This window comes from Schistocerca piceifrons, chromosome 11 (assembly GCF_021461385.2).
Source record: "Schistocerca piceifrons isolate TAMUIC-IGC-003096 chromosome 11, iqSchPice1.1, whole genome shotgun sequence".
Classification (NCBI taxonomy): domain Eukaryota; kingdom Metazoa; phylum Arthropoda; class Insecta; order Orthoptera; family Acrididae; genus Schistocerca; species Schistocerca piceifrons.
Genome location: NC_060148.1, coordinates 71,813,176 through 71,957,354, shown reverse-complemented (window position 1 = coordinate 71,957,354; position 144,179 = coordinate 71,813,176). Strand labels below are relative to the sequence as shown.

The window sequence follows — 144,179 nt, the reverse complement described above, 5'->3', positions numbered from 1 at the left end:
CTTTACTACTTTAAGTGTCTCATTTCCTAATCTAATCCCCTCAGCATCACCCGATTTAATTTGAATACATTCCATTATCCTCGTTTTGCTTTTGTTGATGTTCATCTTATATCCTCGTTTCAAGACACTGTCCATTCCGTTCAACTGCTCTTCCAAGTCCTTTGCTGTCTCTGACAGAATTACAATGTCATCGGCGAACCTCAAAGTTTTTACTTCTTCTCCATGAATTTTAATACCTACTCCGAATTTTTCTTTTGTTTCCTTTACTGCTTGCTCAATATACAGATTGAATAACATCGGGGAGAGGCTACAACCCTGTCTCACTCCTTTCCCAACCACTGCTTCCCTTTCATGCCCCTCGACTCTTATAACTGCCATCTGGTTTCTGTACAAATTGTAAATAGCCTTTCGCTCCCTGTATTTTACCCCTGCCACCTTCAGAATTTGAAAGAGAGTATTCCAGTTAACGTTGTCAAAAGCTTTCTCTAAGTCTACAAATGCTAGAAATGTAGGTTTGCCTTTTCTTAATCTTTCTTCTAAGATAAGTCGTAAGGTTAGTATTGCCTCACGTGTTCCAACATTTCTACGGAATCCAAACTGATCTTCCCTGAGGTCCGCTTCTACCAGTTTTTCCATTCGTCTATAAAGAATTCGCGTTAGTATTTTGCAGCTGTGACTTATTAAACTGATAGTTCGGTAATTTTCACATCTGTCAACACCTGCTTTCTTTGGGATTGGAATTATTATATTCTTCTTGAAGTCTGTGGGTATTTCGCCTGTCTCATACATCTTGCTCACCAGATGGTAGAGTTTTGTCATGACTGGCTCTTCCAAGGCCATCAGTAGTTCTAATGGAATGTTGTCTACTCCCGGGGCCTTGTTTCGACTCAGGTCTTTCAGTGCTCTGTCAAACTCTTCACGCAGTATCTTATCTCCCATTTCATCTTCATCTACATCCTCTTCCATTTCCATAATATTGTCCTCAAGTACATCGCCCATGTATAAACCCTCTATATACTCCTTCCACCTTTCTGCCTTCCCTTCTTTGCTTAGAACTGGGTTGCCATCTGAGCTCTTGATATTCATACAAGTGGTTCTCTTCTCTCCAAAGGTCTCTTTAATTTTCCTGTAGGCAGTATCTACCTTACCCCTAGTGAGACAAGCCTCTACATCCTTACATTTGTCCTCTAGCTATCCCTGCTTAGCCATTTTGCACTTTCTGTCGATCTCATTTTTGAGACGTTTGTATTCCCTTTTGCCTGCTTCATTTACTGCATTTTTATATTTTCTCCTTTCATCAATTAAATTCAATATTTCTTCTGTTACCCAAGGATTTCTATTAGCCCTCGTCTTTCTACCTACTTGATCCTCTGCTGCCTTCACTACTTCATCCCTCAGAGCTACCCATTCTTCTTCTACTGTATTTTTTCCCCCATTCCTGTCAATTGTTCCCTTATGCTCTCCCTGAAACTCTCTACAACCTCTGGTTCTTTCAGTTTATCCAGGTCCCATCTCCTTAAATTCCCACCTTTCTGCAGTTTCTTCAGTTTCAATCTGCAGTTCATAACCAATAGATTGTGGTCAGAATCCACATCTGCCCCTGGAAATGTCTTACAATTTAAAACCTGGTTCCTAAATCTCTGTCTTACCATTATATAATCTATCTGATACCTATTAGTATCTCCAGGATTCTTCCATGTATACAACCTTGTTTTATGATTCTTGAACCAAGTGTTAGCTATGATTAAGTTATGCTCTGTGCAAAATTCTACAAGGCGGTTTCCTCTTTCATTTCTTCCCCCCAATCCATATTCACCTACTACGTTTCCTTCTCTCCCTTTTCCTACTGACGAATTCCAGTCACTCATGACTATTAAATTTTCGTCTCCCTTCACTACCTGAATAATTTCTTTTATCTCGTCATACATTTCATCAATTTCTTCATCATCTGCAGAGCTAGTTGGCATATAAACTTGTACTACTGTAGTAGGCATGGGCTTTGTGTCTATCTTGGCCACAATAATGCGTTCACTATGCTGTTTGTAGTAGCTAACCCGCACTCCTATTTTTTTATTCATTATTAAACCTACTCCTGCATTACCCCTATTTGATTTTGTATTTATAACCCTGTAATCACCTGACCAAAAGTCTTGTTTCTCCTGCCACCCAACTTCACTAATTCCCACTATATCTAACTTTAACCTATCCATTTCCCTTTTTAAATTTTCTAACCGACCTGCCCGATTAAGGGATCTGACATTCCACGCTCCGATCCGTAGAACGCCAGTTTTCTTTCTCCTGATAACGACGTCCTCTTGAGTAGTCCCCGCCCGGAGATCCGAATGGGGGACTATTTTACCTCCGGAATATTTTACCCAAGAGGACGCCATCATCATTTAATCATACAGTAAAGCTGCATGTCCTCGGGAAAAATTACGGCTGTAGTTTCCCCTTGCTTTCAGCCGTTCGCAGTACCAGCACAGCAAGGCCGTTTTGGTTAATGTTACAAGGCCAGATCAGTCAATCATCCAGACTGTTGCCCCTGCAACTACTGAAAAGGCTGCTGCCCCTCTTCAGGAACCACATGTTTGTCTGGCCTCTCAACAGATACCCCTCCGTTGTGGTTGCACCTACGGTACGGTCATCTGTATCGCTGAGGCACGCAAGCCTCCCCACCAACGGCAAGGTCCATGGTTCATGGGGGAAGAGTTTTAATACTACCTATAACTTTTTTTGTATTCAGTATCAAGGAAATCACAGAATGATTTCAGTTCATCCATGTCAAAATATTGACAAATTTAATTCACTGTTGTTTCTGTGTCAGTGGGAAGAACTTCTTTCTGCACTTGATTTCCAGTGTGTTCCACATGGACTGCACAACGGGTGCCTTCCATGCTCACCTCGAGAACACTGTTCAGTTAGGAACAGACAATGTTTACTCCACGCATCTTGTGGCACCAAAGGTGGTATCACAATTACCTGCCAAAACGTGACAATCGTGTCAACTATATTTGTAATTTTTAAAATATGCAGGTTATATCCCAGCTAATAATCCTGCTGTTTCTCCACCGGTGCTCGGAAGACAAATTACTTTGCACTGCACACCTTTCGCAGTAATAACTTTAATCTTTCGTGATTTCGTGCATCCAACATGACAGACACACACTTAGCATTTTTAAAACGTTTACTAAAATCGACTCCTACTTTGTCTCAGATCATTCAAATTTCTTCTGGAACAGCCCTCTGACGAGAACAGTGGTGCTGTCCATTGAACAGAAAGAACAATTGTGCTTTGTGGTATGGAAGCCAAACAGGACTTCTTCCGCAGCGATACGTTTCTGTTCCTGTATTTGCAGTATGTGACATAAATTTCAGTTTGATACGTCGAACTGTCCCACAGAAAAAGACTCTACAAAGAACGAAATGAAAAACGACTAAAGGATAAAAGAAAAACCAGAGTACTTTTTCGGGGTATGTAGTTACAAATTAGAAACTCTCCGTTACTTTCCTTTAATGGCACCTTGAAGCTTTGTTTGTTTCCATGTGTCATGTCTTCATTGTTATCGGTCAACACAAAGAACGCTCCTTCTCTTGGCTGTGCCCGCATCTCGTGGTCGTGCGGTAGCGTTCTCGCTTCCCACGCCCGGGTTCCCGGGTTCGATTCCCGGCGGGGTCAGGGATTTTCTCTGCCTCGTGATGGCTGGGTGTTGTGTGCTGTCCTTAGGTTAGTTAGGTTTAAGTAGTTCTAAGTTCTAGGGGACTGATGACCATAGATGTTAAGTCCCATAGTGCTCAGAGCCATTTGAACCATTTTTCTCTTGGCTGTGCGTCATTTCGACTGTCAAAACGTGTCACATAAGTGGCCGTAAGTTTTCCCTGGCTTCACCTACAAGCACAGAACTTCTCCACCGCTAACATTTTCAACTTGATACGCCAAAGTCTTCCTCTGTTTGTAGTTTATCCGTACTTAAAAAGAAAGTTATGCTGCCAGAAATTCTCGCAGAAACGGCGATCAGTCGCTTCATTTTCTTTATGTGTTGCGTTTTGTCGACACGTCCCCCATGTTCAATGAAAAATACTGAACGACACAGCGTACATTGCACCTTCGTATAGTCGTGGTCTACTTCGACAGGGAACTCTCCTTTCGTGGTTTTAGAGGAAGAACACTTTCTTCTCCTCGTATTAACGGGCACGAGTTTCCCTCACATGCAGCAAACAACAGACAATGGAGGGCACTAAAGCGAGCCTGCCGAACCCCGTGTTGCAACTGCCGGCTGCTTCGAACTGTTGTCCCTAACAGTCTGAAGACATAGTGACGGTTGCATCTGCGCGCCTCCCCCCGTCGAAGGTTCGAGTCCTGCCACGGGCATGGGGGTGTGTGTGTCGTGCTTGGCGTAGCTTAGTGTTAAGTTGGATTAAGTAGTGTGTAAGCTTAGGGACCGACGAGCTCAGCAGTTTGGTCCGATAGGAACTTAAACACCACCACCTCGGTTGCATCTACTACAAATTTGCCAAACAACAGTTAATCCGTAACTATGAATACAATTGAACATTGATAGCACTTTAACGTTCTTTAACGACAACTTGTTACATCCGTCCTTGACTTCCGGGGTAGCAAATGATCGAGACGAATCGCCACGGAAAATCATCTGTTCACACCCGTCCTCATCCCGTGACCAAAATACAGCGTCTTCTTTTATCTTTGCGTTCTCAGGAAGCGGTATTTGCTAATCGGTTCACGAAACCCGGTTTTGGGAGCCCCATGTAGGAGGGGGTGTGTGCTGCCAGCTGTATAGCGCGGAACGAGATGAACGGACTGTGGCGTGGATGGGACGCAGGCGGTCCGGCCGTGCCGACACCGACGTCGACGCCTCGCCCGCCCTGCCGCAGCCGTTCCCTCGCCTGCCGCGGGCCGAGCTGGCAACGCCGCCCCGTGACGTCAGCGCTTGGCGGGGGCAGCCGCGCGCCCCTGTTGGTTGTGCGGCCCAGTTGTGAGTGAGCGGCTGAGAGGAGAAGAGCGTGCCTTGTGACAAAGGTAAGGCGGCCAGCAGGCTACTGGAATTTCTAGAAGCTGCCGTTGTTCTGCGCGCTTTTGTGTGGTTTGTCGCGTGACTTACGAAGCCAACGTCAAGGAACTGCTCTTGTCTAATATGTTGTCTTACTTTTAAAAATCACGATGGCTACGAACAAAGGGACGGCGAACAGGGTGTTAGGTTGCTTTGAGTGTTCAGTAATTTATTGCTCGTTATTTATCGCCTTGCTCCAGCCTTTTAACCGGTGAAAACTTGAGCAAGAAAAATGGAACGGATGGAAAATACCGCCACATTCAGTCGGCTAGTATTTCAATGTGCCAGTGTAGATGTCTCCAGAATTCTCGTACCAAAGGTATTTAATATGAAACCCTCGCGTCCTTGATTATGTTCGTAGGACGCAAGTTTGCGATAACCATCAAACTCGGCACTTGTGACTGGGTGAGTTTTATGGCGGCACGGCGTCTTCTGCCACTGATTCCAACAGCCGTGGTTGTCTGTAATTCTGGACCGCCAGTCTGAAACGGGAGGTCGGTTACAGGTTGCCTATCTAGCGGTTTGCAGGGATGACAAAAATTTGTTTTTCAATATTTCGCTTACTTTTGCCGACTTTAAACATCTAAAATGTTGTCCTACCGTACTCATTCAGAGGTATAATCTGACATTACGGGGTCCACACAGTAACATAACTACCACAGTTGGTAACTTGGCGTGTCTCGAGGTGACGTATTTCATGGCGCTGAAATACGCGGACGTTATTCAGCCAGTCTTTCAGAATGACGGCAGTTATTCACACACACACACACACACATATACGTGAAGTAGCACATTTCGCCGGTCATGCAGTCACCTTCGGCATCAGACTTAACGTTTTAGTTTATTACTTCATTGGAAATGACCCTATATTGCCAACAGTTTGCCGACATTATCCACGCACCCCATACGAAGTGTTAGCAAGATTACATCGTTGTACAGATATGACGTCACACACGTTCAGCCGCGTGAAAAACTTGCTTTTGTTTTGGCGACTTGGAAAACACGTTAAGAATAATTTCAAACTATGCCTAAACTTTTTCTCGCCTACTGGCTTAACATCAAGTCTTACACACGTTAATTCGTCTGCAAAGTAATGACGTCGGAAGTTGTTTTGTGCATGGGCATTCCGAATACTGTGTAATCCACTCGCGGATCACAACACGTGGCGCCATGCCGACGTGCTTCTGGCCATGAAACGCAGCACTCGCGTTCACTTCACTATTTTTACAATTCTCTGGAGTTGAGATTGCGATGCGTGAGCGATTTGTTGCTTTGTCTAATATTCTGGTTAGACTGAGGCGAAGATTTGAGTGGTAGTTGGCGAATTCTTGAGAATTTATCCTAATGTTTGTGCCTCTTCAAGTAAACCTTTCGTATTGTTTATCGTTCTGTGACGTCACGTCTCCTAGTTTGAGATTACTGATGAAAGGCAAGCGGTAACACAGCACAATTTTTCTGCACTACACGACGCTGCAGCGCTTTGTCTGTTCGTTCTCGTGTTAATATTTGTCTGATAAGAGAGCCTGGTGTGTCGACAAAGCAACGCATCAGAGATCTCTTTGAGACGCGTCGTGTTCTGCGTGGCTTGTCGTGCTTGCGCATCAGTCGCATCGTAAGTGACGAAAGAATGAATATTACCGATTGTGAAACTGTCACCAACTTCTGTACTCGAGGTTCAAATGACACGATTAAAGTGCTGTGTAAATTTTTGTGTGCAGGCTATTAACGACGGTAGAGTAGATTTAATTTCTCATTTCCAGTGCAATAGTATCAAACGTGGAGGTAGATTTGTTGTCGCTTTCCGTCAATCACGTCAGAATGGTAACAATTGTAGGGAGATTTGCTTATTATATTTGACTGAAACGTATAGTAAATACTTCATTTAGCCACTTACTGTTAATGAAGCCTTACCCATTAGCAATGTTAAGTCTGTTTCGGAATTACGGGCAGGCACTAACGTCTTACTGACGTAGTGCTGAAAATGTGTATCAGTTAGAGCGCACATCGTCATAAAACGCAAATTTGAGTACCACAAGTATATAATTTTCAATTTGGACAATCGGTGTGTTGATGTACCGGTTTTCGAAGTTAAGTTTTCTTCCCTGTCGCAGGGACAGGATGATTTGATAAAAGTCGCACGAATTCTGTGAATAATAATTACCCCGATATCGGTGCTTTAAATTGCTTTCACTCTTTTGACGTTGAAGTTTGTGTGGTGGTTTTCGTATTTATACTGGTCTATCAGAAAATATGCAACGCAATTGATGCACACCGTATTAAAGACCTCTCCAAAACGTCTCGTGTGTAGCGAGATTAGTTGTGTGGAAGTGTGGCGAAATGTGACGTTGACGGATGAACAGTAGCCGCGGCAGAAAAACAGTTTCATAAAAAGGCCGCCAGTTACTCGCGAATGTGTGGAATCCACTCTTTGTCACACATCGATTGTCCATAATAAGGGACTAAGAGCACTTAAGTCTTATGAGTGTGTACAGTGTTTCTTGGTGCCTTTAATTCTTTAGGCGTTTTGTCCACGGGCAAAGTGTGTGACACTTGCGTACATTTCCTCAGTGCGGTGCTTGACACGGTACTTGGGCCGGCAGTAGCCGCCACTCAGGTGGAGACGGTGGCGAGGCTGAGGCAGTGGCGGGCTCCCCCACTGGCTGGCCACACTCTGACGTTCAGACACCCGCGGAGGTCCGGCGTGGGCCGTCAGCTGTCGTATGGCCGCGAAGCTCGGTAGCTATACTGATGCGTCAAAGGGGAACGGATTTACACCGGAAAGAAATTATTTCCAATTTTGGAAATGTTTCTATAAGTAATGGATTGGGAACGGAACGTGGGCAGCAAGGGCGAAACAAGTTGAGGAACGCACAATGTTGATTTTACTATTAACCGCCACTTGCACAATTCGTTCAGTATGAGCACCGGAGATGTTGCACAGCGAGAGATTGGCACCTGGTAACGAAAACTGGAACAAATTTTTTCCAGCGCAGACTGGTATCGCATTAACGCGTTAGCATATCTACCAAGTTGCGTTGCCATACGATAATTACAGACCACAGTGGACATCGGCGAGTAGGTGCATTTTACTTCCGACCAGCCGCCTCTGTCGAAGAAAAAAGCGATTGGCGAAAATTTCGCTGTCGCCTGTGTGGCCCGTTTGGTCATAAACCATTCAGTAGCCAGTCACTTAAAAGGGATCTACAGTTGTCTGACTTCCGTCGTGTGTTTCATTTCTGTTAAAGCACCAACTCTCGCTACGTCCTGTAAATATCCGTATCTTCAGTACAGGCGGCTGTCTGAACTGGAGTAGGTCGCAGCTGCCGGTACCGGACTTCCACATTGACTCGTGGCGTAATGATATGATGTGTGACGTTACACACACTTACGGACACAACAGAACGCAGTGATGTTCTCATGGCTGCCATATTTTTTGTAATGTATGCTGTGGTGGAAAAGTCATGTTGCATAGCCCAAGGTCTAGGCTAGCCCGACACGTTACAGTATCGTAAGTTACTGGAGCCAAAGAAATGCAACGTTATAGTAACAAGAAATCTTGCTGTGGCACGTATTTTACGCATGTTAGATTTCGAAGAGTGCTCTGTCCATTTTGATGTCATGGAGCGAAACACGTTGGAATCGGCACTATTTCTCACTAGTGGGCGCCGTTCGTCCCTAGTGTAAAGGCACGCCGGCAGGTGTGGCCGTGCGGTTCTGGGCTCTTCACTCTGGAACCGCGTGACCGCTACGGTCGCAGGTTCGAATCCTGCCTCGGGCATGGATGTGTGTGATGTCCTTAGGTTAGTTAGGTTTAAGTAGTTCTAAGTTCTAGGGGACTTACGACCTAAGCTGTTAAGCCCTACAGTGCTCAGGGCCATTTAATTTTGGTCAAGACGCGCACAGCCTTTGCACGAAGAGGCGTCGGTGCAGCCAGCCAGCCCCGCACGCCCCTGACACGTGAGCACGGCACCCTGCGGGAGTCCCCACGTCCCAGGCGAGTACAGCAGAGGTGGGCCAACTGAAACACGTACCTGTTTCGAAACAAATAAAACGTACCTGTTTCGAAACAGTTTGTGTTTTGTAGTCGTGTAGACCTAACATTATGTAATCTTGAATGTATAAATATTTCCGTATAAACACAAATGAGATGTGAGAGTGCTAATTAATTCGCAGAAAATATGAAACTTTCACTTAGGTGTCTTGACAGTTTTATATATCCTGCAGCAAATGCGCTGCTTTCGTGTCGTGTGACTTCTATACTTTCCAACTGGCTGAGGACAGAGTCGGTATGTTTGACATAGCAGATTTTCCCAAACTCGTTTGCCTGTATTATAGCTCCTAATATTGATAGTTTTATGAGTGAAAATCTGTATGGGCTCTTGAAAAGGCATATCATGAGATGTAATTCATTGAGATATCGTTCTGGGAAGTGAGGCACTGAAATAACATTTATGAGTGTGCCACTCACTTTCTTGCAGTTAAGTTTACCATTGATTCTCACAGAGCAGGCCTCCAAAGTTACTGATCCACACAGATCAAAAAATTGCCATAACAGACTGGAGCATATAATGCAATGGTCAAATATAGTAGTTTTTCATCAGACATTAGTCAGCTGGGTACAGCTCATAATATGTACACCTGATAGAACTGGAAAACATGTTAAAACATTTCAAGGTAACTGAAATGCAGAGATCGGTATGTTTCCTTGAAGTATAAAATCCAGACTAAGATTTAAGTAATTCATACAGGCAGGTACAGATTCCATCCTCAAGTTTAGTAGTTACTGTATTAATGGCCTCATGGCTCTAATGTGGGTTTTTAAGTGTCAGACGATGACTTTGTAAACCTTTGCTTAATAAGACAACTTTTGGCAAGGTTACATTTCATTCGCTGCTAATTTCTGTTGTGACTTGCACAAAAGGAGATAGTATTTCACAAGATTTTTCAATACCTGGCCGTTGGACAGTTTTGTTTGTAAATCCACACTGAAGATGGCGAGGGTGTAAAGGCTATTTGATTTTCAAAAGCCTGTCAAACATTTCATACAAGGAATTCCATCTCGTAGGGCAATCTTGTTTTGGCGTTAAACTAGAGACGCCCATTTGCTTCCGAATATTGTGTAATTTCTCAAATCCTTGAGGACTTTTGAGAAATTCCGTTATTGACTTCACTTTTGCTCTTGCCTCAGTAATTGGTTCAAGGCTTACTTCCACAGTTAAATTCAGTGTATGTGCAAAACAAGGTACATGCCACCATTTGCACATCACTGCCTCCACAATATTATATGTATTATCTGTAGTGCAAGCTATAATTTTATTGGTAATACCCAAAGCTGATATCACATTTTGTAATTCACTGGAAATGTTTTTAGCTGTATGATCGTTACGGAATTTAAAACTAGATATCAAATATGACTTAAGATTGCAGTTTTCATTAATGAAGTGAGCAGTCACTGCAATATAATTCTCATTGTTGACAGATGTCCATCTGTCAGTCGTAATGCAGATGTAGGATGTAGCTTGCACTGCACATCGTACTCGTGTTAGGGTGTTGTCGAACACTTGAGAGAGTAAACTGTTGGAGACGGTTTTTCTACTGGGGGTAAATAGTTTTCATTTATAAATAAGTCATTTTTCTAAACTCTTCACTCTCAACTATTCTTTAACAACACATCTCAACATCTATTCGTCTATTTTGCCTCGTTTGGATGAAGCTACTGCTCTTATTGCAAATCCAGCCATCTCTGTGTACCACACCTACCCAGAACTGAATCGGCAGATTCCTGAACAATTGCTGTGGGAGTTTAACTGGCTTCGTCACTTTCCAGATTCATAAAAACTGGTTTCGACCGAGTTTCACTTAAATTGACTGTTGGATGCTAATGTCCCAAAAGTCTGAACAAGCAAGAGGTTGAACTATTGAACGACAACACTACCGAACGTTTCCTCAGGATTCATCCTCTTAAAATCCCCCACAGTGCTTCATAACGCCATAGCTGAAGACAGTAGAACCACCACGAACGGAACTGGAGGTGGGAGCAAACTGCAGAAAAAACGGATACGCTTCTGGGATTCCCACATTCCGTTAGTACGGGTAATATACCCATCCAGCTAGTTTCCATGCACACAAAGGAAATCATTGTGGAGAATATGCACATTAACTATACTCACAAACAACGCAACGTAATTCGAATATATAACGGGAAAATTTTTCGTCCCTCAAGGTGTTTCGAACCATTACTATGTAAATTCACCCCGCTTCCCAGCCCTTCCCGTTCACCAGAACACCACCAGTGATACATCAAGCAGCTTGCTTGCAATTATACCTACATCTGATTTACGTATACGTCTTAAAACTGCCACTCCACGCCTTTTTTATTCAATATATTGTAGGCTTACTTGCGTTTTTCGATATCATTACTGTACATGAACAGAGAAGCGTATGTTATAAAAGATGTGTAATTTAACTGAATGATTTTCACACATTTATTATTTTGAATGTGAATAGCGTGCGTTATTTTATTGTTTGGTTAGTGTTTATAAAGTAGATATTCCGCCATTTCGGAATCGGGCACTCAGCTAGAAACGAATTTTTATTTTCGGAAGTCTTAAGCTTCATGCTGTTGTTCGTGAAAAAGATTTCGACACTCTTTGAGTGTTTCATGAAGTGATACGCCCGAATCTCATCCGACACAGAGCGGAATGAAACATCACTGTTTCTATACAATTAGCCCGTTCCACGCTTAAGTGGAGAGAAACAGCGTTAATTTGAAAGAACAATACAGTTTTTGTGTCTGGCTCGAGATCGAATCTGGTTCCGTTATTCGAGACAGGGCAGAATGAAACACCACTGTTTGGAAACACAGAACCACAGCCGTTTCGAAACACTGAAACAGTTCCACGTATCGATACACTGTATCGAAACATAGAAACAGCGGCCAAGTCTAGAGTACAGACCGGGCTGTTCCGTCCACGGTTTTGTTTCGTTTGCTCTGTTTTATTGCGTGTCACTGTTAAGTTACCCTTTTTCGCGTGCTTTCAAATTTTCGTTAGCTCATTGGCCGAGTGGTCTAAAAAGAAACAAAATGGATCTGAAGAATATTCCCGCGCATACTTACGACGCGACTTATCGGTAACGATCAGTATAGCTTCTGAATAATACAATAAATAATCGAGTTGAACTTTTCACTGCTGATGTTACGACGAAACTTGCTTTCCAATGCAGTGGCAACACATATTGATTACTAATGGCCTTCTGTATAATATTCATGTTGATTCTAGAAACAATAACGTTTATGGGGGAGCGCGCAGTTAATCAAGTAAAGCCACCACGGCCGCATTAAGCCTTTCGCTGCTACAGACACGTGCTCCCCGCATTTTGTCATCACTGCACTGCTCGCCTGTGCAGACACAGTGTTCCCACTGTTTTGACACACTTATCATTAGATTTCACAAAAACTATTTGGCCCAAAAATTTGATTTTTACACATGTTCTTGACTGATACCTTCCCCCCATAAATGACTTAATTTTGTTTCGATGTTCAACGCAGTTATTGTGAAGCATTAAATTTAGTAAACCATTGCACAAAATTTTGAACAGTTTGCAGAGGTAAAAGTCCATAGCGTATACTTTCCGTATGGTATTTTAGTTGCCACAATGTTGGGAATGAAATCTGGACAAGATACCTAAATTTCGTATAAAATTTACTGTATAACAATATCTCATTTAATTTCAGTACCAGCTAGGTGTCGTAGGTAATATTGAGAAATATTCCGTCTTCCACGACTGTAATAAAAGTTTTATTTACACCGGGCGTTTGGCTTTATTTTAAATCACTTCAATCAATCAATCAATCAAAAGGAAGTAGACAAAATACATTAAACAAAACTTTGGACTTACGAAACCATTAGGACTTGAATATACCGTCTATCAGTGAAGTGCTCTGAGCTATGTTAAATATAATTTTTGTGTGTGGCACACACAAACAGCATTTATTTGCTAAAACACTGGTCAGCCGACACAAGCGTTGAATATTGTGTAACCGCAGCATAAAACTACGAAAGGTGACTCGGCAATGGAGGAGACAAAATACTGTCCACTGAAGATGCTTCAAAAGAGAAAAATGCGTCTGGTCTAAATAAGACGTTTATTACAGTTGCAGAAAAGGAATATGTTTCAATACCATTGTAAAACTGCGACTGTCTGTCACAAAAAAACAAGAAAGAACGTATTATTGTGTATGTGCCTTACCTTTCATTGTTGTCAATCGCTGCGATTGTCATCTGCATCGCTGTAGTCAGTCACGCATTCCGAATCATCAAGTCTTAAGAGTGATGGCGATGCGTTCAATCAGATTGTCAATTACAATTTCCCTTTCCATGTCCTCCTCCTGTAGCCTTTGTGCATGCCGAACACATTCAACCCACGCTGAAGGAGTAATTGTCATGTGCTTCGTGCAAAAGCCTTTCTGTATCAGCAATTTTAAATGTCACTTTTCGTTCTGTGGCATACCCTTTCACATGTGCCCAAATTAACACTACCAGATTGTAGTGACAATGACACGGTGGCAAACGCAAAACTATATGTCCATGTTCCTGAACAATACAAGCGATTTCATAAACTTTTGTGCGAGGCTTATGGAGCGCTACTAGTTTCAACATTTCGGCGCGAGTTTGGTTTGCAGTATGTGGTATATTTTTACTTGCAAGCCACAACATATCGGCTTTTTTGTACTTGTTGTGGGTGTCTTGTCAACAGCGGAGTGACAACTCGCATTGTCCATTACAATCACAGAGTTTGCAGGCAAGTAACGGAGAAACTGATTCCTAAACCACAATTTAAATGTCTCAGAGTTCATTTCGGAATGATAATCCCCTGAATTTCTCTTTTTTGCCCGAAACACTAATTTGCTTTCTGGAATGAGTCCAGAAGCAGAACCAGCGTGAAGCACAATTATTCGTCCACCTTTACCAAATGGTACTTTAAACCCACCCAAACCATCACACATTTTCCAACACGCTTTCCTTGTGTGATTTTGGTTTACCAATGTTTCGTCCAAGAAAAAAAGGTTCTTATTCCCTGATTTGTAGACTTAGTGAAAGCTTTTGACAATGTTGACTGGAATACTCTCTTTCAAATTCTGAAGGTGGCAGTGGTGAAATACAGGGAGCGAAAGGCTATTTACAATTTGTACAGAAACCAGATGGCAGTTACAAGAGTCGAGGGGCATGAAAGGGAAGCAGTGGTTGGGAAAGGAGTGAGACAGGGTTATAGCCTCTCCCCGATGTTATTCAATCTGTATATTGAGCAAGCAGTAAAGGAAACAAAAGAAAAATTCGGAGTAGGTATTAAAATTCATGGAGAAGAAGTAAAAACTTTGAGGTTCGCCGATGACATTGTAATTCTGTCAGAGACAGCAAAGGACTTGGAAGAGCAGTTGAACGGAATGGACAGTGTCTTGAAAGGAGGATATAAGATGAACATCAACAAAAGCAAAACGAGGATAATGGAATGTAGTCAAATTAAGTCGGGTGATGCTGAGGGAATTAGATTAGGAAGTGAGACACTTAAAGTAGTAAAGGAGTTTTGCTATTTAGGGAGTAAAATAACCGATGATGGTCGAAGTAGAGAGGATATAAAATGTAGACTGGCAATGGCAAGGAAAGCGTTTCTGAAGAAGAGAAATTTGTTAACATCGAGTATAGATTTAGGTGTCAGGAAGTCGTTTCTGAAAGTATTTGTATGGAGTGTAGCCATGTATGGAAGTGACACATGGACGATAACTAGTTTGGATAAGAAGAGAATAGAAGCTTTCGAAATGTGGTGCTACAGAAGAATGCTGAAGATAAGGTGGGTAGATCACGTAGCTAATGAGGAGGTATTGAATAGGATTGGGGGGAAGAGAAGTTTGTGGCACAACTTGACTAGAAGAAGGGATCGGTTGGTAGGACATGTTTTGAGGCATCAAGGGATCACAAATTTAGCATTGGAGGGCAGCGTGGAGGGTAAAAATCGTAGAGGGAGACCAAGAGATGAATACACTAAGCAGATTCAGAAGGATGTAGGTTGCAGTAGGTACTGGGAGATGAAGAAGCTTGCACAGGATAGAGTAGCATGGAGAGCTGCATCAAACCAGTCTCAGGACTGAAGACCACAACAACAACATTCATCGAAGTCATCCAATGATACAAAATCCGAGGAATTTGTGATCAAATTTGTTAGAATTGGATGCCCCCTGTCGAGAGGATCTAATTTTCATTAGGATTTCTTTTGGCTCTGTGTGTCGTTTTCAAGAGATTTCAATGTCCCCAGTTAAAATGAACACCCTTTATAACATTAACAGTGTTTATAAATTGGGAAATATTCCATCTTTAGCGACTGTAATAAAACTTTTATTTATACCAGTCTTTTCGCTTTTTTCTAAAACGTTCTGATTAAAACAAGTTGGCGAAGTATACAAAACTGAATTTGCAGTGCCCGACAATTAGTGTTTGTCACAACGGACTGCAAATACTTGCCAAAACATCGATCAGTCGACGAAAACATTGAATATGATGTTTCAAAGCAGCGAAGCAAAGAATTGCGTCAGACAATCAAGTAGCTCGGCAACGTACGAGCGGAAATTGTGCTCTAAATAATACTTTTAATACTGTCGCAAAAGAATATATCTCAATATGAATAGTAAAACAGCGGCTGCGGAAGAGAAGATATACAAACAGAACAGATAACATGAATACTGTATGTGTGCCTTTTCATTGTTTTTAATTGCTGTGAAAAGAAATATTGGAGGACAAAATTAGAAAAACCGAAAACTTATGTTTATAAAGAAGAGACAAAGCACCAGAAATTTCAAAAAATTACATTCAGACGAATAAAATTCATGAAGTAAGACATTTCGATATTGTTTCTAAATAAAGAAAATATCAAGCAACCAACAAGGTTTGCACTCGGCACTTTTCGATTAACAGTCAAACACCTTAACCATTACGCTAACGCAGTTTCTTTCTTTTTTCTCATTTTGTTGTATATTGTTCGTTGAATTTGTTCGGGGCGGACGTCGGATGACACCCGTTCAGGTTCACTCAGTTTTTTACTACAGAGGGCAGCCGACTCTCTGACCGAGCACGCTGAGCTACCGTGTCGGCAGCTCGTCGTTCAACACAACTCCTGGAGGACTCTAAAATATCACGCAAAATACCGACAAACACTGTTTGTATTTCGTCCAAGTACAATAGGAAATAAACCATTACCGCTGTTCTTTATTGCGAAAAAGCGGTTCGAGGGAAGATACAAACACCTTTCCTTGCTATCACCTGATTTAGGAGGCTTATTGCTTGTTTGGTTTAATTAGTTAATTGAATATGAAGCAATTGGTGTAAAGAATGCTTTTTCCAAACTTTCTATAAAAGAAAGTCTGCTATCAACACATTGCTTTTGTTCAATTGCTTTATTTTTGCCTGAACGTTTCTAAAACTGAAGACACCCAGTTCTTGTGTTAACCGCCATTTAAAAGAAAATTCGTTTCTGTACAAAATCTGTAATCCTCCCAATCGAAACTTCCTGGCAGATTAAAACTGTGTTCCGGACCGAGACTCGAACTCGCGATCTTCTGTTGGAGCACTTGCCCGCGAAAGGCAAAGGTCCCGAGTTCGAGTCTCGGTCCGGCACACAGTTTTATCTGCCAGGAAGTTTCATATCAGCGCGCACTCCGCTGCAGAGTGAAAATTGCATTCTGGAAAAGTCCCTTCACAATCGGTTTTTCTCTCTAGATGTGAAATTATCGAGAAAAATTTTCCATGCAAACTGGTACTTTGGAGCTTCGTGTTCGGACACCACACTTCTAGATGGAAGTCAACAGTGAACTAAACTACAGATTCAGTATGTTTTCAGTGAAGAATAAATAAACGAGAGCCAGAATCATTCGTGAGTGGTAACGAAAATTATGTATATGTGTAAAAGTCTGCGCTATTGTAGAGGTCCATCTGCTCTCAAATGAACTTCGGATCAGTTACTGTGGCATTTCGTATGTTGTAATCTAAATTTCAGCTGAGGAAAGGATCCATCCGTCACTGATACTATAAGGAAACCATAGTGTCAGTAGGACGTGAACAACAATGAATAGCGACAATGATAGGTCACCATACTTTCTAGAAAACACTATGATATGTAAACTACTGAGCTTTATTTTGCAGAAAGAGTAAAGCCATTGGTGCATTTATTTTTCGTACTTTGCACTGAATGAAGTTCTAGACATTAATTTTAGAATTCAAACACACGCTACCTATTAATGATACCTGCGCCTTTGTCTAAGAGTACGTTAGTCAGGAGCGAAATTGCGTTGAGTTGGATGTACGTACTTAATAGTTTTCTGGAAAGGAGTAATATAGTTCCCATACATTCACTTACGTAATCGTTGATTGCTTACAGCAAGATGCCAGATGGTAATATACGCAGCATTGAAGTCGGTACGTAGTTTTGTCGCTGTGTGGTCAGTTAGTACAGAAGTGCTAGTACATTCTGTGAATGGAAATATTAGGCGCTGCAGTGATTAATTGGAGACGCACAGAAGTACTTTGATAACATTGTCACGTGCATCCTTGGAGGCAGGTTATGTGTGCAAATATTATCTATATTAGTCAAAGAACTCGTAAATACAGTATTGCCAACCTGTCTAATAATTAAGAGAACTTTTGGCCGTACATAAAATTAGCAAGTGGATCGAAATCATGAGTTGAGTCGCTTAGTGACCACACCGGTACGGAAACGGAAGACGACAAACAGAAGACGAAATACAGGACTACCATAAATGATTCACTCGTTTCCAGAATTCTAAATTTCCAAAGTATGACAACTACAGATACGACTGATGGGTGGATGTAAACTCAGACTCAGCGAGTTTAAACTGTACCGACCACCCCACCGTACGAATGCACTGCCTTTACTAAATGTCGACAAGGCGACGGAAGAGTTTTCCTTTGCTGGAATACACGAGATATTTGAACAAATGTGGCAGCTACAACCGTGGACGGGAGTGAACGAGATTTTTGTACGCAGTCCAAATAAGTCAACAGCAGGCACAAGCCGCGAACTCGAAATACAGCAGCAAAATGTTGGGAAGATGATGCGTCGGCGGTAACACTTCGCACGACAATTAAAAGCGGAAGGTTGCGGCCGGAGCCTTCAGATTCGCGCCACAATGGAGGCAGCACTGGAGGAAGAACATGTCGCCCCCGTGCCGATCTTCAGTGACGAAGCAACGTTGCATTTATATGGAAAGATGGCTTCCTCCTTAGGGGGTGCGTCAGGGGACCGTGTTTTCCCACCCCCACTGCCAGAGCTCAGAGAAGGCGTCAGTGTTCCTGTGCTGGCCACTGACAGCGTGTTGCTACGCGAGGTGCGGAACGAACTTTACTACCGCTTTTGTGTTTCGTGTCAGAAGTCCCTCACACAAGATTTGTAGTGTGCAAAATGTAAACTTGGTGGGTTTATGCTTCTATTTAAGCACGGATCCTGTGTGTACACGCGGTACTTAGTAAAATATGGATCTCTGATAAGGAATTAATCGTTTATACTGTTTTCCGAAGTTACTTCACGGTCGAAGATCATCTGCCGGCCGGGGTGGCCGAGCGGTTCTAGGCGCTACAGTCTGGAACCGCGCGACCGCTACGGTCGCAGGTTCGAGTCCTGCCTCGGGCATGGCTCTGTCCGATGTCCTTAGGTTAGTTACGTTTAAGTAGTTCTAAGTTCTAGGGGACTGATGACCTCAGAAGTTGAGTCCCATAGTGCTCAGAGCCATGTGAACCATTTGAACTCATCTGTTTTCGCACTAACGCAAAAATAATGGCAGATGTGAAGTGGTAGCAGAACATAAAATCACCTAAAAACACTAAACAGTGGAAAGGCATCTGCACTGGGTGAGGTACCTTCAAGATTCTACACAAATTTTGAGGAAGAACTTGCTCCCGTCACAGAAGCTGTTCATCGCAGACCGCTGGAACGATGAGTAGTACCAAGCGATTGAAAAAATTGCCGTTTTCAAGAAAGGTCAACGGACAAGTTGAAACAAGTCTACGAGATAACGCTGCCAACACGTGTGTGATGTAATGTGACACGGCCCTTAACTGCTGAAGTCCAGGAGAAACTCAACGTGCACAGGTGTCTATCGGGAGTCTGTTTATTGCGTGTATCTGCCGTCCACGTCGACGTTCTGAGCGCTCGATGTGACGGCCGCAACAGCAAACACGCTGGCAGCACCCGAGCCTCCTTACAATGGTACAGGAAAGTTACGAAGTTCCAGTGAAAAACTAGTCTGAGTCATAATTCCACAACTGTGGGCATTTATTATGCAATCAGAACATTCGCCACATCTTCTACCGCACGTTAACGAAACCCGCTGCCCGATTATTTCTAGTCGTTGTGGACGTCTTTGTGGTGACGTCTCTCAATGTCAGCATGGAGGCGGAATGTCCATCTTGGACTGCTCCCTCCCTGCCTTGTGGCGCAAATCTGAAGGCGCCTCCGGCCCGTGTGTTTGCTGTTGCGGCTTTCAATTGTTGCACGCGATGCAGACGGTATGGTTCGAACCGTAACCACCGACGCATTACCTTCCACACACTTTCCTCCGGTATTTGGAGTCCGTGGCTTGTGGCTGCTGTTGACTTGTTAGGACTGCTTACGAAAATTTCGCTCACCCCCACACAGCGGTTGCAGCTGCCACATTTGATCAAATATTTCGCAAATTCCAACACACGAAAACTCTGCTCTCGCTATGTCGGCATTTTGGCAAGGCGCTGCATTCTTAATGTCAGGTGGTAGGCACAGTTTAAACTCACTGTGTTTGCCGTTATATTCGTGCTCGAACCATATTTGTACATGTAACGTTTCGGAAAATTTAGAAATCTGGAAACGAACGATTTGTGGTAGCTCTGTATTTCGCCTTCTGTCCGTCGTCTTCCCTTTCTGTGGCAGTAATGTCACTGAGCGACTCAACTTACGGCTTAGATCCGCTTCCTGGTTTTATATAATGCCAAAAATGTTTTTAAAATTTTTATCCAGATCGGTTCAGCAAATTATATTTACGAATTCTTTGAATGACGTAGAAAATATTTGTACACATAATCTGCCTCCAAGAACACCCCCGACAATGTTTACAATCCATGTACTTCGGCGCCCTTACTATTAGTCACTGCTGCGCGTAATATTTCTTTGACAGAAAGTACTAGCACTTCGGTACCTCCTGACCACTCAGTGCCGACACTCAATGTACTGAGTTTAATGCCAGAACATGCATGTGTACTTTATTATCCGGAATCTTTCCGTAAGCAATCTAAGATTACGTTCATAAGTGAATATATGCCTCCTTGTATTGCAGCCATATTACTCCTTTGTGGTACACAATTTAATTATGTACTTACGTGGAACCAACGCAGTTTCGTGTCTGACTGACGTTGTTGTTGTTGTTGTGGTCTTCAGTCCTGAGACTGGTTTGATGCAGCTCTCCATGCTACTCTATCCTGTGCAAGCTTCTTCATTTCCCAGTAACTACTGCAACCTACATCCTTCTGAATCTGCTTAGTGTATTAATCTCTAGGTCTCCCTCTACGATTTTTACCCTCCACGCTGCTCTCCAATACTAAATTGGTGATCCCTTGATGCCTCAGAACATGTCCTACCAACCGATCCCTTCTTCTGGTCAAGTTGTGCCACAAACTTCTCTTCTCCCAAAACCTATTCAATACTTCCCCATTAGTTATGTGATCTACCCATCTAATCTTGAGCATTATTCTGTAGCACCACATTTCGAAAGCTTCTATTGTCTTCTTGCCCAAACTGTTTATCGTCGATGTTTCACTTCCATACATGGCTACACTCCATACAAATACTTTCAGAAACGACTTCCTGACACTTAAATCTATACTCGATGTTAACAAATTTCTTTTTTTCAGAAACGCTTTCCTTGCCATTGCCAGTCTACATTTTATATCCTCTGGACTTCGACCATCATCAGTTATTTTGCTCCCCAAATACCAAAACTCCTTTACTTCTTTAAATGTCTCATTTCCTAATCTAATTCCCTCAGCATCACCCAATTTAATTAGACTACATTCCATTATCCTAGTTTTGCTTTTGTTGATTATCTTATACCCTCCTTTCAAGACACTCTCCATTCCATATGACTGACGTATACGTGGACAAAGACCCAGGTATCGTTAACAGGTTGCGTGCAAGTGTTTGAATTCTGACATTAGATCTATTATGTGCAAAGTCACGTACGAGAAACCACTGCACCTATGGCTTCATTCTTCTTGCAAAATAATGCTGAGAAATTTATATATCATATTGTTTTCTAACATGTAGAGTGCGCTATCAGTGTTGCTGTTCGTTAACCTGTAATTCACGTCTTTCTGACAGTTTACTTATATTATCATTAAATCGTGGCTCCTTCCCTTGTGCTAATTCCGAATACAACGTACGAAACGTCACAGTAAGTGATGCAACGTTGTGTAAAGCACAGTTCGACCTCTACTATATTTGACTTACACAGATAATATAATGAATTTTCGTTACCACTCATAAATGAATCCGTTTCGCGTTTATTCACGGTTAAATTGCTGAATACTTTGGCAAATGTAGTGTTAGCAAATATTGTTCTACTTATAATTTATGAAAATACGCCCTTCGACATTCATTAATCCTTTCTTTCGTCGGGTGAATTTTTCGAATTCCAAGTGGATATGTTAACTGCCAAGTCAGAGATATAATTTTAGTCTCCTTATTTATCAGGTTCAAACAGCTATTTCTCTTCATCTTTTCCTACTATGAAAATAAGTATTCAATATTTTTTTATACCTATCGCCTGTACAAATTATTTCCTCTTTTTACTTCTTTCCATAGAACAAAATGCAAATTATCATTACTGCCTAGGTAGACTTAAAACACGCAGATTGTATCTGTGGTCGGTTACTCTGTAATGCGCCTAAAAGAGAATTACTATCGTCTTTGTAATCTCTTTTGTTTAGGGGTCTTCCAGAATATTTTTCTTTGAGACTCAAAATTAATTAGGGAGGAATTCTTACTTGAAATGAGGATGAGGGAATCGATTTTTAATTTTTTATTAATGGCATCTTTATCAGCAGTTAATCATCAAATGGCTCTGAGCACTATGGGACTTACCATCTATGGTCGTCAGTCCCGTAGGACTTAGAACTACTTAAACCTAACTAACCTAACGACGTCACACAACACCGTCATCACGAGGCAGAAAAAATCCCTGACCCCGCCGGGAATCGAACCCGGGAAGGTTAATCATCGGGTGTGAACGAATGGCAGCAAAGGTAAATACTCAGACCAACAACGATAGTGAATGATAACCAAAAATGCAAAAAAAAAAATTCTAGGCGCGTCCTGTGTGGCCTAAACAGATACTGCAGGGCCTCCCTGCACCCTGCATTCTTACACACCACGGCGAGGCACGGATTTCTGAGCGGAAGAGAACCCACGACCCCTTACATCGGTCCAGTGCAGTCAGGACTCGGCAGCCGAGACGGCAGTCAAATACTGTCCCAACATGTGCAGAGGTCACTGAGGAGACCTCGAAGAAACTATAACAGGTGTAGCCGTGTCTGTTCTCACAGTTAGAGGCAGTACCCAGTCTTCACATGACGAATGGCGCAGTTTCTATAAGTTCATGTAAAGCTTTATTAACGAGATTTTCTCGAACGAAACTTTCCAGATAGGACTAAACACATCTACTATGACGTCAACAGTTGTGTGTGGTGACCCACAGTGTTGACCTTACTGTAGTTAATTTGAAGCGGCAGAAATCAAACTTGGTATTTGACCTTAAAGTTACTGCAGCTTACAGGCGTGTGTATACCGATATGTCGCCGTGTTATATTGTGGGAAACCGCACAGGTAACGGAGTGTTCGGTGGATTTTTTTCTTTGCACAGAAGTTTAGATACAAAGCCACTAAATGTGGCACCAGTGCTCCGGTAGTATAAAAACCGAATATGGCGACTGCTCAGTCTGTTCGGCATCAGCCAATCATAGCCCAGATAACGCCCGCACATTACGAACTGTTAAAAATAACTACAGATTGCTACAAAAACTGCTGCCACAGAATAGCCGTTCAAGCCATCGTACTTGGCGCAGCCCTAGTGAGCAGACAGAAAAATTCGAGCACTCGGATAAATACCAGGGCAGCCAACAGTCAACGGAATCGATAAAATGTTCTGAATGGGCAGCTCATACGAATTAATTACGTTAAAAACTTGTACATATAAGCTTCTCTGTAAGACTGAAATCAAAATAACTTTGAAAAATAAAAGCGGAGACGATTTAGAGTTAAAAGCCCTTGTAATGCTGGAAATGACAGTTAAGTGTTTGTAAGGATACATTCTGATAATTTGCTCGAGTCTTGACGATCGTATCCCGTCTGCACGTATGGCGTGGTGCAGGTAAAATCTGTACTGTCCAGAAATAAGGTGGACTGCACAAAGTATTGTTCGCGTTAAACTGCAATGTACGGCCTCAGGTATTAAGACAGGGGCTTACAATCTCAGCCGTGTCGTTACTCAACAATGCTGAGCGGACGTAGAGGCAAGTGGAGGACGGAGTTGTTTACTCGGAATGCAGCGTTCTGTAGCAGGAAGCGTTGACCGTGCTCGCGTCTTAGAAAAAATAAAATACGAAACTTACACGAAGCACTACACAAAGGCCACGGCTTGCAGCGTTAGTTGCGGGCGTTACGAAAGGGGGAGGGGGGGGGGTGTCACGTGACGTCAGAGCCGCTGCCCCACCACTTCTGGGACATTTGCTTTCCTACAGCAGTGTGTGTGTGTGTGTGTGTGTGTGTGTGTGTGTGTGTGTGTCCGCAATGGCACTGGTAATGTCGTACGTGATTCTCAGTAATGTATTGTGAAGTAAGTAACTTCGTATGTCGCAATCTTGTCCGCGGCTCGTGGTCTTGCGGTAGCGTTCTCGCTTCCTGCGCGCGGGGTCCCGGGTTCGATTACCGGCGGTGTCGGGCATTTTCTCTGCCTCGAGATGACTGGGTGTTTTCAGTCTTTCATCGTCATTTTGTCCTCATTCACTCGCAAGTCGCCGTAGTGGCGCTACGGAACTTGCGGAGCGGCGGCCGAACCGCCCCGGCCACCAGTGCCATACGCTCATTATTTACTGCTTTCATGTTTCACAATGACAGTTACCTTCCAGTTACTTTTCTTTGATGTTACGCTGGGAATTGTCTTAATGCATGCAATCTAAATTTGCCGCTGCCCTATCGAAATGATTTTTAAAGCTGAATACAGTCGTGTTGCCTTCCCAGTCTCGCCCAGACACAGAATATCGCGTATCCAGCGACGTACTTACCTGTACGACACGTATCACGTTCTACTGTCTGAAGTGTGGAAGCTTTGTTCACAAAAAAAATGTTAAAACTGTTGCCGGTAGTAATGTCAGATTCGACATAAAGAGCGGCAAAGTACAGACTAGTATTCTAATTATCAGTATGTTCTCAGTTTTAACCTCAGAGCAAAACAGTTTTCTCATTGTTCTAGTCATGTCAGAAGGCAGCAACATGCAGCTCACAACTTTTACCTAGCTCATTATCTGGAATTTATTCAGCTTGGTACTAAGTGGCAGAACAGAAATGAAAGAAAATTACTGATTCCCTTAGAATTGATCCTTTCCAAAACAGACCGAGCGAGGTGGCGCAGTGGTTAGACACTGGACTCGCATTCGGGAGGACGACGGTTCAATCCCGCGTCCGGCCATCCTGATTTAGGTTTTCCGTGATTTCCCTAAATCGCTCCAAGCAAATGCCGCGATGGTTCCTTTCAAAGGGCACGGCCGACTTCCTTCCCCGTCCTTCGCTAATCCGATGAGACCGATGACCTCGCTGTCTGGTCTCCTTCCCTGAAACTACCAACCAACCAACCTTTCCAAAACAGACGTTATTTTATGTTTAGAAGAGAAGTTCTGACACAGTACTCCCGATGAAGTACGTGAGATACTTCGGAGTACGTCTTGACTGAATAAAAATTCCCTCGTATTTAATGCATGGGTGTCTGCTGCATCCGAGCCCTGAAAAGCAACCAGTGTGATTCTGTCGTAATTACCGGCGGTATAGGGGTCCTGTTTGTTTCGGTTATCATCACAGAGGGCATTAGTACCAACTAAAACACTGTTCTCAATAAGATTTCTGTTCAAAATATAATCTGTTTACACCTGTTCCGCTCGCGAATGCCGCGTGGGTGGCGCAGTCGTCGGTAAGGTCTCTTTGACAGCAATTTCTCGATTTTTCTCGTCGCGGTCATTCAACTGCAAGCCTAAAACCTTCGAAGATACGCTTTGGCACGCCACTTTTTCAATTACAGGCCACACGTCCTGTGGATAAATTCAGTCGAGACCGTTTGTAGCACATAACTTTTAACGACTTGTCTCCTATAACACCAAAATCTAATGGTTCCATCTAAACCTTACGTGAATGCTATATTTCGGCTACAGCACCGAAATCTAACAGTCCCATGTAATCCCTATCTGAACGCTACATTTAAAAACTCCCTTAGTACGTTTTTTTCCGACTTATCGAATAAAACTAAGTATTTTTATTCCATTTTCAGAGAAATGCATCGGCTCTAAGGTCCAATATTCGTTTTTTTCTGCATTTTTTGTTGCTATTTTATGGACGTAACGCGTATTTTCAAACTCCTTCTGCAGGTTGTTGGTTTCAAATCAAGCATCACAACGAAGACATCGTCAAATGCAAAATGAGTACGCACATCTTAGATGTGAAAAGCAAACACATGTAACAGATTACGTCAAGTAAGGCAGTATATTGTAGTAAGCGTTACTGTACAGCATATAGTCCAGAATCTGTAACAAGAGATTCAGTTTTTTGGATTCAGATGATACAATTGTATGGTCACTAATTTTCACAACTTTTTCAAGAGCGAAAAATGTTTTGAATGATTCTAACATATTTCTTTCCCAGCGGCAGTTATTCGCTGATTTTTGTAGACTTCATGGCGGAACCACTTTTACATATTCTTGGAGCTGCTTCTGGACGCACTCTGCTAGATCTTGTAGCATATTTGGAGTGTTACCTGTGTGGATTGTTTCTTCATTGCCCATCACATCTTCTTTACACGATTTCTCTTCAACGTCTATGTAATTGTACTCTAAATCACTTAACGCTGATAATTTTTCGTCCACTAAAAGTTAAGCAAGAACTTATCCTTCATTCAGGTGTCTGTAACTCACAGTAGAAAACCTCCTTTAGAAGAAACATCTTTGCTCTCCGTGACAAAGGGCTAACAACAATAATGGTTAGCCTATTACTCGACCACCAACTGAAACTAGACTCTCCCAATGCGCCATGAAGCTTACATTCCAAGTTGCAAATGAAATGTGGACCCAGTTAGTTATGATCGCAGATGGCGTCAACCCAGTGCAAAGTATACCTTTCAGCATGAAAGTTACCGTTTTCGCTCTTCTGTGTTAAAATGTGACGATAAAAATCGTAGTTCAAAATCGCTGAAACTCCTTTACTGATTACTAGTTTCAGATCATTGACGAGTCATCTCCCGATCTAAATATACAAAAAACAGCATAAGAGGTGAACAATAGCATAATACGTTTTATGTTCAAAATTCCATTCAGCGATGGTATGTATCAGCCACGAGGCATTACACAGCGCCACAATCTGTTGAGATGAACCGCTCTTGCTGTCACGCACACACTGAAAGATGTTATAGACCGTGATAAAAGTAATGACGTACGAAGGCCATTTCGTAAGTGGTATACACGTTTAGTCTCAGCTAGTGCTTGATTTGTGAAAAAATGTTTCCGATACTGTGACCTTCCAGGGTGGGACTAAGGGGTGTGTTGCTGAAATTCAGGAGTCTTAATACGTTATTTTAACGCTACAAGAAAAGTGATTAATGTGGCCACAGCCGAAAGCAGTGCAGTATTTTAAGATACAGGAAGGTATGTGCAGTACTGGTGACCACGTGCAGTACGTAAGGCTGGGCGCAGATTCAGGTGCGTATATCGTGTGTGGCGCGGCGCGCCCTTCTGTACATTCACAGGTTCACACGGGACAGCCCCGCAAATTGCGACGCGACCCGACTGGGGCGCGAACGCGCGTTGCCCCGCCCTAACACCGTGGTAGGAGCAGTCCTGCCGGACGCTCACTTCGCCGTGGCGCATAAGGGCAGTGCAAGTATTGCCTATCCGAAAAATACGGCCTCACTGTACACTGAATTTTATTACAGGGTGTATACGACCCGGAAGATCCGGGAAAACCCCGGGAATTTTTCCTTGTTTTAGTTTTGAGTTAAATTTTTGTAACATTCACTGGTAAGAACCAGTACTCTGACAAAGGATATTACTGTATCCCGCTACAGCAGAATAGCTCTTCAACAATAAAACATAAATTTGTGACGTCTCTTTCTTATGGTTTCAAACCACCTTTTCTCACTTTCCTTTCGCACTGCATCTGTAATTCCATCACTGACGCAAAATTTCCGCTCTAGCTGTCTATTGCGCTTTCATGGGCTCGCTCATTTGCGAGCTTGGCTCCTAACTCATTCGCAGGACGGCCTACTTTTACTTGCGACCATTCCTAGATGAGGTGCCACTTCCCCCTGCGCAGTTCTCGTGTACTAAGTTTCTGTGCCGACAACTGGAACACACAGAATTTTGTAACTATATTTTCCATTTCCAAAACTCCTCTGCTCCGCGGCTCGATATGCATCCTAATGCTCACACATAGCTGATACACGATGTCAACAAATATTTATTCTAATCGTTTCCAACGGAAATAGCGGTATATTTGCATGTGTGTGTGCAAACTTAATGAACGGTGATCGTTGCCCCTCAGAATTCTCACGATGCCGAATTGACGTTCAAGTGGGGGATGATTAAACTTTGCCTCCAGGACACAAGTGACTCCTCCACTGGTACAGACGTGTTCGTAAGGTACAAAGAACGGAATACAAAACGACTGACACGTTGTAAAGAGTGATAACAAAAACTATTTACTGCTAGTTTCACAGTATCGACCATGAAAAAGTGTTCATAGCTCATAACGTACGTGTTTTAGGACTTTCGTTTACTTGACCTTTTCCTGTCACTGCCCTTTTTAGAGATGTCCATTCTAAGTGGCTAATGAGCTACACATTATTGCAGTATCTGTAGCCTCAGAGACCTTTAAGCGTATCTCTTCATTCCTTAGTGCTTCCCACTTCTTTGCATATTGGTTCTTCCCGACTAGTCTCCTAAACTTTAGCCTGCTCTTCACCACTACTAAATTGTGATCTGAGTCTACATCTACTCCTGGGTACACCTGACAATGCAATACCTGATTTCGCAATCTCTGCCTGACCATACTGTAACCTAACTGGAATCCTCCTGAACGGAGTATTTGCTATTACTATCTGAGTTTTATTGCTAAACTCGTGTTTCTTCTTCCTCTTTCCTTCTATACGAGGCCCATATTCTCCTGCTACCCTTGCTTCTCCCCCCTCCCCCCTACCACCGCATTCCAGTCCGCTATTACTACTATAATCCGTTCAACATAAGAATAAACATGATGTAAACATTGCACTATGTATTCTTCCGCGTTTGCTGGAACAAGCATTTAACTTTGACAGCACTGGCCGGTCAGCTGGTGCAGCCAGCCTGCAGTGGCGTGCCCAGCTGCAGTTCACACGTAAAGAGGGACGAGCAGAGGAGCAATACAGCTTCGAATGTCATTCTTAAGCAGGATGAAATAATACACTGCAAATTTCCCACAATACGAACCTTTGGCGACTAGACGAAAACCGCACCACTTTATGGTTTGTAGCTTACGTACGATTGTAACTGAAAACAAGAATGATGAAAATTCCTAACCGCACGGTAATTTTTCTGCATAAGCTGTGTGTAACGCAAAAAGGTATTGAAGGATTTCACCGTGTAGTTAAATATTGTAGCCACTCCCTATCATCATCAGAATCCACAAAGCCAACCAGGCGCAGCATTTTCTCTTCTTTTATGACGAGCCATTCTACACTCCTGGAAACTGAAATAAGAACACCGTGAATTCATTGTCCCAGGAAGGGGAAACTTTGACACATTCCTGGGGTCAGATACATCACATGATCACACTGACAGAACCACAGGCACATAGACACAGGCAACAGAGCATGCACAATGTCGGCACTAGTACAGTGTATATCCACCTTTCGCAGCAATGTAGGCTGCTATTCTCCCATGGAGACGATCGTAGAGATGCTGGATGTAGTCCTGTGGAACGGCTTGCCATGCCATTTCCACCTGGCGCCTCAGTTGGACCAGCGTTCGTGCTGGACGTGCAGACCGCGTGAGACGACGCTTCATCCAGTCCCAAACATGCTCAATGGGGGACAGATCCGGAGATCTTGCTGGCCAGGGTAGTTGACTTACACCTTCTAGAGCACGTTGGGTGGCACGGGATACATGCGGACGTGCATTGTCCTGTTGGAACAGCAAGTTCCCTTGCCGGTCTAGGAATGGTAGAACGATGGGTTCGATGACGGTTTGGATGTACCGTGCACTATTCAGTGTCCCCTCGACGATCACCAGTGGTGTACGGCCAGTGTAGGAGATCGCTCCCCACACCATGATGCCGGGTGTTGGCCCTGTGTGCCTCGGTCGTATGCAGTCCTGATTGTGGCGCTCACCTGCACGGCGCCAAACACGCATACGACCATCATTGGCACCAAGGTAGAAGCGACTCTCATCGCTGAAGACGACACGTCTCCATTCGTCCCTCCATTCACGCCTGTCGCGACACCACTGGAGGCGGGCTGCACGATGTTGGGGCGTGAGCGGAAGACGGCCTAACGGTGTGCGGGACCGTAGCCCAGCTTCATGGAGACGGTTGCGAATGGTCCTCGCCGATACCCCAGGAGCAACAGTGTCCCTAATTTGCTGGGAAGTGGCGGTGCGGTCCCCTACGGCACTGCGTAGGATCCTACGGTCTTGGCGTGCATCCGTGCGTCGCTGCGGTCCGGTCCCAGGTCGACGGGCACGTGCACCTTCCGCCGACCACTGGCGACAACATCGATGTACCGTGGAGACCTCACGCCCCACGTGTTGAGCAATTCGGCGGTACGTCCACCCGGCCTCCCGCATGCCCACTATACGCCCTCGCTCAAAGTCCGTCAACTGCACATACGGTTCACGTCCACGCTGTCGCGGCATGCTACCAGTGTTAAAGACTGCGATGGAGCTCCGTATGCCACGGCAAACTGGCTGACACTGACGGCGGCGGTGCACAAATGCTGCGCAGCTAGCGCCATTCGACGGCCAACACCGCGGTTCCTGGTGTGTCCGCTGTGCCGTGCGTGTGATCATTGCTTGTACAGCCCTCTCGCAGTGTCCGGAGCAAGTATGGTGGGTCTGACACACCGGTGTCAATGTGTTCTTTTTTCCATTTCCAGGAGTGTGTATCCCGCCAGCGTTCGACAGTGGCGTCCGAAAAAGATGGGTGCGTTAGTTCCGGTACGTCTGGCAGCTTAGCAGTCTTGTTACTTCTCGCGCCAAATCGCGCAGCTTGGCTCCACATCAGTTCTGTTGGGTTCATACTGTAATGGTGCAGTAGCAAATGTAATTGTGCAGCATTTGTATTATGTGCTCGATGCTGTGAAAATGACTGTTTTTCTCGTTTCTGTGATACTACGTCTGTGGTATAAAACGATGGACCTAGTCCAAATATAGAGGATTTGGTTTTTATTTTTGCCCTAAAAATTAAATTGTTATGATTTCTTAATTTAGACAACTTGTGTGAACAGTCCTTCATGAAACATCGATAATTAAGAATTTGTATTTGAAATGGAAACAGGAATTTAGAATCCATCATGTAATTAGAAACAGGACGTGCATTATTCATGAAAAATTGTGAGTTTTATAATTAGGAGATGTAGGTATTTCAAATTGAACGAGAGATTTTAACTAGCGAATAACCGCATTTGGTTCATATTCCATTATTCTACGAGCCGCCGGCCGCTGTGGCCGAGCGGTTCTACGCGCTTCAGTCCGGTACCGCGCTGCTGCTACGATCGCAGGTTTGAACCCTGCCTTGGGCATCAATGTGTCTGATGTCCTTACGTTAGTTAGGTTTAAGTAGTTTTAAGTCTAGGGTACTGCTGACCTCAGATGTTAATTCCCATAGTGCTTAAGAGCCATTTGAACCATTTTCCATTACGCCACCAACTGCGCTATACGTTCAGTAAACATTCGTGACCTGCGTTATACATAACGCTGGAGAAACTTCAAAGCCGATAATCTCCGTAAATTTATGAAAAACATTACCAACAGCCTATTTTTCGGCACTTCTTAGCCGTGTTCCACATGCGTGTTTCACCACGGAACAGAAAGTAGCCTCAGCCATTTTCATACTGCGCATTAAGAGCGCAACAATCAGATCACAACGCTCCAGAGACAGCGACTGTAGACGATTTTTGAAATAAAAACCACGTAGCTAAAGCATGATTACGAAAAACATTGACGGCTGTTAATATATTAGAATATCTGCGTGTCATTTAACGCAACTTAGTGATAAGATACCTGATACACAAGTAGGACCTACTTCTAGGAGTGTCGACAACACCAGTGTACGTGTGCTACGGCTTCTGACCAATCATCGCCTTTGTTTACATCATCTTTATTCTTATGATGAACGGATTATACATTTTCATCTCCCTTTATATACTGAATCACCGCTTCAGCCCTAAAAACTGCCCTGTCACCGAACGGTTCACAGTAATTCACTCTGTCCTACCTTCCTTTTCATAACGAATCCTACTCCCGTTGTACCATTTTCTGCCGTTGTTGATATTGCCGTATACCTGTGTGACTGAAACCCATGTCTTCTTCCCATTTCGCTTCACTGAACCCCACTGTGTCTATATTGAGCCTTACCATTTGCCATTTCCTGTATCTAGATTGAGCCTTACCATTTGCCATTTCAGATTTTGCACCCTCCCTACCACAAGTTCAAACTTGTGACATTTCATGCCCCAGGTCATACAACGTAAACCTTTCGTTCGTTTTCCGCCTTTTCCTATGGTCGCCTCCCCCTAGACAGTCCCCTGAAAGGGATCCGAATGGCTGACCAATCCGGAATCCTTTGCCAATGGAGGAATCATCAGCCCACTTTCTCGATTACTGGTCACACGTCCTTGCGTGTACATACATTCGAGACTGTTCATAGCGACATCACTTTTGACTACTTGTTGGCCGTGACACCGAAACCTAATGGTTCCATCTTCTAAAGCCGCTGTCAACGCTATATTTAAAAAGTCGATTAGTACGAAATCGCTTTTTGCGACTTACCGCATAAAAGTACGATATTTAATCCAGTTTGGTGAAACACATCGGCTGTAACGCCCAATGTTCGTTTTTGGTTGTTGCGTATTCGTAGACGCAACGCTTATTTTTGAACTTTCGATTTCAGCAGATTGTTGTCTTCAAATTAGGCCTCACAACGAATACATCGTAAATGCAAAGTGCGTACGCACATCTTAGGTGCGAAAAGCAAACAAATATAACATTACCTTAAGCAGGACAGTATATTGTATAGTATGCGTTATTGTACTGCATTTAAAGTTAAAGCAACTCACTTGGCCGCGGTCATAGAAAACTAGAAAATTAAATCCCAATGTGTGCTGTTTTTTTCAAAGAACAGACATGGAGTAACAGGGTATTCCTCATTCATGTTTTGTGGTTACGTGTATTAAGTACACGATTGGCCATTAAAATTGCTACAGCACGAAGATGAAATTTAACCGACGGGAAGAAGATGCTGTGATATGCAAATGATTAGCTTTTCAGAGGATTCACACAAGGTTGGCGCCGGTGGCGACGCCTACAATGATATGACATGAGGTAAGTTTCCAACAGATTTCTCACACACAAACTGCAGTTGACCGGCGTTGCCCGGTGAAACGTTGTTGTGATGCCTCGTGTAACGAGGAGAAATGCGTACCATCACGTTTCCGACTTGGATAAAGGTCGGATCGTAGCCTATCACGATTGCGGTTTATCGTATCGCGACATTGCTGCTCGCTTTCGTCAAGATCCAATGACTGTTAGCACAATATGGAATCGGTGGGTTCAGGAGGGTAATACGGAACGCTGTGCTGGATCTCAACGGCCTCGTATCACTAGCAGTCGGGATGACAGGCATCTTATCCGCATGGCTGTAAAGGATCGCGCAGCCACGTCTCGATCCTGAGTCAGCAGGTGGGGACGTTTGCAAGACAACAACCATCTGCACGAACAGTTCGATGACATTTGCAGCAGCACGGACTACCGGCTCGGAGAACATGGCTGCGGTTACCCTTGACGCTGCATCGCAGACAGGAGCGCTTGCGATGGTGTACTCAACGACGAACCTGGGTGCAAGAATGATAAAGCGTCATTTTTTCGGATGAATCCAGGTTCTGTTTACAGCATCATGATGGTCGCATCCGTGTTTGGCGACATCGCGGTGAACGCACATTGGAAGCGTGTATTCGTCATCGCCATACTGGTGTATCACCCGGCGTGATGGTATGGGGTGCCATTGGTTACACGTCTCGGTCACCTCTTGTTCGCAGTGGACGTTACATTTCAGATGTTACGAACCGTGGCTCTACCGTTCATTCAATCCCTGCGAAACCCTACATTTCAGCAGGATAATGCACGACCGCATGTTGCAGGTCCTGTACGGGCCCTTCTGGATACAGAAAATGTTAGATTGCTGCCCTGGCCAGTACACTCTCCAGATCTTTCACCAGTTGAAAACATCTGGTCAATGGTGGCCGAGCAACTGGCTCGTCACAATACGTCAGTCACTACTCTTGATGAACTGTCATATCGCGTTGAAGCTGCATGGGCAACTCTACTTGCACACGGGATCCAAGCTCTGTTAGACTCAATGCCGAGGCATATCAAGGCCGTTATTGCGGCCAGAAGTGGTTGTTCCGAGTACTGATTTCTCAGGATCTATGCACCCAAATTGCGTGAAAATGTAATCACATGTCAGTTCTAGAGGAACATTTTAACGAGAAACATAGGAGCAAGTGTAGGCCTTCCTGTAATCTATGTTCAGAATACTGTCTTATCATTTTGTTTCTGTTGATTAAATTTTGTGATTCAATAACTGAAGCGGAGGTGTGTGCTTCCTGGCTGCCCTACCTCACAGCACTCAGTGCAAGTTCTAAAAGTGCTCAACACGTTACCTCGTTCAGTCCAAGACCAGCTTCAATATGAGTGAACCGTTCACGTCGTTGCTCCTTCTTTCTTCACTTATTGAAGGTTTTTGCATTTTGATGGAATTCTATTGCTGTACGTAGCGGACAAACGTAAGAAAAATTCCTCTTCAGTCCCTCTCCACAAATACCGCATTGTAAAAACTGTATGTAGGTGCACCGTATTTCTGCCGCTTTTCCGAAAGTCAACTCCAAGACAGCCTAAAATTTACAGACGTGAGATTATTATTAAAATCCAAAGAAAAAAACCGGCTTGTGCGACTGTCAGCTATAACTACCGTAAACCGTCGGTCCCTTGTACGCCGTTACAACCGGTTTCGACTGTGTGTCGTCTCTGATGCGGTGTACAATATATTAACACAGAAATCAAGAGTTTTGCTCAGTTCAGGCATTCGCCGGAACTAGCGAGGCCATCTCACAAAAAACAGTAACAGAAAAGGATCGTAAAGATTCCCGTTTTCTCTCCTTGTCTTGTTTTTCTGCCATTTTCAATGATTATAATGCTTCTTTTGTAAACACAGTTAAGTTTTTGCAACAAATACGTACTTTCTCTTTCAAATTTTTGCAGTGACAAAATGTCTTACCGCCTATCACAAGTGGGTTCCATTGCCTCCTGCATCCTCGTGCTGTTGATCACTGCTGATTCTTCGACATTTCTGAAGCAGTTTCGCAGCCCCCCTCCGGCCCCTTTGACAAGGCCGCTGGCGGAACGAGTGTGACTTTTTGTGCCGGAAGTCTTCGGCCGCCATTGCTGATTGTTTTTATTCTAGAATTAATCAGTGGCGCGGCTGGAACCGAAGACCAAGGAAATCGTGATTATTAGTGAAATACGCGACGCGTAGACCACGGGTGCAGTAATCTACACACACACACACACACACACACACACACACACACACACACACAAACGCACAGAGAGAGTATGGGGGGGGGGGGGGGGGGAGAGAGAGTGCCGCTCCCAATGGCACGAAAAGTAAACAAAAAAGGAACGCATCCCGCAGTAACAGAACAAACTACACGAAATGGCGCAAGGTGGTAGGGAAAGGGGTGGTGCGGAATGTCCGGGGGGCCCCCCTATCACACAAACGAAAGTACTTAAGACGTAGGTACCATGTACTGAAATTGAAAAAATTTTGATTTCCAATCACACGACGAAAGGGGGATACGCCCTGTCAGTAGTCAGTTGGCTCAAAGATAGATTTGATCTGTCTACACATTCGTAGCACTATCAGCTCTCTGTCGCTCTCTTAGGCAAAACCAAATGTTGGCCTTGCTTGTTCAGTTTTGTTAACCACTTCAGTTAATAGTAGTTGAATGTGTTTGAAATTTTTAAGACTGGATGTCATGAACTGCTATATACATTATGACTTTGAACACTATTGAGGTAAATACATTGTTTTTTCTCTATTAAAATCTTTCATTTGCTAACTATGCCTATCAGTAGTTAGTGCCTTCAGTAATTTGAATCTTTTTAGCTGGCAGTAGTGGCGCTCGCTGTATTGCAGTAGTTAGAGTAACGAAGATTTTTGGTGAGGTAAGTGATTTGTGAAAGGTATAGGTTAATGTTGGTCAGGGCCATTCTTTTGTAGGGATTTTCGCAAGTCAGATTGCGTTGCGCTAAAAAAATATTGTCAGTTTAAGCACAGTCCTGTACAATTGTTCAAAGGGGACGTTTCAAATGTAATGTAAGTGCTACCGTTTATTGTTTATGTGCTGTTGTGATAGTTTATAATTATGAATAAGTTAGTAACAGGAAAGAAGAGGCAAATCGAATTTGATTCGTCCGCCAGCGTTATGGTAAGTTAAAAATTTGTACGCACTACTGTCATTGCCTAATTACCTGCCTATAGCAGTTCAGTGTTAGCACTGGAGTCGTTACTCGCAGGTTGGTAGAGCTTTGGGGTTGCAATATTTCAGTATTTCACAAGGCAGCGAAGCGGTAAATATCATTGAAAATAACATTAAATTATAATCAGTGCACAAAAATACACTCGGATTCAGCTGTGTCGCCCAAGAATCGCGTTCATCAAGAAAACTATCGCCTAAATGGCGATGGCTGTATTCCTTTCAAAAATTTTGTCCAGTTTTCTGTCATTAGTGGACAAAATGCCGAAAGGTGACCCAATCTTATCACCTGGGTAGTATCAGTTATGAATCAGTGGCTGGGGGGGGGGGGGGGTACAGGATGAGAGCGCATTCTGTAGTTCGTTCGTTTCCAAAAGCGCGCTGCTTGAATTCCTCCGAGCCGGCAGCGCCCTTCATCCCTCCCTCACCCTTTCTTCCCCCCCCAGGGGGTCCACAACTCTTTTGTGGATACGTGCGTAGCGAGCACAGGACCCCGAGCTAATGTGGCCTTCCTTCCTTTCCGGGCTGCATACCTTCCCTTTCCGCATCCTTCCCCACCCCTCTCTTCGCCCCTCCTACCCTCACCTCTGGCTCTTTCCTTCCCTTTCTCCCCATCTGGGAGTATGGTTTGTGCCTACGTCCGGAGACGGACGCTCGTAAATGTACTGCATTCTTCGCCTTCCTTGCTTTTATGTCTTCTTCCTTCCTTTGTCCTTCTCTTTTCCTTACCTCTTCTCTTTACCCTTTTCTCCGCTGCGGCGTTTGAGACCTCTCTTCTTTCCTTTCCCTTTCTCTTTCTTCCTCCCTGTGCGTGTCTGAAGGCCGACCCACGCCCTTTGTGCGTAGCCGGTGACGGGGTAACGCGTAATTCCCCGCCCTGGGTAGACAGGTAGGACACGTACGTACCCCCTGGTAACGGCCAGGCCCAGGGAAGGGTGATTACCCGAGCTGATACCTTCCGAAAGTGCCGATTGGTCCCTCCGTCCGTTTGTCGGGAGGTGTGACCTGAGGTGTGAACAATCACCTAAGGCGGGAGTGCCCTCAGAGAGGGCCCCCACGAGGGAGGAGCGCGCCATCGGAGACGCCGGTAATCATGGGGGATTCTTCCGCAATGGTTTCCTCACCTTCCACTATGTCTGCTCACAAACGTAAGTATACTGAGTCTCAGCCACAGAAGATTCTTCCATCGTTGCCACAGTTCCTTGTTGTTTCTCGGTCTGACGAAGGTCAAGACTTCTCCACAGTCAACCCTTTCATTATTCAGAAAGGTGTCGACGCAATTGCAGGTCCTGTAAAGTCTTGTTCCAGATTACGGAATGGCACCCTGTTGTTAGAAACACACAGTGCCCTCCAGGCACAAAAATTGCTGCGTACTTCTCTGCTCCACACCTTCCCTGTCCGGGTGGAACCGCACCGTACCTTAAATTCCTCGCGTGGAGTCGTTTATACACGCTCCCTCAATGGATTGTCTGACGAAGAAATTCAGCACTACCTGTCTGACCAGGGCGTAACGGCTGTTCATAGAGTTATGAAAAGGGTTGACACGAACATCATTCCAACCCGCACTGTCTTCTTGACATTTGCCAAAGTTCAACTCCCATCGAAAATCAAAGCAGGCTATGAGATAATTTCCGTTCGCCCTTACGTCCCAAACCCTACGCGTTGCTATCGATGTCAGCGGTTCAATCACACCAGCCAGTCCTGTTCCAATCCGGCCAAATGTTACGTGTGGCAAGGATGCCCATGAGGGTGCTTGTCCACCTCCATCCCCTCACTGCATCAACTGTATGGGTGACCACCCTGCTTCCTCTCGAGATTGCCCCGTTTTTAAGGACGAAAAGCTCATCCAGGAAATAAGAGTGAAGGAAAAGGTGTCGACCTTTGCTGCTCGAGAATTATTCGCCAGTCGACAGCCCACCGTGCCTCAGACAGGAAAATACAGCACTGTCCTTGCTTCTCCTCGGCCAACAAAGGAGGCGGCCACACAGACTTGCGACCTCACCTTTAGTACCACGGTCGTCAGATCGGCCAGCGCAAAGATCGCCCATTCAACCTCACCACTTTCGCCTGCCCACTCTATGGCTTACCCTTCGTCGGGTTCTGCTAAATCTCGAGCCCAAAAGTCAGACGCCAAGTCTTCGAAAAAAGAGCATACTCGTGAAGAGTTTTTACGTACCGCAACTTCAGAACCATCGGTTCCTCCTTCATCTAAACATCATACTTCCAAGAAGGCTACAAAGAAACCCAGTTCCTCTCCTTCTCCGCCAAGGCGTGTCCCATCTACAGCACCACCTGGCGGAAATCGCCCTCGGCCGTCTTCTGTGTCGCCGAGGCGCACTGCTGGTGGCCGGTCAACCGGCCGATCGCTGGTGGCAGGGGCTGCTCCTGACCAACCTATGGATCAGGATCTTCTGCCTTCGGCTGAAAGCCATTCCATGCTGTCGGTCGCAAGCTCTGAGCAGTCGTTGAGTTGACAGCACCATTGGTCACATTTCTTCATTTTCTGTTCACCCTATGTCCATTATCCACTGGAATATCCGCGGCATTCGAGCCAATCGAGATGAATTGTCGATCCTCTTACGATCCTACTCGCCGGTCATCTTCTGTCTTCAGGAAACAAAGCTGCGTCCCCATGACCGCTTTGTTCTCCCTCATTTTCAGTCCGTCCGATATGACCTCCCCTCTGTTGAAGGCACTCCAGCCCATGGAGGACTCATGATTCTTCTCCATGATACTCTCCATTATCACCCAATCCCCTTAAACAGTTCCTTCCAAGCTGTCGCCGTCCGTCTTTCCCTTTCTGGATACACGTTCTCTCTTTGTACTGTATACATTCCATCATCCACACCAATGGCACAATCTGATCTCCTTCATCTTCTTGGTCAGCTTCCACCCCCCTATTTGCTGGTTGGGGACTTCAGTGCCCACCACCGCTTTGGGGATCTCCACATCCTTGTCCACGTGGCTCTATTGCTAGACGTCTTCCACCAAGCGGATCTAGTTTGCCTCAACACTGGGGTCCCCACATTTTTGTCTGCCTCCACGACAAATTTATCTCATTTGGACCTTGCGGTCGGTACTGTTCCGCTAGCTCGGCGCTTCGAATGGTTCGCCCTTGATGATACACACTCGAGTGACCAGTTTCCATGTGTCCTTAGACTGCAGCCTCCACTGCCATATATGCGCTCGCGACGCTGGAAATTTGCCCAAGCCGATTGGACACTTTTTTCGTCTCTAGCGACATTCGATGACCGTCGCTTTGCCAGCGTCGACGATGAGGTCACACATATTACCGACGTTATTCTTACAGCTGCGGAACGTTCAATACCACGCACCTCCGAATTGCCCCGGCGCCCCCCAGTTCCTTGGTGGAACGAGGCATGCCGTGACGCAATACGTGAGCGGCGACGTGCTCTCCGCGTTTTCCGCCACCATCCTACTTTGGCCAACTGTATCCGCTATAAGCAGCTCCGTGCGCGATGCCGTCGCGTCATCCGCGATAGCAAGAAGGCAAGCTGGAAATTCTTTATTAGCTCATTTAACACCTTCACTCCCTCCTCGGAAGTTTGGACTCGGCTTCGACGGTTCTCAGGCGCGCCTAGTTTCTCCCCGGTCTCTGGGCTCACTGTCGCGCATGATACCTTAGTGGACCCCGTCGCAATTTCTAACTCGTTGGGTCAGCACTTTGCTGAGATTTCGAGCTCTTCAAATTACCCGCCAGCGTTTCTCCCGAAGAAACGTGCAGCGGAAGTGCGACATCTTGCTTTCTCCTCTCAAAATCACGAAAGCTACACTCCTGGAAATTGAAATAAGAACACCGTGAATTCATTGTCCCAGGAAGGGGAAACTTTATTGACACATTCCTGGGGTCAGATACATCACATTATCACACTGACAGAACCACAGGCACATCGACACAGGCAACAGAGCATGCACAATGTCGGCACTAGTACAGTGTATATCCACCTATCGCAGCAATGCAGGCTGCTATTCTCCCATGGAGACGATCGTAGAGATGCTGGATGTAGTCCTGTGGAACGGCTTGCCATGCCATTTTCCACCTGGCGCCTCAGTTAGACCAGCGTTCGTGCTGGACGTGCACACCGCGTGAGACGACGCTTCATCCAGTCCTAAACATGCTCAATGGGGGACAGATCCGGAGATCTTGCTGGCCAGGGTAGTTGACTTACACCTTCTGGAGCACGTTGGGTGGCACGGGATACATGCGGACGTGCATTGTCCTGTTGGAACAGCAAGTTCCCTTGCCGGTCTAGGAATGGTAGAACGATGGGTTCGATGACGGTTTGGATGTACCGTGCACTATTCAGTGTCCCCTCGACGATCACCAGTGGTGTACGGCCAGTGTAGGAGATCGCTCCCCACACCATGATGCCGGGTGTTGGCCCTGTGTGCCTCGGTCGTATGCAGTCCTGATTGTGGCGCTCACCTGCACGGCGCCAAACACGCATACGACCATTATTGCCACCAAGGCAGAAGCGACGTCTCCATTCGTCCCTCCATTCACGCCTGTCGCGGGCTGCACGATGTTGGGGCGTGAGCGGAAGACGGCCTAACGGGACCGTAGCCCAGCTTCATGGAGACGGTTGCGAATGGTCCTCGCCGATACCCCAGGAGCAACAGTGTCCCTAATTTGCTGGGAAGTGGCGGTGCGTAGGATCCTACGGTCTTGGCGTGCATCCATGCTGCGGTCCGGTCCCAGGTCGACGGGCACGTGCACCTTCCGCCGACCACTGGCGAAAACCTCGATGTACTGTGGAGACCTCACGCCCCACGTGTTGAGCAATTCGGCGGTACGTCCACCCGGCCTCCCGCATGCCCACTATACGCCCTCGCTCAAAGTCCGTCAACTGCACATACGGTTCACGTCCACGCTGTCGCGGCATGCTACCAGTGTTGAAAGACTGCGATGGAGCTCCGTATGCCACGGCAAACTGGCTGACACTGACGGCGGCGGTGCACAAATGCGCAGCTAGCGCCATTCGACGGCCAACACCGCGGTTCCTGGTGTGTCCGCTGTGCTGTGCGTGTGATCATTGCTTGTACAGCGCTCTCGCAGTGTCCGGAGCAAGTATAGTGGGTCTGACACACCGGTGTCAATGTGTTCTTTTTTCCATTTCCAGGAGTGTACAATACTGTTTTCTCCATGCGGGAACTCCAACATGCCCTCCCTTCTTCTCGCTCCTCCGCCCCAGGACCGGATGGTATCCATGTCCAAATGTTGCTGTATTTATCAACCCATAGTCGGCGTTACCTCCTTCGCCTTTATAATCGAATTTGGACCGACAGTACCTTTCCCAGACGGTGGCGAGAAGCTGTTGTCGTTCCCGTTCCGAAATCTGGAAAGGACAAACTTCTCCCCTCTAGCTATCGCCCCATTTCTCTCACGAGTAGTGTCTGTAAGGTTTTGGAGCGTATGGTGAATTACCGTTTAGCTTGGTGGCTGGAATCCCGCAGTCTTTTAGCACCAGCCCAATGTGGATTTCGGAAGCATCGTTCTGCAATTGACCATCTTGTTGCTCTCTCCACTTATATCATGAACAATTTTCTCCGGAAACGCCAAACGGTAGCAATATTTTTTGATCTGGAGAGAGCATACGATACCTGTTGGAGGACAGGCATCCTCCGCACACTGTTCTCTTGGGGCTTTCGAGGCCGGCTGCCCCTTTTTCTTCGCGAATTTATGGCAGAGCGCACATTTAGGGTGCGGGTGAACACTACTCTCTCCCGTACTTTCTCCCAAGAAAACGGGGTACCCCAGGGATCCGTGCTGAGTGCTGTACTGTTTGCCATCGCCATAAATCCAATTATGGATTGTCTCCTTCCTGATGTCTCGGGCTCCCTCTTTGTGGACGATTTTGCGATCTACTACAGCTCTCAACGGACCAGCCTTCTTGAACGACGTCTTCAAGGATGTCTCGATCGCCTCCACTCTTGGAGCATCGAAACCGGCTTCCGTTTTTCTCCCAGTAAGACCGTTTGTGTTAATTTTTGGCGACGTAAGGAGTTTCTTCCACCCTCCTTACATCTAGGACCTGTCAACCTTCCGTTTTCAGACGTCGCTAAATTCTTGGGTCTTATGGTTGACAGAAAACTATGCTGGTCCTCCCACATTTCCTATCTTTCGGCTCGCTGTCTGCGATCCCTCAAGACCCTCCGTGTCCTGAATGGTACCTCCTGGGGAGCGGACCGAGTGGTCCTTCTCCGCCTCTATCTCGCCTTAGTGCGCTCGAAATTGGACTATGGAAAGATAGTCTACTGCTCTGCTCGGCCGTCTATTCTTCGGCGTCTCGACTCTATCCACCACCGTGGATTACGTTTAGTGTCTGGAGCTTTTTACACCAGCCCTGTGGAAAGCCTTTATGCTGAGACTGCTGAACCTCCACTGTCCAATCGGCGAGCAGTCCATCTGCGTCGTTATGCTAGCCATCTGTCTTCCATGCCTGCTAATCCAGCCCATGTCATTTTTTTCGACGCCTCCTTTGATGTAGGGTATGCAGGCCGCCCCTCCTCCCTATCACCACCGGGAGTCCGCTTCCGTCAACTGCTCCATTCTCTTTCCTTCCGCTTTCCTAAAACCTTCTTGACAACTTGGGGTACAGCACCGCCTTGGCTCCGTCCCCGGATCTGCCTGCTCCGAGACCTTTGTCGATTTCCCAAGGATGGACCCCTTCACTTGTTTATCGTCGGGCATTTGCTGCTCTATGTGCACAAATGACGGGACGCCACATTTATTTACACCGACGGCTCGAAAACATCGTTAGGTGTAGGGAGTGCCTATATTGTTGGCGACACCCCAAATCACTTTCGGCTTCCCGACCACTGTTCGGTTTATACTGCGGAGCTTTACGTTGTTCTCCAGGCTGTCCACTACATCCGCCGCCATCGGCGGATACAGTACGTTATCTGCTCAGATTCTCTCAGCTCTCTCCTCAAAGCTCTTTACCCTGTGCACCCTCTGGTCCACCGGATTCAGGACTGTCTGCGCTTGCTCCACCTGGGGGACGTCTCGGTGGCGTTCCTCTGGCTCCCGGGACACGTTGGTATCTGCGAAAATGAGGCGGCCGATGTTGCAGCCAAGGCTGCAGTCTCTCTTCATCGGCCAGCTATTCAATCGATTCCCTTCGCCGATCTACGGAGCGTTTTATGTCGTCGTGTTGTTCATTTATGGGACGCGCATTGGTCGACACTTCCCCAAAATAAATTGAGGGACGTGAAAACTCTTCCTTGTGCTTGGACCTCTTCCTCCCGAATGCGTCGTCGGGTGGAGGTAATTTTAACTAGACTCCGGATAGGGCACTTTTTTAGCCATCGACATCTTTTAAGCGGCGATCCTCCCCCACTCTGTCCCCACTGCTCTCAGCTGTGGACGGTAAGACACCTTTTAATTGAGTGCCCGTATTTTAATCCGTTACGCTCCCGTCTACAGCTGTCGCCTGATATATCGTCCATCTTAGCAGATGACACGCGCTCAGCCGATCGCGTTCTCGAATTTATTAGTGCCAGTGAAATGACTTCAGTCATTTGAAGCTTTTTTTGGGTCAACCAACCCCTTTGTGTAGTGGATTTTTAAGCCTTCTTTCTGCTTTTAGTTTCTCCAATTTTCTGACTTTCGTTCCCATTGCTGCTGGTTTCCGTTTTCGGTTTTATACTGTTTCCTAAGTCACAGACCGGGCGCTAATGACCATAGCAGTTTTGCGCCCAAAAACCAAAACAAAAAAAGCAAAAAACAAATTACGTGAGCATAACGAATGTAAATACAACAATTTGCAATAAACCTGTCACGAGTACTCACGACGGACACTTTCACCCAGAAGCCATACTTCCCCATTCATCGCATCTTTCAGAGCGATTCTTGGCTAGGTGCCTTACCAGGATAGTTCTCATACTTTTCTATTTAGTCTTATTCCTTCCAGGCCGTCATCGTAAGATTCCTATCTCGCCGTTTCTCCTCTTACAAATATTGTTCTTCAAATATGACTCAATGGCCTTGTGAAACCTTTACATAGTCCGCAGCTAGTGGTTGTGCGGTAGCGTTCTCGCTTCCCACGCCCGGGTTCCCGGGTTCGATTCCCGGCGGGGTCAGGGATTTTATCTGCCTCGTGATGACTGGCTGTTGTGTGATGTCCTTAGGTTAGTTAGGTTTAAGTAGTTCTAAGTTCCAGGGGACTGATGACCATAGATGTTAAGTCCCATAGTGCTCAGAGCCATTTGAACCAAACCTTTACATAGATATCAAAACATACGGTTGATGACAATCTTACCACCGATATACGGGTATACAGAATGTCTTATACCAGGCGAGGGTGTTCCAGCCTTCTGACTGCCTACGCTCTTATCTTCGCTTCCAACGTTACCGGCACGTAGTGAGGTTTCCCGGACAACACTTGACATACCCGTACTGGATCTGTGCAATACGCTTTTACATTACAGGTATCTGACGCAGATATATTTTACGGTGTTTAAGTTGGAATTTCCATCACCCTTCTTAGCTAAGATAAAGAACTAGAGAATGTTACGCATTCTGTTCGGTCCGCCAAGAAGCGAGCAGTATTGCTGGAATAGTGCCGAACATTACTTCATTCTCTTCAAAAACTAAATGACATTCTAAGCTACGTATATTGTCTGCTCGTCCCTTCTTACGATTTAACTGCAGGGTTCAGATCACGGCAGGTTAATTGAACCAGCTCGCTGGTACGGGTAACGTACGGCGCAGAACGTATCCTTACTGCACTGCAGTCAGCTCGGCTGCCGCTCCTCGTGAAACGCGACTCAATGAGATCCCAGCAGAAGCGGAATAACACACAGTGTAATGTTTACATCCGGTTTACTCTTACGATGATCGTAGAATAACGGCCAGCTGATGTATTTGATACTGTAAATTGCAGAGCTTCTCATGGCAGTCTGGTTCACTTAAAGAGCGAAACCGGGCAGCAAAACACACTCAGTGCGACCGGTGGCTATCGTCGAAAACTCGCACAGCCGTCCCGGACACACGGCTAGTCGCTGCTGAGCCGACGGACACGGGAGCACCGGCAGTGGGGACCCGGCGGCAGCCAGACGGCGGCGCTCTGCTGTTCCCGCCAGCAGACCCAGCTGCAAGCGAGGCCGGCCGGAGTTGCCGTCTGCACACACTGAACAGTTCTCGGACTCTTTCCACACACGAGGAAGCGGGGTATTTGCGGAAATTGGGATAAACAGGACACTGGACAAAAGGAAACTATTCTGCATATATGACTACATTGCTTTACTAAAATAAATAAAAACTAAACTTCATACACATAAAGACACATTCTAACAAGGCACTTCAAAACATGCTTGTAATTCCACTGCTTCATATGATAATTCATTGCTTTTTCCAGAAACTGACTACAATTGAAAATACTGAGAAGCTGATAGAACGATTTCTGACAAATGGACGATAATGTAGACATCAAAAATAAGCAAACAGTTCAGCTACTGTACGGCGTGCACTGCTACTAACTTGGTACTTATCAGAACAGAAGACCTAACAGCTTTCGAAAGCTTTGACTAGGTTTGTAGCAGATTGCAGAAATCCTTGCAGGTGAGATCTTCATAACGAGTCTATAACAATTGCTTCAACAGTTTGTCGTAAAACGGTTTTCCTAACAATCCAAAAGGAATTCACAGTTGAAAATACTCTTTCCACAACAGCATTTGTGCCTGGTAAAGCACGAGCAAACCTCACATGCGTCTCTATATTTTTACATGAAGTACCTGTACTTTAAAGTGTATGGAATACATCACACCATCTCTCAAGAGTTTTCAAATTAGCTTTTTTCCCATTCCTCAAGTTTATGGGATACAATTTTGTTCAGCCATCCTGTCTGAACTCAAATGTTGCACATCAGTCTACTGTCTTAAGAATTTCAGACAATTTAAAAGTTAAGCCCAAGAAACGGAAATTTTCAGTGTCACCCAATGAAACTATTTCAGAGGATGAAACACACAAGTTCTTCCCTTCTCTAAAAAAGTCACAAAAGTGTCATCCTTTACCAAGTCAATTAAAATCGAAAAACTAACTGAAGTTTGAAGTTTACCAAATTTCCTGCCACAGATTTTTTTTCTTTAAGCAGCTCTAACTCTTCACCTGAATGTGTAACTGAAATCCTGGTTGTTTCAAAGTTTTGGATTGAATCTGAAAAGATTTTCATTAGCTTTGTGTGAAATGAAGGCAAAGACATGTCCGTGGATTCTCACAAAATTTGCACCAATGTAAGACACCTATCCTGAGACAGAAAATAAGATCTCAGAGGTTTATACAGATCAATAACTCTTACAACTTCCGGCAACAATACTACCTAGAACTTGTTTGTGTTCAGTATCAACGAAATCACAGAAGGATTTCAGTCTCTCCACACGCTGGGTGTAAATGTGAAAGTACTGGAAAAATTTAATTCGCTGTTGTTTCTGTGTGAGTGGGGAGAATTTGTGCACTCGACCTCCGCTCTGTACCACGTGGACAGCAGAATGGATGCCTTCAGTGCTCATCTCGAGAACGCTGTTCAGTTTGCAATAAACATTGTTTGTTCCTGCCATCTTGTGCCTACCAACGTTGAAACTCCAATTATATGCACGAAATGTGACAATCTCGTAAACTATATTTTTCTTTCTTAAAATACCCAGACTACAGCTAGCTAATAATGCTACCGTTTCTCCGCCATTGTTCTGAAGAGAGATTACGTTGCACTGACCAACTTTCTGCACGAATGAATTATCTAGCTAGAATCGGCACCAGCTTCCAGGTTTTGTCATTTGATGCATCATCAGCCATCACAGGCAGATACTTTGCATCTTCAAATCCTGACTGAACTTAACGTACTGCGTAAGGCCATAAAACATTCACTTAGATGGATTCGCATTTTGACCCAGAACATGTTTCTTCTGAAACAGGTCTCGGATGAAAAGAACCATGCAGTCCTTTAACGGAAAGAACGTGTGTGTTTTGCGGTAGCGATGCTTTAATCTTCCTCTGTTTGTAGTTCATTCGTACTAACGAAGCAAGAAGTTACACTGTCAGTTCCCGAAGAAACTGCACACAGGTGCTTCATTTTCTTCGTGTGATGCGTTATATCGGCAAGCCATCGATGTTTGTTCAGTGGAAAAAACTGAACGTCGCAACACACATTTTACCTTCGTATAGTCGTGGTTTCCTTCAAAAAAGCGAACTCGTCTTCCACGGTTTTAGAGCAAGACGAGTTTCGTTTCCCCGTTTTAACGGGCTCAAGCTAGTTTCACACAACGGACAACAGAGAATGGAGCGCACTGAAGCAAGTTTGCCGAATCTAGTGTTGAAACTGCCGCCTGCTTCTCATTGTTCTCTCACAGTCCGAAGACATCGTGTCGGTCGCATCTTCTGCAAATGTATGTCATCTGCCAGTGAATAGCTAGTTCGTAACTGCAAGTACAATTGCACATTGATAGCCCTGTAACGTTCTTTACCCGAAACTTGTTACATCCGTCCGTTATTTCTGCAGTAGTAAGTGATGGATACGAATCGCGAAGCTCACGCCTGAGTCACTTTCACCGAGCGTGATGACGGGAAATCTTCTGTTCACACCTGTCCTCATCCTGTGACCAAAATACAGCTTCTGTATTCAATCTTTGAATTCTAGACAAAGCAAGACTCACGAAAATGTTAAAAAAAAAGACATGTCTGTCATGCGAAATTGACGTAGAAATAATTAAAAACACAAAATGAAACAAAATGTCACTTATGATTACGAAAAAGCTGGGGCATTTTGCCTCCCATTGGATAGTCAACGGGACACAGAACGAAAAAATGGCCATTCCCATTAAAGACGGGGCTTCTGGTGACGCTAGCCTAGGTCCTAGTGTGTACATGCCTTAAAATGGCTTCTACATGCGACACCTCATCGGAAAGACAAAAACAGAATTTCGCAAACTGCTTTTCGGTCTCGTGGTTACATGTTAAGGCCTGAAACGCATTTGCTGCCCAGTTAAATATGGCACCAGGAAAAGAGCTGTTACGTTATCTGATTTAGTCTGTGCAACTGCTATTCCTATGTACGTAGACGAGGTGTAAATAGTTGTTCTAATATTTCTACTTGTCCTTTACTGTACAAAAAGCCACTCCGTCCATATTACCTGAATTTTTTTAAAAATAAGAAAAAGCCTCTCAGCCTAAGCATGTTTGAAAACCGGATGCGTTTACATGGAAGCGAAAATCGATTGCGGAATTGGAAAACAGGCAACTAGAAGCGGTTTCCAAAAATAGATTCTTAAGGCTTCACATAACCACCCGGAAGAGGTATCGGGAAGTCGACATAAGAACGTCGGTTTTTGGAACGCCATGCGTAGGGGGTGTGTGCTGCCAGCTCTACAGCATGGTACGAGGGGGAGGGATGGAGGCAGGCGGCCCGGCAGTGCCGACACCGACGTAGACGCCCCGCTGGCCCTGCTGCAGCCGTTCCTCGCCTGCCGCGGGCCGAGCTGGCAACGCCGCCCCGTGACGTCAGAGCTGGGTGGGGGCAGCCGCGCGCCCCGGCTGTCGGTGCGGCCCAGTCGTGACGCAGCAGCCGTAAGGAGAGCAGAGCGCCGCCAGAGCATCTCTTCTCCGCGAGAGTTCCAGGGGAAGGTGAGGCGGGCAGCTGGCCTGTGCCGGAGTTTCAGGGAGCTGTGGATGCTGTTCTGCACGCTTTTGTCTGGCTTGTCGCCAAACTCACGGCAGACCTGCTCCTAATCCATTGTCGTACTTCAATTATATAAAATAGAATTGTTGCCAACAAACGAATGGCGAATTGTGTGTTAAATTACCCTGTCGGGTGTTTAATAATTCGCTGTTTGTTATTTGCCGTAATGCTACAGTCATCTGATCGCTGAAAGCTTCCATTAGAATAATGTGGAACGAACGGAAAATAGCGCCACATTCCGTCGGGCATTGTTTCGATGTGCCTGTAGTCCCTCGCAGGTATACGTTCTGGGTGTTGACAAATTTTTAAATTCAGATAAATGTGATAGCTCGAAATTAATAACGTCTGCTATCTAACAACTATGCTCATCAACACATTCATCAGCAGCTGTCCATAATAATAATAATTATAATAATAATAGTAATAATAGGCATCACTTCTCTGCAAAGAGGAAGAAATGGTTTTGTTGATTTTGTTGTTTTGTCCATAATTAACTAGTTTATGGCAAGAACGGTATAATGTTTGAGCTTCCACTACCCTCCGTTTCGCGTTTTTTGTGTAAGTTTGAGTTTTCGTGGTTTTGTAGTTTTTTCGGCAAGGTTCCTAATTCATGTGTCGTTAGTTAACTAATAAACTTCTGGGCCGAAAATCGTGCGTTGTTACGTTGCATCAGCTTACGGTTATAATACGCTTCCCTGTTGGCTTGTAGTCACGCTTGATTTCGTCACTTTCTGTGACAACGGATTTCGTCTTGAATGCCGTAAATTCTTTGCGGCCAACTTTTCCAGGTAATTTTCTTTTCTGTTGGCACTTAATACACGTTCAATAGAGTTCATGTTGCTACTCCACTGGAAAGCCGATTTGTACACAGCAGACGGCCAACTCCAGACATATACAGCCGTTTGCGTAAATGATTAAATTCATTTGGTATCATTTGCCGACAAGGCGATTTAACTAGAACACAAGTGAGGCGCTAAGAGCGGTAACGGCCAAGAGCACTTAGTCTTCGACCCCCTATATTTAAGTGAATATCAGAGAAACCAGTGACAGCTCTCAGTGTTCAGATATAAGTACAATGTGGCCTAACAGTACAGATAAACTGACCCAACAGATGTCAGAAGCATGAATAAATGCTGCTAACAATCGACGATTAGGTGCTTCATGGTTCTCAGCCCCACAAATGTATTACTGTACGATAAATTCCAAAACATCTCGTTCAGAATCTCAGAAAATAAGTTTGTTTTTTTTTTCCCCTCAGTATAACATACGCTGATGTCCGATCTGACTTTACTGTGTATAGTGTGTATCTGTGGTGTATGCTGCCGCTAGCGGGATTCATGGCGAACGTAGATAAATTTGCTGCCGAGTGCTACCAAGTGGTGTAATTGACGTAACAAGTAGTTGTTCATCAAACCCTATGTATTTGGCCGGTAGGGAATTAAACGTCACGCCAGTTGCGGATGTGCAGAAACTTGTGTAAGGCCCGTTCCCACAAAAAAAAACCACGGGGCTGGGCCTCGGTTGCCACGTGCGTCGCTCTGTTGCACACGAACCGGTGCCGCGCCGCCAATCACAGAACGCTCTGAGCGTGACGTCACTCACACAACCCCGGGCCACACGAACTTTCGCCGAAGCGCTCTGGCGTAGACCCGGGGGCAGGTGTGAAACACTTACCATCCGATTGAAAGGAAACGGTTCGGTGAAAAAAATTTTATTCTTCTGCGTCTTACGGCCTGATGCCTTTTTTCGATAAGGAACTGAATTTCTTTTCGTTATTCGTCGTGGTTGCGTGCTCCATCGTATTTACGTAAACCATTACACGAATTTTTAATGAGCTTTCAGAGGTGAACAGCCATTGTGTGGGCTTTGCCTATAGTTCATTTCACGTAATACATTATTGCGTATGAAAGATATTAAGCATACCGAAATGGTTTCTAAAGTTGAGAGCAGAGCGGTAGCTATCACCGTTCCCGAGATACTCAGTGGTTCGTCGGCGGGCCGCCCGCCATGCGGCTCACACTTGGCCCTGCTCCTCGTCAACCACGTGGCTGTTACCGGCCCCAGATTTCCTAAACGGTTCAAGAAATCGAAAACCTTTTTTTTTTTTTTTGCGAATAATAACTTCAAATGACTCCATTATTTGGTCGCATGATAAATATCCAAAATTTATTTACCTATCGAGATGTGAAGGTAACTACAGTTTTTCAGCATGGATCGATTTAATTTTTTAAACGGCATTTGATAACAAGTGAAATGAGAATTACAGTGACATGGAACACTTTAATATTTACAATACTCTAGATTGACGTACAGAAGTTAAACAGAAACTAATTTGATGGTATGTCATAAGATGTAATTTGCCAAGTATCTACAGCTGTTGATCCTTTGGTAAGTAATGAATCCTTTTTTCTTGCTGCAGTGTACTTTATTTGCTAAAGACGCGTTTTGCCCTTTGCTTTAAGGCATCTCTGGTGGAATGTAGAATGATTCAGTTTGTTTTGACATGTGACGCTTGTAGGTTATAAAAGTTAATCGTATTTTTGTGTGAAAAGGTAATTACTTACAGTTAAATAGTTTTTGGCGGAAATCTGCGTTTCTTCTCACATGGTCAACACATTTTTGTGTTCACTCTTTTTTTTCCTGTCAGCAGCTGTTGACATTTTACCAAAAGCTGTAATTTAAGGTCGTAACTACAGTGTGTTCAATTCATGTCTCCTGTTCTTTCGTTTGTGTACATGCTGGCAACCTAACGAATTATATGCTGAAAACTAACGTTTGTTCTGTTCAGTGAGAGTTATAGAAAGTTGGAAGTGAATGCAATAATTGTCAGAGTGGTTGAAAAGTTTGGTGTTCAGCTGATTTCAGTTTTGGTTTAAGTGTTTTGTAGAGGAGTTCATGTAAGAGTAATTCACTACTTACATTAACAGATACAATAGTAGAATAACATTTCAAAGGATGATGATTATTATCAGAATACTAGCACCCAACCCCTTTGTCCCTACTCTTCCATGAACCCTTCGAAAAATATTTAAACAAAAAATCGAAAATCAGCTGAACATGAAAACTCTTAACTACGCTCTGGCAGATACTACATTCACATTCAACGTCCTACAACGCACCCTAACTACACACACACACACACACACACACACACACAGGGAACAGACTTCAGTTTCAGCATATACTTCGTTAGGTTGGCAACGTGTAGATAAACAAATCAAACGAGACATAAATTGAACACACAGTAGTTAAGACTCAGAATCAATTTTTTGGAAAATATCCACCGCTAGTGATAGAAGACTAACTGTGCCCCACACCAAATGGCGCAAAGAATATTAAAATAGTGAAGACAGGGTGTATACGTGGACAAGGAAAAATAATTCCCGGATTTCCCGGTTGAAAATACACTTTTTCCGTGTTAAATGACAGTATACTTTTCCTCGGCACTGTAAAACTTGTCAATATGTAGAAAACGAAACCCAGGGGGGAAAAACACATTCTGGAAAGATGTTTGATGTGCAGCAACATGTACGCTGAATTTCTTCGTTTTACAGAGGTATAAATTCCAATTGCGCCAAACACTGCATGTTACTTTCCGAAGCAATGAAATTGCGACGCGCTTTTGTAAGCCGCCGGCCGCGGTGGTCTCGCGGTTTTAGGCCCGCAATCCGGAACCGTGCGACTGTTACGGTCGCAGGTTCGAATCCTGCCTCGGGCAAGGATGTGTGTGATGTCCTTAGGTTAGTTAGGTTTAAGTAGTTCTAAGTTCTAGGGGACTGATGACCACAGCAGTTGAGTCCCATATTGCTCAGAGCCATTTGAACCATTTCGTAAGCCAGTCATAGCTCATATCACGTGATCTCGGCAGCTGATGACAGCACACGACACGTAGTGTAGTCAACCAATAGCAAGATTACTCTTAAGTAGCGCGAACACACAAAAATAAAAGTTAATGGTTTAAATTAATATACATAGTTTTGCTAGAAGGAAAACAAAGCTTTCACAAATAATATTGGTCTCGAAGATTAATAAGCTGCAAGAGAAGATAAGCTTCCACATATAATGCTGATCATTTTGCGCGTGTTACTTCAAGGTACATCACACAAATGTGCCAGTAAAATTTTTAATAACGACGTAAATGTCTGATCTTTGGGGCTCGATATTCTTCCAGATGGTTGTCCTCAAAGAGTTGATTTTTAAATGAGTCAAACGCTCTGGTATTTAAGAAATTCATCGTACATTCTCGCACATAGTTCATCTTGCGTAAAAGGAAATTTAACACTTTTCAAACCACCATTCGCAATATTTCCCCGTGACCTGTTAGGAATTGTTTCGTTTCAGCAGTTGCCAGAGAGCGCCGGATAACAGGCGTCACTGCGCCTGCGCAACTACAATGACGCAGGAAGCCCGCATGTAAAACATTAAAAGATCTTTCATTATGTCATAAAACAAACCACACATCAAAGGATACTTCAGGAGCATCGGAATTTCGTGAACTAAGCTAAAATGCATAATTCGGCTTAAAGTGCACAATCGTATGTCCAGATTCGGATGTAAATTTTCTTGAGTACCACTACTGTATTATCTCAGGTTTGGTTCTTTATTATGGCATAATGCCATACGAGATAAAAAATGGAAAACGTGCACTTGAAATGCAGCGAACAGTTGAAACTAGCCAACAATGTGAAATTTAACGCTTCGTTTCAAATAAATTGACTGCCTCAGCGCAAAATATTAATAAAAGCCAAATCTCTTTAGCAAAAAGACAAAAATGACTTCATTGTTCTGCAAGGTGATTAATGCTTGACTGTCTGAAAGGTGGAAATAAAACGCGAAACTAACATATTTTAGCCTTGCGTAATTATGCGAACATATTTCAATTCATTTGGTAGCTCCCGGCCACAGAAATCCGTTTTGTTTTCATTTAGTGTGAGAGCAATAAACGAAGAGGAAAGTGTGAAATCACTAAAAGTAAACACGGGTCACGTGGAGACCACCCACCTCACCACTACAACTCAGACTGCTCTGTGCATCAGCCCTGTATCTGTAAGATATTTCCGAACCGGGACAATGTTAGACAGTGGCGCCCAGCCACACATCTGTAGCCAGCAGCAGCAGAAGCTACTACTCATAGGCGACTCAACTGGGCATGCGCAAGAGCCCGCCTGGAACTGCTCACGTGAATCAAATGTAAACAGCTGTCATGTCACGCGCGTCGGAGGCAATTTGTTGTTAGGAAGCACTGCATATTCTTCCTAAAGCCTTCGACACACTTTGGTTGGCAGACGCTTGTATGAGCACTGTGTTTTGTTGTGTGGCGCATTTCCTTTGCGACTTAAGTTTTATTTTCGTTTTTTTCTCTCGTTTATGTTTTTTTTTTTTTTTGCTACAGCATTATTATGAAGAAGCGGGATACAGTAATATCCTTCGTTAGAGTATTGGTTCTTACCAGTCAAAATCACGAAAATTTAACTGGTAACTAAAATGAGGAAAAGTTCCCGGAATTCTAGAAAATTCCCGGGTTTTTCCCGGATGTCTCGGGTCGCATACACCCCGAAAGAAAAAAAATTAACGTGAATATGTGCTTATGTCGCAGCTTTCACTCAGTTCATAGTCTGTAGAAATCAAACCTGCATTTGGATCGGACTTTCTTAACTCTTGTGGAGGAAGGTGTGCAGTATACTGCTGCATCCATTTTCAATAAGCTACCGCTCGAATTCAAAAATCTTAGTAGTACATCACGCCCTTTCAAATCGAAAATCAAGTGTTTCCTCATGGGTCCAGTCCTTCTATTCTATCGAAGATTTCCTTGAAAAATTGAGGTGATTGTTGTTGTATTGTTGATTGGCTTTATGGATTGACTTTTTCGCGTTTGTTAACATTTTATTTCTGTCATCACTTTTATGTTGTAATTTCATGTACTGACAGGCTCCATGACCTTGGAGATTTGCTCCTCAGTTTGGCCCTACGGAGCTTGAAGTGTAAACAAAAAAATAAACAATAAGAAAAAAAGTCTGTGTACTGCCAGTGCATTCTAAAGTCATGGATAATACGTTACCATTCATTGTTTGTTGTTTCATGAAGGAATACACGTCTTACGGAAAATGCTACAAATGGCAGAGTGGCCAAAATGGTTACTAACCAGTGTGTGTGTATACGACCTGGGATATCAGAGAAAAATCCGGGAATTTTTTCATCCAGGAGAAAACCGGGGAAAACCCGGAAATATTTTAGAATTCCGGGAATTTTTCATTGTTTTAGTTTTCAGTTAAATTTTTATAACTTAGATTGGTAAGAACCAACGCTCTAACAAAGGCTATTGCTGTATCTCGCTACTGCAGAATAATACTGCAGCAATAAAACGTGAACGAGAGAATAGAAAACGAAAATAACACTTGAGTTGCGAAGGAAATGCGCCATGTACAACATAAAAATACAGTGCTCATACAAGCGTCTGCCAATAGCAAAATGTGTGAAAGGCTTTAGGGAGACCTCATGGCAACAAATTGCCTCCGATGAGCGTGACGTCACAACTGCTTACGTTAGATTCTTCTGAGCAGTTGCGAGCGAGCTCAGGCGCAGATGAGCCGCGTATGAGCAGTACCTTCTCCCGTTTCTGGTTACAGAAGTGTGGCAGTTAGTTGTATAAGCAATAGCAGCAGGCAGCCAGGTGCTACCCGGAAAAATTTCACTGAGCTGGCACATTCACGCATGCGTAACAGCTCCGGGTCTAGGGGACGTGTGTCAAACAGGTCCGGGTCTAGGGGACGTGTGTCAAACCCCGTATCTGTCCCAGGCAGCAATTTCGGGGGGGGGGGGGGGGGGGGTAAAGTTCATATTCTTGACGAAAACGACATAGTTTCTCAAAGCGCCTAGCATCCAGCACACATATGATTTTGAAATGCATCACTGTAGGATTTTGAACATTTTTGAACAAATAAGTCGATTTCTGAATGAATCATAAGTTGAATTTTTGTATGCGTGCGTAGTGTACGTGATGTGTATGCCAGGGGAATCGCCGTCGCATCTAGAAATAAACTTTCCTGGAGACAAAAGGGGACAGGGCTACACAAGCTGGGCGGAACAAAGCCGAGAACAGGTGAATGCCAATCGCTGTTTATATGGTTGACTAGGATTGCGAATGATCAGCGTTGTTACAATTACTACCGAAATCCATAGGCTGAGACTACCAGAGTGGAAATAAACGAGTAACAGGAATAAGACGTAAGAAAGATTACTTATCTTCTCGGTCTATCCATGAAAAGGAAATGTTGACAGGAAAGTTTTGGTCAGACCGTTACACTAGTAAGGGCCAGTCGTACAGTCCCCGGATAGCAGCCGCTAAAGCTGTATTCTGGTAGTGGCGCGGAAAACGCGTTGTACGAACGCGTAATAACGCCTGACCGGAGAATAAACGTGGCATAACTAAACCGCTGATTGCGGTAGGGTTAGCGGAGTTAACCGGAGAATAATTTTTGAAACTGGCAGGAATAGTTACAAAATAAGTGATAACAAGGTTGTTTGTTCGGACGAGGAAGGAGAAGAAACAGGGACATCACAATTATTACGGAAAAATATGACGATTCCAAATTTATATAAAGTTTCGTACTACTACTATTCGATCTCGTGCGTGAGAAGCTAGAGAGTGTGATTGAAATGTGTAACTCTTTCCTAACACACAAACGTTTTGCTTGTAGGTGGCCTAATAACGAATTTGATATTGGTACTTTGTGAATTACATAATGTCGTGTTTTAAAAATGCCAAAACATCTTGTTTATTTGGTGTGTGTAAAAACTGCTGCAATATTAGGCAGGCCTACTTCGTCTCGCAGACAGTGACAAAATACGCGTAATCAGATCGATAAACCACACCAGTGTTGGTTACTATTTGTAGTAACAGCTTTTTCAGTACTAGACAGCGACAGGTCGTTTTCTCATGTAGCAAAACGTTTGACGAACTTTGATGAGGTAATAGATTCTCTCCCAGAAAAGAAAGCACGTCATGTAAAGCTGTAGCAAGAGTAGGGAGAAAAATGCTAGGACTTACGGATTGAAGAAATATGTACTGTCTTGCTTGTCTCTTGTCTTTACTGGCTTTATGTATCCTATATATAATTTTATGTCACAAAACACAAAGTTGTTGGCTAATAAACAATAAAGACTACAAATTTTGCAAAGAGTTCTTGTTCTTCGGGTTACAAATAATCCCAGCCAATATTAATTCCGAGTTTTTTTTAGGAGGGGCAGGTGACACAGCACAGGAATTTTAATTTCCACCGTCTTGAATATAGTTTGGTGGCTTCCATTACACAATATTCCACGTTTGAATTTCTCAGAGCGAAATACTGCGACGAGCGACAGAAAAATGCTGTGTGAAGAGGCGTGGCATTGCACTTTGGCACACTGCTGACCAAATAACATGTCTCACATTTCTTCGAACACGTGTGTTCTATGGATCAGACCCTTCAGAAAGATGTGCGCTACAAAATGAACATTTTTTGAAAATATGAAGAAAAAACTCTTGTATTACCCCAGTTCGGAAATATCGTAGATACGGGGGCTATGCACAGAGCAGTCTTGAGTTGTGGTGGAGAGGTGGGTAGTCTCCACGTGACGCATGTTTACGTTTTAGTGATTTTGCTGTTCCCTCTTCGTCTATTCCTCTCGCGTCAAATGAAAACAAAACGGATTTTTTTCTGTGACCGGGAGCCATCAAGTGAAATAAAATATTCACATAATTACGGAAGGCCAAAATTTGTTATTAGTTTCAGACTATTTTGTTTTCACCTTTCTGACAGTCAACCATTAATCGCCTTGCAGAACAATGAAGTTACTTTTGTCGGTTTGCTAAAGAAATTGGTCTTTATTAACTTTTTCCTCAGAGGCAGTGAACTTACTTGAAACAAAGTGTATGTTTCCACATTATTAGCTAGTTTTAACTGTTCGCTGAATTTCAAGTGCACATTTTCATCTTCTAGCACGTTTGGCATTATGCCATAATAAAGAACCAAACATGAGATGATACAGTACCGGTACTCCAAAAAAATTTCATCCGAATCAGGGCATGCAAATGTGCACTTCAAGCCGAATTATGCATTCTAGTAGTATTCTCTAATGCTTTTTTTTCTTTTATGACATAGTGTAGGATCTTTCAATGTTTTACACATATGAACATTCGGGCTTCCTGCGTCATCGTAGCTGCACAAGCGCGGTGACGCCTCTTACCTGTCGCTCTCTGGCAACTGCTGAAACGATCCTATATCTAACAGGTCGCGGGAAAATAATGCGAATGATTGTTTGAGAAGCGTTACTTCATAGTAAATTTCCTTTTACGCAAGATGATGTATGTGCGAGAATGTACGATGGATTTCTTAAATCACGGAGCATTTGATCTCATTTAAAAATGAACCCTTTCAGGACGACCATTCAGAATAATTTCGAGCCCAGAAGATCAGACATTTATGTCGCTGTTACAAATTTTACTGGCCCGTTTGTGTAGTGTATCTTACAAGTGACACGCGCTAAAATAAGAAAAAAAAGAAAATAAACATTATATGTAAAAGTTTAACTTCTCCTGCAGTTTATTAATCTTAGACACTAATAGGTGAAAGCTTTCCTTTTCTTGTAGCAACACTATGTATGTTAATTTAAACCATGAACGTTTCCTGTTTGTGTGTTCGCGCTACTTGACAGTAATGTTCCTGTTGGCTGCCTACATCACGTGTCCTGTGCTCTGAATATCCACATCGACTGGCGAGATCACGTGACACGAGCTATGACCGGCTTTGAAAAGCGCATTGCAATCTCAATTTCAATGCTTCAGAAAGTAACATGCCGTGTTTAGTGGCATTCGAATTGATACTTTTGTAACACGAAAATATGCAGTGTACATCTTGCTGCGCATCAGCCATCTTTCCGATAAGTGTTTTTTTCCCTAAATTTCGTTTCCTAAAGTGCCAGGAAATTCTACGCCGGTGTATAAAACCACAACCATTCAAAGGATTGATAAGTTTTGCAGTTTTGAGGAATAGTGTAATGTCACTTAACACGGAAAAAAGTGTGTTTTCACCCGGCAGAAAGTTTATTTTTTACCGGAAAATCTGGGAATTCTTTTTCGTTGTGCACGTATACACCCTATAATAATCTTCATCATTTGCTAACAGTCGCCATAAGAAAACTGCGTTAGTCATAACTTTTCCCTAACCTAAGGCCGTTTGCAGAAACTAACAGATATATACACAAATACATCACAAGTATATGTGGTAGAGGCTACATTAAACAAAGGTTCTGGCAATAAATACGCAACTGACGTACGTAATGAAGTGATGTTATTTGCTGCTGGGCTTCATTAATAAGAAAAACAATTCGTCTGTGTGTTGATAGTGTTCCACAGTAATCTATCCCCTGCAGGCCTCTTCATCGCCACGTAATAACTTAATCCTACATCCATTCTAATCTGCTTGCCATTGGCAAGTCTCGGTCTTTCCCTGCATTAAGCCTCCATTACCAAACTGACGATTCCTTGATGCTTCATAATATGCCCTGTCAACCAACTCCTCTTGTAGACAACTTGTACCATAATTTCCTCTTCCTCTAATTCAGTAACTCTTCTTTAGTTATGTGATCTTCGTATCTTATCTTCAGCATTCTTATTTATTATCACGTTTAGAAACCGTCCGTTGTCTTCTTGACAGAACTGTTCATCGTCCATGTTTCACTTACATAGCTGAAAGAGGCTACGCTCCACACAAATACCATTATGAAATACCACTCAACCATTAAAATTTATTCGATGTGGACAAATGTTCTTTTTCAGAAACGCTTTTCTTCCTACTGACAGTGTGCATTTTGTATCCTCTCTACTCCTGCTTTCTCAATAACTGCTTCCCTTCAAAGTCATTGGAGTTTGGTTTCTTTACAAGCTGTAGATAATCTTGCGTACCTGTTTTTTACCACTGATACCTCCGGAGCTTCAAAGAGTGTCTTAATTTTGTCAAAACCTGTCTCTAAATATGCAGATGCTATAAACACAGGTTTGCCTTTCTTCAGCCTATCTAATTAGCTAAGTGGTAGGATCAGTATTGTCTCTCGTGTTCAGACATTTTACAGGAATCTAACATTGCGTTCATATCAGTTCGTATAGCCTCTCTCCCTCTCCTCTCTACATACTCCTTCCGCCATATAGCCTTCTCTTATTTGCTTAGTTCTGGGTACCCAAATGAGCTTTCGGCAGTTGCTTCTCCTTTGAGCAAAGTTTTCTTTCTTATTTAATGTCGGCACCCAAGTTTTCCAAGTGCAAAATCGCTTTTGCGATTTTCGACTCTGTCAGCGTATTTTTAGACATCTCTGTTCCCCGTGGTCTACTTTATTTGCTACGTTTTTATATTTTTTTGTTTATTAAACATTCGTGTTTCATCCAAAGATTTAAACTGTACCTTTTTCCGATTGACATTCTCTGCTGCATTCACCACTTATTCTCTCAGTGAAGATATCTATTCGTATTGTAATCGATTCCTTTCTCTGTTTCAATCAGCCGTTGCCTGTAACATTAACGAAAAACTCTGCGCCTTAACTTATTCAGGTTCCACGTCCTTAATCTGCTTCCGTTTACTATCATTTTGCGTAGTTGTAAACTGCAGTCTGTAACCAATAAATTATCGTCTGTGTGCGTCTGTACCAGGAAATGGCTTACAGTTTAAAATCTGGTTCGAAAACTCTGTTCCAAGGCCGGCCGTGGCTGCCAAGCGGTTCTAGGCACTTCATTCCGGAACCGCGCGACTGCTACGGTCGCAGGTTCGAATCCTGCCTAGGGCATGGAACCTCAGATGTTAAGTCCCATAGTGCTCAGAGCCATTTAAACCATTTTTTCTGTTCAAACTATGTATTATTCTTTCATGGTTATCGAGCAAAGTGTTTGCGATCATTACATTATGGTCTGTGCAGAATTGTATCAGATGGATTCCCCTTTCATCCCTTCCCCCTAAGTCTATATTTTCTTACTATTTTCTCTTTTTATACCTGCTACCGTATTCCAGTCTCCCACCACATTTTAAATTTTTGTCCCGCTTACCTGGTTAATCTCTCTTACCGTACATTGTTTCAGTCTGTTCATTGCCTGTGGTGTGAGTGATAGCGTTATGTCCATCTTGGTAATGATGTTAACGTTAATGGCAATTTGAATTTGGAGACGGAGCTGAATGTTGTGGTTCTCTTCATTGGTAGTTGCAACAGCCAACTCACGCTACTGTCAAGTAGTAAATGTGAGGGCAATCGTAGCATGCTTTCGACTGCGACAGTAAACGCAAATTACGAGTGTATCATTGCAGACTTCGGAAGCAATTGCCGGATATCTGGTGGTGGTGCTGTTACAGTGAAACACCGAAATCTGGAGAATGTCGACTTTCACTGGTGAATGTCGACATTCACGTAGTCGCTTAGTGTATGTCCGAAATATTTGCTAAACACCCTTATTTCTGATTTAAACCGGTAAATGTTGACATTCACCAGGCACTAATGGTGAAAGTCAAACATGTTGGAGATTTATATTTTCTTCTCCGTAATTCAGTCGCTATAAAACGTCACAAGTGACGTAACTTTTTCGCCTCTTTCTGAAAGGAATGACCAAGAACTTAAAATACACAGTACATTCTACATAAGAAAATAATAGTTATAAAAAATTACTTAATTATATGATTCAAATCTTATTTATTGCAACAACTTTAACTGTTATGACACTTGCAATTGCACAAGAGCCCCTTGCTTTTACAACTGCATTTTTTTGTGGAACTCTTCCTTTTGCAACGACGCCTTGTATAGCCTTGTCCCCCGCTTCTAGAATTAGCTGCAGCTGCTTCTCCCAGCGACATTTCTTGAAAAGAAATCTCATCTATGGAAAGTAACTTCTGTTTACAAATTACGAACTGATTACATGTGTAAAGCTGCATGAAGGTACCATTTTTATTTGCCAGTTTATAGAAGTCGGAGTCTTCTATTCCCACAACAACTGCTAACACATTTCGGCTATCTGTACGACCACGGTCGACATCAGGGACTCTTATTCGTACATCATCTCCAATTTGAGCAGGAGGAAATTGTTTTTGTGATGTTCGTAACATCTTTGTTGCTTGCAGTAGATGATTTTCTCTCGCGGCCTCTCTTTTTGTAGAAGTCAACTCGTGTTTTTCAGACAGAATTTGATGTGAAGACGTTGTAGGTCCTCTTCAATATTTTTCTTTGGAATGTGGTTTTCGGTATGACCACTGCTCAAGTTTTTTTATATAAGCATTAACAGCTTCTTCAAGCTATCTTTCGGTTTCAGAAGTATTGGCAATTTCTTAGAGTTCTTCAGTTTCAATATTTGCGATGTGTTCGCCAGGCAAAAAAGACGATGCTATGCCTCTTGTTTTAACGCCAAACATGGCTTCATGAGGACTTTGGCGTACTCCTTCGTGGTATGTAGTGTTCTTGGCAAATTGAACAAAGGATAAACCATCTGACCATTTATTTGTGTCGTTACCGTTCATCTATGCAGTTAGCGTATTCTGTATATCCTGAATGGCCCTTCCAACTGAGTCTTGTGTGACTGTGACGAGGCTTTCCATGAACTATTATAACATCTTTCCACATAGCGCATATTTCTGATATGACTTGATTACTAAATTCTCTACCATTGTCTGACTGCAATATTGCTGGTGCAACAAATGTTAAAAATATTCAAAGAACGTGATGCGCTACTTCTTCAGCTCTTTTAGTTTTCAAAGGTCGTAGCTGGACAAACTTAGTTAAATGATCTTGATACATCATTATGAATATTCGCCATCTCTGTTTGACTGCAGATCTATCAGATCAACTTGACATTTTGAGTTTAATTCACAACTAACCATTGGCTTCACAACAATACCTTTCTTAGGTGCACTGCGTTTCATTTGACACTGTTTGCATAAATTCAAATACAACATTACAAGTCCATACGTAATATTTTTGTATTTAACTTGCAACTCTCTAAGCATGCGTGTTCTTCCTCGGTGGCCTATTCTGACGTGAGTTTCATATACTAGACTATACTGTACAATTCTTCATTGGTAAGATAATACTGTATGTTCGTTTCCCCTGGTTTTAATGCTACAATTAACTTCTCTTCATCATAAATTTTTTAAACCCCAAAACGTTTTAATAGTCAGCGATCCAAAGGTGTGTTGCATTTAATTTTAGCGGAAACCACTTCAGAAAGCGTTTTAGAAAACTTTTCTTGAGAACAGTAAAAACAGGGTGTCTTCTCCATTACCCGCAATTAATGCATTTAACTTTACATGAAAAAGATCACGATTTACTGCAGTATCCATTTAGTATAAATTAGGGTACCGGAAATAAATTAAGAAAACGTTGCTGGCGTTATAAAGCTTGCGTAAGACTGACAAAGCTGATTGACTCCGAGCAGAACAAAGGATTTGGCGGGAGAGAGCCAGTCGCTTGTTTTTTGACTCTTCCGGTTTGGACCTCCACCAGAACATATCTGTGATTGTCGACACACACTGGAGAGGGTCCGAATGTACAACAGTGTAATGAAATATTCGATCTTCCACCGACGTATTTGGTATCTGTTGGCATTCACCGTAGAAAGTCGACATTCTCCAATTTCGGACATTCACGGTAACAGTGATATTGGAAACACAATATTTTACAAACAGCTGAAGAAAAATAAGTTAAAAATGACGTGTGAATCTTGTGTTACGGGTTACAAACTACCGTATGTTTTGTAGGACATGAAGCCTTCGCCATAAGGCATATTTCATGAACACCTGTAGTCGGAAGGTGAGAGGATAGTTTTCAGTTATCGGCTGTCTGGTTGCCGAAAAATTATGGAGAAATAAAGTTGCTTATACTCGGCACCAAGGAGTCTATCACTAGTTCGTCATCCGAAAGTGATGCGAGAATGTAAGAGATGAGAACGTTTTTGCAACAGAATATCAAAATAGATTCACAAAATATTTGTACCTTTTTGAACGTCATGGACAAGCGGACTGTGAAAAAAAAAAAAAAAAAAAAAAATATAGAGACGGCCAGTGGCGAATGTCTGAGAAACATCAACTTGCCTGGTCGCGGGAACACCGACTCAAAGGAAGGCCTCGTCGCTTGTTGGTGACGTCACGTCAGCTAGGCACGGCGAACGCCAGGTCTGTTGCAGGCAGAAACGTAATGGTGGTGTCTCCCTCCCTGACACAGGAAAATGTGAAACTATTGGCTGTAGCTGACCAACACACATTGTTCTGAGAGATTTCTGCAATCAATTAATTGTACAATTCATTACACTTCTTAACAAATAGTGTACTTCTGAGCTTAAATTTCCGCCTGTTTTAGGGATTGACACACAAAAACAACTTCATGGACTAGAAGCAACAGAAGTCGTGCTTCTTTATCTTATTTACAAATCTGAGGAAGTTACTTTTGTACTGGGTTGCTTTTATAAGAAACTGTGAACATATTGGTGCTCTTCTTTAGGTATCTTGGTTGACTATGGGGTGAGGAGCACTGAATGTTAATGAAATATCTTGCGATTGTACACGCTGGGGGAGGGGGTGGGGGACAGAAGAAGAGGCAAAAGAGAGATAATTGTTTTATCAAATAAATTTTTTTTATCATATAAGGTTTCTCCTTTCAGTTGCAAGAGGGGAATATTTATCTTTTCTAATGTTCATGTTTAAAAAAGTTTAAGCTCAGCTGTATTTTCCATGTATGAAGCTATTTTATTTCCTGTTTAGAATTCCTTTCGTTGAAAACTACTGTAATCTAATGACTGGCAATAGTTGGACATTGACACATGTAAATTAGTTCACATTTTCAGTGAGGATGTCAAACGCAAATGAAGAAAAGAAACGAGTTTATTGTTAAGGGGGTTGGGGTAAGTTTCGATAACAAAATGGATCAAGTAAATATAGTTTCTTGAATGTAAAGTTTCCGAAGCTTGCAATGGGGCAAATCATCTTCCCACATTGATCTACGTTTGTTTCAACAGGATTCAGTAATTCAGAAATATGATATTTATTTGTAGCTGTACGATAGTAAGAAAATCTTTCATCTAAATAAAACTGCAGAATCCAAAACAACACCAAACAGTTTGTCGAAAAATAAGAGATTTATAGTGGTAAGCACGCCCAGGCGTTTCTGCCTGCAGCAGACCTGGCGTTCGCCGTGCCTAGCCGACGTGACGTCACCAACAAGCGCCGAGGCCTTCCTCTGAGTCGGTGTTGGTCGCGACTGCTCCAGACATTTAACTACTGGTCGTCTTCCGTGTTTCGAAAGGGCGGATTATACGTCGCCTGGAGAAAGTGCACCACAGGCACTAAGAAACTGAAAATTGCGAATTCTCGTGAAATGTGCCGAGTGACGCGTTTGTTTCGGAGCAACGTTGCGGCGATATTCTTGCGTCCCGCCTCCTGGTGACACGGAAATACTACGTTGGGCCAGTTTCCCGAATAGAGCTCACCAGTGTAATTCGCACAGAAGAGCTGCGTTCGCCTAAGAATGTCGTCTGCCACCCTACCCCCCCCCCCCCCTCTGGCGGCGCCACCTCGCCACCCCACTGCGTGACCCGCCCCCGCAGTGGCGTGCAGCGGGTCTCCCTCCTCCCTGCCACAGCAGGTTTCAGCGCGCGGCATGCTGGGCTGTTTCCTCCGCCGGTCTGCCGTGTGGAGTGGGGCAGGGCGGACGATGGCGTTACTTTGCTGCCGCTGTGTGCAGGAACTGTGTGACTGCGTGAGGAAAACAAGAGACCAGAGTTTGGGGTGAAGAAATGGCTGCGAAGAAGAGACCAGTTCTGTCACTTAAAGCTGCTACCAGTTCTTGAGAGTGACGATTTCAGTGACTATCTAAGGATGGATGAGGAAACATACCAGCCGCTTTAGACCCGTACACCTCTGGTCGGACAGGGGTCATCTCGTATTCCCAGCCCAGACTAAGTGCAGTCGAAGCTGCCGACACAGACTGCAGCATATCGAAGGGCATATCTGTCAGCACGACATGCAGTCCGTCTTGTTGTCTGGAGTCTGTTAGCTTCGTTCACAAAAAAATGTGATACCTGTTCTCGGTAGCGATATGCAGACATCAGTTCAAAGAGATACAAGCACAAACGAACTTCAAAATGAACTATGTTTGCGGTGTTTAACCTCTAAGGAAGACGTCGTTTTCAGATTGTGTAAGTGGTGCCAGGCAGCAGGACTGAACACGAAACTCTGCTGCTAACGCCATTTACGAGAGCAGCTTGTCACGGAGGTCGAACTAGAAGTCAAACAAAATTACAGCTTCCCTCAGAAAAGTCCTCTTGCGTAAGAAATGTTACTGCGTCTTTGCGAAACAAAACCAGAGCTAAAACTGACGCTGCCGAACGTGGTTTGGAGTAGAGGAAAACTTTTCTTAAAGTGGTAAAGCCACAGCTCCAGTCTTGTGTTTACGCTGTGACAAGAGTAGTTTGGCAAATCGTAACCCATTAGTCTCCGTCAATGCACGATAATTCCAATTCCGTATTCCAGTGTATTCTAGATTCTAAATCGAAATACAATGATACATGGTTACTCTGAAATACGTTCACCTCGAGGTGACAACGTCCGTGTTAATACCACCTCCCCGGGTCACACTGCAATGCCCTTCAGAGGTGCAGGCACTCTCCTCTCGCGATTATAGCTGTGGTAAACATTTCGAAATTGATTCGCATTTTACGAATCGGGATTGACGTGAGCTGTGGAGGTTTGTTCGGCATTTGGGTTAGTTCCGCACCGGCATAAATTTTAGTGTTTCGCAAACAGCGGCAGTCAAGCCAGATCCGGAAAATACGAATACTTTTCGAAATAAATGTAAAACTGTTTCGCATCTAGATGAACTCACGAACGTTTTTACTACAGATATGTTTGTAGCGCCTACCAACTTGCGTATCGTGAAAAAATCAGAATAAATGACGATTTCGGAAGTTTTTCATTAGTGTCTCACATATTATGCTCGTATATCTTCTGTATAAACGAAGTAACTTGACAATGAATCGTGAACACGGCAGGGTTGCTTATACTGTTGTAAAACATAGCTGACATTTCGAGAAGCACTGTAGATGAAACTCGGATATGTACATTCGTTTAAGGTTGTGTCATAAGGCGTGAGCGGGTGGCTCAACCGGCTTCCACGTCGGAAGCCTCCTTCGGGATATAAACTCACAAGCCAGAATACTCGGGTGTGGTTGCCGTTTTGCTGAGAGGCACAGAAGCCAATACTCTGCCTGCGAGGCTGAAACACTGAGGAGGCACACAGCCACTGCTAGAGAGAGGAGAGAGAGCGGTCTGCCACCGGGGAGCGGCCGTCCGCCCAGGCTCCACAGAGGCCGGGACTTCCCCGGGCAGCTGGCGCAGTGCGGCCACACCCGCGGAAAAAAAGTACCTGTTGCTGTGGGGGAGAGGAGTGCGCGGCAGCGAGGCTGACGTGACGACGCAGCGCAGAATGGCCTTCCTGCCCCAAGATTCCAGTTAGGGAAAATGGGAACAGATGTATCGACACCGACACTTTTTAAAATAATTGTTGTTTTGCACATTTTCTTCAGAACACACTCAACACAATGAAGAGGAGTACTTTTCAGCTGAGCGTGCAAATCTCAACACTTTCCATGAGACAATGCTGCCTTGAAATCACGGCAGCTTTCATCGTAATTGAAATAAGTGTACAATTCGTTTTTAGTAGATCAACTGAAGCTCTGTTTCGCTCATCACTCAGTGTAATGTTCGTCATGGAGAAAACCATCATGAACGCATTTGAAGAAAATTTACTCTAAAGCACTACACAGTTTTGATGCGCCAATCGTTTGTATAATGCAGACTCACCTCGGTGGTGTCACAGCAGCCAACTTTCGCTCTCAAGTGCTCGTTCCCTCCCCCCAAAAGAGATGGGAAACCATAGCGATCCCAGAGTACGTATTATCTTCACTAAGGATATCAACAGTGCCAAGTGATTCGTCTAATTTCAAAATATTTTGAAACACAGGGTTTTTTCCAAGTGATACGCAATCCATTAAGGACAGAACGTTACTCATAAAAAAACGAACTATTTATTATTTCACACAGACTTCATATATATGACTGCATTTTTCCAGTCGCGTTTCTTTCATCCGGGATCTGGTCCTACAATTTGTCTAGCAACTGTTGCACCTTACAGCAAAAAAAGATCATTTATCCTATGTTCTACCTCCGTTTTTATTTTCTACGTCACACGGTACATTTCACAAATTGACAGTTTTTTGTTTCTTTTTCATTTCAGTTTAATAAGTCACAGCTGCAAAATACTAACGCGAATTCTTTACAGACGATTGGAAAGGCTGGTAGAAGACGACCTAGGGGAAGATCAGTTTGCATTGCGTAGAAGTGGTGGAAGACGTGACGCAATAGTGACCTTACGACTTATCTTAGAAGAAAGATTAAAGAAAGGCAAGCCTACGTTTCTAGCATTTGTAGACTTAGAGAAAGCTTTTGACACTGTTGACTGGAATACTCTTTCAAATTCCGAAGGTGGCAGGGGTAAAATACAGGGAACGAAAGGCTATTTACAATTTGTACAGAAACCAGATGGCAGTTATAAGAGTCGAGGGGCATGAAAGGGAAGCAGTGGTTGGGAAGGGAGTGAGACAGGGTTTTAGCCTGTCCCCGATGTTACTCAATCTGTATATTGAGCAAGCAGTAAAGGAGACAAAAGAAAAATTCGGAGTAGGTATTAAAATCCATGGAGAAGAAATAAAAACTTTGAGGTTCGCCGATGACATTGTAATTCTGCCAGAGACAGCAAAGGACTTGGAAGAGCAGTTGAACGTAATGGACAGTGTCGTGAAAGGAGGATGTAAGATGAACATCAAGAAAAGCAAAACGAGGATAATGGAATGTAGTCGAATTAAGTCAGGTGATGCTGAGGGAATTAGATTAGAAAAAGACACTTAAAAAGTAGTAAAGGAGTTTTGCTATTTGGGGAGCAAAATAACTGATGACGGTCGAAGTAGAGAGGATATAAAATGTAGATTGGCAATGGCATAGAAAGAGTTTCTGAAGAAGAGAAATTTGTTACCATCGAGTATAGATGTGTCAGGAGGTCGTGTCTGAAAGTATTTGTATGGAGTGTAGCCATGTATCGAAGTGAAACATGGACGATAAATATTTTAGACAAGAAGAGAATAGAAGCTTTCGAATTGTGGTGCTACAGAAGAATGCTGAATATTAGGTGGGTAGATCACATAACTAATGACGAGGTATTGAATAGAATAGGGGAGAAGAGGTGTTTGTGGCACAACTTGACAAGAAGGGACTGGTTGGTAGGACATGTTCTGAGACATCGTGGGATCAACAGTTTAGTATTGGAGGGCAGCGTGGAGGGTAAAAATCGTAGAGGGGACCAAGAGATGAATACACTAAGCAGATTCAAAAGGATGTAGGCTGCAGTAGGTACTGGGTGATGAAGGAGCTTGCACAGGATAGATTAGCATGGAGAGCTGCATCAAACCAGTCTCAGGACTGATGACCACAAGTGCAAGGAAAATTGAACATATAATTCCACTAAAATTAGTGTATTCCTGAACTACACGCTCCCATCAAGTTGTTTTTGATAAAGCTGGGGCAATCTTCTACACTAGGAAAGTATGACATAATTGCAGGAAGAGTTTTCAACACTTTCTGTGGCAGGCTTTAGGCTTAACCACCTTGTAAGTACATATCTTGACAAAGCATTGTATTCTGTATCAATAAATTGAAAGAACTCTTTTTAACTTGGATAACCTTTTAGATGAATTTGAGAAATAGTTGAAAGTCTTTATTACTAACATTTCAGTATCTGTTGATATAGCGTTTGTACCACATTTAAAACAATTATGGAGTATATGTGCGCAGCAATTTGATTTCAATCTCCCACGATTTTTCTTTTTTAAATGAATGTAGAGTTCTTTTTCCCGCAGTATGCGTTTGCATTGTCTACAGTAAAATTTAGAAACCTGGGACAAACTCACCTTGTGTTTTGGATTCCTTTTCAAGCTCTGCCCAGACATTGCAGATTGACCAGAGGCCTCATAGAAATCGAGAATTCTGTGCTTGCGCATGAAAGCATTTTACATGAATTGGATAACATTTTTGATTAGGCTACCTTTGTTGGAAGCGCCAATTAATGCCTCACATTTTGTTTTTCCACTCGTGGTTTAACTTGAACTTGTCGAATTCGGGAATAACTTAAAGAAGATACTTTTACATTGCAGTGAGAGCTGGCATACCTATGATGTTGTTTAATTGTGTGAAATGCGAATGTAAGCTCAGATTAGTTATCTGTAAACGAAAAAGAAGCAATATTAATAGCGTTTTTGTAATTGCGTAAGCAGGTCTATTATCGCCTTGAAAATCAGAAATGTTGAAATTAGCATTCAACTACGACATACCTTGCCTGCTGTCATGGTGTCCACCTTGTAGAGACTTTCCATTAGCGGGGTTTGAACCGACGTTAAGCGCCTTCGTTTGTGGTTGACACTGTTAAAATAACCGCTGGCGTCGGTTATGCCGCCGTGTGAAATCGAAAATCCCTCTCCACCTTTTGCAATACCAAAGTTACACCTTGCTTTGTATACATTTCCTGGAACTAGCCGAAATTATGGAAATTCGTCTTCCCAAACTTGAACGATACACTTTCCGTCATCTATTCCGCAGTGTGCGGGTTTGAATATCTACGCTGGTGTTGTTACGCTCTTGGAAGTAGGTCTTACTTACTTATTAGATATCTTATTACTGTCGTTGTTGTTGTTGTTCTTGTGGTCTTCAGTCCTGAGACTGGTCTGATGCAGCTCTCCTGTGCAAGCTTCTTCATCTCCCAGTATCTACTGCAGCCTACATCCATCTGAATCTGCTTAGTGTATTCATATCTTGGGTCTCCCTCTACCAATGCTAAATTTGTGATCCCTTGATGCCTCACATGTCCTACTAACCGGTCCCTTCTATTTGTTAAGTTGTACCACAAACTCCTCCCCAATTCTATTCAATACTTGTAATTCTCCATGCTTTCCCGGCGATCTGTTGACCTCTTGGATATTCGGGAATCCAGCCGGATGTTGGCGTCGTTCTCGCACGATATTTCAACAGCGTGCCTCGCTGTCTTCTTGAGGTGCGACCTGAGATTGGTCCTTGCGTCGATCGGGTCCAGTATTTATGCCTGGGAGGAGCTGGGCGTTCCCTAATCGGTCGGCGCCGGGTCGAGTGTTTCATCTATGGTCCGCGCCCGCCATACTCGGCTTCAACGGACTCCTCCTGTCGCGGATGTTCTGACTGCCGTCGACGCGGCGCGGACCGATTAGGGAACGCCCAGCTCCTCCCAGGCATAAATACTGGACTCGATCGACCCAAGGACCAGTCTCAGGTCGCACCTGAAGAAGACAGCGAGGCACGCTGTTGAAATATCGTCTGAGAACGACGCGAACATCCGGCTGGATTCCCGAATATCCAAGATGTCTATTCAATACTTCATCATTAGTTATGTGGTCTACCCACCTAATCTTAAGCATTCTTCTGTAGCACCACATTTCGAAAGCTTCTATTCTCTTCTTGTCCAAACTATTTATCGTCCGTGTTTCACTTCCATACATGGCTACACTCCATACAAATACTTGCAGAAACGACTTCGTGACACATCTATACTCGATGTTAACAAACTTCTTTTCTTCAGAAACGCTTTCCTTGCCATTTCCGGTCTTCATTTTATATCCTCTCTACTTCGACCATCATCAGTTATGTTTCTCCCCAAATAGCAAAACTTGTTTACTACTTTAAGCGTCTCATTTCCTAATCTAATTCCCTCAGCATCACCCGACTTAATTCCACAACATTCCATTATCCTCTTTTTGCTTTTGTTGATGTTCATCTTATATCCTCCTTTCAAGACACTGTTCATTCCGTTCAACTGTTCTTCCAAGTGCTTTGCTGTCTCTGACAGAATTACAATGTCATCAGCGAACGTCAAACTTTTTATTTCTTCTCCATGGATTTTAATACCTACTCCGAATTTTTCTTTTGTTCCCTTTACTGCTTGCTCAATATACAGATTGAATAACATCGGGGAGAGGCTACAACCCTTTCTCACTCCCTTCCCAACCACTGCTTCCTTTTCATGCCCTTCGACTCTTATAACTGCCATCTGCTTTCTGTACGAATTGTAAATAGCTTTTCGGTCCCTGTATTTTACCCCTGCCATCTTTAGAATTTGAAAGAGTATTCCAGTCAACATTGTCTAAGTCTACAAATGCTAGAAACGTAGGTTTCTACAAATGATAGAAACGTAGGCATGCCTTTCCTTAATCTATTTTCTAAGATAAGTCGTAGCATCAGTATTGCCTCACGTGCTCCACCACTTCTACTCAATGCAAACTGATCTTCCCCGAGGTTCGCTTCTACCAGCTTTTCCATTCGTCTCTAAAGAATTCGCGTTAGTATTTTGCAACTGTGACTTATTAAACTGATAGATCGGTAATTTTCACATGTCGACACCTGCTTTCTTTGCGATTGGAATTATTATATTCTTCTTGAAGTCTGAGGGTATTTCACCTATCTCATACATCTTGCTCACCAGATAGTAGAGTTTTGACAGGACTGGCTCTCCCAAGGCCGTCAGTAGTTCTAATGGAATGTTGTCTACTCCCAGGGCCTTGTTTCGACTCAGGTCTTTCAGTGCTCTGTCAAACTCTTCACGCAGTATCGTATCTCCCGTTTCATCTTCATCTACAACCTCTTCCATTTCCATAATATTGTCCTCAAGTACATTGCCCTTGTATAGGCCCTCTATATGCTCCCTCCACATTTCTGTCCCTTCTTTGCTTAGAACTGGGTTTCCATCTGAGCTCTGGATATTCATAAAAGTGGCTCTCTTTTCTTCAAAGGTCTCTTTAATTTTCCTGTAGGCAGTATCTATCTTACCCCTAGTGAGATAAGCCTCTACATCATTACATTTGTCCTCTAGGCATCCCTGCGTAGCTATTTTGCACTTCCTGTCGATCTCATTTTCGAGTCTTTTGTATTCCTTTCTGCCTGCTTTATTTACTGCATTTTTGTATTTTCTCCTTTCATCAATTAAATTCAATATTTCTTCTGTTACCCAACGTTTTCTACTAGCCCTTGTCTTTTTACCTATTTGAACCTCTGCTGCCTTTACTACCTCATCCCTCAGAGCTACCCATTCTTCTTCTACTGTACTTATTTCCCCCATTCCTGTCAATTGTTCCCTTATGCTCTCCCTGAAACTTTGTACAACCTCTGGTTTAGTCAGTTTATCAAGGTCCCAATCTCCTTAAATTGCCACCGTTTTGCAGTTTCTTCAGTTTTAATCTACAGTTCATAACCAATAGATTGTGGTCAGAGTCCACATCTGTCCCTGGAAATGTCTAACAATTTAAAACCTAGTTCCTAAATCTGTCTTACCACTGTATAATCTGTCTGATACCTTCTAGTATGTCCAGGACTCTTCCATGTATACAACCTTATTTCATGATTCTTGAACCAAGTGTTAGCTATATGCTCTGTGCGAAACTCTACCAGGCGGCTTCCTCTTTCATTTCTTAGCCCCAATCCATATTCACCTACTACGTTTCCTTCTCTCCCTTTTCCTACTCTCGAATTCCAGTCACCCATGATTATTAAATTTTCGTCTCCCTTCACTACCTGAATAATTTCTTTCATCTCCTCATACATTTCATCAATTTCTTCATCTGCAGAGCTAGTTGGCATATAAACTTGTACTACTGTAGTAGGTGTGGGCTTCGTGTCTATCTTGGCCACAATAATGCGTTCACTATGCTGTTTGTAGTAGCTTACCCGCACTCCTATTTTTTTTTTTTATTCATTATTAAATCTAGTCCTGCGTTACCCCTATTTGATTTTGTATTTATAACCCTGTATTCACCTGACCAAAAGCCTTGTTCCTCCTGCCACCGAGCTTCACTATTTCCCAGTATATCTAACTTTAACCTATCCATTTCCCTTATTCAGTTTTCTAACCTACCTGCCCGATAAAGGGATCTGACATTCCACGCTCCGATCCGTAGAACGCCGGTTTTTTTCCCCTGATAATGACGTTCACTTTATTAGTCCCCGCCCGGAGATCCGAATGGGGGACTATTTTACCTCCGGTATATTTTACCCAAGAGGACGCCATCATCATTTAAGCATACAGTAAAGCTGCATGCCCCCAGGAAAAATTACGGCTGTAGTTCCCCCTTGCTTTCAGCCGTTTGCAGTACCAGCACAGCAAGGCCGTTTTGGTTAGTGTTACAAGGCCAGATCAGTCAATAACCAAGGCTGTTGGCCCTGCAACTACTGAAAAGGCTGCTGCCCCTCTTCAGGAACCACACGTTTGTCTGGCCTCTCAATAGATACCCCTCCGTTGTGGTCGCACCTACGGTACGGCTATCTGTATCGCTGAGGCACTCAAGCCTCCCCACCAACGGCAAGGACCATGGTTCATGGTTACGTTAAACGAAAGTTTTTAAGATATTCAAACGCATTAACAGCCACCAACGTTTTTCTTAACCACGCTTCAGCTACGTAGTTTCTATTTCAAATATCGTGTTCAGTCACGGCCCCTGCATCGTTGTGCTCCCACTGTCGCGCAGTACGAAAATGGCCGAGGCCGCTTCCTGTTGCGTGGTGAGGCGCGCGCGTGGAACACGGGTAAGAAGTGCCGATAAATTGGCTGTTCTTGCTGTTTGTCATAAATTCACAGAGATAATCGGCTTTGAAGTTTTCCGAGGGACTGTCACATACAGCTATAACGTAACTAAAAGTGAATGTATAGCGGAGTCGGTAGCGTAATGGCTTGGTGAATTATTGCAATACATGGTTCACTGGTTAAAGTACTGCCTCGGGCAGGTTTTTCTCGTGCAATTTGAATTACCTGCATCTCGTATTTGTAAATGTCATCAATTTTTATGAATAATGCACAACTTCTTGTTTTTAATTGCATATTGCACGCAAAATTTCATTTCAATTATAAATTCTCAACTATCGATATTTTATGAAAGACAGTTAACGAATTAAGAAAACATAACAATTATTCAGTGCAAAAATGAAAAGCTAAATTCTCCTTATTTGCACGGTGTCCGTTGTTCTATGCCACAGATGTGTGTCGTGGAAACATGAATAACAATCATTTTCACAGCATCGCGTACAGCATACCAATGCTGCATTTCTTACTGTGCCATTACAGTATGAACCCAACAGAACTGACCTGGAGCCAAGTGAAGTTATTTGGCCCGAGAAATGAAAAGACTGTTAAGCTCCCAGACGTACTGGAACTAACGCACGCAGCTCTTTCACCGGATCGGCCCGTGCAGAGCCAGCGTGAAATTGTGCAGACTTTGAGCTGTAATATCTTGGGCAATCGTTTTTGTAAAGAAATAAAATTTGGCCGGCCATCTTGAACAACTTTATGCGTTCTCCTAAGAACAATAATGAAAAGAACTTTACGAGCCATATTCAGCGAGAAAATTGTAGGTAAATCGGCCAAAAAATTAGGCACCCGAAAAAAATTTCAGTTTGGCTTCTTGCATCTCCTGAACTAATGCTATGACGAACGTGAAACTTGGCGTGTAGTAACCTAACAACAAAAGGTTCTTAAATACAAAGTTACATTTCCAAAGCACTTTCCAGTACTGAATGAATTAAGCACAGAATTGAGGATTTAGTAAAAACGTCACAAATGCGGTATTTTCATTCCGATTTTGCTAAAAATATAACTGTGCTCCATAGAACATACCAAGCTGTACAACTGGAATGAAAGTTAGGCGCGAAAATCATGCCCGAAAACAACGTAAACTTCGGGTTAGCATGTCTAGTAGTGTGAACGCATGATGAAAATGAAATTTAGAGTGCAATAGATTGACTGCACAACGATAAGGAATAAAAAATTTTATCCCCCTATTATTTTCCAATAATCCACAAATTAGTCGAAAAATGTTGATTTTCATGAAAAGATGAAAGCAGGGTGTATTACACTCCTTTTTCAAATACCGTTTCCTATTAATGATTCAAAGCCATTCTCATTCGAACAACAAATTTTAAGCCCCTCACCCTCCCTAGAACCAAGAGTTTAATTTTCAGTATTGACCGACAACAGAGGCAAAGTAGCAAGAAGAATCGCACTGAGAATAATTTTAACTTTGGCGTGTTTTTTCTCGTTGATCGAAGCCGTTTAACTCAGTTATGGAAAACATGTTTTGAAGAAGTAGACCGAGTGTGATATATTATTCCATCCTTAACAGTACAAATGTATAAGTGTCCATGTTACGTGTTAATAATTTAAATGTACCGTATGCATATTAATGAAGGGTTTTGTTATACTGGCGCAATGTACTCGGCGTAATTACATTTCCTACAGTACAGATATTGTGCCATCTCAATCACAAAGTCCGTTCATTCGCCAGTAAACTGCTACATATGAAGAAGTCAGGCTTCGTTTAAATAATTTTACACCTGTTGCATCTACTGGGCTTTGGCAAAGATAAAAATAGGTTTATATTTCTTATATTTTGCCTTTTTTTAGTGATTCATTCAGAAGTGTGAATAAATTTTCTCAGATTTAGTTCCCAATGATGAGTAATGCTTCTTTGCATGATTAGTCTCAAACCAGGGTGCAACGCGTAATGGAGCGTCGCAAATTTTGCGTCGGTCTCTATTTGTTTCCGGCGCACTTACTGTTTCGTGCAAACCACGCATCTGCGCATTAGCGTACTTTCCTGCGAATGTTCACTCACAACAGCCGGGAAATGTCTCCGTGTGAATCGCAGAGGATTCTCGTCATCGCAGTACCTTCCCCTACCAGCTTTCCTCCGCTCTGTAACATATTTTTCTACAATCTCCCTTACGAGAGAAAGGTGAAACTCTGCGGGTGCCAGTTTTCGCCCTGTTGCCACCGGTGGAGAGCATGAACATTTAGAATGCACAAATCCAGAATGTGAAAAAAATACTTATTCTACCATTTCACAGTCTTACTCGCTGATTCCACTGAGCTCAGTTACATGTCACAACGGTCAACTGCACCCATACTCGAATTGTTCTCTAAAATACATTGCGGTTTCTCTGTTTTTTCGTCAGTATTTGTCAGTCTTCTCTGTTTCAACCATTCGTGTTGTGTGACTTGTGGTCAACATGTACACGTCTCTCGTATCTCACCACTTGATAGCAAGGACCTTGTCAGTGGACCTAAACTCAGTTTCTCCTCGTTTTAATTTCGTCTGCAGTTTTGGCATGCTACGCCTGTTCTCACGAACAGTGCCACACGCGGCTGTTCCATGATGTGAAGCCAGAGGAACAGGCCCGGCTGCAGTACCAGCCAGTCACTGACATACAGAATATGACCCTGTTCCAAATATAAAATACACCCACTGTGATAGTTACACAGTCCGAATGTCTTTGTTCCGAATCTACTTCGCTTGGTTGGAATAACTTGCTTAGAAAATATTCGTCCTTCGAACAGCAAGAGACTTTCGTCTATACAAATCTTGTGATGTGGGCGACATGAATTACGAAATGTCTTACGAACTTTGCCAACACTAGCCCTAATTTTCAATAGACTGTCGCTTCCAGTACTCGCAGAGTTATCACTGAAGTGTAAGATTCTCAGAAGTAGACAAAAACGGTCTCGGGACATAATTTCGCTGAAAACTGATGTGTTCAAAAGTGTATCTCTGGACCAATAAGCAGTTAATTTTTTCTTAACTTGCGCCATTAGAAGGCAAACAGCAACAAAACGATACATTTCCTCAAATCCAGTGTCTTTCCATTTTGACAGTCGAGAATTCACAAAAAAATGGTTCAAATGGCTCTGAGCACTATTAGACTTAACATCTGTGGTCATCAGACCCGTAGAACTTAGAACTACTTAAACCTAACTAACCTAAGGACATCACACACATCCATGCCCGAGGCAGGATTCGAACCTGCGACCGTAGCGGTCACGCGGTTCCAGACTGAAGCGCCTGGAACCGCACGGCCACACCGGCTGTAGTATTTTTTCTGGTGTAAACGTAAAAACGAATTTGTTTCGTCTGCAATAAATTGAAAGTTCTTGAGACATAAATATCACAAAAAATGAAAGAATGTTTGGGTCAGTATCTGGTATTTGTCCTGAACTCGTCATTGAAGTAATGGTTTAATGGCTGGAAATTGGTTTCTTTCCAGTCAAATGTGTCACGTAAGTGCGCATTTTTCTGAACCGTTTCACTGTCGCTTTCTGATTCCTCGGATTCAGAAGAACTGCTGACTAATTCTCGCTCTCCCCTCTGACGTAAATGGCTGAGGACTACAGCTTCGAGATTCTGTTAAAGACCCATCACTGTTAGCAACGTCAGATAATCCACACTCACTGTCGCTCTTAGTGCGCATATCCAGGATTTCTTTCTGTGCAACCACGGCGACGTGACGTTTCTCACGTAGGAAACAAGTAAACTGACGAAATTACAGGAATGTAAGTCGGATTCTGCAGAGAGCGAACACAGCAACGTGCACTTTCGAACTACACAGTCAGACCACTGAACAGCTACGAGAAGAACAGGGCGGAAAATAGCTGTGCGTGTACGCACGTCCGTAGCGCCCAGGAAGCTGTGACTCGGCGCGCCTCAACTCTGCCTGTGGCGCGGGCCGCGGCAGCACTGCCCGTGGCGCTGCAGGCAGGGGGCGGGGCCGCGCGTGTCCAGGGGAGGTTCGAGGCTGCCGCCGATGCACACCGTCTCCACACTGACCGAAGTTCGTAACGTGGAATGTAAACACTGAACGCAATTAACAACGTTTACCCTCTCATGTGGAAATTAAAATGCGATTTTTAATGGTTTGTTTACTGTTACTCTTCCCCATGTCCTCACAACCTCACAATGTTTCAACATTGTTTCATTGCCCTACCATGACTCACTTTTCATGGGAGCCCTCTCGTCCGGTGAGTGTAACTACAACCCCCCCCCCCTACACACACACACACACACACACACACACACACACACACACACACACACACACACACACACCAAAAGTTTTGCGGTTCCCAGAACTCCTGAAGATAAACGTTGACTGTGGATATTGTATCACAGTCCCTTTGACAGTTCAGAGACGTCACTAAACCCACCCAAAAATGTAAACAGCTATGCATGGGCAGCGTCTGTTAGACAAAGCGGGTCGGACAGCCAATCAGTTCGCCATTCCACCTCCGGAAGGAGGTACACGGCTCGTGTTCTATGTGGTTCAACCATGCCTAGACGGTAAACAGCGCGGTTCGGTCGCGTCCGCATTGTCCCTTTGTGCTGGGAAGGGCTCTCAACAAGGGAAGTGTCCAGGCGTCTCGGAGTGAACCAAAGCGACGTTGTTAGGACATGGAGGGAGGGAGAGAGAGTGAGAGAGAGAGAGAGAGAGAGAGAGAGAGAGAGAGAGAGAGAGAGAGACAGGAACTGTCTATGACGTGCCTCGCTCAGGCCGCAGTGGATGACCGCTGCCTACGGATTATGCGTCGGAATAACTCTGACAGCAACGCCACCATGTTGAACAATGCTTTTCGTGCAGCCCCAGGACGTCGTGTTACGACTCACTGTGCGCAATAGGCTGTATGATGCGCAACTTCACTCCCAACGTCCATGCCGAGGATCTAGGCAACCACGAGGCCGTGCAGCGTGGAACAGATGGGCCCGACAACATGCCGAATGGACCACTCAGGATTGGCATCACGTTCTCTTCACCGATGAGTGTCGCATATGCCTTCAACCAGACAATTGCCCGAGACATGTTTGGAGACAACCCGGTCAGTCTGAACGCCTTAGGCACACTGTCCAGCGAGTGCAGCAAGGTGGAGGTTCGCTGCTGTTATGGGGTGGCATGATGTGGTGGGCCGACCGACGTATGCCGCTGGTGGTCACGGAAGGCACCGTAACGGCTGTAAGACACCTGAATTCCATCCTCTGACCGATAATGCAACCATATCGGTAGCACATTGGCGAGGCATTCGTCTTGGTGGACGACAATTCGCGCCCCCATCGTGCATCAGGATTACGACATCGCTCGACTAGTGGCGAACACGTTCTCCAGACATGAACCCTACCAAACATGTTTGGGACAGATTGAAAAGCGCTGTTTATGGACGACGTAACCCACCAACCACTCTGCCGGATCTACGCCGAATCGCCATAGAGGAGTGGGACAATCTGGACCAACAGTGCCTTGATGAACTTGTGGATGGTATGCCACGACGAATACAGGCATGCATCAATGCAAGAGGACGTACTACTGGGCATTAGAGGTATTACAACCTGGACCACCACCTCTGAAGGTCTGGCTGTGTGGTGGTACATCATCCAATGTGTGGCTTTCATGAGCAATAAAAAGGGCGGACATGATGTTCATGTTGCTGTCTATTCCATTTTTCTGTACAGGTTCCAGAACTCGCGGGACTCAGGTGAGGCAAGACAACTTTTGGTGTGTGTGTGTGTGTGTGTGCGCGTGCGCGCACACTTCAAATAACTGACATCGGCAGTTGAAAAAAGATTATTTCGTGAGATTAACGATTCTTCCCTTTGACTTTTATTGAAGTTAGAATTCTGCCTCGTGTAGGATTTTCAGAGGCATTTATTATACAGAGAAACTTACGACCAAAAAGTCTGTTGCAAAAAAGTCAGTAGAATGGGAAAGCAGTCCAAGTAGCAAATTTTTACATTTTATTTATTTGATGATTAATTACGGGCCGAGACCCATTTTCAAATCATAGCATTTACGAACATGTCAAATGTTCGTAGTACATTTTTGAAACGTTCGGAAATCCCATTTCCGATTATGTTGCGACGATTTCAAAATTGGTCTCGGCTCGAAACTGGTCATCGAATGAATAAAAAGTAAAAATTTGCAACTTGGGTTGGTTTTTTATGTACTGATGAATAGTAGTTGTCGCCCTAAGGTACTGCAACACGCTGGAAGTTCGCAAAAGAAAATGTGTTTGTAAGGTGCAGTAGCTGCTGTTAATTTTTTCCAGAGAAAATCTGTTTCTCACATGTATAAGACTCCAGAATGATTGCAGCTTGCCATACTTTAGACATTTGGTGGGTGATTTGATAAATGTAATCGATACCTCTCGACTTTTCACTAGCTTTTTCCACTCAACTGATTAGTCATTCGACGGCTCTTCACTGATAAGGGATCTGACTTCTAGAGACGAACAGGTTTTAAGCAGTCCTTTAAGGACTGCATGGTATTCGGAGGTTGGTGGTTACAGTGGGGAAGCAGAGCCACTTTGCCGGAGGACAGGAGAATCTCGTGTGTGTCTTTTTCAGCAGGAAGGGCGTCCTGGTTTTTAGCCGGGCGACGTGTGTCATATGTTACCTACGATGCGTTAGTGTTGCACAATCGCAGATCCCCGGCTAAGTGCATAATGAAACTCATCGTATGTGTCAGTATGGGCACTGACTCTGTTGTGAGTAATTCTGCCCATTTATCACTTTACGATGTCTGCATACAGGGAAAAAACCAAATGACGAAAACCGACGTTTGATAGACACACAGCCGTCCATTTATGTGGCCTCACAGTTGCATTTGTGTGCGCTGGTGACGTGATGACGTTCAGAGGGAGCACATGGTCGTAATAAGGACTGAAAACGCCACACACTATGGGATTCTTCCAGTATTTAACGACCGTTAAGTTCTAAATGTTCCTTTCAGCTCTGCAGGAAGTTTCAGTACAGTAATGCAAAGTCTATAGTTACCGCGGATGGATGATGTATTGCTCATAATTACGGACTCGCTACGTATTATCAGAGTTGTTTACGTGAGAGAGCAGCAAGGTCCTTATATTTACTGGAGGAACCAATCAGTTGCAGTCCCTTAAAAGATAAGTGTGATTCTTCCTCCTCCCAAACTGAGTCTCACTTATCTACACCCTTGAAACGACTGTGAAGTGCATGGCACTGGGTACATGCATCGTATCACTTACTAGGAGTTTCTCATGGTCCATTCACGTTCAGGGGTGTGTGAAGAATCATTATAGTGCCTTTGTGTGTGCAGTGATCAGTGTAAACTTGTCTTCGTGATCTGTGCGAGAGCAATACGAATGGAGTTGTGATGTATTGACGTTGGTTCTACAGACTTTCTAAATGTGCTTTTATGGAATATTGTCTCCTCCAGAAATCACCTGCACTCAGTGCAGCCCTTAGCTCCTCGAAAACCATGCAGAATGGCGAAATTCTGGGCTGATTTAACAATTGCGGCATTCCAATAAACCTTGAAAACAAAAGTCAGTGAAATCACTCGCCCAGACTCAGTATAGAAACATTCCTATAATGCATATAATGTCTCGTAATCAGCACGAAACACGCCGCGCAGTGTTTGTGTACGAAATAAAATGTTCACATGCGAATATCTCCTAAAATAAATCACTCACAAATCTAAAGCTTTCACAAAATATTCTGTACTGTAGTCGCTCTTTGTCAACGGCAAGAGAAGCAATAAAACGCGCAAATTTCTTTATTTTGGAATAAATTTGATCAGCGTGATTTAACATAGGCGTTTACCAGAAGATGGCTCCCGAACGACTTCATCGGCTCGTAGATCGGAGGCACAAAGCCATACTGATACGCACAGGATATGCCTAATTCCTATTGGCTAATATATTAAACAGCCAATCAGATCATTTCGAGCACTTGTATACTTCAGGTATTTTTATGTCAGCCAATCAGATTACTGGATGTAATTTAGACTGGAAATCACGTAATTCCAAAACTAAATAAAATTTAATGAAGACAAAATTAGATTCCATTCCGCAACATAAATTACTTACAGATTTAATACTCAACGACCCTTCTGGCTGCCTTTTACAAAACCAAAGTAAGTCGGCCATACGCCACAAATTCCACTATTGTACAAGAAACTTTATCACATTTACTTAATTTCCATAAAATTTCAACGTATGTCCTCAGACCCTGCAAAACACTTAAACAACCAAAACACGATGAAATAATAATTTTCCAAAGTACTTTCTATTTAGTCAGAAATCTGTGGTAATGAAACTAAAGAAAATTCCAGACAATTAGATCTGATGGACCTGTACTTCTGGTTGTAGTTTCAATTGATGCTATAGATGAACCAATCACAGTCGTCCCTTAGGTAAAAATTTATATCTCCGAAAGTACTGAAGTTATTCACCTGAAATCAGCTGTGCCAGCGTGAGAACCAAAATTCTGCTCCTCCCAGCTCCGTGGTAAGCTACGCTTTCGATGTGAGATGACAATTCGTAATAATTAGTTACATTGCAAACCCAGAGAGTGGTTGAAAAAGTGTTGATATAGCTGACATGGCCAGTTTCATCTGGTTGTTTCATTAAACTGATAAAACTGACCGAGTGAGTTAACAGTTGACCAGCCACTCACGTCTTGCTGCATCAGTGACCTTCCGTCATCCGTGTACTGCTTGCCGTGGAGTGCATCCTTCGTTGGACCAAACAGACGGAAGTCGGAAGGTGCGAGATGCGGGTTGTTCAGCTCTGAGTGATCCACCGGTCACCTTGAAAGAGAGCACGTTCCCACATCGCAGGAGTCACAGCCGTCTGCAGCTGACCGACACGTGGAGGTCGGCCAGATATGCACAACCCTGCTGCGACGATGACGCTGCTAGGCCAGGCGTTGATCACCAGTAAGCCCTTCTGACGCTGACAGACACCTCGCACTAAGACTCGCGGTGCTTCTGTTCACTGCCAAATCTCCTCAGACATTCTGCAAGCGGATATGAAGATCTCCGATGCTCTGGTTTTCATCCTAAAGAAACTCAGTGACAGCTCTCTGCTTGGGTCGCACCTCCTTTACGGACGCCATTTTGGAGGCTACATACAGTGCTGTCAGCTGTTGGAATTCCATGAAGCTGTAGGGGCTGAAGCGGGAATATTCCACGATGTCTCACAAATTTCGCATTTTTCCAACAGAAATTGGCCGAGAAAAAAGTGTAGCGTTGCAGATCGAACGCCCCCGTAGTTTTATAAGTAGCTCAGTCGGATGATTATGCTTACGTATTTTACTCTGGGTCCTTGATCTTGATGTGGCTAGATTCTTCACAATGCCTGTCTTCTTTTCAGCATCTGGTAGCAAGAAATGTGTGTGTTTGAGAATAGCTCCTCTTTAGATTTCTCTCCGAGGTAACTGGAAATTTGTTTAATATCGTTCTCGGCCGAAAACACTAATCTTATTGCTATCTGAGCTGCACAGTGAAGTCGCTACCACAGCCAGGACAGACACACAGCCAAACCAGTTACAGGAGTACTGGCCTGCACGTCAACTGGTTCCGAAAATGACGAAGAGATTAAGGAAATGCTTTTAGAGAGAAAAGAAATTGGTCAGATCGTTAAGCGAGATGAAAACTTGTGATGCGGCACTCGAAATCGATAGTCGGAATACGAAGTGGAAGAAAAGTTGGAGGAGAAAAGAACTGAAGTAAGGGAATGAAAGGGGAAGCTGCCTGGCAGAATTTTGCTTAGAGCACAATTTAACCACTAACAGTTGGTTTGAATCATGAAGACAATTGTGTACGTGTTAGGAGTCAGAATGCACCTCAGTATTTGAGACATACTACATAGTCCTAATATTTACTATTACTTTACAAATGAAATTAATGTGCTCGGATCGAACCTTCTTCTCTCATCGTGAGTCTGGAAGTTGCTAATGTCCATTCCAATCAGCTGGAAATTTATTTCCTGAACAAGAGATTACGAGTTGCAATTTTCATTTTAATCAACAACGTGGAAAGAAGTCCCCTCTTAAGAAAAACTAAGAAAGACATTGTTATCTAACAATCTATCCGGAGTACGATATATTATCTTAGAAATATTGGACCATGGTTGGCTATCTATTCAGAAAATACTGTCTGAAAAACTAGTTTCGTCGATTGTTGGACTATTTCTGGACTAGTTGGTTGGTAAAGACCAGATGCCATCAGACATTTGGAATTACAGTGGAAGGCCCCATCACATCGAAAACGCCTCTGAGGGGTGGAAGAAAGTGATAACATTAATATCAAAAGCTCAGTCAAATGTTTTCTCATTAATAAAAAACCTTCGAGAGGGCGTAGAGTGCTTTTGCTGATTAATTTCTAATTCGGATGGAAAAAGAATAAGGAACTCTGCAATTCATACTGATGAGACGACTGTAATGATTCCAAATTGATGGCACCGTGAAATCATTTCTGACTTGTGTGACCCACACACAGAAATTACACTGTAGAAGGAAACATCACCACCATTGGAAATTGTATCAATATTGAAAAGTAGTTTAATGCACGTCGTACTCATTGGAAACCTTGTAAACAACTTTAATGATGGACGAAATGAGACCACTTCCTCACGGTTTTCCTGGGAAAAGACACACAGACAGCTAAATACCTGTTGTAATTTCTGGAACATTCGATAATGGAAGACAGGTACCGTAAAGGTAATGCCTCTTCTAGGGCACCATCACGGCACTCCTATTGAGAGAGACTCCATGAAGAAAAACCTGTGTGGGTGGACAGCAAACAGAAAACCGGTGCAGAAGACACAAATGACAAGCAGCCACATCCACTCATTCGCCCTCTGTCTGCAGACCTGCTGCGGACCACTGCACGGTGTGTGGTCGAACCACTGTCCTCCCGAATGTGAGCCCAGAGTGTGTCACCGCCGCGCCCTGCATATCCAGTCCACTACTTGCATTTCACACACGTTTCTCTGTCGGTTACTTGGCGCAGACACGCACGAAGATTGTGTCTCCAAAATATGCTGAAGGTGATCGGGACCATGGCTCTCTGTCTACTAATAATTCAGACACGATCCTGCTCAGTATCTTGGCAAATTTGTGATTACCTAGAAAACTCTTTGAGTGAAAGAATCTGCGAAAGCTCAGTGTAAACTACAGTCGCGTTGCGAGTATCACAATAAAGTAGAATACTACACCACTGATCTCGGGATATATTAAAGATTTATAAGACAATGACGTCTGTTTCGTAGACGAGGAACATGTCGATGCTCGATGACTGTATGGAAATGTAAACGGCTTTACAGCTTTTACCACTTCGTTCATTGACATGCAGCAGCACTTGGATGTAGGAAAATACCGTAACAATACCTGTAAACAACAGTAAAAAGCCGTTCATTATGCGATTACAACTCCAGTGTCCAAAGTTTTGAGCCTATAACATTGAGTGCATACTTGGAATGGGGAGGCGAAAAAAACCGCAAAGCGATATAAAACGGAAGCAAATGTACAACTAACTAATGAGGGATGGGAAAGGAAGACTTGGGTTGGTCGGGTGGCTTCCAGAAGCCTTCAGTGCACGTGTTGGCCTGCGACCCTGCGCTGACCTCCGGCGCTGCGCTCTGTGCAGCACTGCCTCGAAGTCTCCATCCACTTCGAGCGGCCGCCACAGAAGCCTTGGCACGAATTCTTAGGCACTCTGTTAACACCGTAACGATCCGGCAGACGTCTTACGCTGGTGGAATGGAGATGCTGATTCGGCACGTTTCGAAAAAAGTGGACGCCGTGCTCGCGAAACCCAATTGTCTGAATTTACGAAACCAGTTACACTGTAGTGTGTGGAATTATTTCACTGACTCCGTCGTTTGCCCCCTCATACGACCAGGAGAGTCAAGAGTGTTGTTGGAGCTGTGATGGAGCTTACTTTGGTTTAGCCATGACGTATCTATCATCTAATAAGTATCCGAACGTTCTGTGGGGCAAAGATGCTATACAAACATGTCCACGCCAGAAGGAGATGCAAATATATATTTGTGCGAAAGTTCCACAACACATGTTCTGGAAATAGAGCCAACGAGTTTCATTCCTAAACTGCTCAACCTGGAAATACCTGGGTACACCATAGCTTGCAACATTCGGATAAAATGGCGACATGATTTACGATAGTATTATGCAGCATTCTTTACCACGGAGGTGGGCACTGCATCTTTTTCTGAAGAAACAAGACGCAGATATCAATCTGTTCAAAGGAGAGTTAAACATACCAATGAATTTAGACTTACAGTGGTTCAAAACGGCTCAAATGGCTCTGAGCTGTATGGGACTTAACATCGGAGGTCATCAGTCCAATAGAACCTATAACTACTTAAACCTAACTAACCTAAGGACATCACACACACCCGTGCCCAAGGTAGGATTCGAACCTGTGACCGTAGCAGGCGCGCGGTTCCGGATTTAAGCGCCTAGAACCACTCGGCCACGATGGCCTGTCAAGTTTAATCGTGCCTACCCTGAGACATTCACCAAGGAAACTGATTTCTGCATTACATGTACATTGCTTCTGATGTGTCACTGATCTGTGGAACCTGAGATAAGGAGGAAGAAAATTTTTCTCAGAGGTGCCACGAGCTTAGATTTAAATATAAGTCCTGTAACTTTAGTGCTGAAGGAAGTTTGTTGCTTTGCCATTTTTTTGCTATGACATATATAAACCATCTTTTGACTGAGAACAATAACATTTTTAGAAGGTGAAAGCAGTCTATCGTAGTACCACGCTGGTAGTTACAAACCTTAGGTGATAACGAAGCAGTACGGACCATTGTCATTTGAAGGAAACTGGTGACGTTGCATTTGATTTAGGGTGGACAACACTTCAACAGCTGTTGTTTCATACAGGTATGCATGCGCCTCGTACAAGTGTTGAGGGTGCAGTGTGAGGGCTGCTCAGTGGCACTGTGTTTCAGGACCACCCACCATGTCGGCAGTTACGGAGGTTCAGAACACCACAACCGAGGCCCTGGCCGCCCTGCTAGACGGGGGTGAAGGCGCCCTGGTGACGCTCGTGGCGGGCGAGACGAGGGTGGCGGCTCACAGGGCCGTGTTGGCAGCCGCGAGCCCCGTGTTCGCAGCGATGTTCGCGCACGGCATGCTGGAGGCCAGCTGCGGCCAGGTGAGCATCGACGACGTGGAGGGCCCGGTGCTGAGGCTCCTGGTGGCCTACACGTATACCCTGCAGGCCCCCCAGCTGCCCGACACGGCCGCCCAGCTGCTCTCGGCGGCCGACAAGTACGGCTTGTCGGGCCTGAAGGCTGCCTGCGAGCGGCAGCTGATCTCGCAGTTGGCCGTCGAGACCGCAGCGGCGACGGCCGTCAGGGCAGTGAGGCACTCGTGCCCGGACGCCACCAGGGCTGCCGTCGCCTTCATAAAGCACCACCCGCAGGTGATGGCCACGTGGGGCTGGGCAGACGCTGTGCTCGACTACCCACAAGAAGTCAACAAAGTCACCCGTCTGCTCGGTGAGCCACCAGCAGAAGCCAGGTAAGCACGATTCCATTTTTGGCAGTGCTAGTGTGAATTTGACGTCGTCCTTGCTTTGTTCGTCGTGGGTTGCTAAGTCTCTCGCTGTTTACACTTCTACTGCTTCTTATCAATTTTGCCTTTCTCTTATTTACTCTCATTCCATATTCTGTACTCATTACACTGTTCATTCCATTCAACAAACCATGTAATTGTTCTTCACTGTCACTGAGGGAATCAGTCATCAGCAAATCGTATATCGTTTCACCCTGAATTTTAATTCCACTCTTCAGTCTTTCCATTATTTCCGTCATCGCTTCTTCGGTATATAGATTGAACAGTAGAGGCGAAAGATTACATCCCAATCTGACACCTTTTTTAACCCGAATACTTCGCTCTTCGTCTTCCACTCTTATTTTACCTTTTTGCCTCTTGTACATATTGCAAATTACTCGACTTCTCCTGTGGCTTACCCGTATTTTTCTCAGAATTTCAAACATCTTGCAACATTTGATATTGCCGAACGCTTTCGCCAGGACCACAAATCCTATGAATGTTACGGAACGTCAATTTTCTTTTCCGTTCTCCTGTGTATTATCCTTCTTAGCAACTGGGATGCTAGAGCTGTTAAGCTGATTGTGCGATAATTCTCACACTTCTCTGCTCTTGCAGTCTCCCAAATCGTGATGATTATATTTCTCTCTCTGTCAGATTGTATATTGCCAGACTCATACATTCTACACACCAGTGAGAATAGACCTTTTGCCACCTCCTCCAATGATTCTAGAACTTGTGATTGAATGTTGTCTATACCTTATGCCTTCTTTGATCTTAAATTTTCCAAAGCGCTTTTAAAATCTGATTCTAATCACCAATATTTTCCATACCGACTCCTGCTTGTTCTTCTGTCACGCCATCAGACAAGTTGTTCCAATCAGAGAGGCCTTCAGTGTACTCCTTCCAACTATCCGGTCTCGCCTCTGTATTCAACACTGGAATTCCCATTGTGCTCTTAATGTTACCACGCTTGCTTTTAATTCTGTGGAAGATTGCTTTGACTTTTCTATATGCTGCGTCAGTTGTCCCAAGAATCATTTCTTCTTTGATTTTTTCACATTTTTCGTGCAGCCAATTCACGTTAGCTTCTCTGCACTTCCTATTCATTTCATCCTTAAGTGCCATATTTCTCAATTACTGAATTTTCCTGAATATTTTTGAATTTCTTTCTTTGATTGATCAACTAAAGGTTTTCCTGTATTTTCCATGGTTTCTTCACAGTTAGCTTCTTTGTACCTACGTTTTTCTTTCCAACTATTGAGCTGTTAATTATCGCAGTATCTGTAGCCTCAGAGAACATAAATCTCATCTCTTCTTTCCTTAGTACTACTGTATTCCACTTCTTTGTACACCGATTGCTCCTGACCAGTCTCGTAAAATTCAGCCTACTCTTCATCACTGCTAAATTGTTATGAGTCTATATGTACTCCTGGGTTTGCTGTACTGTCCAGTATCTGATTTCAAAATCTGACTTTAAACCTCCCATGTTTCAGTCCTTTTCCAAGTATACCCCCTTGTCTTGAATAGACTATACCAGCTACTACTAGGATAAATTTACTATAGAACTTAACTAGCCTTACTTCTCTCCTATTCCTATTGTCAAGTACATATTCTCGTGTAACCCTTTCTTCTACTCCTTCCCCTACAGTTGTGTTTCAATCCCTCCATGACTATTACATATGTACCAAATTACGTGTTCAATATCCTCATACTTTCTCTCTCTTCACCTTCAACTTGCGACGTCATCATGTATACCTGAACTATGGATGTTGTTGGTTTGCTTTCGATTCTCACGAGAACATCTATACTCATCCGTTCACAGTATCTCACTTTCTGCCCTGCCTTTCTATTGATACTGAATCCTACTCATGTTATCTGCTGCTGTTGCTACTACCCTATTCTCATGTGGCCAGAAATCCTTCCTTTTCCCTTTCCTTTTCCCTTTCCTTTTCCCTTTCCCCTTTCCCTTTCCCCTTTCCCTTTCCCCTTTCCCTTTCCCCTTTCCCTTTCCCCTTTCCCTTTCCCCTTTCCCTTTTCCCTTTTCTTTCCGCGTCACTGACACACACTACAGCTAGATACGTCCTCAGCATTTCCCTTTTCTTATTTTCTAGCTTCTCAACCACATACAAATTCCTTACTTTCCACATGACGACTCGTAGAACGTTATCCTTTTGTTGATTACTCAACTTTTTTCTCATGGTCACCTCCCCCTTGGGCCTCCTCGCCTGGAGGTTTGAATGGGGGACTAGTCTTGCCAATGGAGAGTCTGTACAGCACAGACTTATTGAATCACATGCCTCATTGACGGACGTTATGTATCTTTAAGCAGTGGTTTACATTGCCTTCTGTATCCTCACGTTGTTGATCATTGCCAATTCTTCCTCATTTAGGGGCAGTTTCAGACCTCAAGGGAAAGAGTGTGCCCTGAACCTCTGTCGGCCCTCCGCCCTCTTTGGAAAGGCTGTTGGCTGAAAGAGGGTGACACCTTATGCTGGAAGTCTTCAGACACCAATGCTGATGATTCTTATTCAAAATTTAAGTGATTGTGAGGTTCAAACCCGGGACTGAGGACTTTCCTGATTACTAAAAAAGACGCTACCCCTAGGTGACTGGCACCAAAGAGCAGGGTATGACTCCCTGAGATATCCAGTAAAGCAGGAGCTATGAGCGCTGGGGCTACTCATGCACACTGGGGGCAAACAAGAAGAGAATACTCCAGCCAGCACAGTAACATTGTCACACTCAATGCTGTGACTTACAATCACATTTCCTTCTCGTCTCTGTTCAGCTATCGTCCTGAATATTTTCCGTGCATTTCCTTTCACTAAACAGACAGGCAATCTCTGCCCCCCCCCCCCCCCCCCCCCCCCCGGTCTTGTTTGAAGTTCCCTGTGGCGTCACCAGAGGTCGTCCAGGGAATCCTATCAGGTTTCCTGCTACTGGCATACAGCAGATTATATTTGCTGTCCACCTACAGGTGTAAGACATATCTCCCACAACGTCAGTATTGATGTGACGTTTTCATCCAGCTATCGTTTGTTGCCTCTGTCTCTCGGATACATATGCTCCATACAAGTCTATTTTGTTTCCTTTTCAATTAAAAAAAAATCCATATTCAATAGACTACAGGTTACTTCACAAGTTGTAAACATTGTCCATCATATAAAAATTGCATACACTGCGTAATCCATTTTTTTCTTTTAATGGTGGCCTCTGCTGCAAACTGCTCAACACGAAAATTGTTGTTTAAGAAACACATCACCACTGCTCTCTTTTCAATGAATCGAATTGTAGAGACATTACACACATATGTACAGTTCTATTTGCTTTACTCAAATGCAGATTTTGAATATACTCCTGATAACTTTTATAGCATAGCTCTTGTAATTCTTGTCCATCTTCGTCATTCCCTCAGGCTTCACATAAAACAGCGCCTGCATATCCATGACCATATAGTTTCAACAGTAAGTTGATATTCCAACTTATCAGTTTGTTTCTCTATCGCTGGATCTCTCTCTCTCTCTCTCTCTCTCTCTCTCTCTCTCTCTCTCTCTCCCTCCAGTGATATAATTCAGCATCCATATATCAGTTTTCAAATTACCTCACAACCAAAAGTAGCAGCCAGTTGACTTTCACTGCTTCTAAATTCTGTCTGAAAGTTGTTCTGTCAGGGCAGCAAAATTGTTGGCCCTTATGTTTAGAATTTGGTTTGTGCTTCATTTTGAACAATTTTTTGTTTTGCATGTTAAGCTACGCTAATGGGGAATATAGCAGAAGTAGTGCAGAAAAAGATCAGTTAATTGGTGGCACAGTCACATTAAGTGACAGGCTGGTGTTGTTGGCACTGAGTGTACTGTTACCCCGGTGGACAGTCCCTCTGCTGTACCGCCTGCAGTGAGCCCCTGTGTGAACACGCCCATCCACACAGTGTTTCTCTGTGCAGCTCGCCAACCGCCACAGGGGGCGGGCCCACCCCCAACTCTGACCGTCAACCCCACAGCGGCCACAGCCGGACTCCTGCTGCAGCTGCGCCTCCGACGTCTGCCCGACACACCCCTCCACCTGATGACGCAGCCGTCTCGCGCTTCCGGTGAGTTGTGTTACCACAGGTGCCAAAGTCTTACCCTCACAGTACTGCTTATTTTGGCATTAACCAGCCGATACACTAAATAAAATAAAATACAGATTCCTTCAGTTTTTGGATAGAGGTTACAGTTGCCATTAAACATTACTCCTTTCTCACTTTTTTGGCTGTGATATTTTGAAGATTGAGCACATATGCAGAAGTTTTCTCGTTCTCTGTATTTGCAGTGAGAATTACGTTCAGTTCAGAGTCACTCAACTGTAGTTACGTAGGAAGTGTCCCATACAAATAATACCCATTCTTTATATATTCTTTATATATTGATGTGTTGAATCTAGATTTTGTTTTGAGTGATGACTGTGTGTTTTACAAATTGATTCTGAATTAAATGGGTATGGAAACGGGATTTTTCACGCAATTCCACTCAACAGAACCTATGTGAATGGTTGTAGATATGTTGTTGAAGACACTCCGGAAGAAATGGCAAAAGAAAGGTAAATAGAAATAGAAGTAATAATGACAAAAAGTTAATATTTAGTACAGTAATGAGGATACAGCTTGTTTTGGGTATGTCTTAAAATGTAATTCGAATATTCCTTAAATGGTTCCCTGGTCAGTTACGTCTGTAGTGACTACTGGAAATCTGTGCCACACTGTAACAGGAGCCCAGATTTGCTGCTTATTGCAGGCAGTCTCCTTGAGCAGTAGGCTGCATGAGCACACCTCCACTTCTGACTCAGTGTCTCATCGACACTTCCACTAGAATTTATCCTGGGGGACTTGTGGGAAGAGTAGCAAGAGGAAAATCGGATCCGTGGATTTGTTATCTTACTTCAGATGATGTACGGGAGAACCTTTTGTGATGGTGTCTGCAAACCATGGGTAAAAACATCATCCACAATGGTAATTCTATCTACGCCAGCAAACACACTCAGCTGGTCTAATGGTTGAGGCATCTGCTCTCGAGAAGTGAGAAATGCAGTGGGTGTGGCTGATTGGAGATGCGTACAGCACTGTATGGATCGTCACTCGTAAACAAACTGATGGATGATGGAGGTCACCAGGTGTGATGAGTAGTGGTTTTGATTCACCGAGGAGAAGTTTTGTATAATTCCATGGTATATTTAACTTTTATTTTTAGAAAAGAGCAACCGACGTGGGCAAAGATAGTTGGTCCTACTGAAAATATACTGCCATCTCAAAGTGAACTGACATGTTTGCAAGATGACTCAATAGCTGGTGGATTTCAAAATAAAGTACGGACCAATTTATGCTTCAGTAACACACACACACACACACACACACACACACACACACACACACACACACACACACACACACACACACACACACACAGGACCAACAGCAGTGAGACTCGACTTTTCAAATTAACCAGAGCAGAATGCAATAAGCTATTGTATAATACAGAAATTTCTCCCCTATACAAAGGGAAACGTGGGAGCCAAACAAGTAATTTAATGTGGATAATGTGGCAGGAGTCTTTTGAATGGACTTGACTAATTCCCTTTTAATAGTTTCCACAATGAAACATTGTCTCAAAATGTGGTAGAAAGCCCAAAGAGATTCTGGTCGTATGTAAAGTACACCAGTGACAAAACAGTCAACACCGTCACTGTGCGATAGCAATGGAAATGTTCCCGATGGTGGTGCCACTGCAGCGGAGTTACTAAATACAGTTTTCCGTAATTCCTTCACGAAAAAAGGCAAAGTAACTATTCAAGAATTCAGCTGTTAGCATCAGTGACATAAAAGTATATATTTTAGGTGTTGTGAAACAACTCAAATCACTTAAGAAAGGCAAGTCTTCTGGTCCAGATGGAATACGAATCAGGTTCCTTTCAGCGTATGCAGACACAATAGTGCCTTTCTTAGCAATCATATACAACCGTTCACTTGGCGAAAGGTCTGTTAGCACAGGTCACGCCATTACTCAAGAAAGGAAATAGGAGTAACCTATTGAATTCCAGACGCATATTACTGACCTCAGCTTGCAGTAGGATTTTGGAGAATATACTGTACTCGAACATTATGACTCACCTTGAAGAAAATGAGTTATTGATACATAACCAACACGGATTCAGAAAATATCGTTCTTGTGCAACACAGCTAGCTATTTATTCCCATGAAGTAAAGAGTGCTGTCGACAAGGGATCTAAGATCGATTCCATATTCCTTGATTTCCAGAAGGGTTTTGATACCATTGCTAACAAGACTATTACATGGTGTATACGGCCCGGAAGATCTGGGAAAGACCCAGGAATTTTTTCATCCACAAGAAAATCGGGAAAAACGGGAATTTTCTAGAATCCCGGGAGTTTTTCATTGATTTAGTTTTCAGTTAATTTTTTGTCATTTTGACGGGTAATAACCGATACGCTAACAAAGGACATTACTGTATCCTGCTACTGCAGAATAATACTGCAGCAACAAAATATGAACGAGGGAATGAAATCTAAATGCAAAGGAAATGGTTCATATATAAACAAAAAAACACAGTGCTCATACAAGTGTCTGCCAACAGCAAAATGTGTGAAAGGCTGTAGGAAGACAATGCAGTGCTTCGTCACAACAAATTACCTCCGATGAGTGTTAAGTCACAACTGTTTACATCAGATTCATTTAAGCAGTTACGAGCGGAATCACACGCATGTGCAGTTGAGTTGCGTCTGAGTAGTAACTTCTTTCACTTCTGGAAAGAGGAATGTCGCTGTTGGTTCGGCACGCAGCAAACCGGAGTATCTGAACCAGGCGGCAATTTCGGTGGCGAGGGGGGGGGGGGGGGCAAATTCGTATTGTTGAGGAAAAATAACCTTATTTGACAAAGCACCTAGCATCTAGAGCACATTGGTCTATCGATTATTCAAGAGAGTTTGAAGCTCATCGCTGTTGATTTTTGAACATTTTGGATCACATTCTAAGTTGATTTCTGAATGAATCATAAGTTGATTTTTGAATGCGTGCATAGTGTATGTGATGTACCTGCCAGGGGAATCCTCGTCGCATCTGGAAATAAACTTTCCTGCAGACAAAAGGGGACGGGGCTACACGAGCTGAGCGGAATAAAGCCGCACGGGTGAATGTAGTATGTGTGTGTGACTGACTGGTATGCAGATGATGAGCGTATAGCTACGTCCGTAGATTCAGACTACAAGAGTGGAAATGAACGACTAACAGGAATAACAGATACGAAATATTAACGTATTATCTTGTCGCTGTATCAGAGAAAATGAAAGTTTGGACAGAAAATTTTTGACCAGGTCGCTACACTAGAGAGGGCAAGTTGCACATTTCCTGGTTAGCAGCTGCTTAAGTTCCATTCTGGGAGTAGCGCGGAAAACGCGTTGTACGAACACGTAATAACACCTAACTGGAGAATAATCGCTGGATAATTACTAAACCGGTGATTCTGGCAGAGTTAGTAGAGTTAACTGGAGAATGAGCTTTGACAATGATAGGAATAGTTACAGAATTAGGGATGAGAAGATTTTGTTAGAACGAGGAAGGAGAAGAAACGGGGCGGTTCCAAATTTATACAAAAATTTCATACTACTACTTTTCTACTTTTCGATCTCATGCTTTAGAAACTGGAGCTTATGAATGAAACATGAAACTATTTCCTAACATAAAGCCTTTTGCTTGTAGTAGGCCAAACAGGCATTTCATATTATTACTTGGCAGAGTTATATTCTGCTGTATTATAAAAATGACCATTGTTACCAAAACGATCTCGCTTGTTTGGTGTGTGTTACAGTTGCTGCAATATTAGAAAGGCCTATTTTCTTTCATCCTGCAAACAGTGGCTATAGACGTAATGAGATCGAGAAACCACACCAGTCTTTGGTACTATTTGTATTAAAAGCTTTTTTAGTATTAGACAACGACATTTTGATTTTTCTTGTAGCAAAACAGTTGACGAATTTTGATGAGGTAACAGATTCTTTCACAGAAAGGAAAGCACGGCATTTAAAGCTAGAGCAAGATTAGTGAGAAAAGAATGCAAGGATTGAAGAAATATGTACTGCCTTGCTTGTCTCTTGTCTTACCTGGTTTTGTGTATCCTGTATTTCATTTTATGTCACACAGAACGGAAAGTTATTAGCTATTAGGCAATAAAGAATCGACATTTTCCGAAGAAATCTTCCTCTTCCGGTTACAAATAATTCCATCCAGTATTAATTGCGAGATTATTTTGTTTAAAAAACAAAGGACATTTTAATTTCCGCTGTCCTGAATGTAGTTCGATGGCATCTGTTACAAAATACACATTTGAGTCACACAGTGCAAAGTGCAGTGGCGTGCAGTGCAGTAAGAGAACGCTGTGTTAAGAGGCGTGGCACTGCACTTTGGCACACTTAAGACCAAATACCGTGTCCTAAATTTCCTCGAAGTTATATGTTTTATGCATAGGACTCTTCAGGAAGAAGTGCGCTACAAAATGAACATTTTTTGAAAAGTTTTTTTTTACGCCCTATCTCAAGCGCTTGAGGGAGGGGTGGAGGGGGGGTGGCGCCACCATCTAACCATCTAGTATTGCCCTGGTAAGAAATATCATAGATCCAGGGTTGATGCGCAGATCAGGTTGTCTTGTAGTTGGGGGGGGGGGGGGGGTGATCTGTGTTCACATTTAGTGACTTTACCCGTTTCCTCTTCATTCACTGCTGTCATGTCAAATGAAAGGGAGTGGTGTCTGTGGCTGGGAGATATCAAGTGAATTAAAATACATTCACACAATTATGGAAGATTAAAATATGTCATTAATTCCAGATTTTAATACAATTTCCACCTTTCTGACAGTCAAGCATTAATTATCTTGCAGAACAATGAAGTTAATTTTGTCGCTTTGCTGAAGTAATTCAGCTTTTATTGATCTTTTCCGCTGAGGCAGCCAGTTTGTTTGAAATGAAGTGTTCAATTCCACATTATTGGCTAGTTTCAACTATTTGCTGCATTTCAAGGACACGGGAATTTTTTCATCCGGGAGAAAACCAGGAAAAACCTGGTAATTTTTTAGAATTCTGGGAATTTTTCATTGTTTTAGTTTTCAGTTAAATTTTTGTAATTTTGACTAGCAAGAACCGTTACTCTAACAAATGATATTACTGTATCCCGCAACTGCAGAATAATACTGCAACAATGAAACTTAACGAGAGAAAAAAACCAAAATAACTTGAAATGCAAAGGAAATGCACCATATACGATGACAACACAGAGTCCTCATGCAAGCGTCTGCCAACAGCAAAATGTGTCAAAGGCTTTAGGAAGACTGTGCAATACTTCATAACAACAAATTCCTTCCGATGACCGTGAAGTCACAACTGTTGACATTACATTCGTGTTAGCAGTTAAGAGCGAGCTCATGCGCATGCGCAATTGAGTCGCGTTTGTGAAGCATATTCTCCCGCTTCTGGCTACAGGAATGTGGCTCTCCACTGTGCAAGCAGTCACAGCAAGCAGCTAGATGGTACCGGGAAAAGGGGGCGCCAAATTCATGTTCTCAAGGGAAAAAAAACTTGTTTCACAAAGTGCCTAACATCCAGACCACGTTGATCTATCGATCATTTATATGATTTTGAAACTCATCCTTGTTGGTTTCTGAACACATTTTAAGTTCATTTCTGAATGAATCGTAAGTTGATTTTTGAATGCGTGCATGGTGTATGTGATATGTCAGGAGAATCCTCATCGCATCTAGAAAATAAACTTTCTGCAGACAAAAGGGGATGGGGCCCGTATGAGCTGAGCTGAGTAAAGCCGAACGGATGAATGCCAGTGGCTGTCTGATGATGTGGTTGATTGGATTTTCGAATGGTCAGCTTTGTTATAATTCGTAGCGAAATCCATAGATTCAGTCTACCAGAATGGAAATAAACAACTGCAGGAATAACAAGTGGGTAAGATTACGTATTCTCGTTGTATCCAAGAAAATGAAATTTTGACAGAAACTTTCTGGCCAGATTGCTACACTAGTAAGGACCAGTTGTACAGTCGCCGGCTATCAGCCGCTTAAGTTCTGATTCGGAAGTAACGCAGAAAGCGTTTTGTACGAATTTGTAACAACGCCTAATGGCAGAACAATCGCGGGGTAACTAAACCAGTGATTCTGGCAGGGTTACTGAAGTTGATCGGCGAACAAATTTTGACAGTGACAGGAATATCCACAGAATTGGTGATGACAAGATTGTTAGAACAAGGAAGCAGAATAAACGAGGACATCACACAAATTATGGAAGGACGAGACTATTCCAAATTTATATAAGAATTTCGTAATACTACTTTCCGATCTCGTGCTTAAGAAACTGGTGCGTATGAACGAAATGTGAAACTATTTCCTAACATAAAGCTTTTTGCTTGTTGTAGGCCTAATAGGCATTTGATATTGGTACTTAGTGAATTATATTCTATCGTGTTTTAAAAATGACCATTTGTGTCAAAACACTCTCGCTAAATTGGTACAATATTAGAAAGGCCTGTTTTGTTTTATTTAGCATCCAGCGACAAAATAGATGTAATAAGATCCAGAAACCACACCAGTCTTGGGTATTATTTGTATTAACAGCTTTTTCAGTATTAGGTAACGAAATTTCGATTTTTAATGCAGCAAAAAGTTTGACCAACTTTGGTGAGGTAATAGATTCTTGTGCAGAAAGCAAAAGCACGCCATTTAAAGCTGTAGCAAGATTAGAGAGAAAAAATGCCAGGAGATAAGTATTGAAATGTGTACTTTCTTGCTTGTCTCTTGTCTATATTGGTTTTATGTATCCTGTATTTTACTTTGTCACACAAAACAAGAAGTTATTAGCTATTAGGCAATAAAGAGTCCAAATTTTCTGAAGAATTCTTGTTCTCCCGGTTACAAATAATGTCATCCGCTATTAATGGTGAGTTTTTTAAAAAATAAAGAGGGGCAGGCTATCAAACTGGCTGACTGGGAGCAGAAGAGGCAGCACAGGACATTTCTATTTCCACAGTCCTGAATATAGTTTAATGTCATCGCTTACAAAATATACACGTTTCAATTCCACAGAGCGAAATACAGTGACATGCGATAGGAGAACGCTGTACGAAGAGGCGTGGCACTGCACTTCGGCACACTTAAGGCCAAATAACATGTCTTATATTTTCTCGAACACGTATGTTTTTGTTTCAAATTTTTCAGAATGATGTGCTTTACAAGATGCGCATAGGGTACTTTTGAAAATTCGATTTTTTTTAGTATTGACCCAGTTCGCAAATATCGTAGATGCGAGGCTGATGCGCAGAGAAGTCTGAACTACAGCGGGCAGTCTCCACGTGACCCGTGTTGATGTTCAGTGGTTTTGCTGTTTCTCCTTCGTTTACTCTTACGTCAAATGAAAGAAAAGCGGATATCTTTGGCCGGGAGGTATCGAGTGAATCAAAATACATTCACATAATTACCAAAGGCTGATATACGTTATTAGTTTCAGATTTTATTTTGTTTCCACCTTTCTGACAGTCGAGCACTAATCGCCTTGCAGAACAATGAAGTTATTTTTGTCTGTTTGCTAAAGAAATTTGGCTTTCATTAACCTTTTCCGCAGAGGCATCCAATGTATTTGAAACGAAATTTTTAATTCCACAGTACTGGCTAGTTTCAACTGTTCGCTGCATTTGAAGTGCAAGTTTTCATCTTCTAGCACGTGTGGCATTATGCCATAATAAAGAACCATACATGAGCTAATGCAGTACTGGTACTCCAAGAAACTTTTCATCCGAATCTGGACATACGAATGTGCACTTTACGTTGCAGTTTAAATGTGCACATTTTAGTATGGTTCACGAAATTCTGATCTCTTGGACTACCCTGTGGCGTCTTACTGCTTTTACAACGTAATGTAAGATCTTTTAATGTTTTACATGTACGTACATACGGGCCTCCTACGTCATGTTAGCTGCGCAAGCCCGGGGCGCCTCTTACCTGGCGCTCTCTGGCAGCTGCTGGAACGAACCTGTTTCCAGCAGGTCGTGGAAAAATATTGCGAATGCTGGTTTGAAAAGCATTACTTTCAAAGTAAATATCCTTTAACGCAAGTTGGACTATGCGTGAGGATGTACCACGAAATTCTTAAATCACAGTGTGTTTGACTCCATTTAAAAATCAACTCTTTGATGACAAGCCATTTAGAAGAATTTCAAACCCTGAAGATCAGACATTTATGTCATTATTGAAAATTTTACTGCCACATATGTGTGATGTATCTTAAAGTGTAACACGCGCAAAAAATCAACATTATATCGAAAGATTAGTTTCTCTTGCAGCTTATTAACCTTAGTGACCAATATTATATGTGGAAGCTTTTCTTTTCTTGTAGCAACACTATGTATATTAATGTAAGCCATTAACTTGTGTGTTACCGCTGCTTAACAAGGAAGTTGCTATTGGCTGACTACATCACGCGTACTATGCTCTGAATACTCGTTGTCATGAGCTGGCAAGATCACGTGACATGATCTGTGACTGCCTTACAAAAGCGCATCACAATCTCTATTTCAGTGATTCGGAAAGTAACATGTGGTGTTTGGTGGAATTCCAATGTGTGCTGTGGTAATACGAAAATACGCAACGTACATGTCGCTGCACATCAAAGATATTTCCAAAACGTGTCTTTTTCCCTGAGTTTCGTTTTCTAAAGTGCCAGTAAATTCTACGCCCATGTCCAGAACCATAACAATTCAAAGGATTGATAAGTTTTGCACTTCCGAGGGAAAATATACTGTCACTTAAGACGGAAAACGTGTTTTCACGCGGGAGAAAGTGTATTTTTAAGCGGGAAATCTGGGAAAAATCCGGGAATTTTTTTCCTTGTCCACGTGTACATCCGGTATTAATCAAATTTGATACGTATGAAGTATCGTCTCTGTTGTGTGACTGGATTCTTGATTTCCTCGCAGAGATGTCACAGTTCATACTGATAGATGGCAAATCATGGAGTAGAATAGAAGTCATATACGGCGTTCCGCAAGGTAGTGTCATAGGCCCTCTGCTGTTCCTGATTTACATAAATGATCTAGGTGATAATCTGAGCTGCCCCCTTAGATTGTTTGCAGATGACGCTGTAATTTACCGTCTAGTGAAATCATCAGACGATCAATTCCAGTTACAAAATGATCTAGAGAGAATTTCTTTATGATGCGGGAAGTGGCAGTTGGCACCAAACAAAGAAAAGTGCGAGGTCATGGACATAGGTACTAAGAGAAATCCGCTAAATTTTGGGTATACGATAAATCGCACAAATTGAAGGGCTGTCAATTCAACTAAATACCTAGGAATTACAATTACGAGCAACTTAAATTGGAATGACCACATAGATAATATTGTGGGAAAGGCGAAACAGACTGCACTTTGTTGGCAGAAACTTAGAAGATGCGACAAACCTACCAAAGAGAGCCTACATTACACTTGTACGTCCTCTGCTGGAATACTGCTGCATCGTGTGGGATCTTTACCAGGTACGATTGGCGGAGGACAGCGAAAAAGTGCAAAGAAGGGCAGTTCGTTTCTTGTTATCGCAGAATATGGGTGAGAGTGTCACTGATATGATACGCGAGTTGGTGTGGCAGTCACTGAAACAAAGGCGGTTTTCTTTGCGGCGAGATCTGTTTACGAAATTTCAATTGCCAGCTTTCTCTTCCGATGGAAAATATTTTGTTGACATCCATCTATGTAGGGCGAAATGATCAACATAATAAAATAAGAGAAATCAGAGCTCCAATGGAAAGATTGAGGTGTTCCTTTTTCCTACACGCCATTTGAGAGTGGAATGGTGGAGAAATAGTATGAAACAGGTTCATTCAACCCTCTGCCAGGCACTTCAGTGTGAACTGCAGAGTAACCATGTAGATGTAGATGTTGATTCCCTCCTGTATAGAGATTCAAGAACTTCCTGTTTTGATTGACCAAGATAATCAGCTGCAGATATCGACTTTGGAATCCAGTGAACATTTAAAACCCTCCTGCACCTCAGGCAGGCAACAGAAGCACACCCATTTCGACTGGCAGTCATGGAAGACACAGAGAATGTGTTGAAATTATATCAGGAGCAGGCATCAAACAGAAATATTTCAATTTTCGTGCATACAAATCATGCGGGTAATAACGCGTAATTTGGCACAAGAAGTACATACCTACAAGTAAAGCAATTTTAAAAAGGCTCAATATAAGGTGACACACACCTACATGTGGTACATGCACACTGAAGACATAATCGATAGTGTCGAATTGTATACTTAGTGTCCAGGATAATAGTAATAATTATGCAGCACATGCTGATGTCAAAATCAGTATGCTCCGTAGAGAATGTGAAACAAAGCATAAAAAAATAGAATGCCAGGATGAGATGCAAGACTTGGAAAGGTAAGTAGTGGGGAAATGATTGGGATGCAAACACAACAGGTTATGTTACAACGAAAAAAGTGAGAAACTTACTGTTAGAGAAGGAAGCAATGGACTTACAGCACACACAATAACAAACTATGACAATGAAAAACAAAGAATAAAGTTTTGGGGGGTGAATTGGTAGCTTTCAGAGAAGGTAGAAAAAGATCAAATAGGTAAAAAACAGGGCCAAATAGAAATCCTTGGTTAATGCAAGAGATACTGAGTTCAACTGTTAAAAGAAGAAACTATAAAAATTCAGCAAATAAAGCAGGCAAAAGGAAATATGAATGTTTAAAAAATTATTGACGAGAAGTGCAAAATGGCTAAGGAGGACTGTCTAGAAGGTGTGTGTGTGTGTGTGTGTGTGTGTGTGTGTGTGTGTGTGGTGTTCTTAGCATGTTAGTTTAAGTAGTGTGTAAGTCTGGGGACGAATGACCTCAAGAACCTGGTAGCAGACAGCATTCCTTCAGAGCTGCTGACAGTTTTGGGAGAGCAAGGTATGACAAAACTCTCCCATCTTGTATGACACAAATCTCCCATCTAGTGTGCAAGATGTATGAGGGAGGTGAAATACCCTCACATTTCAAGAATAATATGAGATTTCAGTTCCAAAGAAAGCAGTTGCTGACAGGTGTGAGCACTAATGAAATACCAGTTACGTCATTGGGTTGCAAATTATTAACATGAGCTCCTTGCAGAATAATGGAAAAACTCGTAGAAGCTGATGTCGGGGAATATCAGTTTGGATTTTGTAGATGTCTAGTAATATATGAGGCAATAATGACCCAATGATTTCTGTTAGAAGATACACTACTGACCATTAAAGTTGCTACACCAAGAAGAAATTCAGATAATAAATGGGTATTCATTGGATAAATATATTATACTAGAACTGACATGTGATTACATTTTCACTCAGTTTAGGTGCATAGATCCAGAGAAATCAGTACCCAGAACAACCACCTCTGGCCGTAATAACGGCCTTGATACGCCTGGGCATTGAGTCAAACAGAGTTTGGATGGCGTGTACAGGTACAGCTGCCCGTGCAGCTTCAACACAATACCACAGTTCATCAAGAGTAGTGACTGGTGTATTGTGAAGAGCCAGTTGCTCGGCCACCATTGACCAGACGTTTTTAATTGGTGAGAGATCTGGAGAATGTGCTGGCCAGGGCAGCAGTTGAACATTTTCTATATCCAGAAAGGCCCGTACAAGACCTGCAACATGCGGTCATGCATTATCCTGCTGAAATGTAGGGTTTCGTGTGGATTGAATGAAGGGTAGAGCCACGGGTCTGAAATGTAACGTCCACTGTTGAAAGTGCCGTCAATGCGAACAAGAGGTGACAGAGACGAGTAACCAATGGCACCCCATACCATCACGCCGGGTGATACACCAGTATGGCGATAACGAGTACACGCTCCCTATTTGCGTTCACTGCGATGTCGCAAAACACAGATGCGACGATCATGATACTGTAAACAGAACCTGGAGTCATCCGAAAAAATGACGTTTTGACAAACGTGCACCCAGGTTCATCGTTGAGTACACCATCACAGGTGGTCCAGTCTGTGATGCAGCACCGGCGCTACAGTTTGGAGCCGAGCGACTGCTACGGTCGCAGGTTCGAATCGTGCCTCGGGCATGGATGTGTGTGATGTCCTTAGGTTAGTTAGGTATACTTAGTTGTAAGTTCTAGGTGACAGCGGCGCCAACGCACTGCCCTTTTATTCCTTGTGTACGCAATACTGCTGCCATCTGTATGTGTAGATATCGGTATCTCATGACCTTCTGTCAGCTCAGCCTGTCTCTGCCTGGAAGCACCCGGGTGGTTCTACAACGCAAAAGACCTGCTGTCAGTTAGAAATTAGAAACTACTCGAAATTGTACGTAGACAGAATAGATTTTAAATAAGCTAAACATTTATTCAAAATAACTGATGCCTTGTCATCCACAAACTAAATACTCTCATTAGTGAAGTGTGGTTTTACATTTTAATTGAGAATATAGTCAAATTGCACACCATCGACTGCTAGGCACATTTGGAATGGCTGTTTGAGAGAGAGAGAGAGAGAGAGAGATATATATGTACTGGACAAGCTACATTGGATGATACCTCGTTGTGTGGTCTGGCGCGTATCATCTGACATACTTGGGATTCATGACACTATCTTTCAGTCAAAACAAGGGACATGAGAGGTTTTGCAAACATTAACAGTAAATAAATGATAATTAAGTTGAAAAATAACTCGCTCGTTTGATGAAGAAGCAAATATGAATGTAGTCTGTTTCTACTGCCGTTTACCAGACGACGATGCAATCCATAACTGCTTCCTCTTTGCGGCACATTTATTCATTGCTTCCAACTTTGCTTCTTGATTAAGATGCCTAATCCTTAGAAATGTTCTCGTTTTTACATAAAGAGTAATAACTGGTTCATGGACCTCAGGAAACTTTTGTTTTGTAATAGAGCACAGAGACTTTACGACATTTTTTTGTCTACACACTCCATTTCCGTGAAAAGCAGCAAATTCTTCTTCAAACAGCAACACCGTTGTTTTCCCATACTGGCATTGGAGTGTAAAGACCCACGAGATGTAATTGATATCCAGTCTGTAGCATGATCTCCTTCACTTTTTGCTGATGGAAAGCCTAGTGATTTATCAATGTTGTGGCACTTAAATGCAATATAGCCTGCAATGTATTTTACCGCATGCGGAAGAACATCTCACATTACAGAGTCATCCCCCATTGCTACCACATGTCACCAAATTTTCTTCCACATTCACAGTTTCTGGGATTTCTCATAGTGGCGCTTCGTCAGCAACATACACACAGAGCTCACTGGTAATGAAACTTAGGGATGCAGGATCCGGGTCGACGTCACACTGGGAAGACTCCGTGTTTAATTCTTTAGTAACTGACGTGTTCCCAGAGAGAGAAATATCACTTGCATTACCCGTCAGTATAAGGAGACTTGCCCTGTTCCTTCCTTCAAAAGGTGTAGGATTGTTACGAAATATTCCTAATCCTCGTACCCTAGAAAAAAGCTTTCCAGGCAATCTTGATTCAGTCTACAAGTTAATGAATAGCTAACTTACACAGTTTTCATACTTTCGAAAAGACCAAAGGGAGATTTTATTGAAGCTATAAAACCTTTTTGGAAAGGCAACATTCTTTCTTTGTCACCAACGCACATTGCTGGACAGATGTCTAAGAATCTGTACAAAGTATTTTCTCAAATTGAGAGATGGATTCGCAACCCACTACGGAGGGATGAGCATTCATATTTTGGAACTCTACAGTTCAAGACATCAAAGACGTCGTTAACGAGTTCAATAAAATGACTTTCGATGTCTTTATGAAGAACATACTTGAAAGCCTGAGCTGTTTGTTGTGAAAATAATGCCGGCACGGGTGGCCGAGCGGTTCTAGGCGCTACAGGAACCGCGCGACCGCCGCGGTCGCAGGTTCGAATCCTGCCTCGGGCATGGATGTGTGTGATGTCCTTAGGTTAGTTAGGTTTAAGTAGTTCTAAGTTCTAGGGGACTGATGACCTCAGAAGTTAAGTCCCATATTGCTCAGAGCCATTTGAACCATTTTTGTCGTGAAAATAGTCGCGCTGCCATCTGTACATTCTGCCTTGCTTGTCGAGTTGAGTTTCAGTGCGCTTCAGTAATGTGGTGTGTTATCGTTAAGTCACTCTTCTGATGCTTTAAAAGTTCCTGTATAGCTGCTTTAGATATTTTGGACCCATCAGGTAGCGTATTACCTGTATCCAAGAAACTGTTCCGTAATAACTTTAACAGGTGTGGTACACCGAAGAAAACCCATACATTCGTGGTGCAGTCTGCTTGATTTTCGAAATAAGCTCTCTCTGTATTGACAGACAGTTCCTTCCAAACTTTTATATTTTTTCCGCCCATATCACACATCAAAACAACACAGATTCCAGATTCCTCAACTGCATTACTGATGCTCTGAAGCAAATTACTGGTCATCACAGTGTCGAAATCATACTAAACTGGTGGTTTCCACTGCTGCCACAACCCACGTATCGTGCAAACTTGTACATTGGGATGTGGTCCGGCTACTACGTCTTCAGACGAATCGTAACATATGCGGCCATCAACATTGATTTCGTCAAATGTCAGAACAGCTAGTCTCTCTCTAGAGTAGTAAGTGTGTGACTTGGCTTTCAATAAACACAGGATATCTTCAAGAATGCCAAGTCTGCATTTAAATTCCTTTGTCCATTTCTGAAGCGTTGCCCTGCACTGCAAAGGAATTTTTCGCTTTCGCAACTAAGTGTATGCTTTAGGTGACAGAGCTCTTAAAGTTAATGCATGGGCAATGTCCTCTGAATTCCGCTTTACCCTTTCATTTTCGTTTAATAGACATCTTATTTGTGCCGGTGTAAAACACTTTGACAATACACTATTTACACTTTTGTGCAATTTTACTTTTTCTTTCACGTCAGATGACTTTTCTGCCCGCTTCAGCGAAAGAACGTCGGAGATCTTTTGTTTTACTAAGTAAGGCTGCATCACATTTTTTAGTGCCGCTTCTTTCTGTGCATTCAATCTCGGCCCTCAGTTCATTAATTTGCAAATTCTTATTCACTAGTTCAGTGGGTGCATGAACGGAATCTGTACATGTGGTTCGGTCAACTTTTTTTTTTTTTTCGGTGACACAGTTTCTAAAGCCGTCAAAGCTCGCTTTTGCAAACTTCTTGCTCCACAGCGTTGTGCACGACTTCCGGATCTCTAAAGCATAAATTTAATTTTAATTTTATTATTCCTAAAATTATTTACCGAGTAGGCCTACTATTCCTAAAATTTTTGACCAAGTACTATGCAACTGCATTAATTTCTCGCTAAAAATAAGATCAGTTGACAAAAGGGATTAAATATCAGTGGCATAAGCGGCTACAATAGCCTAGTTTGATAAAATGTAAAAATACAATGTAAGAGGAAATACAGGTATACGAACCCATAACCTCCAACATGGGAGTCAGAATCCACACCACTACGCTGCAAAGTCAACTGGTCAGCATCAGCTATTGTTACAGAAGTAAATGTAAACAAATTACGCGAAATATGCTGAATTTGTCATTTGAACTATATACTAGCTTTAAAATAGTTAACATATCGAGAATATAAAAAAACGGCTATTTCTAAGACAAATGTAGCTATTGTATCCAGGAGGAAAAGCAAATAAACTTGAGCAACATTATTAATTTCCTGTACAACATAACGAGTCATTCACTCCCGTAAAGCAATGCGTCAAAAAGTGTTGCATTTATGTGAATTCGTTTGTATTGTGGTAATTTTTCAGTTTCAATTATTGAAGGTGTTATGTATGTGCAGACGTCTTACGCTTTTGTTTGCATCACCGCTTTCCGCAATTTCTTGTCCACGCCAATTCGGAATGTTTATGCAGGGGATTGCTACTGGTGATAACTTCTTCCTTGAAGGTAACCCTAGAAGCTCATTTCTCAAATCCCGTTCATAATCTTCTGGTCGATAGTGACCTGACCACACACGTGCAGTTTTCACATTCACTTTGTCCTTGCGTTTGCATCGAACCATCCATTCACGTCGCAAGTGCTCATCCTTGGGAAAAACGTGATAAGTAACATCTGTCGTTGTTCGAGCACTATTAATGCAATGTGCCACGGCACATTTACAGCGAGCCTTGCTCGTGGCTGTCTCAAAACTGAATGCACGGCACTGCAGCCTCCTCTCCTCTCCTGTCCTCTCCTCTCCTGTCCTCTCCTCTCCTGTCCTCTCCTCTCCTGTCCTCTCCTCTCCTGTCCTCTCCTCTCCTGTCCTCTCCTCTCCTGTCCTCTCCTCTCCTGTCCTCTCCTCTCCTGTCCTCTCCTCTCCTGTCCTCTCCTCTCCTGTCCTCTCCTCTCCTGTCCTCTCCTCTCCTGTCCTCTCCTCTCCTGTCCTCTCCTCTCCTGTCCTCTCCTCTCCTGTCCTCTCCTCTCCTGTCCTCTCCTCTCCTGTCCTCTCCTCTCCTGTCCTCTCCTCTCCTGTCCTCTCCTCTCCTGTCCTGTCCTCTCCTGTCCTGTCCTCTCTTCTCCTCTCCTGTCCTCTCTTCTCCTCTCCTGTCCTCTCTTCTCCTCTCCTGTCCTCTCTTCTCCTCTCCTGTCCTCTCTTCTCCTCTCCTGTCCTCTCTTCTCCTCTCCTGTCCTCTCTTCTCCTCTCCTGTCCTCTCCTGTCCTCTCCTCTCCTGTCCTCTCCTCTCCTGTCCTCTCCTGTCCTCTCCTCTCCTCTCCTGTCCTCTCCTCTCCTCTCCTGTCCTCTCCTCTCCTCTCCTGTCCTCTCCTGTCCTCTCCTCTCCTCTCCTGTCCTCTCCTCTCCTCTCCTGTCCTCTCCTCTCCTCTCCTGTCCTCTCCTCTCCTCTCCTGTCCTGTCCTCTCCTCTCCTCTCCTGTCCTCTCCTCTCCTCTCCTGTCCTCTCCTCTCCTCTCCTGTCCTCTCCTCTCCTCTCCTGTCCTCTCCTCTCCTCTCCTGTCCTCTCCTCTCCTCTCCTGTCCTCTCCTCTCCTCTCCTGTCCTCTCCTCTCCTCTCCTGTCCTCTCCTCTCCTCTCCTGTCCTCTCCTCTCCTCTCCTGTCCTCTCCTCTCTCCCCTCTCCTCTCCCCTCTCCCCTCTCCTCTCCCCCTCTCTCCCCTCTCCTCTCCCCCTCTCTCCCCTCTCCTCTCCCCCTCTCTCCCCTCTCCTCTCCCCTCTCCTCTCCCCCCTCTCCCCCCTCTCCCCCCTCTCCCCCCTCTCCCCCCTCTCCCCCCTCTCCCCCCTCTCCCCCCTCTCCCCGCTCTCCCCCCTCTCCCCCCTCTCCCCTCCCCCCTCTCCCCCCCCTCTCCCCCCTCTCCCCCCTCTCCTCTCCCCCCTCTCTCCCCTCTCCTCTCCCCCCTCTCTCCCCTCTCCTCTCCCCCCTCTCTCCCCTCTCCTCTCCCCCCTCTCTCCCCTCTCCTCTCCCCCCTCTCTCCCCTCTCCTCTCCCCCCTCTCTCCCCTCTCCTCTCCCCCCTCTCTCCCCTCTCCTCTCCCCCCTCTCTCCCCTCTCCTCTCCCCCCTCTCTCCCCTCTCCTCTCTCAAGGCGCGCGAGGCCGTCTGCGAGTTTTTTTACTCGCTTGGGGCCAGAATGGCCTGCCTGCTTTTTCTATATACCTCGGTTCCGAAATGCCATGCCGGCGTTTCCGCGGTGCGCACCTTAAATCGGTGACAACGCACTGTGCAGACCCATCCGGGCAGTGTTCATTTTTAGGTAAATGAGTTGGCACCACTGCAAGACAGCAGACGATAGCCCTCTCCCGAAACACAACATTGTGGAGTAAATCACATCAACACAGGAATAGAAATCAAAAGCCAGGGTTGCTACATCTATTACAAATATACGACAGAACCGAATGCCTGTTCATCTGAATGCATTTTCATCTACACTTCCCTCCTAAATGTATGGATATATTCAGAATATAAACGAAATGTGGTGTAATTATACCGGAGAACTGAAGACTTGCTCTTCCATTGTGTTTCCTCTAAGAGGTAAAAGTACCCCTTGATTGGGTGGATTGAAGCGCAACCATTCTTGTGATACGAGTAGTGCTCAGAAGTAACGGGAAACTCATCATTTCACGCGTTTTATTACTCAGATTCATACTTCCTTTTTGTCATTGTGTGTACGAAGTTATGCGTATCGGTTATTTAGTGTGTTGTCAGGCGTCAGAAAGGTTACTGGTATTTTATGAGTATTACTGTAAAAACGGATTACCGCATTTGTACTAAAATTTGCTATGAGGACGGATTAAAATGCATCGTGGTTTTAGAAATATTATATACTGCTTTTGGTGAGTATACTACGAGTGAAATAGGTGTTAACGGCCGGTATAAACCTTCAGAAGAAGATGAGGATGACGAGAAGTTCATAATAGAAAACGAACTGAGAGTTAAACCAAACGATGCGTAAACTAAAACTCAATCGTCTCGGTGACAGATGGCCGAGACCAGTGAAATGTGAATGTTACGTTTCTGACAGTAATCTTCGGTTTTGACAGTACAGTGCACCACGACTCCTTGTCCCAAGATGAAACGGCCAGTAGGCAGAACTTCTCACCAGGTCAACCCCAATGGCTTGAAGCAATGCGGAAAGAAGTCCGGCTTTGTGGCGGAACAGTTCACCGTTTCTGCACTGCGATAACGCACCTGCTCACACTTTGTTGCGTGCTTGTGCATGTTTGGCTAGAAACAATACTGTAGTGATGTCCTTGGCCCCACGTTCGCTCCATGTGTGACATTTTGTTCTCAAAAATAAAGACAAACCTTAAAGAGCTATCTTTTACATCAGAGATGAGATTCAAACTGCACATCTGAGAGAACTAAACTCTACTGTAAGGACTGTTCCAGAATAGTTTGAAGCATTGGAAGAAGCACTGGAATAAATGTATAATATGTAATGGGAAATATTTCGGGTGAAGACGACATTGATGTAGACCTATAGATAAACCCAGTGTTGGATACAACATTCACCGCTGTTGCTTCCACTATCATATTGTCCATTTTGGTGCCAATGTCACGACCCTGTCACCGTCTTCTAAGAGGAATGTCGTTGGTTCGCCACCCAAGTTTCGTCGACATAAAAGAGTTCTGTTAATTTCCTGACTTGTATCAAGTATTTGCATCGCCAGTCAGTAATGACTTCTCTCTAGAGGGACCTTTCCTTTACTTAGAGGTCTGTTGCAAGTAAATCGTATTTCATGCAGTGTCTTACGCTAGACAGCTTTCTTGCAAGGAAAATAATTTTTTTGTTTTTACAGCAACAGCTAATTTGTGTAATGTCAGCACTATTTTTTTAGCCATACAAAAGTCACTATGGTTGATCCAATTACCTATTTTGAGATGCTGCCTGCAATGATGGATTTATTCCCCAAATTTCTTAGTGGATTTTCTTGGCGGTTCTGGTAAACCGCGTGGTTTATTTTCGGTCGTCTTTGTTGAATCGTCCAATATCGGTAAGGCTGACTTTTGTGTAAACTACAATCTTTTTATTGTGACAGGCAACATTAGCCCCGAGTTCTCTCTGTGCCGACTCTTGCTTGGATTAGTCTTTAACTTGCATCAGATGTGGGGAGAGATTCTCGCGACATTGGTTCAACTTCAGCAATGCCAGATCTATACAAGCATTTTGATATTTGTAAGTGAACATGCGATAATGAATCAACACTGTCTGTTTCTATTTCTTACAGACACCTAATTTCTTTCTGGCATGATCTAATCTATGCATAGCATTAGATACAGGAAATATAGTACTTTTTTGAGATTGGTCTAAAGTTACGGTTTAAGTGTTTCTACTACAACTGAAACAGAAATTTTACTCAAGAGCAACATAGTTGGTGTACGTTTACAGTTCCGAAGACCTTTTTAACTCTAAATGGAAAGTGTTACGCTGCCTGTAGCGGTGTGTAACTTAGTTTGTGTCCAGAATTTTCAAAAATTGCAAGAAGTTACACAAAGTTAACATGACTGAGTATAGTAGTTGTGCAGGATACCGTCTGCCACAGACCATATGGTGGCTTGCAAAGTGTGTAAGTAGATCGAGATGAATGTTCAAGTGGATGTATCTCTTGTTGCATGCAAGATTATATGAGCACATGTGACGATTATTATGCAGCGGGTAGTGAGTGAGTGAGTGTGTGTGTGTGTGTGTGTGTGTGTGTGTGTGTGTGTGTGTGTGTGTGTGTGTGTGTGTGTGTCAGGGAGAGTCGACCTGGTGCCCTTGTTGTATTTCAGATATGTCGACCAACTTATTGTGTACGAAGCAGTGACTTTTATATTTTTTGTCGGCATGTCAGAAAATTTCCGTGTTACTGGTCTGAATGACTTAGCTGTCTGGTGAGGAAGTAGTATTTCAGTGCTTACAGATATGTTTAGTTTCCAGTGTTTTCTTCCTAAGTGACAGAAGGAATTGGTACTCAGAGAAGGTAGTTTTAGGGGTGTGTTTGAATGTAGATGAAGGATTGGGTAGCAACTTCATGCCGAGGTGAAAGGAGGCGGATCTGTGGAGTGAATTATGAGGAAATGTGCCAGATGAATTTGTAGGAGATGAAGTGGACCTATTTTTGATGGGAGATGGCTAAAGTTTTTGATTATGGGCTAGTGCTGTGGATCTGTCTGTAATACGCTGGTTAACCCATATCGCAGAAGCGAGATTTCTAGACTTTTGACTTGTTGCTCTGAAGAAGTGTATTCAGAATTATTGCCAGTTTTGTGGCTGTGACAGTTTCTTTCATTTGCTGTGTGTGTCTCGATAGTAGAGAGTAAGTGTGTCGATGTTTTGTGCAGGAGCCTTTCTGGGGCACAGCGAGGCAGGTGGCTGATACAGGCGGCTAAGGTGGGGGCGGTGGAGGTGGTGCGGCTGTTGCTGGCAGCTGGGGCGGACGCGGGGGCGAGGGACGAGAGCGGGTGCACCACCCTGCACTGGGCTGCAGAGAGAGGCCACGCGGCTGTGGTGCGGCTGCTGCTCTCTGCGGCATCCGACCCCAACGCCAGGTCTCAGAAGGGGTGGACGCCGCTGCACTTCGCGGCATACTGTGGCCGCGCAGAAGCGACGGCTGCGTTGCTGGAGGCCGGAGCCGACAGGGGGGTGTGGACTAATGACGGGAGGACCCCACTGGACTATGCCGTACTGTGCAACCATCGTCAGCTCGTCCAGATGCTAACAGAGCCTTAATACGTGCCAGTAGGGGAAATGACATCATGTATTTCATTGTACATGATATTAAAATAAAAAAAATTGAAAAAATGAACACTTTCTCTATTCATTTCTACCTTTTGCAGTCCACACAATTCCTCCAGTAACACAACTATTGCAACAACAGGAGATACCTGTAAACCAGCGTGACAAACCTTCCTTTTGAGAATTCACTCTGTAAAACATTTCAGAAGCAATGTCCGCAAAAGCTCAGCAACAGTTGACAAATACTCATTCATAAACTCCACTTCTCTCTCCCTCTCTGTCTTGTGTTTCTCGTCCCACATACAACATTCAAACAGCTTACAAGAATACAGCTGACGTCTTTCACAACCGCCTGTATTTCGAAACACGGACGCCCAATCTCTTCCAAGACACAAATGCGAGAATACCGGTTGTTGGGTAACACGTCGCCCAGCCGCAATAACATCACTTCTTCCCACCAGTCCGCTACATTACCTAATTACTGCAAACTGTTTGCTAACAGTGTCTATGGTGCGGCATCACATCACTGCGAACTGCACCATACTCAGATTACTGCCACATAAGCTGTTCAGTTAGAATGTATCTTCACTTAAGACTTCACACTGAATTCACTTCTGTGCGTGCACTGCACAAGTACTTTTCCTGTTTAACTGCAATGTCACATTTGCAGCAGTGCTCACACCACATCACGCTCACACCATCTGCAGCAGTCTTCCGAGCTCACCTTCAAATAAAGAGAATTGAAGATCCACCTAAAATCATTCCTCTCCCACACACCTCCCTTGCTGCTCTTACAGAACAAACTGCCGTCTCTCAGGGAATTATACTCAATCACGTGAGACATGGAGCGATCACTGGAATTATACGGCAGTTTCCCAAAGTACACTTACGCGTCTCTGTAGGCGTTTTGGAAGCAGACCACATTAGGAACATTCATTCCCCTTTCTGCTGTGATACAATTAGACTTGGCATCCCCGTGCGTGCATGTGTGACCAAAGTGGCAGACTGCATTCTGAACAAGAGCTTCTGTGGCCCTCATGTGGCGGCGTTACAGACAGAAGCTCCTTAACATTCTCTGTGAGGAAGCAGCGACGGCAGAAGGCAGTATTGACTTGCTGAGTGACCTCCACAGCATTGATGAATGCTTCAGGCTCTGCCAGTTGATCCTCAACATAAATAAATGTAACATACTGTGCATACACCAGAAAAGAAATCCACTACTGTAAAATTACACTGCTGATCACAAATTGCTGGAAACAGTAAGTCACCTACCGTAAAATATCTAGCAGTAACTATCCAGAGCCATCCTGCGTGCAATGACCAAAAGATACCAATTGGTAAGAAACTGCAATAGATCTTTTCTCAGCGATTCCACAATCATATGTTTTGGGCTCCTAAATCCAAATTTCGTGCTTCCTGCCCTGTAGTATGTTGGCTTCACAACGAAAGCCTCAAAATTTTCAGACTTTTCTCAGATTTTCATTTATTTCACAAAGACTACGTGTTTCTCAAAGTTGAAAACCCAACACAAAATTAAATTGGACAAACTCTTCTACAACATGCAGCAATCAGCAGTGATTTTCTGACGGCGAGTGATGACCGCACTAGAGCGTCCTAAAAAAACGGTGACTCCCCAAAATTCGGATCGCGCCTAACGCACTCTGCTATTACGGCACTTTGGAACGGTATGGCACGCGTCAGCAGACGGAAAACAGCCCAGAACTCCATCTGCTTTCTTCGCATCGTCAAACACAGTAGCACTCACGGCAGACATCCGCTGTCGAAACGGACGTCATATATTTTGAAACGTGTTCGCATTTATTTAAACTAGTGCTTCTAAGTGTGTGGTTGGTATCTGAGAAATGGCTAAAATTTATTTTGATATATAAATACGTAAATCTCAGTCCAGTGCGACAGAAAAGTCTAAATATTGAATTTTGTACCGAAGTATGCGAAGCACACGCTACACGATGCGAAATCCAGGCTAGCCGGTACATCAAACAATTCGCCTGCGAGAGAAGAGGTCGTTTTCTACGTAATTTATACATACCATTTATCTGCAAAACAGATAACTCAATTTAAAATATTGAGTCCTGAATATTGTAAATCTTTATCTTCAGACTTGTAAACAATAAATGCACCAGATCTGCTATCATATTTATAGTGCAAATGAAGATAAAATGTAATGCATCCCGCTTTGTGTCAAAACTGCTCCAAAATTCACAAGATAACGCCTTTCTGAAATAACTTTCCAAATCGGTAAGTCTGAAATATGATGATTTCACAGATACATTCTGGTGTGTGGCGGAGGACAGTTTGAGTACCACAGCTGTTCCGGCCTTTTCCTGTTGCAGTCGCGGTGTGAAACACTGCTGGTAAGCCACCGTGTGACCTCCATTCTCCTTAATTTTTACTTTCACGCTCCCTCCTTAATTTTTACTTTCACGCTCCCTGCTTAATTTTTACTTTCACGCTCCTCCCGAGACGCGCGCAGCAGGTAGCAATATATCGGTTGAGTCAGGTGTAGAGAAACTCAAATAGAGCTAAAGTCTCCTTCATGTCCCTGTTGTACTCTCATAAAAATGTTTGCAATCGACTGAAAAATTTCACGTCGACAAGAATAAACAGTTTTGATCTGTCTTTGCTCAACTTATCGGTTCCCGTTAAGACTAGCAGAAGGGCCGAGTACGTCTTTCAAACACTGACTGTGAAATTGCATTGTCCTGCTTTTCCTAAAAGCTGCCTCAGAACAGTAGCAGGCAGGGTCCTTTCGCACACTAGCCTTACTGTAACTCAGCCACCAATCAAGAACCGAGCTGAAATTTTGCCATTCGTATTGACGTGCTTCCCAAATATCAGTGATTTCGGAATGGAGGATTGTAGAATATTATGTAAAAGACCGCCTCAGGTTAGTCCTCACTGACGATTCGAGAAATATCGTCTATGAAGAGCTCTGAATAGAAAGTAAGAACATCTGGCGTGCACTTCCTAGTTATTCATAGTTTTAGATGGAACCTTTAACCTGCCACCTCTGCAGTGGGAGACTCGGGTAGCTGGGCCTGGTGGCAGGGCCAGAGAATTATGACAAACTGATCCAAGTGGTTTACCCAAAAACTGCCTCGAGCCATTCATCTGAAAACCGACTCGTGAAGATAACATCTTAGGCCTGCTGCTAACAAATGGACCGGAACTTTTCCAATCTGTTAGGGCAGAAGAGGGAATCAGCGATGACAAGACTGATACAGTATCACTGAATAGGAGCTTTAACAGAAACAGAAAGTAAGTTGGGAATATTATTGTGCGTAACAAGAGAGACGAGAAACAGTCTTCAGATTACCTTTTCCCTGTAGCACTAACAGCGTGTGTATCAGTGGAAGCAGTTCAAGAGCATTGTAGAATACCAGGGTGTATATGACCGGAAAAAACCCGGAAATTTTTTAGAATTCCAGGAAGTTTTCATTGTTTTAGTTTTCAGTTACATTTTTGTAACTTTGACTGATAAGAACCAATACTATAACGAAGAACAGTACTGTATATCGCTACTGCAGAATAATACTGCAGCAATAAAACACGAACGACAGAAAAAAAGAATATAAAACTTAAGTTGCAAAGGAAATGCGCCGTATACAACAAGACAGTGCTCATACAAGCGTCTGCCAACAGCAAGATGTGTCAAAGGCTTTACGAAGACTACGCAATACTTCATAACAACAAATTGCCTCTGATGTTGGAGCGAGCTTATGCGCATGTGCAGTTGAGTCGCGTATGAGTAGTACCTTCTCCCGCTTCTGGCTGCAGAAATGTGGCAGTTAGCCGCATGGAAGCATAAGCAATAGCAGCAAGCAGGCAGATGCTATCAGCAAAAATTTTACTGGTGCGCCTAAGCTGCCAGATTCACGTATGCGCAACAGGCCCGGAACTAGGGGTAGGGAGCGAGGACAAACCGGGTATCTACCCCGGACGGCAGTTTCGGGGGGGGGGGGGGGGTTGAGAGGCAAATTCATATTATTGAGGAAAAAGACTTTGTTTCACAAAGCTCCTAGCATGCAGCACACGTTGGTCTATCGATTACTCATATGGTTTTCAACGCATCCCTGTTGGTTCTTTTAACATTTTTGATCAAATTTTAAGTTGATTTCTGAATGCGTGCATAGTGTACGTGATGTGTCTGCCAGGGGAATCCCCGCCGCACCTACAAATAAACTTCCCTGCAGACAAAAGAGGATGGGGCTACACGAGCTGAGCGAATAGAGCTCAACGGGTGAATGCCAGTCACTGTTGATGTGGTTCAGTGGGTTTACAAATGATCAGCATTGTTATAATTACTAGCGAATTCCCTAGATTGAGACCACCAGAGTGGAAATAAATAAATGACTGACAGGAATAACAGGCAACGACGATTATGTATTGTCTTCTCCGAGTATCCAAGGAAATGAAATTTCGACAGAAAATTTTTGGCCAGACTGCTACACTACTAAGGGCCAGTTATACAATCCCCAGCTAGCAGCCGCTAAAGTTCTGTTCTGGGAGTCGCACGGAAAACGCGTTCTACGAACACATAATAACGTCTAGCCGGAGAATAAATGCGGGATAACTAAACCGGTGATTGTGGCAGGGTCGGTGAAGTTAACCAGAGAATAAGTTTTGACACTGGCAGGACTAGTTACAGAGTTAGTGATGACAAGATTGTTTGTTAGAACATGGAAGGAGAAGAAAAGGAGACTCACACAAATTACGGAAGAATATGACAATTCAAAATGTATATAAAGATTTCGTACTACTACTTTTCGATCTCATGCTTCAGAAGCTAGAGAGTATGAATAAAGTGTGAAACTATTTCCTAACACAAAACTTTTTGCTTGTAGTATGCCTAATAGGCATTTGATATTGGTACTTCATGAATTATATTCTGTCGTGTTATAAAAATGACCATTTATGCCAAAACAGTCTCGTTTATTTGGTGTGTGTAGCAACTGCTGCAATATTAGCCAGGCCTATTTCGTTTTATCTAGCAGACAGTGACAAAATACTCGTAATCAGACCGAGAAACCACACCAGTCTTGGGTAATATTTGTATTAACAGAGTTTCTAGTATTAGACAACGACATTTCGTTTTTTTCATGTAGAAAAATGTTGACGAACTTTGATGAGGTTTCCCAGAAAGGAAACTACGCCATATAAAGCTGTGGCAAGATTAGAGAGAAAAAAAATGCTAGGACTTAAGGATTGAAGAAATGTGTTCTGTTTTGCTTGGCTCTTGTTTTCACTCATTTTATGTATCCCATATTTAATTCTATGTCACAAAACAGCAAGTTGTTAGCTAACAGGCAGCAAAGACTGCAAATTTTGTTCTTCCGGTTGCAAATAATACCATCCAGTATTAATTGCGAGATTTTTTTAAGAGGGGCAGGATGTCGAACGGCCTACTGGGAGCAGGAGAGGCACCACAGGACATTTTAATTTCCACTTGCCTGAATATAGTTTGATGGGCCCTTTACAAAATGTTGCACGTTCGAATTCCACAGAGACGTGCGATGGAAGAATGCTGTGTGAAGAGGCGTGGCACTGCACTTCGGCACACTGAAGACCAAATAACATGTATTACGTTCCCTCAAACATATATATTTTATGTAGCAGACTCTTCAGAAAGATGTGAACTACAAAATGAAGATATTTTTGAAAAGTCGATTTTTTAAATTTTTGGCTTCCTACGTCAAACGCTCGAGGGAGGGGAGTGCCACTATCTAATACTGCCGCGGTTCGGAAATATTGTAGATTTGGACTTGATGCACAGAGCAATCTGAGTTGTAGTGGGGAGGTGGTAGTCTCCATGTGACCTGTCTTCACGTTTAGTGATTTTGCTCTTTCTTCTTCGTTTATTGCTCTCACATCAAATGAAAACAAAACGGATTTCTGTGGGCGGGAGCTATCAAGTGAATTAAAATACATTCACATATTACGGAAGGGTAAAATATGTTATTACTTGCAGATCATATTTTGTTTCCACCTTTCTGAGAGTCAAGCGTTAATCGCTTTGCAGAACAGTAAATTTATTTTTGTCGGTTTGTTAAAGAAATTTGACTTTTATTAATCTTCTCTGCTGAGGCAGTCAATTTATTTGAAACAAAGTGTTTAATTCAGCACTATTGGCTAGTTTCAACTGTTCGCTACATTTCAAGTTCACCTTTTCGTCTTCTAGCACGTATGGCGTTATGCCATAATAAAGAACCAAACATGAGATAATACAGTACTGGTACTCCAAAAAAATTTACATCTGAATCTGGACATACGAATGTGCGCTTTAAGGCGAATTGTGCATTTTAGTTTGGTTCGCAAAATTCCCATGTCTTGTTTCTTTTATGATATAATGTAAGATACTTTAATGTTTTATACGCACGAATGTACGGACTTCCTGCGTCATCGTAGCTGCGCAAGCACGGCGACGGCTGTCATCTGGCGCTCTCTGGCAACTGCTGAAACGGATCCGTTCCTAACAGGTCGCGGGGAAGTATTCCGAATAGTTGTTTGAAGAGCGTTACTTTCAAAGTAAATTTCCTCTGTCGCAAGATGAACTCTGTGCTCGAATGTCGGATGAATTTTTAAAATCAGAGCGTTTGACTCTCATTCAAAAATCAGATCTTTGAGGATGGCAATTTAGAATATTTTCGAGCCCAAAAGATCAGACAATTATGTCGTCGTTAAAAATTTTATTGGCACATTTGTGTCATCTATCTTAAGATGAACATCAACAAAAGCAAAACGAGGATAATGGAATGTAGTCGAATTAAGTCGGGTGATGCTGAAGGAATTAGATTAGAAATGAGACACTTAAAGTAGTAAAAGAGTTTTGCTATTTGGGGAGCAAAATAACTGATGATGGTCGAAGTAGAGAGGATATAAAATGTAGACTGGCAAGACAAGGAAAGCGTTTCTGAAGAAGAGGAATTTGTTGACATCGAGTATAGAGTTAAGTGTCAGGAAGTCGTTTCTGAAAGTATTTGTATGGAGTGTAGCCACGTATGGAAGTGAAACATGGGCGATAAATAGTTTGGACAAGAAGAGAATAGTTTTCGAAATGTGGTGCTACATAAGAATGCTGCAGATTAGATGGGTAGATCACATAACTAATGAGGAGGTATTGAATAGAATTGGGGACAATAGGAGTTTGTGGCACAACTTGACATGGAGGGGGGACCGGTTGGTAGGACGTGTTCTGAGGTATCAGGGGATCACAAATTTAGCGTTGGAGGGCAGCGTGGAGGGTAAAAATCGTAGGGGGAGACCAAGAGATGAATACACTAAGCAAATTCAGAAGGATGTAGGTTTCAGTAGGTACTGGGAGATGAAGAAGCTTGCACAGGATAGAGTAGCATGGAGAGCTGCATCAAACCAGTCTCAGGACTGAAGACCACAACAACAATCTTAAAGTGTAACTCGCGCAAAAAATATCAACTTTATGTGTGACAGCGTAGCTTCTCTTGCACATTATTAATCTTAGAGACCAATATTATACGCGACAGCTTTCCTTTTCTAGTAGCAGCACTATGTATATTAATTTAATCCATTACCTTTTCCTATTCGCGGTTGTTGACAGTGCTGTTGCTGTTGGGTGACTACTTCACATGTCCTGTGCTCTGAATATCCTCTGTCATCGGCTGGCGAGATAGCTTGACATGAGCCATGACTGGCTTACAAAAGTGCATAGCAATCTCGATTTCAGTCCTTCGGAAAGTAACATGCGGTGTATGCTGGAATTCGAATTTATACTGTCGTAATACGAAAACATGCAGTGTACATGTTGCTGCACATCAGACATCTTGCCAAAACGTGTTTTTTTCCCCTGAGTTTCGTTTAAAGTGCCGGGAAATTCTATGCCGGTCTATAAAACCGCTACCATTGAAAGGATTGATAAGTTTAACAGTTCCGAGGAAATGTATACTGTTACTTAAGACGGAAAAAATGTATTTTCACCCGGAAGAAAGTGTATTTTTAAGCGGGAAATCCGGGAATTTTTTTTTCTCCTCGTCCACGTATGCACCCTGAATACGCTTCAGACAGGTGTGTACCGACCAAATGCGTCTCAGGCCTGGTTTGACACACATGAGTTTACGGCACTGGTTTTCATTTCAGTGCGCGTATCCGCACGCCAGATCACGAGATAACAAAGGAATTTCCGAGATCGGAATTTCATCGATAAAAATGACGCCAAAGAAACAGTTATTTCCGGAAACAGCAACATATCTTATCTGTAACATGTTGCGTTACTCTCTACGTAACGAAAGCCTGTGTAAACATTCGGTCTTGTCTCTTAGGCAGAAATGCTTGGAACACTTTTATTCAAGTGCAAACAGCAACAGGTGGCGTCAGACTGCCCGCGCAAACGGCCGAGGGGGAACTCGCAGGTGGGGGCGCGACGCAGAATGCGGGCAGCGAATCCGGCAGAGGGCCGCGCATGCGCAGAAGCAGCGGCGGGGCGGGAACAGGCGGTAGGGGCGGTCCGACCACGGCGGCGGAGAAAAGACCGGCCACACGACAGGGGGGCCGAAACTAAGTCAGGACGATCACTTCCCGCATAAAATGTGTAATACTGTTTAGCGATCAGAGCTCCAGTTGTACTCAACAATTTCAAAGTCGGTGATGATCGCAGACACCGGTGTCCGGCTGCCATTTACTGTCCCAGTATTACAAAGATATTTTCTCCCGCTCTCCCAGCAGTTTCGCAGTTACGTCACAGCACGCTACATGGCAGTCCACTATGTACTAGCACTAAACATTGTTTCGATAACAACCTCTGTTACAATTAGTGCGCTAGATGATTTAATACATGTAATGTATTATTTTCGCAGCAAGTCTCAATGACAGGTATAGGAACATCCTCTGACTTTCAAGTTGTCATTACTATCGATCCAGAAATCAACAGTGCAACGGCAGTTCTTTTAAGGGATGGGTTTACACCTGAAAACGTCCAACTTTATGGTTCAAATGGCTCTGAGCACTATGGGACTTAACATCTGTGGTCATCAGTCCCCTAGAACTTAGTCCCCATGCGGGACTGACGTTACACATGCACGATCGGTCTATTTTTTAATCAGGATGTCCCACGTCCTTTGGCAAATACGTGCATGTGTAGCACACGGTACACTTTTTTTTTTTTTTGTGATATGTTACAATACAGCATCACCGGTCTATTGCGGTCTAACTGTGTTGGTGAGGCAGTAAATTTATCCACAGGGCAGTGACTGCGTCACTGCAATTCACTTTGGAGGTGTGGCGGTGGGACTTGTAGTCCCGTACCACCCTCTGACGGTGACAGTACTACGTGAGTCAGGCAGAAAAATTTAGCCTAACGTGGGCAGGTATGATTGGAATCTATTGGACGTAGAATGGCGGCTAGTCCCGCCAAATGATGCGTCCGTGGTGGGCGTGCCAGACCTATCGTTAGCCATGGTCGGAATCCGATTCCTCTAGGATGGTTAGGGGAACCGGATGTCGATGCCAGCGGCGTGGAAGTGTGGTCCCAACGTGGCGCAACCCATGGACAGTGTCCCGCAAGGCATCCACTTTCTCAAAGAGCCGCCGCGCGTTGTTGCGTATGGTCGTCTTTAGGGGGACGATATCAGCTTCCTCGTGGAGAGTGACAATTCTCGTGAGTGGCGGGGCGTGCAGACTCCACCTGAGCACCTTGTTCTGTAGGCGCTGCAATGTCCGCATCCTGGTGACACTAATCGTGGCCCATGCAGCAGATCCATACGTGAGGGCAGGCAGGATAACTGTTCGGTAAATGCGGAGCTTGGTATGCAGGTTAAGTTCCCTACTGCGAAAGAGCAGGTACAAAGCCCTGGTTAGCTTTTGCCCTTTGTTGGTGACATACTCCGCATGACAGTGGAAGAGCAACTTGTGGTCCATCTGGACCCCGAGATAGATGGTTGTCGGGGACCAGGGCACCTGCACACCTGCAATCGAGATATTGCGGCGGAGGACTGGGCGCCGTTTCGTGAAGTAAACTGCCGTAGTTTTGGCGGCATTGAGAGCTATTTTGTTTGTCCGGCACCAGGTGATAGTGGCGTCCACCTGTCGCTGGAGGCGGGCGACGACGGCCTCAGTAATGCGGCCAGTGGTGTATAGTGCTGTATCGTCAGCGTATTGTGCAAGGTGGCACTCGGGGATGACCGGCATGTCATTGACATAGATATTAAAAAGGATGGGAGATAGCACCGATCCTTGTAGAGTGCCTGCCGACAATTGACGAATGCCAGAACGCATTCCCCGTTGAGCCACTAGGAAAGTCCTGCCACGGAGGAAGTCATCAACGATCTTGACATATATATCCGGTATAGGGGTCTGTGTCAGCATCTTGTGTACGAGGTTGTCTTGCCAGATTTTGTCGTAGGCGTTTTGCAAGTCCAGAAAAACGGCAGCTGTCGACTTGGCAGTGTTGAAGCCTTTGCTGATATGTTCAGTGATCCGTAGGACCTGAAGTTCAGCAGAGAGGTGCGAAGTGAATCCAAACTGTTCAGGACGGATCGTCCCAGCTGCTGCAAGAGGTTGGGAAAGTCGGTGAAGGATCACAGATTCAAGGACCTTCGCCATAGTGTTTAGGAGGCTGATGGGCCTGTTGTTGGTGGGGACTGTAGGGTCCTTGAACCTCTTGGGGATCGCAATTAGCTTGGCTTGTTTCCAATGAGGGGGGAAAAGGCCAGATGTGAGACAACAGTTTAAAATCTTGGTGAACAAGATGAGTGGTGTGCGGGGAAGGTGGCAAAGATGTTCATTTAAAATTCCGTCTAATCCAGGGGCCGACCGGCCACGTTTCCGTCGAAGGATGCGCTGAATTTCTGCCATGGACGTAAGACGGGGAGCAGACTGGGGTGGGTGGTTGCGGAAAGCAGCAACAGCTGTCAGGACTTCATGTTCTTCCTGTAGTTCGTTCGGAGAAAGGTCCTGGACCAGAGGGCGGTTTTGGGCCTCGAACACATCTGCCAGCGTTTCCACAATTTGCAGGGTATCATAAGACAAGCCCGCTGCTGTGCGAATAGGATGGGCAGTCGCTGGTTTAGAACGCCGCAGGGTGCGAATGACAGCCCACTCAGATTTTTGGTGGAGCAGGAAAGTGGACATCCTGTCCTCCCACTGTTCAGACCTCCATTCGGCGAGCCGGTGGCTGAATTCGCGTTGGAGGCGTCTCATTTGGCGTTTGTCCTGAGGGTCACGAAACTGCTTCCACCTCCGGCGGTAGCGGTTCTTCTGCACCTTCAGCTCTCGTAACAGAGGGGGCAAGTCGTCCAGGGGTGTTAAATTTCGAGGTGCAGTGGAGGTGGAGAGTTTCACTGCTTTCTGTATTTTGGCAGTAAGGTAGTCCACAGCACGGACTATATTGGCCGGTGTTGTCAAATTGAGGTCGTGTCGAGTGGTGTTATTTAGTACCCTGGCAAACTTGTCCCAATTGGTGAGGGTCGCAGTGGAACGAACATCAAATGAAAGGGCAGCATTGGTGAGGTGCAAGAGTACTGGCTCATGGTCAGAGGCCAGTTCGTGGAGAACTTCCAGTGAAAACTGAGTGGTGATATTTTTGAAGATGGCCACATCCAGAACGTCTGGCTGGCAGTTAGTACGGACTGGGATATGGGTAGGTTCGTGGGGGCCATAGACTGATAGTGCTAAAGTATCCTCCAGGTCAAGGAGGAGCCGGCCTTTGGGGTTAGACACGCGAGAATGCCAAGCTGGGTGCCTGGCATTGAGATCTGCCCCAATGATGAGCCTGTCGAAGGATGACAATGTGCGGAGGTCTGCTTCCAGCAGCGGCTTGTTTGGGCTCAAATACGCTGCTGCAAAGGTAATGGCACCAAGGCGTGTGGAGATGGTAACTGCTGTGGCCTCTATGTGTTCCATTGGCTGGAGGGGCTCTTGGGTATGGACAAGAGCTTTGTTGAGGAATACAGCTGTGCCTCCACCACGGCGGTCGTGGCGGTCAGAGCGGTAACATACCATGTTGCGAAGGCGGAAATCGTCTGCCGGTTTCAGGTGTGTTTCTGTGACCAGTAAAACATCCACACGATAGTCATGGAGGAAGGTGTTCAATTCCGTCTTCATACGTTTTATGCCATTGGCATTACAAATGCAAGCGACAAGATCCCGAGGGGGCTGGTGGTGGTGTGGAGGTCCATTCGCCATTACAACAATATTTGACTAAGCCCTTCCACTAGGGCGATTACCTCGGAGAGCCCGTCCTCCGACTGACGGATTTTTTGTGCAGTGTCACGAATAACAGCCCGGATGTGGGGTTTCGTGAAAAAGGAGATGACCTGGACTATTTCGCGCATGTCCGCCCGAAAAGACGCATCAGTCTCCACCACTGGGGGAGGGTCCCGGGTGGTCTGCTTGCCCCTACGGCGCGCAGGTGCAGGTGTAGTAGTAGGCAGAGTGGAGGTAGGGGCCGAGGGCTGAGATAGAGCCACAGATGGACTGGAGGGAGCTGCAGCTGGCTCCTGTAGTTGGTGAGCAATGGGAGCTGTCACGGAGGACAGACAATGAGGAGGAGACCGGGCTGCAGCAGCAAAGGATGTCGTGGCAGTCCGGGCAGGAAGCGGCACAGGAGCCACCGAGCCATCTGGTGCCCGAGTGGCTGGTACCAGAGTGGCTGCTGAGGACAGTGCACTAGGCTGACCCCGCAAAACAGGATAGTCGGTCACGTCCCGTAGCGGTGGGGGAGGTCGATTTGTTCTCGGTTTCTTTTTGGGCGGACGAGAAGACTTCAGTGCCTTCTGGTAAACAGGGCACCCCCTCCAGGATGCCATGTGGTGGGGATCGTGCGTCGTTCCCAAACATCTGGCACAGGTAGGTTTCTCCAAAGCAGGGAGTGTGCAGTTCTCCACTAAATGTGGGCCAGCACAATTAACACACCGCAACGGCAGGGAGCAGTAATTCCCAGTATGTCGTAAACGTTGGCATTTGCGACATATGGCTGGCCCTTTGCGGCCCTCGTACGATTCAATCCGGACTTTCGTGTATAGAAGATACCGGATTTGGTAAATCCGCTCTATGTCCTTCCTCCGGGAAAGGGAGACGACGTGGGTAGGGCAGGGGATCAATGCCCTGGTCTCAGGATTCCTCTTGCTATACTGGTGGACCAAAGGATCTTCGAAATCGAGTCGAAGCAGTTCCTCCTTGACCTCCTCTGCCGTAACCTCTGGTGGCAAGTCCTTGACCACGATTTTGGTGCGGCGATTACCCGACGTCTGGTGGGTAAAGTAAGGCATCGCCTTTGATTTTACGAAATCGAGAATGGTAAGATAGTCGTCCCTACTGTCAAGCAGGTATTTCACATGATCTTTTTGGTAAACAGCTCTCAATTGGCCGACAATGAGCCGCTGGAGCTCAGTGTTCAGTTTCGTATAATTAGTGACATTATATACCACAATGGGGGGGTATCTTCTCTTTCTTCAGAGGGCTTGACGGGATCTCTTGAGAAGGACGATCGGCAGCATGAGCCATTTCCTCATCCACAGGACCATCCGGTGCGGCGTCCCCCGGCAGGGGGGTATCGGAACACGATCCGCTGCCACCACAGCCCGCGTGGGCGGAGGGGCGTCTGGAGCGACGGCCAGAGGACTTTCCGACTGGGTCGGGGTGGCCAGAAGACTCGCCACGGTGGCGGGACGGCGTAGAGCGAGGTGCAGGTACAGCCGGGTGGCGGTCAGACAGAGCTGATGTGTTCGCCGCCTCACTACGAGAGAGGTCAATTACTAGGCGGTCAGGTGAATCGTCGGACGACGACGACGACGCGGATGAACGGACTCTGACACGCGACGGAGGACAGTCTTCATGATGATCGGTTTCAGTGCCGGTGGTATCAACCGGCGATTTGTGGCGGTTGGTGCGATTCGAGCGATCCTTCGCCCGTTGTGAAGTGGGCGGAGCATTGTGCGCGACGGGAGGCCGGGACGAGCGGCGTATCCGCCGCGGTTCTGCCCGAAGAGCGGCGGTACAAGAGTCGGAGGGTCGCGAAGGCTGCTCCGCGAGCCTCTCCATAGTGGACTCGGGTCCGCCTGACACGGCCAGTGGCCCGGCACGAGAGGACTACGCACACCAAAAATCTCCCAGCTATCCTGGGGTGATAACTACTAAGACACCAACGCCGAAATATCAAATATACCAACGCTGTTACGCGGTGTAAAACTATAACGATACGACACGGTAACGCACTCGTATTAAATAACACTTTCAGGGATCCAACCTGAAGCACGACGCGACGCTACACGATGCGAATTAGAGGCTAGTCAGTACATCGAACAATTCGCCTGCGAGAGAGAGCAGGCCGATTTCAGTGTAATTTGTATATGTCATTTGTCTGCAACGCAAATGACTCTGATTAAAATGTTGGCCCTGAAGATTGTTAATCTTTGTGTTTAGACTTCATTTACCCGTTTGAAACATCTAAAATGATATATTTTCATAGATAGATTGTGACAACCATTGTACCTTACAGTGATGGCAATTAAATTTGTTGTCCTAGCTGTGCGAACGGAACGCTCCTCTGTTCTGTAACCAGTTACTATTAAGAGAGTGACCGAACTGTCAAAAACGTACGGTACAGGTCCAGCGCGACAGCCGTCTGGAGGCAGAAAGGGTGCCAGCATCACAGAACCAGCAGGCCTTCTGCTTCTCGCTCGGGTGGCCACCAGCCAAGTGCAGAGTCTCGTAATGCAGATTTTGCGCCTTTTGCGGTGAGTAACTCTTCACGAACACAGTAACTAAATGATGTAGAAAAAGAGCCGGGAGGACGCATTGTCAAAGGGGTTCTGAATGTGTTCACCTCTCTAAACCTCTGCACACCCTCCGCATCAAACAAGAGAGCTGCTAGGGAAAGATTTTTCAGCGATCGAGTCCCGTATTTTCTGAGACAGGCAAAAAAAAAAAAAAAAAAAAAAAATGGTTCAAATGCCTCTGAGCACTATGGGACTTAACATCTGTGGTCATCAGTCCCCTACAACTTAGAACTACTTAAACCTAACTAACCTAAGTATATCACACACATCCATGCCCGAGGCAGGATTCGAACCTGCGACCGTAGCGGTCCCGCGGTTCCGGACTGAAGCGCCTAGAACCGCACGGCCACCGCGGCCGGCAATTCGCATATACTTATTCTTAATTGTCACATCAAGAAAAAAGTTTTTTATCAGTCGTCCTATATTGATTTTCCACTTTAACGAAATACAAGACTTGACTGTTCTTTTATAAACCGAAATAACAACTTCTGCCAAAGTGAAACAAAGACTGCTGTGTGCGCATTCACGCCAAAACAGTTACAAGTAAGTCAAAGATTATGAGTCTCACAGAAATGAATACACACAAGAACCGTATCACTGTAACACATCGATACATCGGAGTACCTATACACTAATAAAACTAAATGTGAATATTGTCACAAAAATATGTCTGTTACTTCGCAGAAAAGCAGTACGATATTACTGGCATCGAGAACTGGGGTTGGAGTGCCGTAATGGTCACGTAAATAAAGAACCATTACAACACGAAAGCCAATTACGTATACAAATTATTTATAAAAAAATGTAAATTAATTTAGTTGTGTATTGCGATATTTTTTAATAAATGCATTTCAGTTTGTTTTTTATAAAACATAAACCAGTCCAATATTCTTTCTACCTACAATAAATACTGCTGTAAAACTTTTTTATTTTACTTGTTTCAGCTACAAACTTGCAATAACAGTGTAAACTTAAGTGAAGTTGGTTACTATAATGTGTTACTTCATTTTAAAGTTTAATGTACAAGGTTAAAACGGAACAAGTGCGACGATTTATCTCTAACCGTTCGTGAATTTTGATTTTTTAGGAAAACGACAGAAAACCCCAGTCTGACGAGCTAGAATGTCGTTAAGAGTCCCAGACTTCAAAGTGTTGACTTGTTGTTCCGGTGAGAGGCAGCAAGGCCAGGCTCACTCGATTACGGGGCCAGCGTGTGTGGGCGGTGGTGTTGTGACGTCACCACAGTGTGTCGGCAAGAGGCGCCTGCCGCGTCCTGCAGTTGATGACAGACTGAGGCAGAGAAACTGCAGACACACTCACTGAGGTCTTGGTGACGCGACACAAAATAACAACGTTTTTCTCTTCCATTATCGTCAAGAGAACTGTAACATTTTCAATATGTGGAATGTAGTATTGAAAGTCTAAACCAGATGTAATCACTGACCAAATGAAAGGAGGAGGTACTGATTTCTGTACGTTTCATAGTGTGCTTTTGGGCAGGGCATCTCCACTTTACAAATAAAACACAGTTGTTGACAGAGGAAATGGTGGCAGCCAGAACACATTCATAACCTGCTGGAAAAGAACAGTGCTATTACTACAATTCATGTGGGGCTCTGTAGAAAACATTTGAGGCAGCAGAATGTAATGTTTAAAACGTTAACCAGATGTTATTTGTTATAAAATGAAAGTAAGAAGTACTCACGTTCCCTACTTCTCAAAAAGAGTGTTCGAGTAGGGCGTCTTCCATTTACAGATAAAATGCAGTCATCGGCAGAGTAGACTAAAAGACGTCCGTTAAATGCTGATAAAGAACAGCAGAATACCCCCCTGTTACCACATTCCAAATAGGAATCTGTAGATAATAGCCTTTGACGTTGCAGAGAGTAATATTAAAAAATGTTAACCACATGTAATTACTTACCCAGTGCTAGAAGGAAGTACTTATTTCTCTTCATTTAAAAGCCTCCTTCCGAGCAGGGCAGGGGATCTTTCCTTGGCAAAAAATAAATAAAAAAATGCAGTCGATATCAGAATAAATGGCGGCAGCGACGTGGCGCTCATTAACCTGCTGGTAAGGAACAGGAGGCAGCATTTGAGGCAGCAGGGTCATCTAAGTGGACATTTCATATGTCAAGTTGTTCTAAGGGGACGTTTCACATTGCATTGGGCTCTCAGCAACTGGAGTCAGAAATTTGCAACTGGAACGCAGAGAGCAGCCAAGCACTGTTTTTCCAAGCAATTACATTACGAGGTGAGATGTTTCCATTTCAGGATCTGTTTGCTACGAAAATTATCAACGGACAGGGAACATTTCACGAACAGCATTACTTGCAGACCATTAACACACGGGGACCACTTTGCTTTTATTAAAGAGATTAATAGTAAAGTTCAGGTTTTAATCAGTTTACCGTTTTTACGGTATCAATACAGTAAGACAACATATCATCACGTTGGAACACATAAGAGACACGTTATTGCAGGGAAAAGAACAGCTACAAAAGAATGTGCATCATGCGATTAGAAGCATACCAACTGACTCACATAATTTCACCGCACTGACTGACTATGGATCTCCAGTTACATCGTATAGTGATGCAGCGGGCAATAAACACAATGCGAATAATTCTTGCTCTACAATCCCATTACAAAGGACTTAAGTTATAGGAGCAGCTTCAGGAAAAAGAATAGATGGAAAAACCACTCACACACACTTAAAATTTGCTGTTCACAGCCACACAATTTATGCAGATTTTTGGATCGTCCAACTTTTTAAAAACTGAAGCTAAGCTACGTATGGGTTTTTTAACAGAACATGATGCCATTTCGGACTATGAAGATGCATTACACTTTCAGCAGAGCATTTCAATACACGAATGGGAAATTAACAGATTAGAGCTTTCTTCATACACAGAAAATAACCAATGGTACACATAATTTTTAACTGACACGTATTTTGCCACAGTCAATGCGGATGAAGGATTAAATTTCGACGTTTCGCTGTCAGTCAGACCCAAGGAAGACAGTTGTGAAGCAGCAACAGACGAACCAAACAACACACTCCATTGGACAGATTTTTCAGATCACCACTAATTCAACTGCTACTGATACAACTTTGCTCTCGCCACATTTAATTTTGAAGAATAAAACTCAGCCAGACAAAATAAAAGAACTTGTGACTTTGCCCAAGTCACAGCGTCCACGTCATCGTTGACAGACAGACACTGCAACAGTTAATACAAAAGAGGCAGCTGAGAAGAGGAAAACGCTACAACAGAAGGTAAGTCACACTAAAAAATTTCAAGTTGGACAGTAAGTTTTAGTTCAAACACGCCCATTGTCTTAGTAAAGCAAAGAACAGGTGTCACAAATTTGCATTGCCTTATAACGGACCATTTCGGAATCGACGGATCCCTCTTCGGAACGTAGGATATCTTGAAACACTCAGAACGAAAGCTTCGACAGGTCTTCATCACATCACCAATACAAAACCGTTCACTATGCAATTGTTTGATTTTGTACTCCTCATGAATACAAAACCATACCGATATACTACACTTCGTTTCCTCATAACGCCAACCGTTTGTACGTAGTAGTTAAACTGTTTCTACAAATTTTCTTTCATTGACATATATGAGTACATGACAATAACATTTTTATCTCATACAGCACAAGCCATTTCGGATGTTTATTTTCACTGTGTAATGATTGTTACAGAGTATATACCATTCCGTGTTCTAACATAACTGACCCCGATCTTTACAATACATCATTATAAAAGCAAAAGTTACGTAAAAGAAGACAGTAACGACTCCTTCGCCAAAGAGAAACGCATCAAAAAAGATAAAAGCAACATGTGAAGCAGTAACATAGAATTTCGCCCGAGCTAATACATTTTCTCTTACAGGTTAAGGTACAGAAGTATGTAATAACGGATTCCAGATAGTACTGATAAAACAGGTAGAGTATGAATATTTTCACAGGTTCGACACGTACTGTCAACTATCGGAGAAGATATTTAATTTCTTCGTCTTCCACTGGGATACTCTAATCCTGAGCTATAACCAGGGTTTCTTCATTGACTGTAAGAATTTTACTCTGTGTCGTATGGGAAGACTTAAGGATTAATTATAGATGGAGCATGTGCAGCAATGACTTATGGATTTTTACAACAAAGATATGGTGAGACAACAGGAAGTGAGGATAGCGAACTTTTCATGATTATTATGCAGATGTTTATGATTTATAATATGAAGTGTGGCACACTGATGTTTGGGAGTGTTAGGTATTGCGAGATGATTTAACCTTTGGAGCATGTTTTGTAGATTGTGTTTTGGTGTGTTTCTCTGATGAATAGAATTTCTAATGAAACTTGCGAGCAGATAAAAACTGTGTGCCTGACAGAGACTCGAACTCGGGACCTTTGCCTTTGGCAGGAGACGAGGTACTGGCGGAAGTAAAGCTTTGAGGACGGGTCGTGAGTCGTGCTTGGGGAGCTCAGATGGTAGAGCACTTGCACGCGAAAGGCAAAGGTCCCCAGTTGGAGTCTCGGTCCGGCACACAGTTTTACTCTGCCAGGAAGTTTGATATCGGCGCACACTCCGCTGCAGAGTGAAACTCTCATTCTGGAACTTCTAATGGTTTGCGATAAGGTGTTACAAAGCGGTAAGACAAAACTATGAATTTACTTAAAGATAAACACTTTCTTTCAAACATATGCCTTTTTTTCTTTGGGAATAACAACCTGAAGGTTTGAAGACGCTTATTACGATTTACTTGCTTTGATGAAATTTGTGACTTTGCTCCCACTAATCGATTTTCTTCTCATTCACAGAATAATATAATTTATCATTACTTTTCAACTACATTTAATCGACTTCATCGGAAAGAGATAATTTCTTAATTATTTTTATTCAGCACGTTGACTTTAGTTGTTCATAGGTATTAAGTACTCTTCTTGATAACACTTAAATTTCGCATTTCGGGTAATTATAAGTAACTGGCACGTGCATAGGTTAAGGTTTTGTGGACACATTTTCATTTGCTTTATCTTTTTTTTGTGTGACTGACAGACAACAGAGAATGCAGCAACACATTGTTCCTTTCCTTTAGCCTGTATACTTCTGCGCATTTACTCGAGTACATAGAAACACGCACTCTGCAGAAATCACTATTGTACTCTTCCATAACAACACAATGTTTACCTATTGATATTTTCGGAATGCATTATACATATAATGATTACTGTATTTTAATGTTTCTTTTCTAGCACAGTGAAAACATTTCGATTATGATTTTTCTGTTTGACATGTTACTACGGACACATCTGTCTAAATTGTAATGTCGATATTCGTGACAAATGTTTGTTAGTCTTTGTCATTTAATCCGAGAATCTACCATACGTAGTTTTAGATAAACGTCTTAGCTTTATTTTCTTTCACTGTATTGTAACAGAATATACGTACTTTGTAAAACCAGCACATTCATGGACTCCAGTATAGTTATTGTCTGCGCTGTGAGAAAGTTGGAGGTATTATTAACGTTTTCTACACCACGACATGCCGCATCGATTATCGTGATTTTACGTGACTTCACAGACATTTTGTTAAAGTAACATGGAGGTACCTTCTGTGAGCGGTCTGGCTCTGAGTTGTCACTGGGTTTGTCACGGACACGTACGGAGTGCACCAAGTCTGCTCTCAGCCGCCTGCCACACAGTCACGATACGACGCTTTCACTTGGAGAGCTGTTACAACGTCATGAGTGCTGGAAGACACTCCAACATGTGCTACATAGCGTGCTGGGTACTCTCAGACCAATAGCTGCGTGTGTGAAAACCACGAAAAGACATTGCTTCGATACACATTTGCTACGACTAAAAGACGACGTAATCACAATTAGTCTCACGAGATTTTGTGCAGACTAACGATAAAAAATAAAGTCATGAATGTAATTTTTTCCCTCAATTGATGACTTTATAGCTAATGCACAATAATGGAGTAGACCATTTTCTCAACTTGCTCACACTTCCTTCAAACGAAATGTAACGTATTCTGAGTACACCTGAGCACCAATGTAAACAACATTTGTAACTTGACTTGGCGTTCACCTGAGCACGAAATGGACGAAGCTTTCTGCAAAATAATTTATGAGCGAGTAGGCGCCACTACTTGCAAAACAAGTGAGATATTTTCATTTCAGGATCAGTTTGCTACGAAAATCGTCAACGGACAGGGATCATTTCATCAACAGGATTATTTCCAGAGCATTAACACATGAGGACCACTTTGTTTTTGTTAAGTAGATCAGTAGTTAAGTTCAGAATTTAATCAGTTTGCACATTTGTACAATATGAACACAGTAACAGAACGTTTATCACGTTGGAAGATATAATAGACACGTTATTGCAGGGAAAAAACAGCCGCAAGAGGTGTATCATGGAATTATAAAGACATCAATTGACTCACATAATTTCACCGCGGTAATTGACAATGGATTTCGAGTTACATTGATTATTTATGCCGCATGTAATAAACACAGTCCCAATAATTCTTGCCCTATAGTCCCACTAGAAAAGACTAAAGATAGAGGAGCAATTTCAGGAAAAGGAGTACATGTAAACCTAAAGACACACACCTATAATTTGCTGTTCAAGTCCACATACTTTATGCAGAAGTGCCGCAACACGACGTGGTATGGACTCGCCTAATGTCTGAAGTAGTGCTGGAGGAAACTGACACCATGAATCCTGCAGGGCTGTCCATAAATCCGGAAGAGAACGAGGGGGTGGAGATCTCCTCTGAACAGTATGCTGCAAGTTTGACAGGCGGCGGAAGTGTTTAAAATCAGAAGAGCGTTCCTGGAGACACTCTGTAGCATCTCTGGACGAACAGGATGTCGCATTGTCCTGCTGGAATTGCCCAAGTCCGTCGTTGTGCACAACGGACGTGAATGGACGCAGGTGATCAGACAGTATGGTTACGTACTTGTCACCTGTCAGGGTCGTATCTAGACGTGTCACGGGTCCCATATCACTCCAGCTGCACCATTACAGCGCCTCCACCAGCTGGAACAGTCCCCTGCTGAAATTCAGGGTCCATAGATTCATGTGGTTGTATCCACACCCGTACACGTCCATCCACTCGATACAATGTGGAAGCAGATTCGTCCGACCAGGGAACGCGTTTACAATCATCAACAGTCCAGTGATGGTGTTGACGGGCGTAAAGCTTTGTGTCGTGCAGTCATCAAGGGTACACGAGTGAGCCTTCGGATCCGAAACCCCTTTTCGATGATTTTTCGTTGAGTGGTTGGTACGCGGAAACTTGTCGATGGCCCAGCATTGCAATCTGCAGAAATTTGCGGAAGGGTTGCACTTCTGTCACGTTGGACGATTCTCTTCTAGAGTTGTGGTACCCGTTGTGGATATCCTGCAATGTAAGCCGGTGGGTGAACACACGCCATGGGTTATCGACCATCTGAGTGCACATCTAAGTGAACGAGACACGATGAATGTGGAATTACTTCTAGAAGCACAGGCTGCTCCTGCAGGGGGACCGGAGGTAGAAATTAAATTTTGACCTTCCGCTTGTAAGAAAAAATTCGAAAGAAAATGTTCGACCTAAAATGAGAGGAAGTGCTGAAGACGTTCGGTCTTATTACCGTATATCGAATCACTCCCGTCTCCGTTAAGTATTCAGTTTCCCCTGAAAGTATCCCAGCGATTGCTCTGAACAAGCTACATCCCCTGAATATGGGCAAAAGTAGCGCACTGAAATTCCATAAAAACACCGAGTTGTTTTAAAAGCTTCACGGTTTTATGGCCATTGCCATTCAGCTGCACCCGCAGTACAACTGATCGAGGAGAAAGTGTGTCTCTGACTCTAAATTAAGTGGTTTATAGGTCGCTGCTCTGTTTCACTAGGGCAAGAACCTTTTCTCTAGCATTATAGAAGCACTAAATATTTTGAGTACTATTCTACGGAAACGGTGACTATGGAACGATCCTTCAATACTCTACGAACAGCAAAGACTTGGCTCAGAACCGAATCGAGACAGACGAGGGAGACTGGCTGCGTTGTTCCTGCTCAGCGAACACCGAAACTACGTGAAAGAATACGGCGAGATTTAAAAAAAGAAAGTATCAGAAACATCTGCGTCCAATCCAAGAACTTAAATTATTGTGTTGTTACGCGAATGCATTCTTACGTTTAAAATGTTTATTGAAAGCAGTTTGTCGCCAGTTTTCTGTTTCCTCTATCAAGAAATGATGCCTGGTTTGCCTACTCCCAATTCTTTGCGAATAGTATGACCTGCCCCCTCCCGCCACAATTGCTCTAGTTTATGTCGTGGGTACGCCCTTCGATTTCGCATTCATGGTGAGAAATCGTGAGGATTAGGAGTCGTATACATAAAGACATCTTTCTCCGGAGAAGATTATCAGAGCAAAAGAATATTCTCTCAGAAAGTTTTCAGTTTCGCATGAATGAAAAATCGCAAGCGTATTCTGTGGCGAGAGAGTTTCCTCCCCACTGCCTCCCCACCTCCCTGAGAAGGTTCTCTGTGTGTGTCGTCTGCCGTGTCACGCACAGAACGCACGCGTAACGCCAGACTTCATTCAGCTCGCTCAAACAGGCAAACCGTTCAGTGTACGAAGATGGAACTGGGATCAGTGTGTTGTGGAAGAGTTGCACTGCGTTTCGATTTCACTTTTATGTGCGGCAGAAAATTGTTAAGACGATTAAAGACAATTTAGAAAAATGCAATTTCTGCAATCGTGTTGAATTTACGGCATGTGGGAACCTTTCCTGTTACTGAAGTTAGGTCAACACATTATGTGAATGAAATCTTAAAATTACATCATTTTTCATCGACTCCAAACCGGAACTATGGCCGAGTTTTCTAAGAAGAGATAATTTTGTTCAAATACGACGCAGAATGGTGTGCTCGCGTGTCAAGGACGCAAGCGATCGCCCGTGGGGTTCGTTACGAGAAACCGATCGCTAGCTTTGTAATCAGCCAGCTGTTAATTTTTCTGATTCGTCTATATTCCGAACTTAACGAAGTGTAAGATTTACGGTGTGAGAAGACATGAATATCCGGAAACGTCAGCGGCACAGGTGTTGTGTGTATACCAAAGTTTTCTCGTACATCAGTGTGAAAACTTGAGTCTACTAAATAGTAACAAAAACATTTTAATTTTCACTTCTTTTGAAAGGTCGCTCATCTCTTCTTTCATGATTTTTTGGAAGGAAACTCGCCATGCAAATAATGTTTTTATTGTAAAACTCGTAGAAGTTTCTACGGTTCCTCTCTTCTGCATTTCTTTGGGTACGTATACCTTCATGCCGTCCAGGCAATATAAACTCTGCCTTTAATAACAAAAAGTGTGCAAAAGCTAACGTTATCAAAACTTAATCAGTTCGATGTATGCTACAGAGCACACTTCAAAAAACGGAGAATGTTCTCGGTTCGTGATTCGCCCCTCTAGTTTTATTCATACGAAATAGGAGCATGTTCTTTGTTTTTAGCGGCTTCTTCCACTCACTTACTCAAGCTGAGAAATTTCTCCGGTGAAGTATATTTTCCGACTCGCTTCATTCGCGCGAACCTGGGAACGTTCTCCACAATTTCGAGTATAAAGTATATTCTCCGTTTTATTCATACAACCGAAGGTCGCGATTCTGTAAGTTGCACCAAACCATGATGACGCACACTTAGAGAGGTAATTCGGCTCAGAAAGTTTTCACTCTGGTAGGCGGCAAGTACTGGGCGTCCAGCAGGTTGTTTCAGAAACTGTTACAATATTCAATCTGAAGCTGCAAATCGAAATGTACAATTCTGTCCCAAACACAGCAATACTACTTGTGACGAACGTTTACCGCACAGGAGGCAATGTACTGTTTTTCTCCGACGTTAATACCACATACCTGTCAATTTCTGCGGGATTTCGGCAGAATCGGGTCGGGCCAAATTGGGTTGCCAATCGCCAGAAACGTTGTATCAGATAGTGTTTTCGTGTTTATTTCTGTTTCCTTTCTCTTTAATCTTCCCTCCTCCCACTTTGGTATTCTGACATCGACCCCTTTTCCTCTTCCACTTTCCTCATCAGCGACGTCCCTGCAACAGTGCCGCTCTCACTCCAGCCTAGCGACTGGAGAACTGAAGTCGGCGTCTGAACGAGATCTCTGTCACGGCTGGAGTTTCGCGTGGAATACGACTGAGTAAGTGCTGTCAAGCTTAGCCCGAATTATGAACAACTTTTCTCCTGTTTTTTTAATTTACGATTTCCCAAGACCATTTGAAATTTAATTTTCAAGGTTACTGCGACCTCAAGTGGTGATTAAAGTACTTTAAAGAGAAAGCGTGTAATCCATTTGGAGTTGTGGATGATAACAAATGGAACACCACATTGCATTCCAGCATTGCCGATGGGGGGCGCCACGAACTTGTAAGTCATTTTCAGCCAGGTGTCCCGATACTTTTGACCACATAGTGTATGTGAAGGCATCGTCAAGATCTAAAATGGATGTTTGAGCATCAAGAAAGTGCTTAATGGTCTAAGTCAACGACAGACAGGTAGCAAATATGTTTTCCAGTCATTAAACAATCGAGCCACAGAATGAACATCAGTACAGTAATTACATGTGTAATGAATCTGATCTGAAAATATACTATGGAAGATACTGGTTGACATGGCCAAAGATGAATAACATGTCTATGTTGGACAATCCAAGTCCACAGGAAGATCATAGGTACACAAAATCAAACATCTTTGGAAGAACTATGTTATCTGTGAATACATTTGTAAATACATCTGTGGAAGGGCAGTGTTATCTGTGAGCACAAGGTGTAAAAAGTATGTTTGTAGCACAAAAATATGACATCATGCCGAAAGAAATACCCACGTCTTTACTGGTTTAAATGAGGAAAATTTCCATGTTTCATACATACCATGGTACAGAAAATTGCGAAAGTTTGCCATAAAAATAGTTTGCGTTGTAACCGATATGTGGCAGATCACTACAGTGTAAAGCCTATGGCCTGAATGCCAAAGTTGACAGCGACATGAGTCAACATACCGGCAGCTCGAATTCGCGCAGTCTCTACTAATTCAGTTCTAGGGAGATGAGGAGCCAAGATAACGTGGGAGTACTGCACTGGTGTTAAGGATGCGAATTACATTGGCACAAGGATGATAAGGACGCCTCATTTAATGATAAACAGAAAAAAACAGTGAACATATTATAGTGCCCGATTTCACCTTCCGCTTTGACCACAGAGTGAGGATTCACATGGACAGAATTTATTTTCTGTTGTCGACAAACATTGCCACATTGGTTGTGTATTCTTGTGGTGGCATAGGTTTGTGCGTAAAACGTCCTATAAATTTTGAATGTCGCCTAATCGTTAGTTCAGATAGATTCCAACCGCATGTACTGTGTATTAGGGACAGTCGTTTTGCAGACACCATAACAACTTGCATTTGATAACTGGAATAAATTGATCTCACAGTTTTTATGAGCAAAATGAGCAGACATCACGTCACAGCACCGCCACGTCAGAGTGTATTCACACTGTCTGTCACGTCATGTAACGTCAATTCGCTTAGTCCGTGTCAGAGTACAGTATTTCAGTTGAGGAACTAGGGTTATGAATGGCCAAAGCAAACCTCATAACTTGTGTTCTTAATCAGTCTTGTTTGCTGAAGTGCTGAGGCGTGAAGCAACACCTCAAAACATCGACATTTCTGTGCTTTGGGAAAGTGGGCGTCTCTTCTGTTATTGCCAAACCTAAATAATTTTTCGCTTTCAGATATCTCACAAAGCTGTGCAAAAAACCTCCAAGTCGGCGTCGAACATTTACAATTTGCCACGAAATAAAAGCACAATAAGAAAATGAAGAGTAAAAAGTTACAAAAGCACAATATCCACTATTATACAACGAGTTAACTTACGCTGATAGATATAGTCGACACTTCATTCCCTGGAAACCGTGACCTGCCGTGACGTGAGGTGACGTGACGGTCTGTTGGCGACTTGTCTGAATGCCGCCATTTGAAATACATTGTGGAATGTTTTCACATCACGAGACTTGACGGCATCCCGAGATCATGCGACAATTTCAGCTTAATGTTGACAACATGCACATCACGCAATGCTCACACCAGAGATTTTTCTACTCTATGGCTTTGATAGACGCCATATCTGACTCACAGATGCTACTTAGAGGCGACATCTAAAGGCAATGAGGTTCAATCCTAAACCAAAGAATGCATCACAAAAAAGACAGATAATATACATACATACAATAAAATTCGATTGCAGCTCATGCGATTAATTACATAGCTATAAGCTATATTGCAAATAAATTGAGCTAACAAAAAAGAAAGTAACAATATAAAAAACATATATGCATGAAACAAATTATCACAGTTCACGTGTGCAAGTGAAAGCACCATGCATGTCCTTTAAAGTCCACTACAATATCACTCGTAGTAAACTCATAATTTACATCTACATGGACAGTTTGCAAATCACACTTACGTGCTTGGCAAAGCGTTCATCGAACCATTTTTCACAATAATCCTCTATTATTCCACTCTGAAACAGAATGCGGAAGAAACGAACAGATGCATCTTTCCTAGTGGGACCTGATTTCCTTATTTTATGATGATGATCGTTTCTCCCTGTGGACGTCGGCGAAAAAAAAAATACTTTCGCATTCGGAGGAGAAAGTTAGTAATCGAAATTTCGTGGTAAGGTTCTGCCGAAACGAAACATGCCTGTGTTTTAAATATGTCCGCCTCAAATTCTGTATCATGTCAGTGACACTCCCTCCCCTATTTCTCGACAATACAAAATGTGCTGCTCTTCCCTGAACATTCTCGATGAAGTCCGTTAATTCTACCTGGTAATGATCCCACACTGCACAGCAGTATTCTAGAAGAGGACGGACAACCGTAGTGTAGGCAGTCTCTCTAGTAGATCTGTTGCATCTTCAGGCAATAAAACGCAGTCTTTGGTTCTCCTTCCCCACAATATTTCCTATGCGTTCTTCCCAATTTATGTTGTTCGTAACGGTGATTCCTAGGTATTTAGTTCAATTTCCGGCCTTTAGATTTGACTGATTTATCGTCTAACCGATTCCGTTTAGCACTCATGTGGATGACCTCACACTTTTCATTATTTAGGATCAATTGCCAATTAATACGAATTGTGAACTCTGTGACAGGAAATCACGAATCAAGTCACTGGCCAGCCTGTGACGACATTCCATAACCACGCAATTTGACTACAAGCCGCTTGTGAGGTACAGTGTCAGATGTCTTCTGGAACTCTAGAAAGACGAAATCAATCGGAAATCCCTTGTCAACAATACTCAATACTTCGTGTGAATAAAAGCTAGCTGTGTTGACTGTGTGTTAATAGACCGTTGTCTTCGAGATAATTCATAATGTTCGAACACAATATATGTTCCAAAATCATGCTGCAAATAGACGTTGGTAATATGGCCCTGTAAACTGATGGATTACTCCTACTGCGTTTCGTAAGTATTGGTGTGACCTGTGCCAGTTTCCAGTCTTTGGGTTACGAATCTTTCGTCAGGGAGTTTCAACATTCAGTTTCGCTACGACAATCCTGTGTTCACTGATCTCAGTATATGTTTTGGTGCTCATTATGGGAAAGTGGGTGTTTCGAGCAGGGCCAATTTAAAATCAAACACAACAATGGCAAAATGACATAATTAGGAACATATGGGGAACGGATAGATACGGACTTCAGACAGAACAACGCAAGGGAATTCTAAAAAGTTTTCAAATCAGAAATAACAGGGTACAAGCAGTTGTACTTCAAAGATTCAAAAGGCAAAATGACTACCAACAACAAACACAACTCTGCATTACTAGCAAAATGCTTCAACAACCTTCTAAAGTGCGAGGAACCAACACAAAGACAATCTTTCAGACAGCCTCTAAAGGAAATCCCGCCTTAAGAGCCATATAACTGCATTAGACTCAACAATACAGTGGCCAGCCGAAAAACAACAGGGCGCCAGAAGAAGACGGAGTATTGGCTGAGATGTGAAAACTAGGAGGGAGCGGGCGGCTGAAACCTTTCACGAGGTTACGAAATACTGCTGTGAGAAAGGAGGAGTACCGGACGACTGGAAGCAAGCCACAATCCATCCGCCACGTAAGAAGGGGGACAGGACGGGCACACACATGTATCCAACTTCATTGTAGGACCTCTATTGGGTAAGGCAGAAGACCAATCAGAACGCACAACTGGGGTGTACCAAGCGGGATTGAGGAAAAATAGTTTTTGCCCAGAGGAAATTTCTAACTTGAAAAGAATTATCAGGATCAGAACAATATAGAACCACAACACAGTCGTTATATACAATGAGTTCAAAAAAAGCCTACGGTTGTGTAAACGGTCAGACAGTGTCCTTCACAGAGGAAGAAGTAGGCGCTGACAAAATCAGCAGACAATTAGTCAAACAGGCACTTACAGACGCAAGTTCAAAAGTTGAATTCGTAGGAGAAGTTTTTGAAGCCTTCACAACTGACACAGGGTTGGGCAGCGCGATGGGCTCTCACCGATTCTCTTCAGTCTGACCTCAGACAAGGACATGACAGGGAGGGACAGAGAACTACAAGAGGAAAACGTCGAAGGAATTCATCTAGAACAAGAAAGAGCATGATATGACTTGAAATATCTGACAATATTTCTATGATTTCTAAGGACAAAACAGATGAAAAGATAATGATAGAAACACTGTACAAAATTGCAGCTACAACCTGATTACAAATGTCGGAAGCGAAAACGGAATACGTTGAACATGTACACAATAGAGAAAAATATATACAAACACAAAATAGAAACGTCAAAAGAGTTGATAAGCTTATGTGGGAGAATGGATACAATCAAATGGTTAGACAACATCACAAGTAAAGAAAGATCGAGGGAAATTGAATTAGCAAACAAACTCACCCAAAACCGATATAATAAAAAATCAGTATCATTCCAGGCAAAAATTTAACACCACGCAACAGTAATTACACCGAATGCACCATGCAGATCTAAATGCCTAACACCGAGTACAAGAGGTGAAGGAGAAGAACCGGAAATGCAGAAAGACTTCAGGGCCACAAAAGAACTAAACTAATAGCTTGACGAAGAGGAGAAATGAAGAGCTATAGGGAAATATAGGAACAGTCGCAGACACAATAAGAAAGACGAGATGAAAGTGTTACGGTCATTGTACGAATGAGTACAGGCTATTGGAGAAAAATTTTAATCTCGTATTTCCTAATTAAAAAACATCACGAGGTGGCTGGAACATCCAAGGAAGGATATGACAAAACCGAACGTCACAGAAGACACCAGACAAGACAGGGAAAATTTCAGGCTATAGGTCAGTAGTGCAAAATTTCTTGTCCGACAACAAAACTCACAACCTAGGAGGCTGATGTCAAATGAACAGAGCCAGGCCGCCAGCCAATGCATAAAGAGATTCTGGGAAGAAGAAAAACGACGTACCATTGTCTTAGGTTCTAAGCTATCTATAAGTGATCAAATTCAATTATAAAAACATAGAAAACTTAAAGAGGTCATAAGCAGGAAATAAGGAGAAATAAACACAGAATTCCAAAAAGAAGCACTGCAGAGGTAAGGAAAATTCACAAAAAGTGACAAATGTTCAAACCGGTCACGAGAATTGAGTTACATATTTCAGTTCAAGTCCAAGTTTCATTATTTTCAGCGTTTTTGCAATTGGTTAGTGCTGTTCTGTGTCACTGTATTTCTGTTGCTACTGTCGCATTCTGTAGTACTCTGACAAATAAGAAATTCTGGAATCCATAACTAAACTTCATCTAGACAACTCAAGTACAAAAACAAAAAAAAAAAACAAAAAATCCTAAAATGTAATAACAGTACACACTTAATGAAATG

General features: G+C 43.5%; 1 protein-coding gene across 1 annotated transcript; it reads left to right on the top strand.

Annotated features, from left to right (window-relative positions):
• Positions 1–48,768: 48,768 nt before the first annotated feature.
• On the top strand, positions 48,769–113,460 carry LOC124719969 (ankyrin-1-like). Its single transcript, XM_047245187.1, has 4 exons — positions 48,769–48,829; positions 87,609–88,182; positions 92,162–92,308; positions 113,062–113,460. The coding sequence occupies exons 2-4, from the start codon at positions 87,620–87,622 to the stop codon at positions 113,447–113,449; spliced, it is 1,098 nt and encodes a 365-aa protein (XP_047101143.1). The 5' UTR covers positions 48,769–48,829; positions 87,609–87,619; the 3' UTR covers positions 113,450–113,460.
• Positions 113,461–144,179: the final 30,719 nt, after the last annotated feature.

What these genes read in the sequence shown, in the direction of transcription:
- LOC124719969 (XM_047245187.1), top strand. Translation starts at nt 87,620, where the DNA reads ATGTCGGCAGTTACGGAGGTTCAGAACACCACAACCGAGGCCCTGGCC. An exon ending in GAGCCACCAGCAGAAGCCAG is followed by an intron (nt 88,183 to 92,161) that starts GTAAGCACGATT and finishes TTCTCTGTGCAG; the next exon opens with CTCGCCAACCGCCACAGGGG. An exon ending in GCAGCCGTCTCGCGCTTCCG is followed by an intron (nt 92,309 to 113,061) that starts GTGAGTTGTGTT and finishes TGTTTTGTGCAG; the next exon opens with GAGCCTTTCTGGGGCACAGC.